Raw genomic sequence first — 144,179 nt, 5'->3', positions numbered from 1 at the left:
GCATGCGGGGCCCGCCGCATCCGATCCGCAGCGGCGGCAGCATCTCCCCCCCCCCCCCCCCGTCCCGACGGGCGACCGAACCGCCGCCAGCCGGACGCGTCCACTCACTCCTCCTTGGGGTCGACAGATCGGCCTGGCGTAGGCTCGCCCGTGTCGTCCGAGTCCCACTCGGGGCTGATGTCCAGGTCGTCCCGGACGTCGCCCCGCAGCAGGGCGTTCACGGCCGCCTGCCGACCCGCAGGGCCGTCAGCATGACGTGATATGGCATGACATGACATGACACGATATGGCACGATATGGCGCGACACGAACACGGCATAGCACGGCACGGCACGTCACCGCACCGCATGGTACGGAACGACACGACATGACACGACACGACACACGACGTGGTAAGGCAGACGCAGCAACGGTGCCGGCGCCGCGCGAAGGCGGCCAACACGTCACACTGGAGCGTCGGAGCGGCAGACGTGATAGGGTCGGCAGACTGGCAGACGGCAGACACACTCCACACGGCGGCCGCGACATCCCGCAGGTGTCACAGCCTCGGGTCCAGAAGGACATCAGTGCAGTGGTCTCGAGTGCTGCCTGTCATCAGCCGTGCTAACCTCCTCCGTGCCGTACTGTTCGATGGCGGATCGCGCGCGGTTCTTTTCGAATCCCATTGTCATCAGCTTGTAAACGCTTAGCCTTTTTAGTTCTTGACGACATTCGGGGACGTCCTGGTCCAGTTTCAAAACGTGCCGAAACGCCTCCTCCGCCTCCTGATATTTCTGAGGGAAGGTGCAGGAGAGTTTGATATGAACCTGATGAGTAAATACTGGCATGCCTATTGGTGCCATAGTATAATTGCACAGCAGTTGTATAGACTACTACGACCACTTATTATAGTAGGTATGTTGAATGAGGTTGGGCGAACATGAGCGCATCAAATATAAATGTTCCCGTCACACTGAAAGGTTCCGCTGGCATGACACTGGATGCGCAAGGGGCAGTAAACTGACATGTTCCATATGCACCACTGCAAGCAGGATGCGAGAGTCTAGGTACAAAAGTTTACAGGCGAGTACTGTCATATGGCAACGACATCACCCATTCTCTAAAGTTGGTACTTCCAGCGAGAACGAAACACCTTCATTTACGGTGACCTTTGAAAGGGGATACTATTACGTGCACCAATCTTAACTCAGACATTTCGGAGTGAAACTATTTCGGGCATGTGATCAGACCGGACGAAACTGGCACACAAAACGCAAACCAGCCAGCAGATGCAAAGGCTTTGAAATGTTACGGCCACTAGTGTCACCATGCATAGTAAACGTCATTAATATAATAAGATGTAAGACGCGATACATCATGGTCAGTGATAGCTTCTAGTTGCTCTTCGAAACAAAATTATGTGTAGCTGTCACGGGCCAAAGTAAACACCTGATACTCACCTTTTGCCCCAGATAGGCTCGACCCTTTCGGAAATATCCCTTCGGCCAAGACGGATCGATCTGTATAGCCTGCTCGGCGTCCTTCAGGGCTCTTGAATGGACGGCAAGGAACCAGTCAGCGGTAGGACGCCACGCCTTACAACAGTCAACAGCCGACATACGCACGGGTACACGGCTGGCTGCCCGATCAGCCGGCACAGGGAGAGCACACCATCACGACAGGCCCGACAATGAGGACAAAGCCGCGGCGTAACCTGGGCCTTAACGCCACGGCGCGCCACCACCATGGTCCCCAGCATGCGCCATAAAAGACGCTGGTAACTTCCACAGCGGCCGACCGCAATTGACTGGATAGTGTTCTTACTACGATAGTGGCCAAAGCTCGAGTTGTCATGACACGACACACCCGATCAACAGCTCCGGCGCCACCGCAGCCAGCGACGACCGATCGCCGGATGGGAGCACATCACGAGCCTATATGAAGGGCGTTCACCTGCCCGGAAGCCCGGAAGGCCCCCCTCGATCGCTCCTGGTTTCGGTCGCTTCAGCCCCAGCGGTCGGCAGGGCAGCGCGAACCGCCCGGCCCCGGCCCAGCGTCGGGGGTTCCACTCACTTGTCGTACTGTTGGAGCCGCTCCAGGCAGAAGCTGCGGTTGCCGAAGAAGCGATGATCGTCCGGGTCGAGCCGGACCGCCTGCGTGAACGCCTGCACGGCCTGCGGATACTGGCCGCGTTTGGCCAGCTCGGTGCCGCTGGCACCCAGCTTATGGGCCCGCTCGCGCACGGTGTCCGGCGGCGGCGGCGCTGGCGCGGCGGCGGCGGCGGCGGCGGCACCCTGGCGACCGGCGGCGCCATCAGCGCCGAGCGGCGCGGGACGCCCCCGGACAGCGCACGCCGGGGCCGGTGTGAGGGAGAGCAAGTTGGGGATGGGCCTTGGGTCAAAATGGGCACGAGGGCGAACAACGCGGGCGCGGTGTAGCGCGGACGAGTGCGAACTGTGACTGCACAGGCCACAGCCCCGACACGACCCATCGTGGTCTAACGCCGCTCCCCTGCCAAGTTCAGTGTAGCATGCACGCAAACACACGTCAGGCAAAGCGGGGCACGTCACAGCCAACGAGCCGCACACAGAAGCACAGCTCGTGCCACACGCAGCCTGGCGGTGCTGTGCGGCCGCGGCGCCGGTCGGTCCTCCCAGCCGTCGGCGGCCGCCGCCGCCGTCAGCCGCCGCCACCTGAGACGTGGGGGGGAGGGGGGGGGGGGGGTCACCTGTGCTGGCGTCGCCCTGCCCGCCGCTCGCTTGGGTTCGGTCTTGCTGCCGTTGGCTGCCGCTAGCTTCTCAGCGGACGCTTTGCGGGCAGCCTTGGCGAAGGCCGAATCGAGGTCCAGACCTTCCCCGTCCGAATCACTGGCTCTGCACGGGGCAATGCAACTGGTCATGAACATCTCACACAGCCCGAAGACTGGTGTACATAGACCCGCGGTCTTCGTTTGGTCTACAGCATGAAATATTCCCAGATGAACCCAGGACACATCTTCAGGTGGTTAATTCGAATGTTTCTCACATAAACCAGCTCCGAAACGATCAATTCAAGATTGGATTTAACTCACGGTGTATTTTCGTTACGAGCATCACTGCTGTTATTATTAACGTTGACAGCGATAGAGGAATCAGGTTTCTTCTTTTTCTTCTTCTTCTTCTTCTTTTTGACATTGGTCTTTCTGTTTTCGTGTTTGGCGTTCTCCTCCTCCTGGACCAGACTGGTGGCGCAGGCCGCCACCGCCGCGCCATCCGTGTTAGTACGATAGCCCGTGTCTGCAACGCAAGCACGCTCCGTCACTGCAGGCAGCGACAGCGAACGCGGATGGCTTAGGAACAAGATTGCGATCGGGGGGGGGGGGGGGGGGGGCATCCAACAATATCGCCCACAATGTACGTGCTTCAAAGACATACCTAGTCTAACAGGTATGGTGAAAACGACCTGAACGTATGCTTCCAGACATCAACAAGCGCCGCAGTTAGTAAGCTAGAATCGTTTTTGAACTAGAGAGTGAATTATCACATCGCAAAAAGACCGTACAGGAGCGAAAATTTCTAATCACGAAAGTTGGTGCTTATGGGTGCGTGAGAGATGTCCCAGCGAACACAGACATACACTCCAAGTTGGTATGGACGTAATCTTATAAACATGACAAACCTTTCGTTTTTTAACATCTTAGGCCATTAAAGTGAAACCAAACACATGAAAGATAAGTAATTTCATAACAGTGTGATGAGCACCAAAAACCGTGTAGCACCAGTATCTTGATGCTGCACTTTGTATTTAGCTTACACAAGATTTTTTAACACAAAACAGAGCGGAGGAGTTAGAAAACAAACAACAACAAAACATTGAACAAGCATAAAGCATTCAAACAAAAAGTCATGGACTATAGCACCTCGATACATCACCAAGTCAAACACAACGGACATGCCTCTGGCTTCTGTCAGGATGAGGTCGGGCAACACGAATATTATGTCACTGTTTCTTACAAAATGACAATGTGATTTCCATTAAAGCAGCCTAACTAAGCCTGGTCTGAAGAATCCTGAGATCATCTTATCTTACTCGTCATCCAATTGACCAGCTAAATTAACTTAACTAAGAGTAGCCCATATGTTGAACATCATCTCAACTCACCTCACCTATCTCTTGACAGCAGCACTTGTGATAAAAACATGATAAAGCTATTTTTGGCTGGTCTCAAGTAGTGTTCTGGTTTAATTCATTTGTGTCAGCCTGCTGACACCTGACAAAATTGATGGCACACAAAACAGAACACCTCAAATCACCCTGAACAATGTATTCTGATTGTCATTGTCAGGCTCTGTCAAGGGCAATAGTGGGCATGCTTCACTTAAGTCTCTCTTCTCCATGCTTAACATAACTTACAGATGGTCATAAAACCCGTTTTGGTAATTGCACGTTCAGCTGCAGCATAGGCATCCATTTAGGTTTACATTTCATATTTAATAACAAAGTTTGAAATGTTAGTTTCATATTTAAAATGGGGCAGGTCTGACTATTTGTAAAAAACTGATGCCCACCTCATATCGTATTTGCTATGCAGCTTAGAGTATTATTGCGCTAAAATATAGTGCATATCTACAATGCAGTCATTTGCCAGTTAGCAAACCATGGCAACTATTGATGAAATCCTGTTAGAGCAGACATGAGGGACCCCTTCAACAAATTTGAGGAAAATAATCAAGAGCATGAAACAAAATAGCCTCATAACATAACTCGTGGCATCATTATTTGTCTTATGAACAAAACTTGTTGGATAAAAATGGAAAATGGTTAAATCCAGATACAAATCATGTGTTGAATTAAGGACAGGCTCCTTCCTGCTTCCCCACAAAAAACGTCAATATCTTTCACATGGTTGGCTTACAGAGTCATCCAACTCACCCTCAAAATACAAATATGAATCATGCCTACCAGCGTACCAGATTAACATGCAAAATAAGTAATCTGGAGATTATTAAGAATAAATATATAAGTAAATAAGAATATTTGGAGAAAGTATTATTTTCCACTGGGATCACACAAAACACTGTCTGAAACTGAAGTGTTTACAATAATCACCAGCCTAGGTATACACAAATCCGTGAGGCCACCGTAAACCTAGATGTAAATAATACTCTATAGATAACAATACTCCACCAATTCTATAAATAAATAAGAACATCTGGGAAGTGCTTCCTTAGTCCACGACACTTGAATCGGGTTACACGTCCGGACCACTCTGTTGGCTGTTCACGGAAGGCAAGAACATATAAGACTCATTTAAGACTCCCCGGAATATAAGAAATTCTGAAGAAATGTTATGAGATTTGCCTGAGATCTTATGAGAAGCGTCAATCAGCCTTTCTATTGAATAACGTCTGTTGGTCGGTCACAAAGTATGGAATGACCGTCTTCCCTAGCGGAGCCGTCCTTGAATTATGCCATTAGTCACCTGCGAGTCGGTCGAGGTAGCTGTAACATGACCTCACGAAAATTGACAGCAATGACCTTGACATGACCTAACGAAAATTGCCAGCCATACAGAGACAGGGCAAAATGTCTAGTCTTCCTTCGCATTCGAAATGAGAAACGTTCGAAAACTGGTCTATCCGGTCCCCAAACGCGCCACAGCCGTGGCCACGACTTTCCTGACTTTCCTATCTCGGCAGTCTTACAATTACCTTACCTGGGAGTTCTGCCAATAGAAAGCGCTGCTGCAAACCCGGCTCAAGTTTGGCAACGCACAGTGCACAATGGTTCAGGGCTATTCAACACTTTTGAGCGCGTTCGATGATCTCGATTTTTCCACTGGGGTCACACAAAACACCGTCCGAAACTAAAGTGTTTACAATAATCACCAGCCTAGCTATACACAAACCCCTGTGAGGCCAACGTAAGCCTAGAAGTGACGACAGCCCACTCGAAAGAGCGGGCTGGGCCGATGTCCGGCCGCCGCGGCTCGACTCGGCGCCACTCACCAGGGCTCGTTCGGCGACGGCTGAACTTGCTCTCACGCAGCTGGTCCGTGTCGTAGTAGTCGGCCGGCGAGAAAAAACTGTCCGAAAAGGTGTCCTCGTCGTTGTCGTCCTCGTCGTCGTCGTCGGCGATGAGCAAATCTGCACAGAAGCCGGTGGCGACATCAGACCACCGCCGCCGCACGTCCGCCGACAGTGGCGGCGGCGGCGGCGTACCGCCCGCCCTCCCACGGCCATCGGCACAGTGCCGACACTGCGTGACTTCGCGATGCCGTTGCAGGTGGCATGAATTAGGCGGGGAGGCGCGTTTTGCAGGAGCGAAGAATGGACAACGTGAGTGTCGCGACTGAGAGCGGGCAAAAGTAGAGTCATGGAATTTAATCTAGTCCATTTCGTTACCGTCTCCATAATTTACAGTACTTTTGCACCACTGCACCACCTCGTGGGTGGAATAACAATGTTCAGAGCGGCCTCTCGCCAACAGGGCCAGTGGCTTCCTTCTCGTGGAAAAGCAGTACGATGACTGGTCCAATCTTCGCCGCAGCCCGCCGCCCGATGCCAGTGCTGACTGCACACACTTAACGCTGCTCCGCCTCGTCCCAAACCGAGCGCATGTCATCATCCCGGGCTTTCCCCGGGCGGCCCCTCCCCCGTCCGTGTCTCAGTGGCCCCAGCGGCGCCGTCCGACCGCCAGCCCGCCTGGATCGGTCGGTATCGTCCCGGGCCGCTCCCCTGGTCTGGACAGGCTGCATTCGTGAGGCGCCCACCGCCCCGCCCCCAAGTGACCGGCGCTCAGCCGTGATAGTGTCCATGGCTGCAGTTCGGCGGCTCTGTTCGGCCATACGGCGTCTCAACGGCCCCACCACGGGCGAGCCGCTGCAACAGCTGCAAACAAAGCGCCGCCCACCGCGCCCGGCCGCCGCGACAGCGACGGCCCTATCCGGTGACGTCACAAGGCTTGCGGGCGGCATACCGTCCCCCGGCCCGCGAGTGAGTCAATCTGGCGGGCCGATAACGGCCAGCTGGCCCGCGAGTGAGTCAATCTGGCGGGCCGATAACGGCCGGTCACCAACTGATCAGCCCTGACAATCTAACCCAGAGCACTCGACTGCAGTGACACCAAGTTGAAGAAGGGCAATCGGCGCCAATGCCGTCTGGGACACCACCTGTCAACCACTAGCACAAGGCGTGCAGCAGCGCACAGAGCGCCGTGACACAACAGACAAATAAACACCAGCTGTGCCACGACGACACAGCAGACGTCAGCGCCCGTAGGCGGATGTCGGCTCGTGCGTTATACGTCGGCCACCGGCTCGCCTCCACCAGAACAAGCGAATTACGGTCGCCTGGTGCGACTTTGCACCAGCCTGCCCACCCGCTGCGATGAGCCGACGAGCCAGTGCAACTGACCGCCGATAAGGGGCGTTGTCTGCACGGCCGGATGGCGTCTGGTGTCCAGGATCCAATGTGAAAGGAACCGACGTGATATCATACTCAGAATACACCTTCCAGTCTTTTCTAGACACCATTCAGCAGGAAAAACTGACTATTCCCGAGTACTTATGATGTGAAATGCATTCAAGACGCTTCGCTGCAGTTCCACTGCCAAACGCACAACTGAGGTAGGAACATGTCATGGATATAGCGCGGGCACTCTCCTCCACTGAACCCCGTGCGGCTCAACCGGCATTGGACGGCAACGGGGCCCCTTCCAGGCTCGCCATCCGAGCCAAGCCAACGGGACTAGGGCCTCATCTACGCTTGCCACCCTAGCCTAGCGAACAGGGTCCCTTGCAGGCTCGCCCCCCAGCCAAGCCGACGGACCCGCGCCATCTGACCGCAGACAAGTTCTCGTAGAACGTCTTTCGTACTGACCAATCATAAACAAAAACACGGGGATGTGGTGGATCTGCTGCCTTGTGGAGACACGATACAAACCACACGAAGGGCGACACAGTTGTGTCTAGCGTCTTACACTGCGTAGCAAGACGCGGTTGGGGTGCGCTGTTCAATTCAACGCCGCGTGTTAGATCATGCCAGAGTTGTACGTTCCTACCTCAAAGATTTGAGAGCCATGCTTGCGTTGGCAAAATGACGCAATAAACGCCTGAAACAGCCCCATTAAGTGCTGAAATATGAGAGCAATGAGTTTGGTTGTGCCTGTCGTTCAGGTGATAACGTTCCTATCTGTTGGGATGGACATAGCCTTAACCAGGGGTCTGACACAGACCCATGGGGACCAGTGTCACTCTTCACTACCTTATTTGTTTAGGGAACTCGACGCATGTCATCTCGCACCCTGTTGTGAAGTGCAGTGCCCGCATCCAGGGATCTGCATAGGCTGCACAATGTCCAGATTATACAAGGGATCCGCATGTCCTTCATCAAGGCAATTCCTCTTCAGCATGAGAGCAGGATCCAACCCACACAGTATCCAGATTCCACATCTGATGAACGACAGTTGGTCCTTAGCATGGCACTGCATGGGCTGCCTGATGCTCGGTTCTCACCAGCAATCTGCATGTGCTGCATGATGATGTTGAATGAGTGTCGCACGGCTGGAAGGTTGGTGCGCGGCCGGCCGTCCGGCCGCACGTTCCCGCTGGCCATGATCTGGTGGTAGCGGGTGTAAACCTCGCCCAAGGTGGCGTCTGAAACCGTGCAGGCATGGTCCTCAGCGAGAGGTCCGCTCCAGCAGTGTCTTGACAACAGGAGCACTAACACCACCGCCGTCCCCGCTCCCCCTCAACACCCATCACTCCAGGATGACATCTTGATAGAGGTACACTGAAGCCACCATCATCCATCTCCCCTCAACACCCTATTAGCAAGATGCCTGCTCCAGCACAGCATCTTGACAACAGGCTCACTGACACCACCACCATCCCCCCTTTCCCTCAACACCCATCAGAGAGATGCCTGCTCAGGCACAGCACCTGGACAACAGGAACACTGACAGCACCACCAATCCCTCCTCCCTCAACACATCAGAAGAGGGTGCAACTGCACCTTGAGTACCCAAAACACTGATTCCTGTGACATGACAAAAAAAACACTACTTACCAGAATCCAGACCTAGCACTCTGAAGGCATCCTCTAGTGCTTCCATCTTTCCTTAAATTACATATGTTATGTTGCAGTATATTGAACTTTGCTTTAAAGAGATGACATGTATAGGATGAGACACTCTCTCTTCAGATGTTTTGAAGCTGTCATACATTTAACACTGGCCTGAAATGCCAAAAATCATCAGGCTAAAAAACTTGAAATACACATTTGTATCCCATGGCAAGCACAAATAGGACTTATGTACCAATGGCACACCAACGGCACACCACTAGCAGTGTAGTGCACAACTAGCTAAGCACTGATCATAGACTGGGCCTTAAGCTTGTTGCTATATACTGTCATTGTGGATAACATTTCAAATATTCTGCCATTAATGTATTTACATACTCAAATGCTGAACATTATTAATACAGCTAGCAGCTGTGGGGCCATGAAAAACATGTGCTGTGACTGTCTTTAAAAATGCATGATGTTGTGTGTTAATTTGACAAAAATGCCAAGCTGACAGTTACTTTACTGGCAATATGCTGCACATTCTTTCTCACATCATCTCAAACAAGTTTTAAACAAAATGATGCATGAAAATGTTGTGTGAAGGATATGTGCAATCAGCTGCCTTCATGCATACTTCATACACTATACACACATACTTTAAAGGGGTTGCCCATGTTTCATTCCTGACATGAAAAACAATTGTATGTATTTATCTCAGCTGCCAATAAGATGGAGCACTGCTAGTCTAATGCCACTGCTGATGAAATTCAACAGATTTTTAAGTATTCAAGTTCATGACTGATGTAAAAGTGAACTATACATTCTTCATACCTGATGATTTACTGTTGTAACAAGGGAACAGCAACATGATAATAAAAAAACATTATTTGTGCATGCCAGATGCTATACATGATTTGCATTCATCTCTCAGCAATGAACAGATTTGAACCAACTATGCAGAAAACACATGTCATCACAGCACATTTTGGAATGTTGTTTTCTGCAAACAAATTCATCTTAAGCACTATTCCTACAACTGAATTTGAACCACCTAGCATAAAAAATACTCAATTAAATAGATCGGTTGCTAAGGAAAATGCAACAATGCTTTGATGTGTGTAAATTGCCTGAGAAGTGGAAGATAAATAGGTAGCAGATGTAGACCAACTGAGACATGGTCTACCCATCTGCAGTGGGTATATACCCATGTATCAATACTGTAATGAAATTGATGGGTATATCCTGCTTTGTATACACATAAGTCATCAACACTGGTGTCAAAGGTTGTAAAATAGTCATCCTAAGTAAACATGCCACCTAATTTAAAACCTTGGTAGCAATATGAATGATTCACTGTTGAGTATAACACCTACCATAGTGCAGCTTTGTTATGCAGATAGTATGGTGTAACACAATCTTGGAACCTAGTAACATTCAAATACAGCAAATTTGGATTCCCAAGCTCAGCGGAAGGTACAAAAAAGGCATTTCAGTATTTCACTTTCAAAAATGGCATTAATAAATTCGCACCTAGTCCTACTCACACCAATACACCGCTATGCACGCACTGACTGCACCCCCCACGTCCACATCCCACCGTTTCCATGGCTTCTATTACTATGGCACTTTGTGGACGAGTTAAAGTCACCAAACAATTTCTTCACGATCTGCGCGAGCCATTGCTTGACGTCACTGGGAATCATTCCATAGTGTCCCAAGTGGCCCCTCCTGCCGGGGAGCCATCAAAACGTTCAGGACTGCAGCGTCCGCTGTTCATATCGTCCAAGATCGCAACACCCAGCGCTCGTAACGCCCATTTTGCGTCCAATTATGTGCCCATTGGGGGCGTTTATGAGGCCTAACGTCCAGAGTTGCAAAATCCAGAGTCGTAAAGTCCAGTGTTCAAAACCCCCAGCATCCCCGGCACTAAGGCCAGTTTGGATTCCTGCCGCTAGATGGTACTACAGAAAGATTTATTACTCCTGTTGCTATTTCCCGCTCTTACCAACAGATAGCACAAATAATCTGGCATTCCACCAATGATCACGTGATGCGTATAGTGGAGAATGGCTACTATAGATTACCTAGACGCCTGGAGGCCGTGTCCGGCCTAGGTGCTGCCGCGCCACGGGCCTCACCAGTGGACCTGACTGGGCACAGGCGAACAGGGCGGAGCCACAGCCGGAGACATGGCAGACAGCACGGGCTTGGCGGGGACCGCTGCGCCCGCGGGGCAGGCGGGCTCTCCCGCCCGCCGCTGCTGCCGGGATACACTCGGTTGCTCAGGGGCCCTTCATTTTGGTGTCAGGCTCTTTCCACTGGCTTGGAGGACCCTGTGCAGTTGCTCGGGCCCTATAAAGTCACGCACCGAGGCACTCGATGCTCAGTGTCTCTCTTCATTGATCTATGACTCTTTCCCTTTTGAGCTTATTTGCTGAGGACCCCTCACATGTCAGAGTGCTATCTGTCAACCCTGCCCGGGCACTTTTGATCACACAGGAGCATTAATTCATGCACACTGATCTCCGGTTGATCCCCTTTGCTCAGAGGATCTTGTGCCCTGGCCGGACCCTATATGTCAGCCTGCCGGGGTACTCCAATCATTCAGGTATCCCACCATATTGGTGTTATGTTCTTCTCGCTTGTTATGAGGACCCTTCACTGTCGACAGCAAGCTCTTTATTGGCCTGCCGCGGCAGTTTCGATCGCTCAGATGCCGTCGTTATTGGTTTCGGGTTTTCCCCACATTATAGGAGGGCCTATGCCGTTGACGGGGACCTAAGTCTTAATAAGTTTCATTGGGGCTTTACGTCTTACCTATTGATGGCTAAATTTGTGGCTGTGCTGTTTACGCAGATGACTTTGTTGTTGTAATTGTTGAGCATAATTTTACACGCCGCCTAAATCACGCGTATCATTTTCGTTGTTTGTTGAAGTTGTGACAAAATTTTGCTTATACGTTACGTTATTAATACATTTTGAAGGAGAGGATATTCTGTATTCCCTTGCAACAGCCAAAGCAAAAACTCTGCATTAGTCCTCAGTCATCGGCTGATCCCATCAACTACCCGGCTAGCCGTATATGAGCTAGGAATCAAATCTGTGCTGGACCTCGATGATATTTAGCAGCCAATCTGAAGTGCATGTCGCCATGTTTTCTCCGAAATGCTCAGCCTTAACATGACAGGATCCACCATGATCTGGCGAATATAAACAGGCTCCATGTATTTGCAAACGTAGCGCGCCTAGTTTTCTAGGGCTTCGCACAGTACACTAGGTTTCCGTATACGAATTACATACCTAAGAATATTAAAACTTAATCGTCCGAATGCGAGCATTTTTGGTGGATAGAGACCTGGACGCTAGGGAGCTCACAAAGTAAGAACCCTTCCCTAGTTTTCTTGCATTTTCGCGGTGTACACGTGAGGAGATGTAGTGACTGTTGAGTTTGCTGCTTCCGATCACTCTGATATGGTGCCTTGTTAGTTCTGGCCGGTGCTTTTGCCCGAATTGCACAGAACGTTTAACAATGATGTATACACACACACACACACACACACACACACACACACACACACACACACACACACACACACACACACACACACACACACACACACACACACACACACACACACACACACACACACACACACACACACACACACACACACACACACACACACACACACACACACACACACACACACACACACACACACCACACACACACACACACACACACACACACACACACACACACACACACACACACACACACACACACACACACACACACACACACACATGTATATATATGTCACAGTCACATGTCACATGTCACAGTCACACATGTATATATATATATATATATATATATATATATATATATATATATATATATATATATATACTTTTTTGACGGCAGACACACAAAGCTCGCAGAACGTGCATGCTATGTGATTAGTGACTGGGTCTCCTATTATCCGACTTTTTATTTCATTTCGTTACTTTAAACACTTGAAGGCAGGACATAAAGCACGAGCATGCAAACCAACAACACATTTTTCACTGGACAGCACTCATCGTTGTTTTGGCTTGACAACAACAGACAGTTATTCAGCCGTGCAGAAGACATCATAAGACACCGCACGCTGTAAATATCACAACCAACACAGTAAATCACAGCACTGCATGCCAATCACCCAATACCCACGCCATTGATCAGTGTCTCGATCCTTGTCCAAGTGATTTATTTGTGATGCTGCTCCAAAGAGGATAATTCAGCAGTTTGATTTGTTTCCTTAGAAGTCCTTTGTGGCCATGTGGCCTTGGCGCGCAAGGAGAGTATTGTTTGTGGTCGAGCTGTACGTGATTCCTTGGTGCTCCCCCGCGAGGTGCTCTGTGAGACGTCGGAACAAAAATATTGGAGTTACACCATTGTAGGATACGGAACCTCGCAGCAACACCTGACAGCGACCAACAGACGGGTGGAAATGACCATGCATCGGACATTGGTATCTACCAACGCTTTATTAAATCAATGGGTTTGCGTGTGTGCCCTTGCCGCATAATTCATTACTACAATTCTGAGATTGGTAGTCGGAACGGATCACGGGATGGCGCAACGGGAAGGCTCAATGGCGTAATCTCCCTGGCTCGTAATGCTGCAACTGCTAATTGCCTTTAGAGAATCAATTGGTCAGCCAGCTGCATTGCATTGTTAAAGCGTTCTGGTCAGCAGCTGTAGGGCATTCCGTCTCATCCTAGGGGTGCCCAGCGGCTTCTAGAATGCGATTGCCCCCAGGACCGTACGAAGACCCTCAGAAGGATGCATCACAACCGGTCCCCTCTTTGATGCGGCTGGTCGTCTGACTGAGACACCCTGCAACGGATCGGCGCAGAGGCCCTTGCTGATGCAAACAGACTCTTTATTGACACAGGAAGTCCAATAATTGGTACCGAGACACTAGTTCGCCATATCGGCCCCTGGTTAGAACGGTGCAGGGTATCCCTCGTCCGGCACTGTACTAGTGTCCCTGACGGGCACAGGCCTCTCCTCTGTCTCATTGTACATGTGAACATTTTATGTCATTTTTTATGAGTCCCTTAATTATCAAGAGGGGCCAGACTAGCACAATAAGCACTTTGCCATGCGGGGTCCCATCACCGTCCCTGTTTAGCAGATCTGCGCCTGGCCGACCTGGGGCTCACTGCCGATACATAGTCTCCTGTCAGGGACCGTGTTCACTGACCAGAAATATGGGTTCTTCATTCTTTCAGGTGTCCCGACGAATGAAGGATGCCTTCTGATTGACATTTAGAGATCTTGGTCATGTCTCTTCTCGGGAAATGACCATTAGGCCCCAGAATGGCACGTAATGACTGTTTGATATTACTGTTCTCAGTCAGCTGCCTCAAATAGAGACACAGCTGCACGGGGTCTCCCATCAGTGCTAGAGCTACCCTAACATTTCAGGGTCCGACCTTGGGGCTGTGATCCCTCCATACGACCTCTGGCCTGCCCTTCGAACCCTTTAATCGAGCTCTTGATCTTCGGCTTCAAGAGACCAAAAAAATGACACTCGGGACCCATGGGACCCTCGGAGTCAAGCGGTAGGATGGGGGAGTCGTGCATAATTTGGTTCCCCGCCAAAATAAAGCTTTAAGGGCCATTCTAAAGGGCACTGGAATTTTGCATCATATCAAAACAAATATTCGGGCTGATTGTGGCATTCCAAGCTAAATTGGGTGCTCCTAAAACAAATGTTCTGACGCTTCGCAATCAAGGTTCTTGATGTCTTTCACCAGAGGAGCCGAGCCAGGATTTCGTCAGAGTGTATGGCAGGAAAGTTGTGGGCCCCTGTATTTCGGTGCCCCTTGAAACGATAATTTTGGACCACCTTCAATTGTTCTTTCAATCGTCCACTTGCATTTGGTGTCCCAAGGAAATAAACGCAGTGGTGGTCCGAAAGCAAAGTGTTCCTTGGCCGACTGCAGGATTTCGTTAATGAAGTGGCACGGGCATTGCGATGACGTGTCGTAAAGCTCCAATGACCACGGAGGCTGCTGGTGCCCGTTTCGCTGAATAGGGTGCCCCTTCTCTGAACGGTCCGATTCAGAATTTTTCAAAGTGAAAGGCACACCGGCTGTGATGCCGCTGGACTTTGGTGCACTTTTAAAATTATCATTTTGCATTTTATAAATGGCCCACTTTTATTCAGTACACTTTGAAGCACCCTTGGGCAAGGGTCTGATCCAGGATTTTATCAGGGCGGAACGCTCAACATAGTTATGCCCATGGAATTCATGGCTCTTTCAGAAAAAAAAAAATAGTCAGGGCTCTTTCTGGTACTCTCTGGAATTGGGTGCATCTTGAAAATAAAGGTTATGTTGCTCCGAAATAAAGGATTTGGTGCTTCCTGGCCGAGTGGGCCGACGCAGGGTTTCGTCAAGGGCACGGGCACGCCAAGGGCACACCGTGGTGTTCTTGCAATTTAGTGTCTCATAAAAATATGGGTTACGTGACTCCGAAATGAAGACATTATTCCCCCTTTGTGATGAGATGCGGTGCCTCTTCGGGGCATCAAAACCTCCTTGGGCTCAAAGCGGAGGGGAATGAGCCCATGGTCCCTCCCCCTGGATCCGTCCTTGCTTTGTGGTGGCCCAGAAAATGTGTGGCTCTTGAAAATAACAGCTATAATGCTCGGTAATGAAGTTTTTGCTGCTTCCTCGCGGGACAGGCAGATCCATAATTTTGCAAGGGTAAAAGGCACAGGTATTGTGGCGCCCGCGGATTTTGAACCATGTTTAAAACCAAAGCTTTGGGAAATGTGAATTACACACTTAGATAAGGGGTCTCTTTGGTGCCCCCTAACCCGGGGGGCCAATTCCGAATTTCGTTAGGGATGAACATTTCCGAGCATTGCTGCATCCCTCAAGTTGGATGCCCTGAAGAAAAAAGGTTTGGGGTCGGTTACGGTGTCACCGGATTTCGGAAGCCATCGAAAAAAATGCGAACATTGGTGGTCCAATTTTGGGGCATTTTGAAAATAAGGATTATATGGATCCGAAATGAGGATTTCGCTGCCCATTCACTACGACATTTTGTTGCCCCCTCGCCCCAAGGAACAGGGGCACAGACCCATTTCCCCACCTCCACCGCTCTGGATCCGCTGTTGGTCAAGGTCATTTCACAAGACGCGCCTCATCGCCTCAAAGCACAGCTTATTATTTTTCTCTAATTTGTCATTCGGTTCCATGCGTAAGCCCCATTTATGTCACTTTGGCGTGGATCTGAGCATATGCCGTATTGTGTTTACGACTGCAAAGCCCAATTTATGTGCGTAAAAGTGTTGTTTCTACATGCTCTGTAGCTGGCGTCTCCTTGTCTCGAGACATGTGTGTACTGGGTCATGCCGCCTCTAAATTCTCCCCATCCGGGCTCTAAGCGCATCCTTCAAGTCAACAGGTACTCACTAGCGGCTCAGGTACGCACGCGAACAGGTAAGCACGCTGTGTTGCTACGCAGGGTCCGCTGCTAGCCGCCTATTGCGTACTTCATTGCGCCTCCCGTTTCAAGAACATTTGCAATAAGCATCGCTCAAAGTGCTCTCCGCTGCCCTTGCCCCGAGCACACGGTGCACCTTCTTCCATTAGCAAAGACTTAGTAAAACAGTGAAACGAGTTGCACTTTTGCGAAAAAAAACTTTTGCCATCACATCGAATATATAGATTATATATATATATATATATATATATATATATATATATATATATACATATATATATACATAAATATATATATATATATATATATATATATATATACCTGCATATATACATAAATATATCTCTGTATCGTGGGTTTATTTCCCTTGGCCTTGTGCGAAGTCGGGTTCACTGCAGTCTGACTTACGCGGTTATGGCCATCAGTTGCCTTGGCCGATCATCTGATTGTTCGCGCCATTTCGTCCGCGCCAGCCTGCCTGTTGTCAAGCGCATGAAGTTCGGCGCGTGGATGAAAATGTTCTAATGACATTCACAATTGGTTGGACGGGGACATTTGCCGCTTTGAATTTCTCAAATGCCGTAGTCGTCCAGCCCCGAACCCCAGCCAGATCACGACTTGTCGCGTGGGAGTGAGTTTTCGGAGGCAGGCTCAGTGTGAGATAAGACAAGGAGCAAGTAAATACGGAAGGAAGCAAACATTCTTGCATCACATGGTTGCGATTATCAACAAAATAAGGATCATCTTTTTACGAAAGATCATTGCCGATATCCAATGCAGCAAAAAGATAGCGTGCAAGAACGCGAGGTTAAGTACCTACATATGCGTACGACATAACATACCGGAAGGAAATCACGACCAACCACATATTTCTAAGCATTAGGCGATAGGAATTTATACATCCGCACTTTAATTCTGGGCTACACATATCTACCGTTGTCTAGCGACGTTCACAGCTCGGCAAGATATTACGGAGACCAGAAAAACGGGAAAAGAAACACAAATGCACAGTATGCTGTTGTCTTAACCGAGACCTGCATTAGAAAAACCCTGCCTCCGCCTGAAATGGCGGAAAAATCAAATTACATTGCAGAACCTGCCGCCACCCTACTGCCTGCTCGCCACGTATCCGCTAAATGCCGAGAATAACATGATGCTCTGACATTTGTCTCGGTGCTTCTGCATGCGATCGGCTGTTTATCGCCTAACGCCTACACTATCGCATCTCCCGTTTCAAGAGCATCTGTGTCATGCCCCACACACTGGGTTTGCCATAAGTGCACAGTGTGCTTCTACATCCATTATCAAAGACTTAACGAGACAATGAAAGGAGCTGAACATATTTAAAGCTATTATGACCATATCCAAATTACATACCCGTATCTTTGTCATATTTCACGCGGTCATATGCGTTCACCGCAGTCCGTCATGCACGGTAACAGCGATCAGTTGCCTTGCTCGATCATCTTATCGTTCGCGTCATTTTCATTCGCGCCAATCTGCCTGCCGCCAAGCAGGTGCGAATAGTCTGGCGCGTCGATGAAGATGTTCCAGCCGCTCGGACGGGAAAAGTTTCGCGAGCATCGGAACCTTTCGGCGCCAGACCACGGAAAGAGCACAACTTGTTGCGAGAGATTTGGACTTTTGGGACGCGGTCAGCGCGAGGTGAAGCTAGGAGCAAGCAAATATGCAAGAAAGCAAGCATCGTTTTTTTTCCTGTTTTGCCCGCTATGGCTTCAGTTATTAGCAAAATGAGAAATACGTTTAACGAAAAATCGTTGCCGATACCAAACGCAGCAATAACATGACGTTCAACCCACGCCATGGTAGGGAGCGACTATGGCACGTGTTTTGGTACCAAAACGTGTTCCTAGATTTTCTGGTTTCGGAGCAGCGGCAGTTTGTAAAAAGCACTCCACGGCGATCTATGGCTGGCTCGGGCGGCGTCGGCAAAGGAATTTCAGTGCAGAATGTGCTCAGAATTGAACAAAACACACGCCAGTTCAAGTTTGGTGCCGCCACAAGGCATGGTCTTGTAAACAAAATGTAAGGCTACAAAGTGTGGTTTTCTGGAAAACGCAACCTTTGACCTGTCAACAACATAAAAATAGTACCAATCGTGAGATCTTGTTCAGAGCAGTACACTGGTGTTTTCCGCAACCTCCATCTTTATAAGCTTGGAAACGCCGGGGAGGGGTCACATCAACTCCCTCTCCCCCTTTCAGTCCGAGCTATGCAAAACGGCGAATCAGGGCGATGGCTAAGACATACAGCGCGCATAGGTAGTTTAACATACGTACAACGCACTTGCAGAATAGATATTACTACTAGCCACATATTTCCTGAGCGTACCAATTCATGAATCCACACTTTTGCACTCCGATCTGTGGGTGCCAAAGCTCTCCTGTTATATCACTCCGGTCATAACTCGGCTAGATATTCCGGAGCCTAGAGAATCTTTACAAGAAACAGGAAATTGCACGATATGCCGTCGTCTTAACCGAAACAGACATCTAAATAACTTGCCACCGTCAATCACGAAAAAATGTATAATGAATGTATGCATTTGGCGTGGCAGTGTTTTTGAGACATAATTAGTTTTGAATGTGCATTCGCATTGCCCTGCCATGAGGCTCCGGTTAGTAAACGTGGACACGCACTGAAGCTGATTTTCGATAACAAATCCGATCGAGTTAACCCACAATGACACTTTGTCCTGGTCCATTCTCCACCATTGCTAGGTGCGAAATCTAATGCACGATTTAGCGGCGTGCCCATTGATTAGCAAAATACAACTAAATATATTATATATATATATATATATATAAACAAAATACGCGAAGCAGATTGTTCGTTAGACGTGTATTGCTGAAATTCACAGCGGTCCTAGCACAGGCGACCTTTTTGTATGTTTTCTGGATAAATTTGATGACAAACTTTGCTTCTTCTCGTTGGTCGCTGAAGATAACACCACAGGCCATGATACAAACGAATATAGATTGCCATATTGCATGACTTGGTATTGGTCATATTTTTCAATGTTCCATCCTTCATTGGACATTTTCTGGAATTACTTTTAGACAAAGTCGATATGGTAGTACGCTCTTGTTCAGGCCCTCTATGTTCACTTACACGCTCGGCTTAACATCGTTGCATTTTCTCGTAGGGGCCTACGCTGCTGTTGGTACTATCTGCGTACATGCCTGGGCGCTTTTGAGCAATCAGATTTTTCTCCGAGGATACGTCCTATTCGAAAGGCTTTATATGCTTTTTTCGGGACACCCATGTGCCAGCGTACACTTATCTGCTCAAGTACCATCACATCGGCGTCGGGTTCCTTCCACTCAATTGTAGAGCCCTGTGTTGTTCCTGTGCTCATACAAGGCACGTATCGAGCCGCGCAACACTCAGAGGTCCTCTTCTTTTAACTATGGCTTTTTACGTTTACTCTCATTTGCGTGGAGCCTTTCACTCTTACCGGGGGCTGTTATTTTAACCTGCCTTTAACCTGCCCGGGCACTCTTGACACACACACCGGGGCATTATTATTTTTTAACTAATAATTTATAAAAAACATACATTTCATAGAAAATATAGCCTTTCCATTTTGGATTAAAGTATCTCTTTTTAGTTCAAATGATTTGCCCGGGGACATTGATTTATTACATTGGTCTTCGGTAACTTTCCTTTGTTCAGGGAACTATGTACTCTTGGGGGGCTGGGGTTCTACATGCTAGCCTGCCGGGGCACTATCATCGTTCAGGGGCCCACCACGTTATTCTTGGGTTCTTCTTGCTTGCCTTGAGGACCTTTTACTTGTTAACGGAAGCCTCTTTGTTGCCTTCACGCGGCACCCACGATCGCCCAGGCTCCGTCCTCACTGGCCTTGGTGCCTTAGCCTGAGAGCAGCAGACATATATGTGCCGATTTATTTCGATGTGCAATCGTCAAAAGCAATTTTACGGGTCACCGACGTCCTTCGTGTCTTTTCCCTTGCCTGTTGATGCGTGGCATCATACTTGTGTGTCAAGTTCTTAACACATTTTGAAATCTAGGATATTTTGCACTCCTTTATAACAAAGGAAAAACTCTGCATTAGTCATCAGCCATCAGCTGATCACATCGACCAGCAGGCTAGCGGAAAGCAAGCTAAAACCAAATTCGTGTTTATTTTGATGACATTTAGCAGCGAACCTCAATAAGTCTAGCTTTACTTCAATTTTAATTTCAGCTTTGTAACTAAAGTAATCTGAGTAACTTTTGGTAATTTAGCTTGTTTTTTCCGAGCTACTTGGCCTAAAATGACAAGATTTACCACGATCTGGCGAAAATGAATAAGCTGCATGCATGCGCATACGTAGCACGCCTAGCTTTCTGGGCTGCTCAAGATGGGTAATATAACAAGATAGATAGGTAACAAGATGGATGATATATATATATATATATATATATATATATATATATATATATATATATGTGTGTGTGTGTGTGTGTGTGTGTGTGTGTGTGCGTGTGTGTGTGTGTGTGTTGTGGGCTACTTATTTTGAAACGTAATGGCCGGAATATGAGCACTTTTGGAGGAACCCCAAACACCAGGCGACCTCACAATGTTGTGTGCCTGCCCCCGTTGAAGAAATCCTGGACCCGCTCCTGTCCAGGGCTGTTTTTTCCCGCATATCCAGCGACCAGTCCGCTACCGGGTGGGTGAAGCTTCAAGTGTTCTGGGCCTCATGTTTAGAAACGAGGAGGGGATGGTCAGCCAAATCGAAAAGCTGCCGGGCTAGTAAACGGCGCCCATGTGGTCCACAAATACACCTTGGTCTGCTACTCTCGGCTGCAAACTTCTCGTCCAGGAGGGGGAACCATCAAAACGTCCAGGATCGCAGCCCCCAGTGTTCACATCGCCCAGGATCGCAGCATACAACGTTCATAACGTCCAGAATGCATCCCATTCCCTGCCCATTGGGGGTGTTCCTAAGGTCCAGGGACGTAACGTCCAGAGTCGCAAAGTGCAAAGTCGCAAGGCCAGTGTTCAAAACGTCCAGTATCCGTGGCAACCAGGCTAGTTTGGATTTCTGCCGCTAGATAACACTACAGAAGCATCTTTGAGTTTTGCTGCTATTTCCATCTTTTGTAAACGGATGCCACACTCGACTTGGCATTCCACTGATGATCACGTGATGCGTACAGTCAAGCACGTTTACTAAAAATTACCTAGACGCCTGGTGACCGTGTCCGGCTGGGCGCGGCCGCGCCCCGGGCTCACCGGCGGACTGGGTGCAGACGCGCCGGGCGGTGGCGCGGCCGGAGACATGGCGGGCGGCGCGGGCTCGGCAAGGACCGCTGCGCCCGCGGAGTAAGCGGGCTCTCCCGCCCCGCTGCTGCTGCCAGGGCCCGAAATGGCCGGGTACACTAGGTACACCTGTGAACAACATAAAAAATTATACCAATCGTGAGATCGTGTTCACAACAATGTACTGCCATCCTCGGCTAAGCTCTATCTTTATAAGCTTGGAAACGGCGGAGGGGCGGGGGGGGGGGTACATCAACTTCCTCTCACCGTATCAGTCCGAGTTATGCAAAGCGGCGAATCAGGGCGATGGTTCAGACATACAACGAGCGTAGGTACTTAAACATGCGTACAACGCACATGCAGAAGGGATATTACTACCAACCGCATGTGTCCTGAGCGTAACAATACATGAAGCCTTTCTGAATGCACTCAGATCTGTGGGTGCCAAAGCTCTCCCGTTGTATCACTCCGGTCTTAACTCGGTCAGATATTCCGAAGGCTAGAAATTTTTCTTCATAATATTTACAATGTTCACAAGAAAGAGAAAATTGCACGACATGCTGTCATTTTCACCGAGAAATGCATCTGAATAACATGTCGCCGTCAATCACGAAAGCATGTATGACGCATGTGTGCATTTGACGTGGCAGTGTTTTGAGACATAATTATTTTTAAATGTGTATTCGCGTTACCCTGCCATGAGACTGTCGTTAGTGAACGGGGACACGCACTGAAATTAATTTTTGATCATTAATCCGATCGACTTAACCTACAATGACCCTTTGTCTTGGTCGATTCGGGCCACTACCTGGTGCGAAAACTGATGCATGACTTAACCGCATGCCGATTAAATATTTAGATGCGCTTTCATATATATGTATATATATATATATATATATATATATATATATATACATATATAATAAACATACGCAAAGCAGATTAATCTTTACACATGTTTTATTTAACATCACAGCGGTCTTAGCATTCATAAACTTTTTGGATGCTTTCTGGGTAAATCTGATGAGAGCTTTCGCTTTTTCTCGCTCGTCGTTAAAGATGTCACCGCAACTCGTGATGCAACGATGACATTGATTGGCATATTGCATGACCTGGTATTGCTTACAGTTCTCAACGTTCCATTCTTCATTGGGCATTTTTTTGAACGACAATTTTGGACAAAGTCGATATTGTTGTACGTTTGTAAAGAAGCCCCCGCATTACTGCGTCTGTTTAGGGATGCTGTGATATTATCATGGGATTAAGTTGCATGGCACCGACGCTATGGCGACGTGAAAACGCTGTTTTTTTGCGGGCTGGTTTAAACATGAATATTTCCGCAAGCTGATTGTTTTTGTCGTTGTTTTTTTTTGCCAACCACACTGAATGAAACATTTTCAGCTGGGAAATGGCGTTGGTTTGCACCAGAGCCACAAAATTGTTGTTGAAATGCGCTTCCAGCGTGGACACGACAGACAGATGTGGTTACCCATTCACCAGTGATTTATCCCGAACGGCTTTAGACAGAAGTGCTTAGGAACAGTCTGCATAAAAGAATACAACATGCAACAACAACAACATTGGATGGAAATGAGATACGGCGGGCCAAACGAGCTCGCAGTACCCAGGGACGAGCATTGAGAAGTTTGAATGCACATCCTGTAGCCTTAGGGAACGTGCTATCAGGGCGGATGCAAGGTTGGCCTGCCCATATGGGACAGTGAGTGGTGAGCCCCAGGGGTCTTAAATTCAGTGCGTGCCATGCAAGCTCGAGATAGCGGAATTTCCCTGTAAAACGGGCCGATTTCTGGCAAGTTTTGCCATATCTGCCAGTCAAAAAGTCGAACCCCACATCTCAGCTCCCAAATAGTCTAACAGATTAGAGAGGGAGGAATCGCCGAGAGGCGCTGGAGATATCGTTATCTGTGCTCCATTTTTTAAAATATAAACCATCCATCATTATAGATTTGCATGTTAGGGAACACCCAGGAAAGTCAGAGCATAGCAACAGCGAACCTTTTGGCACCTGCCCTCCTCACATAATCTTATTTTCAAATTGCACTTCACACAGGTACTGCAGTACGAATGTATGCGCGATCATTGCCCATTAATATAACGTTAACATTACATGTGATATTAATTTATTAACAAATAAATATTCCTTCTACAAAAACGCATTACATCAAGATATTCAAGCGCGTTGGCCTAGACGAATACGGCGCGGGTGTTGGGACTAGAAAACATGGCCTAGTAGGATTTATTTTTGGAACCAGATCCTAGTACTGAGTTGTCTTCAGAAGTGCTGAGGTTCAAAATTGCAATATCTATTCACATAACCTTCAAATAAAGATGTAGAGTTGGGTTGCCATCAAGTTCAATAGCGAAGTCTCCGTTTTTAACCCCTGACTAGCATCTCCAAACATTTCGTAGCAGCAACCAAAAACCATACTGTGTGCTACCAAACTTAAATCATATGGTGACGTCACGTCTGTGTAGCCTTTCTCTAGTACCCTCGGTTTGTAAACTTGAAATTATCGCGCGCCTAGATAAGACAGTTGCATTAGCCTTATTCATTGGAGAAAAACCAGGAGAATAGAAATACTATGGGGTTGATATTTCGGCAGCATGCCTTCATCGAAACAATAGCCAAGGTAAATCCAAAATTGCCAGCCGATGATCCTACTCGATTATTCAATTGTTTTTTTTAACAGCAAGCCAGAGTTATTACAGGACACCAACACTTAGGGGATTAAACAAAGAGCGATTGCCAGCCATTACCACAATACAGTGCCTGTCTAAGAGTTAGAACGCGCAAACACACGTGTGCATGCAAACGAATTCAAGCAAATGGGCATCACGCTTCACGCTTCATTTAAACATGCAAGGAAGTTGAAGTAAACAGGTATCACACATCGCCCATCAATTATACATGCAATTGATTTCAATTGAGCAGGCATTTCACATCACGTATAAGGATCCCTTACAAATATTTTCCTGTCTGGGCGGTCTTGTGCTCTGTAGATGGATGTACTCTGTAGTCATCTACAGGGCAAAGGACCACCCAAACATGACAATAAGTGAATGTATTGTTATAAAAAGTCGGCGACCAAATCTTAACATACCGGGCTCATCATGACCGGTTATGCGAACGTGGTCTCTGCCTTTATGTGTGATGTGTGCTGGCTTAAAATCGTTCAGATGTGTAAGTGATGCCTGACACGTGATAAGTGATGTCTGTGCAGCTGAGATCGTTTGCAAATATAATTGATGGGCGTTGTGTGAATCCTGTCTGCTTTAACTTGCTTGCATGTGTGGATAAAGCGTGATGCCTGATGCCCATTTGCTTGAATTCGTTTGCATGTACACTGGGGTGTGTCATCAAGGGGGTTAATCTCTTGGAATCAGCTGAGACAAAGTTTTTCCTTGGCACACGGATTTATGGTAAACTTTCAGGTCTGTCGCACCGCACCAATGTTGATATTCGTGAAGCGAGAGCATTTTTTTTTTTTTGATAGGGCAAGAAAACCGCATTCGATACTGGCGCCACCTATTTTACGCACTGGGATCATCCTCCAACAAGTCTCAAAGCTGCCACTTTTCACACTACTGTCACTTGGTGGATTAAGTATGAAATAGATATCATAAAGTGCACTGGCAAAACATTGTCAAACAGCTTTTAAGTTGACTTATCAGTGAAGAACACTAATTTCGGTAAAACCCAAAGCTGCGCTGTTATGAGAATGGTCCAGCAGACTGGGTTTGGTTCAAGTCTGTTATTGTAAACGCATCATTGGGATGTTCATTTACGATTTCTGTGCTTTTGTGTGGGAGATATGGGCTTATTAGTCCAGTTTTGCCGGTACTGAAACATTTCTTTTGAACAATTGCTTCCATAAGCACGCCGAAGGCTACATGGTCGCGTACGAAACATTTTGTGGTAGGCCACCCGGCTCTACTGTTCCACTACCAACTGCCGACTACCGGAAAGCCTTGAGCTACATCAGGTGGCTGAGGGAATCGAAGAGGAATCTCACTAATACCATCTTCAAGACCCGCGTCGGCAGAAATCAGGGCATTGTGGACCAACGAAGCGATCCCTGTTCGTGCTCTAAAATACGTAACAAAACTGATCGAGAGGGATTTATGTCATCCCAACAGAGCTATCAGCAAGAAATGAACAAAGAAAGGGAGTGACACAGCAACGACGCCAGCACGAAATTCAACAAGCGGCTTGACGTCGCGAGGTGCAAGTGCGAGCCTCAGTGCAGCTTTCCATGCCCAGTTGCCCTCAAAGTGTATCAGGAGGAGGTTGCAATGAAGGACCAGTGCAGGCACGGGAAGCTTACCCTGGGGTCACATGACTGGGATACGATCGTGACAAGGGAGGCCTGCGAGGTGCAGAGGATGACCAGACAACTCCAGGGACGCCGTGGCACGGACGCCAGCAAGGCGGTGTCTGCTGCTGAACCTGAGTTGCGTTCCCCGCCGACTGCCGAGCCCGCGCCGCCTGCTGAGCCAGCGCTGGCTGCTAGTGCTGATCCCGAGCCTGCTCCAGGACCAAGTGGTCTCAGCGCTGGCGAGTCAGCCGAGAGCACGGATTCTTACACGGTTCCGTACATGGTAGAAGGCGGCGACAATACCGATTGTTCGCTCCGATTGAGACCACTGTCAGTGTAGATTATAACGTCAAAGATCTGACTATCACCACTCAGGCAGTTGACAGCTACAGTTGCTCGAACCGGGTCACCGCTGCTATCATCGCCTTTCAATAAGACAGCAGAGACGGACTGGCTACCTGAAATCAAATATTGTAGATCCTAAGAAGATCTTCTGCGCAAGAGTCAGAGCGAAACAGGAGAAGGCTCGTTAAAACTTAGAGATAGTCCACGAGTCAGGTTTCACCATCCTCTTCCCTGACGACCGCGTAGGCAGCAGTTACGTGAGCCACACGGAGCCAGACAAATGCCGTCGGAAAACACGTGTTGGTCATCACTGAGCCAGGCAGCCGCTACGTGACTCATTTTACGTCCGAGTTCGGCCGCGCCCTCCACTTGTTCAACGAGCTACGCTCCGTGAGCCCGCAGTGCGACGGTCACATCAATGTGCTCGGCTGCAATGGCACGGCTGTCAACACCGAAACGATAAGCGACGAGTTCCGGCTGCCTAAGCTGGCCACCGAGCCACCTGTACACTGGCTCATTTGCCAGTTGCACAAACGGCAACGCGCTGAACCTCCTCCATCTGCTGCTGAGCTTGGATGGTACGACCACAAGATCCAATTTTTTTTGGACTCATCAGCAAGACATGTGTCGGAGAGGTCTGGGAGAGGGACGCTGTGCATTCAATCCTAGGTCGGGGCACGTGCCAAACCTGCCGGTCAACCTGCTTCAGCAGCTGAGCACCAACCAGCGGCTGCTGCACCTTCTGGCCTCCGGCGTTCAAAACGGTTCTGTCCGAAACCTGGCAGTCCAGCAGCGAAACGGACCATCGAAGCATGTTAGGTAAATATGAAAACGTATTATCTTCGAACTTATAGCAGAATGTTTAAAATTCATCAAGTATCAATTGATATTTCATGTGCTCTCTGTTGAGCATTTACTTATTGTCATACCTTGTGCCGTAGGATACCGCATCATTTGCTGGTTGGTTCCTGCTTACTAGGATACTTGTTGATATGTATTCCGTCATATTTAAGGGCTCAGGATATCGGCATGATTACATACACTAATGAGACCCAATAACTTTTGTATGATCTAATGCTAAGTTTGTAGCGAATTGTTCAAATATATTCGCTTTTGTTTTCAGATGGTTGGCACTAGCCGCTCGTCTGCTCCTAGTTCACATCTCTGCCGAGACCTCAAGCAGCGCTCTCGAGGACCTCGTCCAGTGCGTGGTCGGCCACTATGTGCCGGCATGGTCCGCCATCCGGCAAAACGGCGGCTGCGACTTTGGCTTTTGCAACTTGTTCCGGAGCATCACGCTGCTCCGCGACCTGACGCAGCACACATAGCCCACGGTGCAGCCAGTCCTCCAGCGTAACGTGTGCTGGGTCAGTCGGGAACAGCTGATGCTGGACATGGTGTGGGATGAGAATCGCATGGTCCGCGAACAGGCGGTTCCGATCGTCGCGCCGCTCGTGAGCAGCAAACCGAGGGTCTTCTTCAACCCAGGACCTTTGCTATCTCAGAGGTGGACTTCGAGCCCGTCCGCGGTCGAAACACTGCCAGCTCAGTCGGGCACGCCGCCATCTTCGGGTCAGAGCCCGAGGTCCCTGACTCGGTTTCACTCGATTCATCGCGGCACACATCACAGCGGACCGGACATCCGGACATATCGGACATCCCAGGATCTCACTCGTGCTGGACCGGGGTCGACCCCCCCCCCCCCCTCCACCCTCCACCCTCTTGACGGCGCCTTAATGGAATAGCCTTGTGTCGGTCATGAACCAGCACCGGACAGGGTCCCTCAGCCCGTTTTCTCTACGGCCCAAATGCGTCGAAGTGGGATCCCTGTACTATTTATTGGATCCGCTACGCCTGGAACCTTTTTGAGTCGGTGAGTGGCCCGCGTTGATCCAGGGTCAGCCATCCCGGTCAAAGGGCCTTCGGCGTCAGAGAGGGGACCAATGTATCATGTGTATTAATAGTAACCGATTGGAAACCCGAAAGGCGACGGAAATATCCTTCAGCACCAATCGGGAAACGCATTGGGTCCCAATTCTTTGCTGAAAACTCTATTGGGGGTCTGGCTGTTGAAGGGGGGGGGGGGCTGGGGGTGGGAGAAGGGCGAGGAGTTCACCCCTGGGAGGAGCTCTTTTCGGAACCATAAATTCCGAGAAGTGACCAAACTTCATGAGAAGAGCAAAAAATATTGTCAAATGAAAATTATGACAATACCGTAGCAGCATCTGGCAGTCTAGGAAGCCCCCCCCCCCTTGTACACTCGTGGACCCGATCAAAGACCCGATTGGTGGCTCCGAAGAGCTCGAAAGGCTAGGTGGAGATCATATAAGGAATCCCGGCACTGCGGCCCGGGTCCACATAACCAGTATTATTTGCGGATAACCGGTAGTACAAAAACTGTTGTATGTAGGTATAAGATCCATGTATAAATAAGCATGAGATAAATTACGTAAGCTGTTCAGTGCATTAGCGAGGACCATTATTGACGTAGATAAGACAACAGTAGCGTTATACTTCTTCGGAGAAAAACCAGGAGAATGGAGGTATAGTTGGGCTGATAATTCAGCAGCCTATATCAGTAGCCAGCCAGATAATTCAGCCTTTACCTAAAAAATTGCAGAAGTGAACGCAAAATGTCCTGTCGACAATCATATTCCGTTTTGCAGGTTTTTCTTTCAATCAGCAGGCCACAGTTATTACAGGACACCAACATTCAGGGGATTAAACAAAGAGCGATTGTCAGCCATTACCACGATACAGTGCCTATCTAAGAACTAGAATGGGCTAACACATGTGTACATTAGGGTGTGTTACCAGTCACAAAACCAAGTGAGACAAAGAAATTCTTTGGGGCAGGAGTCCAAAAGTACACGGCATAGTAAAAGATCCTCCCAAAAACTTAAATTCGTGAGGTGCGAGTTAATCGAAATATCGCCGTAAACCGACGCCCGGCGTTGCAGTCTCCCCTTGCTGGGTGGCCTCTGCCGCCGCAGGTAACACCAAGCCGTGGGCGGCAAGCAATACAAAACACCTTTGCGTTTAAAAACGATGCTACCGAGCGGTCCTGAAGCCGTCCTACAAGAACCTCCCATATTAAGGTCTGGGACTGGGACTAAGGTAGGGATTAATATGCTGATCAGACATAGCCCGATTGATCGCCATTTGGCGGAAACTTTAAGTGCTGTTGAGCGTGAGCTCGTTGAACGAGCATGCTGGCTAGTATTGCTTTAGGCTTTCACTTCTCTAAGGCAACTCACGTGATGCGAACATAACTATGTATAGCATATGACTCAAAATATATGGTTTAGTGCACAGCATAAGACATACAGCAAGTTCTGCAGCCTGTATCACGGACGTAGAGAGGGGGAGGAGGTAGGGTGACCCCATGCGCATCTTGCTCCTTGCCGAGCCTGTGTATTCGACGCACCGACCCAAACAGCAACCGCTAACAGACGGGAAACCCAACATGCGTATTGGCAGAGATCGCAAGGTAACAGAAATACCTTCGCAGCTGGGCTCCATATATTGCTGAAGCTCCAACTCTAGCCGCAGATGTCTTCGGCAGTGCGGCGCTGCGTCGCACTGCTAGTGTGAACCAGATCGGGCAAGATGGCCAGCAGTGCCTGCACTTTGTTACGCAGCTCGCAGTCACTGAGGTCCCACAGTGGAGGCTGTGTGACTGGTCCGTGCCAGGGAACCAGTTCGGTGTACCTCACGGCCTCGAAGTCCACCTCTGAGATAGCAAAGGTCCTGGGTTGAAGAAGACCCTCGGTTTGCTGCTCACGAGCGGCGCGACGATCGGAACCGCCTGTTCGCGGACCATGCGATTCTCATCCCACACCATGTCCAGCATCAGCTGTTCCCGACTGACCCAGCACACGTTACGCTGGAGGACTGGCTGCACCGTGGGCTATGTGTGCTGCGTCAGGTCGCGGAGCAGCGTGATGCTCCGGAACAAGTTGCAAAAGCCAAAGTCGCAGCCGCCGTTTTGCCGGATGGCGGACCATGCCGGCACATAGTGGCCGACCACGCACTGGACGAGGTCCTCGAGAGCGCTGCTTGAGGTCTCGGCAGAGATGTGAACTAGGAGCAGACGAGCGGCTAGTGCCAACCATCTGAAAACAAAAGCGAATATATTTGAACAATTCGCTACAAACTTAGCATTAGATCATACAAAAGTTATTGGGTCTCATTAGTGTATGTAATCATGCCGATATCCTGAGCCCTTAAATATGACGGAATACATATCAACAAGTATCCTAGTAAGCAGGAACCAACCAGCAAATGATGCGGTATCCTACGGCACAAGGTATGACAATAAGTAAATGCTCAACAGAGAGCACATGAAATATCAATTGATACTTGATGAATTTTAAACATTCTGCTATAAGTTCGAAGATAATACGTTTTCATATTTACCTAACATGCTTCGATGGTCCGTTTCGCTGCTGGACTGCCAGGTTTCGGACAGAACCGTTTTGAACGCCGGAGGCCAGAAGGTGCAGCAGCCGCTGGTTGGTGCTCAGCTGCTGAAGCAGGTTGACCGGCAGGTTTGGCACGTGCCCCGACCTAGGATTGAATGCACAGCGTCCCTCTCCCAGACCTCTCCGACACATGTCTTGCTGATGAGTCCAAAAAAAATTGGATCTTGTGGTCGTACCATCCAAGCTCAGCAGCAGATGGAGGAGGTTCAGCGCGTTGCCGTTTGTGCAACTGGCAAATGAGCCAGTGTACAGGTGGCTCGGTGGCCAGCTTAGGCAGCCGGAACTCGTCGCTTATCGTTTCGGTGTTGACAGCCGTGCCATTGCAGCCGAGCACATTGATGTGACCGTCGCACTGCGGGCTCACGGAGCGTAGCTCGTTGAACAAGTGGAGGGCGCGGCCGAACTCGGACGTAAAATGAGTCACGTAGCGGCTGCCTGGCTCAGTGATGACCAACACGTGTTTTCCGACGGCATTTGTCTGGCTCCGTGTGGCTCACGTAACTGCTGCCTACGCGGTCGTCAGGGAAGAGGATGGTGAAACCTGACTCGTGGACTATCTCTAAGTTTTAACGAGCCTTCTCCTGTTTCGCTCTGACTCTTGCGCAGAAGATCTTCTTAGGATCTACAATATTTGATTTCAGGTAGCCAGTCCGTCTCTGCTGTCTTATTGAAAGGCGATGATAGCAGCGGTGACCCGGTTCGAGCAACTGTAGCTGTCAACTGCCTGAGTGGTGATAGTCAGATCTTTGACGTTATAATCTACACTGACAGTGGTCTCAATCGGAGCGAACAATCGGTATTGTCGCCGCCTTCTACCATGTACGGAACCGTGTAAGAATCCGTGCTCTCGGCTGACTCGCCAGCGCTGAGACCACTTGGTCCTGGAGCAGGCTCGGGATCAGCACTAGCAGCCAGCGCTGGCTCAGCAGGCGGCGCGGGCTCGGCAGTCGGCGGGGAACGCAACTCAGGTTCAGCAGCAGACACCGCCTTGCTGGCGTCCGTGCCACGGCGTCCCTGGAGTTGTCTGGTCATCCTCTGCACCTCGCAGGCCTCCCTTGTCACGATCGTATCCCAGTCATGTGACCCCAGGGTAAGCTTCCCGTGCCTGCACTGGTCCTTCATTGCAACCTCCTCCTGATACACTTTGAGGGCAACTGGGCATGGAAAGCTGCACTGAGGCTCGCACTTGCACCTCGCGACGTCAAGCCGCTTGTTGAATTTCGTGCTGGCGTCGTTGCTGTGTCACTCCCTTTCTTTGTTCATTTCTTGCTGATAGCTCTGTTGGGATGACATAAATCCCTCTCGATCAGTTTTGTTACGTATTTTAGAGCACGAACAGGGATCGCTTCGTTGGTCCACAATGCCCTGATTTCTGCCGACGCGGGTCTTGAAGATGGTATTAGTGAGATTCCTCTTCGATTCCCTCAGCCACCTGATGTAGCTCAAGGCTTTCCGGTAGTCGGCAGTTGGTAGTGGAACAGTAGAGCCGGGTGGCCTATCACAAAATGTTTCGTACGCGACCATGTAGCCTTCGGCGTGCTTATGGAAGCAATTGTTCAAAAGAAATGTTTCATTACCGGCAAAACTGGACTAATAAGCCCATATCTCCCACACAAAAGCACAGAAATCGTAAATGAACATCCCAATGATGCGTTTACAATAACAGACTTGAACCTAACCCAGTCTGCTGGACCATTCTCATAACAGCGCAGCTTTGGGTTTTACCGAAATTAGTGTTCTTCACTGATAAGTCAACTTAAAAGCTGTTTGACAATGTTTTGCCAGTGCACTTTATGATATCTATTTCATACTTAATCCACCAAGTGACAGTAGTGTGAAAAGTGGCAGCTTTGAGACTTGTTGGAGGATGATCCCAGTGCGTAAAATAGGTGGCGCCAGTATCGAATGCGGTTTTCTTGCCCTATCAAAAAAAAAACTGCTCTCGCTTCACGAATATCAACATTGGTGCGGTGCGACAGACCTGAAAGTTTACCATAAATCCGTGTGCCAAGGAAAAACTTTGTCTCAGCTGATTCCAAGAGATTAACCCCCTTGATGACACACCCTAGTGTACATGCAAACGAATTCAAGCAAATGGGCATCAGGCATCACGCTTTATCCACACATGCAAGCAAGTTAAAGCAGACAGGATTCACACAACGCCCATCAATTATATTTGCAAACGATCTCAGCTGCACAGACATCACTTATCACGTGTCAGGCATCACTTACACATCTGAACGATTTTAAGCCAGCACACATCACACATAAAGGCAGAGACCACGTTCGCATAACCGGTCATGATGAGCCCGGTATGTTAAGATTTGGTCGCCGACTTTTTATAACAATACATTCACTTATTGTTATGTTTGGGTGGTCCTTTGCCCTGTAGATGACTACAGAGTACATCCATCTACAGAGCACAAGACCGCCCAGACAGGAAAATATTTGTAAGGGATCCTTATACGTGATGTGAAATGCCTGCTCAATTGAAATCAATTGCATGTATAATTGATGGGCGATGTGTGATACCTGTTTACTTCAACTTCCTTGCATGTTTAAATGAAGCGTGAAGCGTGATGCCCATTTGCTTGAATTCGTTTGCATGCACACGTGTGTTTGCGCGTTCTAACTCTTAGACAGGCACTGTATTGTGGTAATGGCTGGCAATCGCTCTTTGTTTAATCCCCTAAGTGTTGGTGTCCTGTAATAACTCTGGCTTGCTGTTAAAAAAAAAACAACTGAATAATCGAGTAGGATCATCGGCTGGCAATTTTGGATTTACCTTGGCTATTGTTTCGATGAAGGCATGCTGCCGAAATATCAACCCCATAGTATTTCTATTCTCCTGGTTTTTCTCCAATGAATAAGGCTAATGCAACTGTCTTATCTAGGCGCGCGATAATTTCAAGTTTACAAACCGAGGGTACTAGAGAAAGGCTACACAGACGTGACGTCACCATATGATTTAAGTTTGATAGCACACAGTATGGTTTTTGGTTGCTGCTACGAAATGTTTGGTAGATACTAGTCAGGGGGTTAAAAACGGAGACTTCGCTATTGAACTTGATGGCAACCCAACTCTACATCTTTATTTGAAGGTTATGTGAATAGATATTGCAATTTTGAACCTCAGCACTTCTGAAGACAACTCAGTACTAGGATCTGGTTCCAAAAATAAATCCTACTTGGCCATGTTTTCTAGTCCCAACACCCGCGCCGTATTCGTCTAGGCCAACGCGCTTGAATATCTTGATGTAATGCGTTTTTGTAGAAGGAATATTTATTTGTTAATAAATTAATATCACATGTAATGTTAACGTTATATTAATGGGCAATGATCGCGCATACATTCGTACTGCAGTACCTGTGTGAAGTGCAATTTGAAAATAAGATTATGTGAGGAGGGCAGGTGCCAAAAGGTTCGCTGTTGCTATGCTCTGACTTTCCTGGGTGTTCCCTAACATGCAAATCTATAATGATGGATGGTTTATATTTTAAAAAATGGAGCACAGATAACGATATCTCCAGCGCCTCTCGGCGATTCCTCCCTCTCTAATCTGTTATATTATTTCGGAGCTGATATGTGGGGTTCGACTTTTTGACTGGCAGATATGGCAAAACTTGCCAGAAATCGGCCCGTTTTACAGGGAAATTCCGCTATCTTGAGCTTGAATGGCACGCGCTGAATTTAAGGCCCCTGGGGCTCACCACTCACTATCCCATATGGGCAGGCCAACCTTGCATCCGCCCTGATAGCACGCTCCCTAAGGCTACAGGATGTGCATTCAAACTTCTCAATGCTCGTCCCTGGGTACTGCGAGCTCGTTTGGCCCGCCGTATCTCATTTCCATCCAATGTTGTTGTTGTTGCATGTTGTATTCTTTTATGTAGACCGTTTCTAAGCACTTACGTCTAAAGTTGTTCGGGATAAATCACTGGTGAATGGGTAACCACATCTGTCTGTCGGGGGCAGGCTGGAAGCGCATTTTAGCAACAATTTTGTGGCTCTGGTGCAAACCAACGCCACTTCCCAGCTGAAAATGTTTAATTCGGTGTGGTTGGTCAAGAAAAAAAAATCGGCTTGCGGAAATATTCATGTTTAAACCAGCCCGCAAAAAAAACAGCGTTTTCACGTCGCCGTAGCGTCGGTGCCATGCGACTTAATCCCATGATAATATCACAGCATCCCTAAACGGAACGCAGTAATGCGGGGGTTTCTTTACAAGCGTACTACGATATCGACTTTGTCCAAAATTGCCATTCCCAAAACTGTCCAATGAAGAAAGGAACGTTGAGAACTATAAGTAATACCAGGTCATGCAATATGCCAATCATTATCATCGTTGCATCACGAGTTGCGGTGACATCTTCAACGACGAGCGAGAAAAAGCGAAAGCTGTCATCAGATTATCCAGAAAGCATCCGAAAAGTTTATCAATGCTAAGACCGCTGTGATGTTAAACAAAACATGAAACTGAAACAATCAATGAAATCAAAAATTAGAGAACAAAAGTAAAGAACAATCTTCGTTGCATATGTTTATTAATACATGTATATATATATATATATATATATATATATATATATATATATATATGTCTATATATGAAAGCGCATCTAAATATTAAATCGGCATGCAGTTAGGTCATGCAACAGATTTCGCGCCAGGTAGCGATCCAGAATCCACCAAGACAAATGGGTCGTTGTAGGTTAAATCGATCGGATTCATTTTCGATAATTAGCTTCAGCGCGTGTCCCCGTTCACTAACGACAGTCTCATGGCAGGGCGGTGCGAACACACCTTGTAAAATGATTAAGTCTCAAAAACACTGCCACGCCAAACGCTGACGTGGATCATATATATTTTCGTGATTGACAGCGACAAGTTATTTAGATGCCTCTTTCGGTGAAAATGACGGCATATCGTGCAACTCCCTGTTTCTCGTGAAGATTTTCTAGCCTCCGGAACATCTTCCCGAATTATGACCGGAGTGACATAACGGGAGAGCTTTGGCACCCACAGATCGGAGTGCAATAGTGTGGATTCATGTAATGTTGCGCTCAGGACATATGTGGCTGGTCGTAATATCTGTTCTGCAAGTGCGTTATGCGTACGTTTAAGCACCTATGCTCGCTTTATGTCTTAATCATCACCCTGGTTCGTCGTTTTGCATAACTCCGACTGATAGGGGGAGAGGGGGTTGATGCGAACCTCCCCCCTCCCCGGCGTTTCCAAGCTTTTAAAGATGGAGGTTGCCGAGAACACCAGTACATTATTCTGAACACGATCTCATGGTTGGTACTAGTTTTCATGTTGCTGACAGGTCAAATGTCAAATTTTCTAGAAAACCGCACTTTGTAGCCTCACTCCATGTTCACGAGAACAAGCCTCGCAGTGACACGAAACTTAAACTGGCATGTGTCTTGTTCAATTCTGAATACATTCTGTGCTGCAATGCTCTCGCCGCCCGCCGCCCGAGCAAGCCATAGATCTCCGTGGAGTGCTCATCACAAACTGCCGCTGATAAGAAACCAGAAAATCTAGGAGCACGTTATCAAAACACGTGCCATAATCGCCGCCTATCATGGTGAGGTTTAAACGTCATGTTATTGCTGCGTTTGGTATCGGCAGCGATTTTTCGTGAAACGATATTTCTCATTTTGCTAATAACTGAAGCCATAGCGGGCAAAACAGGAAAAAAACAATCCTTGCTTTCTTGCATATTTGCTTGCTCCTAGCTCCACCTCGCGCTGACCGCGTCCCAAAAGTACAAATCCCTCGCAACAAGTTGTGCTCTGTCCGTGGTCTGGCGCCGAAAGGTTCCGATCTCCGCGAGACTTTCCCCGCCCGGGCAACTAGAACATCTTCATTGACGCGCCAGACTGTTCGCCCGCGCTTGGCGACAAGAAGGTTGGCGCAAATGAACATAGCGCAAATGATAAGATGATTGACCAAGGCAATCGATCGTTGTCATCCCGTAAGACGAACTGCAGTGAACACGTAACCCGCTGCGCATTTGCCCGCTAAGTGACCGAAGGGAATATGACAAAGATACGGGTATGTAATATGAGTATGATCATAATGTTTTTCAATATGTTCATCTCCTTTCATCGTTTCGCTAAGTCTTTGATAATGGATATAGAAGCGCACAGTGCACCTACGGCAAACCCAGACTGGGGGCATGATACAGATGCTCTTGAAACGGGAGATGCAATAGTGTAGGCGTTAGGTGACAAGCAGCCGATCACATATAGCAACACCGATACAAATGTCAGAGCCTCATGTAATTGTCGGTATTTAGCGGATACGTGGCCAGTATGCAGTAGTGTGGCGGCAGGTTCTGCAATGTAATTTGATTTTTCCGCCATTTCAGGCGGAGACAGGTTTTCTCTGGTGCATTCGGTTATGATAACAGCATGCCGTGCATTTGTGTTTCTTCTCACATTTTGTTAGTCTCCGTAATATCTTGCCTAGTTGTGAGCGGAATTATATAAAGGGAACTATGTGCAACCAGAATTAGAGTGCAAATGTGTGAATTCATATCATGTAATGTTTAGACATATGTGGTTGATGGTGATGTCCCTTCTGCTTGTTTTACGCATGTGAAAGTGCCTACTCTCGCTGTCTTCCATATTTTCTTATTGCTGGATTAGACACCGGCAATGATGCTCTGTGAAAGATATTCCATATTTTGTTGACAACTGCAGCCATGTGATGCAAGAATGTTTGCTTACTTGTATATATACTTGCTCGTTGTTTCATCCCACACTGGGCCCGCTTCCGAAAACCAACTCCCACGCGACAAGTCATGATCTGTCTGGGGTTCGGTGCTGGACGACGACGGCACGTGAGGAACTCAAAGCGGGAAACGTCCCCGTCCCACCGATTATGGATGTCATTAGAACATCTTCATCCCGTGCCGAACTTCACGCGCTTGACAACAAGCTCAGTGGCGCGAACGAAAATGACGCAGACAATCAGCTGATCAGCTTAGGCAACCGATGGCCATAACCGCGTCAGAAGTCAGTGAACCAGACTTCGCATAAGGCCAAGGGAAATGCAACCACGATCCATATATATATATATATATATATATATATATATATATATATATATCATGGATGTCAAAACAATTTTTTAACATGCACCGCTCGGTGCATTGCTTTGCTGCGTTATTGGTAATGGAGGTAGGAACACCGTGTGCTAGGGGCAAGGGGAGCAGAAAGCACTTTGAACGGTACTTATTGCAAATGCTCTTGAAACGGGATGAGCGATGGAGTGTGCAACAGTCGTCTAGCACGGGGCCGTATGTAGCAACACAGCGTGCGTACCGGTTCGCGTGCGTAACTGAACCGCTGGTGGGTGCCTGCTGACTTGAAGGAAATATGCGCTTAGAGCCTGCGTGGGGAGCGCTTAGAGGCAGCATGGCCCAGTACACATGTCTCCTGCGAAGTAGGCGCTAACTACATAGCATGTACCAAAAACACTTTCGGAACACATCATTGGGTTTTGCAGTCATAAACATAACACAGTATTTACTCAGATCCACACCGAAGTGACATGAATGGGGCTTAAGCGAGGAGCTGAATTACACATTAGGAAGAAATAACAGGCTACGCTTTGAGGGGATGAGGCGATGAGGTGGGTTTTGTCAACCGACCTCGACAATGGCGGATCCAAAGTGGTAGGGGTAAGGGTGGGATGGGGCTATGCCCCTATCCCCTTGGAGCGAGGGGGCAACAAAATACCATGGTTAGGGTGCAGCAAAATATTCATTTCGGATCGACATAACCTTTATTTTCAAAAGGCCCCAAAATTTCACGGGCACCACAAATTACCACAAATATTTATTTTTGATAGTCACTGAAATCCGGGTACACCGTAACCGGCACAAAACATTCATTCTCTAACCGCAACAAATTTCAGGGATGCAGCATTGTTGTGCCTCCCACCCTGACGAAATCCCGGATTGGCCCCTTGGGCTAGTGGCACCAAAATGGTCAGTTTGGGGCACCATGACTTTCACTTCGCGGCACCATAACATTTATTTTAAAGAGCCACTCTATCTAAATGGGGGATTCAAATTTCCCAAGGCTGCGGTTTTAAACAGGGTTCAAAATCCCTGGACATCACAATGCCTATGCCTATCACCCTTACAAAATCCTCGATCTGCCTGTTCCACGAGGGAGCACCAAAAAACTTCATTACCGGGCATCTTAGCTTTTATTTTCCTGAGGCACACACTTACTGAGGCACCACAAAGCAGAGGCGGGCCCAGAGGGGAGGGGGCCGTGGGGTCATTCCTCTCCCCCTTGGGCTCAAGGAGGTTTGGATGTCCTGAAGAGACACCAAATATCATCGCAAAGGGGCAACAATACCCTCATTTCGGAAACACATAACCTATATTTTTATGAGACACCAAATTGCAGGGGCACCACGACGTTCGTGCCGTGGCCTTGGTGAAACCCTGCGTCAGCCCATGCGATGAGGGAGCACAAAGTCCTTCATTTCGGGGCAGCATAACCTTTATTCTCAGGAAGCACCCAATTCCAGAGAGTACCGGGAAGGGCTCTTACCCTTTATTCTGATAGAGCCATTAATTCCAGAGGCATAACTATGTTGATCTTTCCGCTCTGATAAAATCCTGTATTGAACCCTTGGGCAAGGAGGCACAAAACCGTCCTCGCGGAGCGACGTCACCTTGGTTCCCGAGGGGCACCAAATCAAAACGGGCCGCTTACAAAGCCCAAAACCATTATTTTAAATGGACACCAAAGTCCAGCGGCATTACGATCGGTGTGCCTTTCACTTTGGAAAAATTATAAATCGGACCGTTCAGGGAAGGGCCACCCTGTTCAGGGAAACAGGCACCAACAGCCTCCGTGGTCATTGAGGCTTTACGACACGTCATCGCAACGCCCGTGTTGCCCCATTAACGAAGTCCCGCATCGGCCCATTCGGGTAAGCGACACCTTTCTTTCGGACCACCGCCGCATTTCTTTCCCTGAGACATCAAATGCGAGTGGGCGATTAAAAGAGCAATTGAAGGTCTAAAAAATCGAAGGCCTTGAAGGTCTAAAATTTCCCATTCAAATGGTACCGAAATACAGGGGCACCACAATTGTCCTGCCTTACACTGTTGAAGTCCCGGCTCGGCTCGTTCGGTGAAAAGGCAGCAAGAAACTTGATTACGGGGTATCATCATATTTATTTTTATGAACCCCAACTTAAATCAAAACACCACAGTCAGCCCAAACATTCATTTTAAGGCGATGCGAGATTCCAGGGGCATTTAAAATGGCTCCTAATGCTTTATTTTCACGCGGAACTGATTAAAGTACGGCCCCCCCCCCCACCTCCCTCTTGGGCTTTATGGGTAACATGGGTTCCGAAGACCCTCTTTTGGTCCCTTAGGACCGAAGATCAAGAGCTCTATTAAAGGGTCCGAATGACAGGCCAGAGGTCGTTTGGAGGGATCACAGCCTGAAGGCCGGACCCCAACATGTTAGAGAAGCTCTAGCACTGATCGGAATCCCGTGCGACTATGTTTGAACCCTACTGACAATGAAAGGATTCATGAGGAAAGACAAAAGGGGGTTCTCATGCACAATGAGACAGTGAAGAGACCTGTGCCAGCCAGGGATGCCAGAACCAGACGGAGGGATCCCATCCACCATTTCAACCAGGGGCCGATAAGGCAAAGTAATGTCTCGATATCCATTATTGGGCTTTCTGTGCCAGTAGAATCTGTTTGCATCAGCGAGGGCCCCTGCGCCGATCCGTTGCTGGCAGTGAGTGCTGTCCAGTGAAGAGTCTTTTGTTGATTTCCATGCTCGCGTTTTATGCTCAACTTTAAAGTGTTTAAAGTAAGATTGTTAAAGCGCTCATTTTTGAGAAATGCATTATTTTGACGTGAGTGGTAATCGCAGTCGGCTGATCTCAGCCGTGTGCAAATTTCATGCAAAAACTCTTGAGCGTTTGGCCTGCAAGTGAACCAACGCACAGACATACACACCTTGTGGCTTTAGTATAGTAGACAAGCGTTTGCGCGCTTGCTTCGCTGCGCACAATGCGAATAATTCAGAACTGTTAATTATGCCTTATTTGCAGTTTAAATCACAGTTCTAGGGGCCCTGGTTGCCGAGATATGTGGCGAAACGTGGAAGACTCGGCCGTGGGCCGCGCGCTGTGCTGGCCTCCTCTGGTAGCTGCCGACGGCAGAGAGCGCATTTCGGCTGCGCTCTCTGCAACACAGCGGAACCTATTCCACAGGATCGGCGATTGATCGTGGGACATGGCCGGTGATTTTCCCCCTTCCATCAACTGTCAGCCTTTTGAATGATAGCAGCACGCACTGCCGTTGCATCCAACGGCATTGTATTGTATCGAACAGTGAAAAACGGTCGGAACCAGCCGAATCATTCGTCCTGGCTCGCACGCACGTGACGCTACAAACATTACCACGTGATTGTTCGATTGCCCATTAATGCACGTTACTCACGAGTACGCCCCGCGTCGTGGGTGCAGCGATTTGGCACAACACGTGCAAAGCTGCGGAAAAGAGCAAACTCCGTCGCCCCATCGTATTAAATCCACCAATCCAGCCACCCAAGTAGAAAACGTGAGAAATTTCAATTATGGACTTTTCGCGGTTTGTTGGATGCCCCTACATGCACTGGTTACCGATATATAGCGCAAGACTATGGTGCCGGTGCTGGCGGCCTCTGGCGGCTGCCGGCAGGAGAGAGCGCGTTTCTCCCGCCCTCTCTACAACACAGGCAAACCTATTTTATAGGACCGGTGATGGATTGTGGGCCGTGACCAATGATTTTTGAGCGTTCTATCAACGTGCATCATTGCGCAACATTCACCGCGATCTGCATCGCTCACACCGGCAATGGTTCGGATTCACACCACAATGAACAATGGCATGTACTGTGAATTTATAACACGAACTGTGACACACGCGCGTGATCTGCACCGTTCGCACTGGCAATTGTTCCGAATTACACAATGGCTGCCATACATCACGTGCACTGTCAATGTCGACGCAGACGCATCAGTGTACGGTACACGTCACGTGACCGGCCGCCGCCGGCCAATGCCATCGTAGATGAGCTCCGTTCGCGTGCGGTCAACACTGTTCACGCCGGCAATCGTTCGGATTCACAGATGGAACGCGTAGTACTGCAGCGCCGTCACGCCTAGCTCGCGCTTCATCTCGAGCGACCACCCGTGCGTGCCGTGCGGATTCAGCAACACATAATGCAGCGGGTTATAACTTCGATGGCACTCGTTGATGCGCCCCAGCCCGCCATCAAACCGGTGCAGCACGATGTCGCGCACACCCTCCGGCTCGTCCGGCACAAGCACCGCCACCTCCCGGTCTCGGGCAGGTTGAAGCGGCGCTCGTGCTCGCCGGGCGGTCGTCGCTGTGCGCTGATGATGATCTTGATGTCATCGGGGGCGCGCTGAAGCAGTTCCATCGCCGAGCGTAGGCATCGCACGTAGGCGTTGTACTCGTGCAGCATGTTCTGGAGCAGCCGCATGACATCCGGCCGCAAGGTGGTAAAGATGTTGACACGCGCCTCCAGTTCCTGCTCGAAGAAGTACAGCTACAGGTACTGGGGCTGCGCGCCCTCCACCGGCAACAGGCTGCCGACACGGTGGCACACGTTGTCATGCACCGTGAATGTCGGGTTCCGGCCCGGCTAGTGCACCTCCTTGCAGCCCATGCTGGCCAGCTGGAACGCGCTGTTGTACGCCCGCATGTTGGTGACGAAGTGCCGATAGTGTGGCGATTCCGGCTCAAACAGCTGGCACAGGGCTGGAGCCGGCGGCGGGAGGAACGGCGGAGCCACCTTGCCATTGTGGCAGCAGGCGCCGGGCAACTCCAGCGCAGCCACCAGCGCAGCGCGCCGCAGTGGGCGCGGACGACCTCCATCTGGCCTAGCTGCAGCTCGGGCGGCGCCACAAACGCAGCGTCCTAGAGTTGCCGACTTTGGGTGTAAATCAATACCCCATGAGGAGGAATTTTTCATTCATTCTCCCTATATTTTATTTGAATTTTTTCACTCCTGCCTGGCATTGTCTAATCGCACATGCCAAACCCATATTTCCCTTTCTGAGGGCTTCAGATGTCATCCGTAACCGAGCTCAATTGAAACCACCAAGCATAAACAAGGCTCCACAGAACCTGGACACCTATGGCTATGTCCTGCCTCACCTACAACTGAATCATGTCTTTGTATGCACAGAGCTATGCACCCCAGGTAACTTCAGTACCAAGAACCCCAGCGACCCCAGCCGCTTGCACGCATCAAGTTTGGCTTGTTTACAAAATGCATTACAATCGGCAGCAGTATGCCAAATACTAGGTTTTGACGCATCCCCAATCTTTTGTGGTCTCACCACCACACCACCAAAGCAGAGCCTGGTGCAAACACCGGCAAGGCCTGGTAGAGGATTTTACTCCACATATTTCTTCTACCCGAAGAAACTTGACCACTAACTCGCATTGCTCCCGAAATGCAGGAGTGAAGGATTCAAAAAATGTCTTTTAAATGAAATTTAAAGGATGAATATCACCATTTGAGCATTCATGTAAATATATTTTAAGTAAAATGAGCTAATAGCAAACTTTTCCAAAGAATGTATTTATATTTCTGGTGTTTATAGAGTTTATAGACCAGCTCGCGTATGGTCTGGTTCTGTGCGAACCATGAAACGCGTGGTAACGGCCGGTGGGGAAACTGTTTATTTATCCAAGGTCAAACAGGGGTTCATTTCATATGGTAGCCCGGGAGGGTATGATAATACAGGGGAATGTGAATGATTTTGATTTCAACGATACATAGACACTACAATATTTATTGAACTAATTTGTTTTTTCAGCATCATATGAGTGTGATACCATGTTATTTTCCTTTCCTTTCCCATCGTCTTTAGAGGTATCATCTGGTGCTTAAAATGTTGATCACTTTCGCTGCAAGATGGTCCTACTGCAAACTTGCGCGTATCTTATACACAAACTGGATTAATTTGCCAGCCGCCCAAACATGTTTGATATGCACCCAAGAGTAACAATTCACAGGGAATGAAGGGGACAATTTGAAGTACGGAACTTATGTTTATCGCCATTTTTGCCCTGTTAAATTCTCGGTTTGTCGTTTTTGGTTCATGACGGTGCTCGATAATGATAACTCAAATATACCGTACATATATATATATATATATATATATATATATATATATATATATATATATAATAAGTCAAAACCTTTCAAGTGTCTATCTCACCAGGCTTCCTGCCAACTCTACCCTTATGCTGCTATATAGAGCTTTAGGAAAGACCTGGCGCAACTAACACAGAAGTGTTTGATGGCGAAATTCTGCCCTCCGGAAATGTCTATCATGCACGCCTCTTACTTGTTTCGCATTTTAATCTTCTAGGTTGGTGGACATGGTTGATATTTAGGTTTGGGGGATGAGCGGCATAACAGTCTGTCAGCGAACTGTGCAAAAGGTACTGACTTTTTGTTTTGGTGGGGCAGGAAGAAATGTGCCCTGAAAAGGCCAGTAAGTCTCCTGTGGACCAAGGAATTGCTCACCTTACATGTTTTCAGCACATGATCTGTGACCAGAATTAGCCATTTTCTATCTTAATCCATCGAGTTTTGTCGTAAGACAGATTATGATGTCACAAGGCGTGCAATGGGCTTATTTTGTTCCTCATACTCGATTATTTGCCCCAAATTTCTTGAAATGGTCCCTCATGGTTGCTTTAACCAGATGTTTCCTATAGTTGTCATGGTTTGCTGACTGGAAAATGACTGTACTGTATATGTGCACTATATTTTTAACACTGGGATGCTGTAAGCTGCATAGCAATTATAATATGAGGTGAATATCAGTATTAAGCAAATAGTCAGACCATCCCATTTGAAATGTGAAGCCAACATCTCAGACTTTGCCATTAGAAATGAATAAACAAGCCTAAGTGAATGCCTTTGCTGCAGCTGAAAAGACAAGCAGCAAACTTGAATGGTTGTCTAAAGTTTTTGTTACTTTTGGAGGATAGAGATTGTTTGTGGAGCGTACCCATCATTGCCCTTGACAGAGGTCAACCATGGCAAACAGAATAGGTTGTTAAAAGTGATTTAAAGTGCCGTGATTTGTGTGTTATTAACTTTGTCTGGTGTCAGCAAGCATACACAAGTGAACCGCATACAAATGCAAGTTGAAACCAGCCAAAAATGAGCTTTATCAGGTTTTTATCACAAGCACTGCTGTCAACAGAGAAGTGAGTTGAGATGGTGTTCAACATATGGGATACTCTAACCTAAGATGGTCAATTGCGTGGCAAGAGACAATAGGAATTGTGCAGGAATCAGTGACTCACAACTGTTGCTGTGATACAAACAGGTTAGACAGAATGATATGAAGTTACGCCTCTATAGGTTAGGCATAGTTAGGCTATTTTCATGGAAATAAGCATCGGTATCTTGTAAGAAACAGTGACAACATGTTTGTTTTCTCTGACCCCATCTTAACAGAAGTCAGAGGTATGTGTGTTGTGTTTGACTTGGTGATGGGCTGATGTGTAGAAGTTTAAGGCTTTTTTGTTGGAGTGCTTTATGCCTGTTGAATTTTCTGTTTTTATTTTGTTGTTGAATTCCTTTGCTTTGTGTTGTGTTAAAAATACTGTGGAAGGAAAGTGCAAAGTGCAGCATCAAACGACTGGTATTACATAATCTTTGTATGCTAATTACACTGCCATGGAATTGCCATGCTTTTACGTATTCTGTATCACTTTAATGGTCTAAGATATTAAAAAACAAAACAGTTTTGTCAGGTTTATGATATTACATCAATGCCAACTTGAAACAGATGTCTTTGTTTGATGAAGTATCAGTCACTGATTCAAGCCCCATCTTTTGTAAATTGAATTTTTCACTCCCGGACAGTCTTTTTGCGATGAAATTTTTCACTCCCACTCTAGTTCAAAAGCGATTCTAGCTCATTGCACAAACGTGCCTCTGGCATAGTGCAGCGCTGCCCGGCGCGCGGTGCGTTGCTGCCACACCTCCTCCGACCAGCGGTAAGGCGGGCAGCGTTCTGCGCGTTTCGCTCCTGCTGTCGGCCAGCGGCAAGGCGGGCGGTGTTCCGCGCGTTTCGCTCCTGCCGCTCCGGCGATGCCTCCTGCTGCCGGCCAGAGGCTGTACTTGCAGCGTTAGTGGAGAGCCGTCTCGTCCGTTCTGGTCCCGACTCCGAGGCCCTCGCCGCTCTCTTCCTCGCGGCATCTGCCGAGAGAGCCCGAAGCCGCCTGGCTCCAGCCGCGGGCTGCGCTGGCGGCGCTGTGGCGGCATCGGCAGCGGGCGGCACCGGGGCGGTGGCGACAACTTCGGGCTGCGGACCCGTAGCCGCAACGTCAGGGTCGCGGACAGGCGCGGGCAGCGGCGGGGTCAGCAACGGTGCAGGGGCGACGGCGGCGGCGGCCACGGCCGCCATCGCAGCGGGCTGCTTGCCGGTCACTGCATCGGTCGTCGCCTGGAGAGGACCAAATGCAGAGCTAACACATGTAATATTCATATTGAATGCGCCTATATAAATATTGGGCCTTTTCTTGACAAATCTCACACGCCGAGTATTCATCAGAAAGCAATAGCACATTTACAACAGCATGTGGTTTGTCAGCCATCGTGCTGTCAGAACGATGCCATACGAAAGACCGTGGCTTTGGCGGAACATTGCACGGGTTTTCGGTAGCATGGCGTCCGCACTCGAAGCAGTATATCACACTATATGCAAGATCATTGCACGCCATCGGTGCGAGTGAAAATTTACGCGAATGATATCCATAGAAATCCAATCGAATTGATCGATCACTTGTCATACTAATGATTCCTTAGCTTGTCACAGCATGTCGTTGATTGATATTGTCATTTCAATTGCTATAGGACAGGCCTTGTCTATGGGTGCACGCAGCACCACAAACCGGAGGCACAAACAGACTTATAATAAAATGCGCCACTGAAAATGCATCTGTCGCCTGCCTCGCTAGATGGCACTGCTCGCTGTGCGGTGCACGATTTCATCAAGGATTAGCCATTGTCAACGTTGCCAGCTGTGCCTGCATCACAGTGCACGCATGTGTCTTACATGGAGCGCGTGGCAGCGGGGGGATTTATGAAATTTTCTTAACCTAAACACCTGCATTTTGGCGCTGTACAGTTGAGAGCCAATGACATTCCTAATTGGTAGGCATGTGCTTGGTTCCTAATATTGGTTCCTGCTTCAACTGGTTCTTTCGACAAACAAGATGCTGGATCCCGATTGTCACTGGTTCTTTCGACGAAACAAAAAGCTGGATCCTGGTTCCCACTGGTTCTTTTGACAACACAAGACTCTGGATCCTGGTTACCGCTGGTTCTTTCGACAAAACAACATGCTGGATCCTGGTTCCCACTGGTTCTTTTGATACAACAAGACCCTGGATCCTGGTTTTCACTGGATCTTTCGACAAAGTAAAACCCTGGATATTGGTTACCACTGGTTCTTTCGACAAGACAAGACCCTGGATCTTGGTTCTCACTAGCTCTTTTAGCAACATAAGACCCTGGATCCTGATTCTCACTGGTTCTTTCGACAAACAACACTCTAGATCCTGGTTCCCAACGGATGTTTTGACAAAGCATTATGCCGTACCCTGGTTCCCATTGGTTCTTATACAATACAAAACCCTGGATCTTGGTTGCCACTGTTTCTTTCAACAACACAAGACTTGCATATTGGTTTCCACTAGTTATTTTGTAAGCACTGACTTCAGTTCCTGGTTTCCCTCGTTTTTCTGTCAATACCAGCCGCAGGTTCCCAGAAGTCCTTTGGCAAGCAACAGAGATACCAACATGCCATGAATACTAAATCCCATGTCTCACAGTTCACACTAGTTATTTTACCAACACCAGACTCATGATGTCAGAATACGAAGTACCCTGACAGGCTTGGGACTTCGGAAAAATTAGCCTAAAAAGGTCACCCTGCACAACCCAAATGCTTCTCAAAACAGCAGATCAGTACATCACAGACAAGTCAAAATGAACAGCATACCCTGGCTGTGTAACAGGAATACAGTTTTTCCAGAAGCCTGAGCACAAGGCTCAGGCAGATATAAATTCATTATGTGCATAATAAAGCAGCGTCAATGTGAGACGAACTTTGGTCTGCATGTGGGCTGGGCATGTGTAAAAAATTATCGCTGAGCTTTGATGGCAACCTATGATATTGGGATGGTTTTCTGGTGTTATATATGCATTTATATATATATATATATATATATATATATATATATATATATATACATAGCAGATAGCCTGCGCAGATAACCAGCATTGTTCATAAACTTAATTTTATTAATTTACATTAAGAACAGGACACAATGGTGGACCTGAAAAGGTGGGGAGTGTGAGCAGCAACTGCTGTGAAGAACTCCTGTTAAGATTCTGGTTCTTGCTGGCTCTTGAACATAATTTTAGAATGGATCTTGGTTCTTGCTGAGTCCCTATATCCCATCCAAGTTAGATCTTGGTTGTTGCTGGTTCTTTCAGTTTGGTATCAGGCTGGATCCTGATTCTTGTTGGATCTTTAATCTTCATGTCAAGCTGAATCCTGGTTCTTGTTGGATCTTTTGGCTTATTCTCAAGCTGGATCTTGGTTCTTGCTGGGTCTTTTGACTTACTGTCAAGCTGGATTCCGGTTCTTGCTGGATCTTTCGACTTATTGTCAAGCTGGATTCTGGTTCTTGCTGGATCTTTCGACTTTTTGCCAGACTGGTTCCTGGGTTCTTCCTGTTTCCGGAACCAGGAACCAGTTCCCGGGAAACATCTTGGGAACCAGGCACAAGTCTGCTGATTGGTAAACACCTGGCTCATTTCACCCGGATCTTATAGACTTACCTCCAGCTCTCCCGCAACGCATTTGAAAAACAACGGCATTGCTAATCGGTGGACACCAGGCTTATTTCGTCCGCGTTTTAATAGGCAAAGGTCATGGCCATGACGAAGCCTCGTGCGGGGTTTTTCAGGCGTGCCATACCAAATGGAGTCCTTATATCACACTGCGCGCTACGACACGACATTTTGGGGGTGGGGGTGGCTCAGTTGGAAAGCAACGGCATCGCTAATCGGTGAACATCAGACTTACTTCGCCCATATCTTACCTCCAGCCGACGCCGATATGCAGCTTGACTCTTGAGACGTCTGATCCTCACCGGCTAAGGCATAACAAAACAGCACAGCGATCGTTTGCCGGTACCGAAAGGACGCCGCCCGAGCCACAGCGATCGAGGTGCGCAATGTTTCACAACGGAAGCAGAAGATCAGCATGAAGACTCCGCGATTTTACGCAATAAGACGTTACGACTCCGCTCAGGAACATTAACTTCAGCACGGACTGCAGCGAACACTTAAGACCGGAAATATCTAAATTTTCAGTACGGCTGTTCGCGTCGACTGTTGTTTTGATTATTTCAGTTGTTTTTTGTCATCTATCATCTATCATAATGTTCCGCGTTCGCACAATGTAGGGCACAGAATTCATTGCAGATCCAGAATTGACACTTTCATTCCCGGGTCGTGGCTGCAACCCACCGCTGTCGAGATTTTAGTGCCGGATTGTATACTTGATTATAAATTATCGAAATGATATATAATTATAAATATATCGATATGTATATAAATATATCGATATATAAATATATCGATATGCAATTAATAATAAATCGAAATAAATGAATGAAATAATATATGAAACATATAATATTATATGGTCGGAGAGATAATAAATTACGGCAGCCAATCACGTGATCAGACGGCCGTTTTACCGTACCGTTGCGCCAATGTAAGAGGACGAAATGTCACATCGCGGCTTTGGAAGCATAAGACGTCCTAAAGTAAAGAAACATAGCCAAAATATGAACGTCGGTCTGCCGTTCTGTGCTGCAGTCATCAAGAAATGAGCCGGTGAGGATGAATATGACTTTAAATGTTGAGTAAAGTAAAGATTTTTTGGCACTAGAATATTGTTTAACCAGTACCTCATGCAAACTGAATGTCATTAACCCATCATGAAATTTTGAACTGTTAACATAAAAACAAGGGCTGAAGGTCTTTGTCTCTCATCAAATCAAACTCACGACCAAGAATAAATTGGGCGAAATCCGTGCAGGAATGTGCCTGACAAAAAAGATGGGTATGGTTCATGAGCCTCTCCCCAGATGAAAGGGGAAAATTTTCACCCCCGGGTCCAGGTGCTGGATTGTGGGCACTCGGCTGTCGCATGATAGGCATGCTATCACAAGGGCCATTGTTTTGTTAATTTCTCCCAAGGACATAGCTTCTATTCAGTTGGTAAGGAGGGCTTCAGCAGTGAGGAACGCGCCTCCTCACGTCCCCCACGATGTCACCGGACTTGAATTGTTAAAATAAGGTACAAAAAGATATCCTGCGAAAGGTCTGGACCTCACACACTAAGGCTTGCGTTAATGGCGGTTTTACGACACACTCAGCTGCTAAGGCTATATGGCGTCACCTGCCTCTCACACTGGCGGGGAGGGCAGGCACCGCGGGACATGACACCCCTCGCCTCTCGTCTTCCAGACGGGCAACTGAAATATTTCACGTTTGAACATATTCACGTAAGCATCAGACGTGATGAGACAATCTCACTTCTAACTGCTGTTACAATTTAAAGTAGAAAAGACTGCTCAAGACAACACAAATTATTTATTTAGTAAATGTGCTATTAGATGCGAGATTGTTTGATTACGTCATCGTACCTCGCACAGCATTCGTTGAGAGCCAACTGATGGCCGTTATGTCTAGAAATCGTGCTTGCAAATGTCAAATATCAATGACTCAACCGTAATATTTGTTGGCATTGATCACCACCGGGCTTATCAAGTGGTAAGATCTTAATAGTTTTTATGACGTCAGAAGTGTCAAGGTGGTCTCCAAATAATCTCCCAAATTACTCCCCCACATCTTTGCGGCCTTTAAACCCAGGAGCCAGACGGCTTTAGGTTTTAAACAGGGCATGGCCGTGAACTGTATCAACAGGTCTTCCATGTGGCTATTTTGGTTCAAAACTCCACAGAAATGTGGAACACGCCCTTTTACTAGTACACTATCGGTGCCCCATTTAAGGCTGAAAGAGAACAAAATGCATGCACAATCGAAGGGTGTGCACCATGCTACCTCTCATAACAGGTTGCCAAATATTTTTTGAAGATTGAAAGGCAACCAATTCGATATCTAGCACGTGTATAGCATTCCATTAAAAATGAACGTGCTAGACGCCGTTTTTTCACGCCATATAAGTAGCATACAAGGCCAAACTTATTTCATAACGGAAGCAGGTAGCAGTAACACTGGCATACCGTGACCTGTCTTGGCCCACGAAATGTACGGCTTGCGTTACACCAGTGAAAGCAACAGAGTGAGCTGCCAGGCCGTAAAAAGGTGTTTTTTTCTGTCACCGACGAAGTTTAGAAGCGTCTAAATTGTTACCCGTAGCCAAATCTTTCAGAAACCATTGCAATGCAACTCTATTTGCGATAACCCACAAAAACAAAGTCAAATGAAATGAAGTCTGGGATAGCCACCAAACATTTTCGTTTCGGGAGCTCATTTGCACTAAAGTGTCATTTACTGGGCATCTAGCACTGAGTGGTTGTTGAGACCGGACTAATAAACTCATCAGATAAAGGCATAGCCGATATAACCAGCGTAGAGCGGTTGTTTCCTTTTCAGTTGAGGGGAGGGGGATTGTACCCTCTAACCAGTAATGTAGGTTCCTATCTTTAGTCAGCATGTTTATCCATTATGCTTCATTATGCATGATTTTTGTGCTTAGCCCCCCCCCCCAAACTGATTTTGGAACACTACAGTGTTGCTTCCAACTGTGAAAAGGAAGCGCGTCAAATCTGGGGAGAAAACTGGTTCAAGTGCATTTCATAGGCAGGCCCAGTCATTTTTTTCTTCTTTGCACACTTCTCTCCCTCCCTCACTCATCTCTAGTTATTTTGAAGACCTGCGTCTCTGTAGCCCTACCTTTACCGATTAAATAGTTCTACAAGAACCTGAGACAATATCACTTTCGGTTTTGTGACGTCATCGTACAATCAGTTGGAAGCGCTGGCGACCTTCACTATCTTTGCATAATCGTTACCTGTGCGTAACTCGCCCTTCCGATCATGATGATGATGATGATGATGATGAACATGATCCTAGCTATTTGGAGCAAGAGCCATGCAATATTGGTATATTTATACTAATGTGATGATGGTAATATTACCAACAGATACAAACAACGTAGTGTAGGTTTACATCGTACCAATGTTAACTGCACCTCTCCTCACCCGCTGCACCTCGGAGTTAGCGCACTGATCAGTGGACACGGGTGATGTAAAACGCCTTTAATTATAGGCATATTGCAAAAATGAAGATGTTAGGGTTGTTCAAAAATGTTGTTAGTCATGGTATACATTGACACCTAATGTTATAAAAGAGCATTGTACATCAGTCGTCGTTTAAAGGCAGAACATATCGTGAATAACAACAAAACAGGTATAACCTTACCTACGCACTTAAATAATTGCCACAAAGAACACCAGAGCGCTGTAAACACACAGCAACCGCGACCCCGGCGCCATTGCTACGCTATTTGTGCGTAGTCACAACATTACTGCGCATCAAGAACCATAAAAATGACCTAACTTAGCCTAACCTAACCTAACCTAACCTAACCTAACCTAACCTAACCTAACCTAACTTAACCTAACCTAACCTAACCTAATCTAATCTAACCTAACCTAACCTAACCCAGCCGTACCTTACATAGCACAGCCTTACCTAACCTAACCTCCCCACCCTATCCCCTTTCAACTCAGCGTCCCGTCGACGTCCAAGATCATATTCCATGTCGTAATCCTACCATGTTTGGACGTCATATTTACCCGCCATCTCGACCAAGAAAAAAATCCACCCTGAAAAAACGAGCCCCGGCTGATCCACCGGGATGATTGCTCGACTGCTTGGATACGTAAGAAACATATTCCATGGTTTTTTTACCTTAGCCCCGTACATTTGTATGGTTCTAGATGCGCAGCAATGTTGTGACCACGCACCAATTACGTAGCAATGGCGCCGGGGTCGCGGTTGCTGTGTGTTTGCAGCGCCCGGATGCTCACTACCGCAAGTAATTAAGTTCAAAGGTAAGAGTATGGATGTGATTGTGTTATGCTTATTTACTATATGATCAGCCTTAAAACAACGATTGATGTACAATGCTCTTTTTTAACGTTAGGTACCAATGTGTATCATGACAAACAACATTTTGAACATTTTCATTCATGGAATAAGCCGTGAATTAAAAGCGTTTTATCTCAGGCGCGTCCGCCAATCAGTGTGCTAACAGCGCAGCGGGCAATCTGAGAGGTATACACCAACGGTGCTCGGCCTCTTACCTCAAACCCGCTGTTCCTTCCAGCGGCAGAAAGCCCCAAATGAATCCTTGACATGTGTCGCCCCAATGTCCTCCATTTATCTCTACAGCTACAGCTCATGTATCTACAAACTACATTGCATCTTGATCAGCAGGGGGTTTTACCGCCATTACCCTAAAAACTGACGATAAGCTATATTCTAGCCAGCCAACTCCTCACAATATGAACACGACCAGCATCAGCCCACAGCCCTGCACTGAGCCCACTGCATTACCGCGTGTTAAGCATTCGCGCCCATCCTTCTCAAATGGCGCGATGCTTTAAAGTGCTGCGTAGCAAACTGATCATCTTGGTTGCAAGATGCTGCGACCACCTAGAATTCTTACGACTAGTAATAAGCCTAGTTATTTGGTATTTTATGCTGTTTAGTATGTGAAGTGAATCCTGGCTGAACAATATGTGAAAAGCACCGATCTGAGGGACATTGGAAGAGCACTTTACCACCACTGATCTGTGACGTCAGCACTGGTATAGTGCAATTTGTTCTAAATTTCTGTCACCTGCCGAAAAATATCCTGATTAAATCTGTTATTTTTGGCAGCATATTATGGCTCGACTTGCTCATATGGCGACACGTCAACGTTTTGACATGTGTTCTACACATGCCCGCTCTGCGAGCGTTAGCGAGCACAAACCAATACTAAGGGTCGAGTTTGATATAGCTGGGATGAGCTGTTGAGATATGTTCTGGTCCGTTGAAATCTGTTTTCATTTTCAATATTTTGTCACCAATTAGGTCACAAAACTTTGAGTTTTTGTCACCTACCATATCCGGTAAATCAGAGGCTTTTTTCAACCCTGTGAACTCCATTAAAGCTATGCTTGGCGGCGGTAAAGCCCGTCTCAGCCGCCAGTGCGTCGGGGAGTTGCGGACAGGGGCAGGCTCGGCCACAGATAACGTCGGGGAGATGCGGACAAGGTCGCGCTACAGTCCACACATAACATCGTGGAGCTGCGGACAAGGGCGGCTGTGGGCCACACATAACGTCGGGGAGCTGCGGACAAGGTCGGGCTGTGGGTTCACACACACAACGTCGGACGAGGTCGGACTGTGGCCTACACATAACGTCCCATCCGGTGCGACCTACCGGGCGGAAAATAAGGCGTCGCCTCATCCTGATCCGAAACTCGCCGAGTCCACTGTAGATGGCGCGCCGGGCGCCGCTGAACGCTGCCGGTCCCACCTACAGCCGGCACCAGTTAGCGAACTGATGTGAAGGGAATCAGCGCAAAGAAGGGCTCGTGCCCCCAGCTGGTACGTCACGGGATATCGACGCGCCGCTGCCCTTGATGTGCCTCGTGGGTCTAAAGCGACAAAGAGAGGTGCGGTGCGCTAGTTCATATCCCATCGTGCATACCTTACGTTGGTTTTGTTCCGTTTGTTTCACAACAAGCACGCTCTGTTTTACGACTCGATGCAGGTAGGCACCGTCAACACATAATAAAATACAGTTTTAATTATTTACTAGTCAAAATTATGCTGTCAACGCGTTGAACAGTACTAAAGTTTTTCTCTGCGTTCTCGACCACCGTAGTCATGACAGTTTCTAAGCGTACCTCTCTTAATGCAAATAAAAGAACGCTTGTGATTGGCGGGCAAGAGCCTGTTACCGAGAAGCGTACTGGTTGAAGTTTGAGCCAGTGCGTCCCATGAATCATGGATCTCCCATTCCCGAAATCGAGGTTGGCATCGGAGAGCCACTGCGATGAACGCCGTGAGGGGAAAGTCAAGGCCAAAGTATTTCATTGAATTCGCGGGATAGTAGCTTAAAGTTTGCATATTTTTTCCAGGGTGCTCCGAGCTTTCATGCAATTGCTACACAAAATTTTGACACATTAGTGTGTTGCGATGAATACAGAACACACAGGTGGGGAATCAAGGCAAATGAGCTATGTTGATTTCATAGTGGTGAGCAGGTAGCCAAATGAGATTTCTCCTGCAGAGTCGGCTGCTTCAAATAATAATTCTGAGCTACTCGGGGTTTCGAGAGAGCTAGTAGTGCTTATCATATTGTACGCATCTCACGTAATAATAGTTTAAAAGCAAGGGAAAGGTAGAGTACGCCATATAATGGCCGCCACACGTGACGGATTCGGCACCACATTACTTCACAGGCCAGCCAACAGGATAACTCCGAGACTAAAAGTGGCCAGATCAAGGGGCCGGTGCATCAAAGTTGCTGTAAAGTGACCGTCAGTTTACACCGACTGCGTGGCGGAGCTACCGTTCTCAAAGATTTCGACCGTACTGAAGACCAATTGCAAGCTGAATTGTGTTGCCGCACCGCAGGTTGCACAAAACTAAGATGTCGAATGAAAGAACTGCGTACTTCGGATTTAAGATAAATGGTGTGGTTCTAGCAAATGAAGCTGAAAAAATGATTTTAAGCTACCAATTCATAAAACATTAGTATGCTGCTCAAATTCCGAAGCATAGGGACATACAGATGCCTTGGTACCGTCGCTCACTCCGAGGTCACTCTAAGTCGTCGGACCTGTCGTCTGACATCGAGGTCCGAGAAATCGATGTAGGTTTCTGCATGCCTACGTGCCATGCCAGGCGTCCTGACAGAAAGCGCGTAGCCGTCACCTTCCTACAAGGGTGCCGCAAAGGAAACGTCTTCGTTGTACAGTGTATGCGGTCCGCGCTGATTGTGGATGATCTCAACGGTAAAACTGTAAGCAGACAGCCATGCATCATGCGTGTGGCGGCTTCGTCAGGTGTTGACATACTCTTTAACTCACCCAGATTGCGTGAGCATTAACGTTCCGATTACTCAGTGGATATGATACATCACTGGACGTCGTTATCAACAACTTTCCGAACAAGATCCAACACACGGATATCGTGCCTATCCACTGCAGTGACCATCACCTGACAGTTCCACGTTGAGCGCAAAACGCAACAGAACAGCAGCAAAAGAAAAAAAGCAAGAAAGAAACTACATACACTGCTTTCGCTTGACGAACACTGGTACACGTCCATAGGATCCGGACGCGGCCGACTGGAGCGCCGCCCCGACGCCTTTTCCCCATGATGAGCAGTGGCATGCGCTCCTGACCATCGCCAGGCCGCCGCTTCATAAGCTCGCGCAAGGGGAAGGCCAGTTTTACAACCTGACAGTGGCCGATCCAATTTTTCAAGCGGGCTTCATTAGGTCCACGGGAGTTTATAGCTTCCTACAAAAAATATTTTGCCATCCCGGCCACTGAATCTTAAAATACATATGCACGCTATGTACTGTACGGGAAACCATATTCCTGTGCGCAGTCCTAGAAAACTAGGCGTGGTACGTATGCACATGGATGGAGCGCGCTCATTTTCTCCAAATCAGGGTGCGTCCTGTCAATTTCCAAGCCTTTTGAAAAAAGGCCTGGAAAATGAACCTGAGTTGGCTCTTAAATGCAATCAAAATCAAGCACCACACTTGATTCTGAGGCTACAAACGGCTCTCCAGCTTTCGGCGGCTAGCTGGCGAGTCGATGTGGTCAGTTGATGGGTTGATGATGACACATGTGAAGTTTTGTTTTGGCTGTAAAGAAGGAGTGCAACATTTCTAAGCATTTAAAATGTGTAAAGAACGTAATGCACAGTTAGGTAAAGGAAGTGTCACAAGTTCAATACCCAACGGAAATGAAATATTGCGCCGCCGGCGGGGCATACAATCGAATTCGGCAATTGCCCGTAAAAATCACTGAAGCATATGCCACTGCTGCTCTAAGGCTCAAGTAACATAGCAGAAATTATTTTGCCGATTACGGACTTGTGTACATGAGTTAATTTAGCCAGACCCGTAAACACGAGCAGGCAAAGCACCCTGGAGCTCGCAACCAAATGTGAAACTTTCAGCAAAGTGAGATTCTTTTAATATCAATGGAAGAACCCACGACCAATGTTTAGGGCCCCTGAGAGATCAAGAGTGCCCAACCGACTAACATTTATGTTCCCGTCAACGGCGTGCAGCTAACATAGAAGCTCTCGTCAACAGTGTAGGGTCCTCAAAACAAGCAACAACAAAAAAACAAAACAGGACCGAGGTGTTGGATCCCTGAACGAGCGGGAATGCTCCGGCAGGTTAACATATGGGACCTCGGGCAGAGCGCAGGGTTCCCCGAGCAAACGGAAGGAACCCCGAACCAGTGTACATGAATCAATGTCCTCGAGCGATCGAGAGTGCCTTGGCAGGTGAGCTTAAAGGGCCCTGGACAACAGCGTATGGCTCTCCAAGCACATATGAAGCGCCCGAGACCATTGTAGCGCACCCCTGTGCGATGAAAAGGCCCGGGTAGGTTAACGGAAAGAGCCCCGACAAGAGCGCAGAGTCCTACGTAAATAAGATCGGGGGGAAAGAGTTATAGATCAATAAAGAGGACATTGAGCATAGAGTATGTCCATGCGTTAACTTATGTAGGGCCTGGCAACAACGCAGGACCCTCCTAGCACGTAGGAAAATCCCGGGACCGATGTGAAGGGCCCTTGAGCAAACGAGTGGGCTCCGGCATGGGACCCCTGGCAATAGCGTTTAAAGCCTTTCGGGCGAATAGGAAGAATCCTTGAAGGGCCCCTGATTGATCAAGAGTGGCCCGGCTTGTTGGCAGACAGGGCCCTAACAACAGCATTGGGCCCGTCGAGCAAATGCAAAGAGATCAAGGGGAGTGTTGAAGGCTCCCAAGTGGTCGGAATGACCCGACAAGACGCATAGGACCCCTGGCACCAGCCTGGGGTCTCAGGACAACGTTGCAAGCCTCAAAATCTTCCCAATCATTTCTCTTTTAATAAGCGAAGAATTGATTTGGTCGGCTCACGGGCTCTTCGCTTTCGCTTGCGACTGTTGTTCACCGCCTAGAGGCCCCAAGACGCCCAATCTTGTTGTGTGCTGAGTTAGAAAAGCGAACAACGAGACATGCCCCCGTGTCCCTAACCACCCGGGTTCGTTACTGCAACTCACTAGGTCTCTCTATATCGGAGCTCACGATACAACATCTGGATTGTCGGGAGCGTGCAGCCAGCCGATGCAACCGTCGTGAATACATATAATGACGTGTACGGACGGCAATGCCCGGAGCCCAGCACCGCGTTATCCGAAGCATCATTGTTGGCGAGGAACAATCGTGAACAAACTTCTAGATGAAGTTGCATGTTAGGCAAACAAATTCGTGGCTTGCATCGGAAGGAAGCCATCGGACAAAATGTTGACAGTGACTCTGGTGGGTACACGAGACATCCGTGATACATGATTCCGCACTGGCTTCTTTTGCTTACGACATACTACCGAAAATGAATTTAAATACACCATGGTATCGATGAACACCAGCGTCGCTTGTTCTGATGGAGTGATGCTTCATTGTGCGCAGCTCTGCCTACCAGCTCTTGTGCCAGAGTCAATGCATACTATCATCAGAAGTATTACCTCCGGGACATTACCAGGAAAGCGAGAGATATCGCATTTGGGGCTGATTGTTAAATCTGGACCTACATGGGAACTTCATACCAATCTCGCTTATGCCCAACAGTGCATATGCTAAAGAGAAATGTGGTGTTCGAGCAGCTTGCGACTAGTTCTACATCGCATGTCCTGATGTCTCGAGCCAGCACGGGCTACGTAGGAGTTCTTTGGCTGGATCGGCGATATCTTGAGCATTTCAGGTACCATATTCGAGCCATGGGTATTGGTCAGGTAGCGCTGATGTCACTAGTTCCGCTTTGAAGAACATTTAAGTGTGTCTGTCACTACTTACTGCTGAAACTACTCAAATTCTACGAGGTGTTACGCCCCTGACTATTCGATTACCCTCAGCGGCACTCACAATGAACAAAGGTTGAAACACGAGCAGTGGTGCTCGCCCTGATACTTGAAGTAGGTTCCAGGGTTCGTCCATCGTTTCCATTTTACTAAGTTGTGTATCAACACAGTGGACGTAGTCCAATGAAAGATAGCTGTCAAGTATTTGCAACAGAAGATCCATGGGTTCTAGCCAAACGTGTAGAATTCATGAAATAAGCCCTTGAATTACTGCGTAAGTGATGCGTACGACGGGGTAAAGGGTAACCCTTCAGAGACCCAGCTGATAACTCTTGGGAACGTGCCGGCGCATCAGACGCATTTTCCCGGACAGGTCCGTTTTGACGATAGGCTCATTGCCGCAGCAAAGGAGATGCAATTACCTGGGTGTTGTTTTTATGAAACCCAGTACCGGACGTCAAAACCGCACGCAATTATGCAGAAGTCCACAGGAATTCGATTTGTGCTATCACATCATTGTCATCTGAGGCCAGGAAACCTCTTGCGTCACTCAGTGCAATCATCAGCGCTGCCTAACGTACTCTGCCACATCACTGCTGTAGGTACAGCGGCAGAGTATTCAAATATAAGTAAAATGGTATGGGTACATCAGAGACGACTCAATCAGCAACGCTGTTGCAACCAAGGTGCGCTGCAAATGACATTGATATGACGGCCGTTTTGTTTGCCTCACGTCCAGACTGAAGTTGGTAGGGTCACTTCCCTTCAGGGACACAACAGCCTGGAGCAACAGCCTGGCCCCACAAGGACAGCAGGCTCACAATGTGTGCTCATTAAAGCGAAGGGGTAAATAGCATTTCCAACAGGAAGACATCTGTCTCAGCGTATTTCATGAAAGGTTGAAGATAATTTTCTTGAGTGTTGCGTGGAGGAGTACTTATGTATGCTATGCTTTACATTAACTGAAATTCATCGTTTGTCGATTAAATTTTTGGATGCCGAGAACGTGCGTGTAAACGAGTTGCGATAACCACATATAGTGCGGACGCTCCACTCCTGTGAGTACATAAATGATTGCATAAGATATTACCTAAGCGCATTATAGTAAATTATACGTACACTTCATATTTCGGTATGCAAGAGAATGGTGTTACTGCACTCCTCCTGTTTCATTAAACTGGTACGTGCAGCCAAGCTTCCGTATGTGGTTGCTGTATATATATATATATATATATATATATATATATATATATATATATATATATATATATATATATGATGGGCGTCTCACCTGTTTCCTTTTGACAACATCCACGACTCTGCTGCCCCCAATCACTTTATGATGAATAGCCAGGGCAGGAAATCAGACTCAAACATCCTTTTCGCACCCGTTCCCTTTTAACAACATCCACGACTTTGCTCTCCCCCAGTCCTCTTATGAAATCGAAACCTAGGGCACAATAATATGAGGTTTTATGTATTTTGAGCATATATCCATTAAGAAGGGTTCTGCTGATGTAACAGTGTCAGCCATCCGCGCGAGATCAGTGGATTCGTTGGTTGCCTCCCGCCACCCACGCTGGCCGTAGATCGTCGTGCAGTGTTCCTAAAAAAACATCGCTTCTCGGAAACTTGAACAGCAAGACACACTTTTGGTTTGAAAGACGAGCAATGAATGTCCAGCAGGATGCGGAAAATTTTGTCGCAATGGCACGGCATGCCGGCGAAATAAAATCACAAAGCCAATCACAAAAGGGGAGGGGTGCATCGACAGTTCCGATGGCCATGCGGTACGGTAAGGTCAAGTAAGGTCATCAGGACACGCACCCAAAAATCGTTTTTGAAGCCACTTCTGGGTAACACCAAAAACTAAAAATTTGTCCAGTTATGCGGGGTTTATCTTAAAGAAACCATCCCGCTTCAGAGGGCCGCACCATCACAACTGGAACCGGAGGAAGGGCGGGGTTTATCTTAAAGAAGCCATCCCGCTTCAGAGGGCCGCACCATCACAACTGGAACTGGAGGAAGGGCGGGGTTTATCTTAAAGAAGCCATCCCGCTTCAGAGGGCCGCACCATCACAACTGGAACCGGAGGAAGGGCGGGGTTTATCTTAAAGAAGCCATCCCGCTTCAGAGGGCCGCACCATCACAACTGGAACCGGAGGAAGGGCGGGGTTTATGTTAAAGAAACCATCCCGCTTCAGAGGGCCAGACCGTCACAAATAAAACAACTGGAACCGGAGGAAGGGCGGGGATATGCCCCTAAATGAAATAGGATCACGTCAGTTCCTTCCACATCGTGACGGTCATGACGTGCGCCCCGTTCAAGTCTGTAAAAACAGCCTCCGTCTACGTCCAAGCCTGAATACGAACAAAAAATGTGAACAGATTCCGAACGAGCTGAAAGGATTGCGTGATCAGATGCGATGCGAACAACAGCATAAGCGCCAGATGCAATACAACAATCACGTAAGCGAAGATACAGGATATGAGCAATTTGATACGTATTTAACCAAACACGAAGAAATATGAAGGTGTAAAAAGTTTTGCGGACACGAAAGGTCGAAAACAAAAGTTGTGCACCGGAAGCTTTGCGGTACCATGTTGCACCCTGTATGAAGTTGTCCACTTAACACATTTTTTATGGGTTCAAATGCCGGTAATTCAAGTAATGCAATGTGGTGAAACGCAATAGAAATATCTCCTCAGGAACATTCTGAAGCCGCCAGTTCACTGCTCGTCCTGTCCAGGCCCGCCCTCGCGCCGTCAGGGGGAGTCTGATAGCGCGCGCCGCCTGGCGGGCCATGCCGCGGCGCCGCTGGAGCAGCGAAACCGCCGCCGGGCACGTTACTGAGCTCTCAAGGTCAGCAGGCGGTGGAGGCGCGCGCGTCCCCGGCTGGACCAGAGCTGCCGCTCAGCCGCCAGTCGGGTTCACAGTAGCTGCGCTGGAGAGCTGACCGCGCTGGGACAGCGCTGTGGTGCGAATCTCGGCTTCCTGCGCATTGACAGCGGAGTGCCTCAGCTGGTGTTTGAGTGCGCCGCCACAGCTGTTGGTGCGCAGTCACGTGGGGAGTCGCCCAGCTGTCTGTGCGCCACCACACAGCGAGTGATTCCAGCTGTGCGCGCTTCGCCGCATCAGAAGCGGCCATAACTGTGAGTGTGTCGCCGAGTCGGGAGTGGCCGCCGCACAGCAGCGTGTGCGCCGCCAAATCCGGAGTGACCACAGCTGTTCGCTCGCCACACAGGAGTGGTCCTCTCACAGCTGCCTGCGCGCTGCCGCACCAGGAGTGGTTGCAGCTGTGCACGCGTCACCACATCAGGAGTGGCCACCTCAGAGCCGTTTGTGTGTCTTTGTGTGTGTGTGTGTCTGTGTGGCGCCACATCGGGAGCGCCGGTTGTGTGCTCCGCCGCAGCAGCAGTGGCTACGGCTTCGGTGTGTGCTGCCACATCGGACGTGGCTACCTCACAGTTGCGCTGTGCCACATCGGACGTGGCTACCTCACAGTTGCGCTGTGCCACATCGGACGTGGCTACCTCACAGTTGCGCTGTGCATCGCCCTGCCAGGAGAAGTGACGGCGCTGGATTTGCCCGGCCACCGAGTCCCATGCTCCTGGACGACCCAGAGCCGGTGACTGCGACGGTAGGTGAGTGCTGTTGGCGATCTCCCGTGGCCGGCAGCCGGCCGGTGCGGCGGCGCCGCTTTGCGTGTGGATGTGGCGCGTGCCAGGGAGAGGAGGGCGGTACGCGAGAGTCGACCGGTACGCGAGAGTCGACCGGAGGCGGCAGCGGACACCGCAACATGCGCAGCCGGGAACATGCGGAGCTTGATTGAGGGAGTGGGGCTGTTGTGGACGTGGTTGCTCAGCAAAAGGGCTAGGTAGTTAGGGCGAAGGCCACAGCGGGAGCGGGGGTTACAGCTCAGGGCTGGAGATCCTACAGTCAGGTCCAAAGCCCGGCTGGTTTCAAACATTCTTCATCCGTCCAAGATAATAAATCCCAGATATTCCAGATCCCAAAAAGGGCTTTAGGCTCGTCGCTCGAGCAGGGGGGCGGGGGTGGGTAGGTGGGTGGAGATCTCCAACGATGACTCACTTCACGTTGCATCTCAGTAACCTGTTCGCAAAATTCGAAGTAACTTTGTGGGATGCCTCTGCGACAGCTGGAATCTGCCAGGCAACGAGGCATGTGGTGTGTGACGTTTTGAGGACGTCACCAACGCTGGCATCGGAGCAATGTTCGGTCCTGGGCTTCAGCGACTTCCCTCGACATCTGTCAGAGAAAGTTCTTAAGTTCCTGGTTCTTGGACATTGTGAGGCGTGAGGTTTGATTTTGATCAATGTTGCATGCCGCGTCTTGTGATTAAATCAAGATATGAACCAGTCATTTAAATCTGCACTGACAAAACCAGATACAGCGCAGTAGCCAGACTGGGGATACTTGGTCGTAGTGAGTGGACTGACCAATTTTGAGTGAATAATCGTGTTTAAGTCTCCCAAAATTTGCGTCCTGACTCCTGACAGCTGTGTGAAACTGCTCCAGTAACTTTCGACGCAAGGATTGAGATGGAAGAGAGGGATGCACACGATTTGTACATGTTTTTTTCAGTTGGCACCATGGCTTAATTTCAAATAGTTCTAAGAGGTGGGACAGCTGTCTGCTCGCTTTCTTCGCCGCTGGTCAGGTCTGTGATGTGAACGTTGGACCTTGTTCCCTGCTTCCATCATCAGTCCGCTCGGCATACGACAACAATGGTGTCAGATAATCCCCAGCTCGAGCCACCAGGTACGACGTTTTTCGTTCCCACCTGGTGACAGGCGAACCTGTCTGTACCGCTGTTAACGCTGATTGGCTCCTGCTGCTTAGTCGCCTTTTGACGCTCCCGTCGCGGGCGGCTCGCTGATCGAAGGAAGTGCTGGACCCGTAATTTGGTGGTTTTTAGTAGGAGTTCCGGGGCGGACGCGTTGCTTCCCTCGACTAACATGAAAAGTCGGACTGGGAAGAGGGGCGTTGTGTTTTTAGAACTTGTAAGTCCTGCTGGTAAGAGGCAAGCCTTGTCTTTATATGAATTGCTTGATTTGAGGGGAGATATCCAGCGATGATGTCTCCTAGCAGAGGTCATGACCGAGCGTTGGTGCCCTCCGATCCCACGTAGAGGGCCTAGTTTAAACCCAGTTGCGCCATAGCCCCACAGAGCTGATATGACCCCCTGCAGTCGCTGGTGTTCCACAACATGGTGCTTGACAATGTGTGCGGCGTTCCCTCTGAAAGGCTAGATGACATCCGATAGTATAGGCCGCTTTCAGTAGTCCAGAATGCTTTCATGTATATTCGCTTGGCATGCTTTTCCTTGCCTCTGCAGGCCTTTCCCAAATATGTGTGAAGTAGAGGAACTGCAGCACGACATCATTGCTAGGGATAAGAATTGAAACAAAGCAATAAATCGTTGGCATACAAAACTGAAGGTGCCAGGATAAAACAACCCACCTAACTCTTGGCCTTAAAGCTGCCTTTGGTTGCCGCTGCCTCATGTCTGTTCCCGGTTGCTGCTTTTTCTCTCACAAGCACGAATGCTGAGCCATTCCTGGCTCCCTCTGCCCCACGATTTCGAGATGAACAGTGACGCATTGAGGAGCTTGTTTACTAAATACAGAAATTTAGCCGTCGAGGGCAGTCTTTTCCACATAAAAATATACCGATGTTTATAAGTGAGCGCATTTGATCATATCTCATGCTTTTACATCTTCAAATGTTAAACGTTCCCTGTAATGCATATGCAAGGCGTATTATTTTCAGCATGTCAGCTCATGTTTTGCATATAAGCGTCACCACAATTGGTCTTAATTAACCACTTCGTGGACACTGCCATACAATTCCATGGTTAAAAAGTGAACAGCTGGCCTAAATTTCTGAGTTTTTTCGGCTCAAGATTGTGTGAGTGAATCTCACTCTTAAAGAGAGGAACACTGACGTACTGAATCATGTTACATCACCTTTGCAATTACAAAGCAATCCATCATAAAGACTGCTACTTCAGGACAGCTAGCATCGAAGGTACAGGAGAAATGTTTGGTCGCTTCTCGACTATCCTATCAGCAAAGGCCAATGGGTGGTACATACACCACCTATTTATATATAACCTGTCTTAGATATTTTGTGGTGCACGCTTGGCGTGGATGGAAATGCAAGGCCTTTTGTTTTATTCCTTTCAAGTATTAACTTGTCTTAGCTATTTTGTGTTGCGGGCCTAGCTTGGAAGAAAGCGTAAAGACTTTTCGTTTGATTCCTTCCTAGCATTACTCGTGCAAAAAAATAGATTAATTATCTGTAGGTGACAATAATATGCACATCCGTCATGTTTTCTACATACATCAGACAACTCTTGTCATTCTGCGATCGTTTGTTTGTCGATGTATTGGGCCAACGCTCGTGTGGAACGGGTCCTCTGACCTGGCCAGGCGGCGACGAAAAACTTTGCTTCTCGATATGGTTTTCTTTTGGGTTGCAAATCTTCGGCACTTTGCTGTTTGAGTATCGTAGCGTAGAGTTTAGATATATGGTGTTTTTTATTGCATTAATCGGTGCTAGTTTTGTTTTGTGGTTTTGTGAGGGAGCTTTGAAGGAAATGATAACTCAGTGATTCATGCACAAGCCATTGCTGGGTACCCGAAACTCACTAATTTTCCATCTGGAATTGGTGGAAGCAATGTGGAGTCGACCAAGGCCGGAGCGCATTATCTTTTAATTGTTAGCGCGACATGTTTCTGTCCTGTCCGAACAGAGCAGCGCATTTAAAAAGCCAGAACAAATCTGCGGGGGCCGCGCAGAGAGGCATAGTGACCTGCGGTACCGCACGAGTTGCGCCCGTTCATAGTGTCCTGCGGTACCGCACGAGTTGCGCCCGTTCATAGTGTCCTGCGGTACCGCACCACTTGCGCCCGTTCATAGTGTCCTGCGGTACCGCACCACTTGCGCCCGTTCATGGAGAAAATAGCCGATGTCGCTAGAGGACAAAGAAACAAGACGGTTTCTGGCGTCACTTTAAGGGCAGTCAGCCAGCTGGAATCAACTGTATAGCTTTCAGAAGGTCATGCATGTGACCCTACCAGGCTATGAGCCCGCAGGAAAAGTACGCCGTTGAGCCTCGGTGCTACCAATCGACTTTGGTGGGCATGGGGGTGGGGAAGGGTGGGGGCTGCTCAGCCCTTTGCCAGCGGCCCCTTTGTTAGAGCGCCAATGTCTCGCTAACACATGTATTTCCTTTCATTGCAAACCGTTTTTTATGTTGCATTTTTGGGTGAGACAGGTGATATCACTTAGTCATGGCTGTCTAGCTTTCACCTTAATTTTGGATGTTTTCTGGTTTCCAAAAGGCGGCAGTGCCATGCAATGAATAAGGTTGTGGTATGGTGAGCATCAACGTTGAGTGCTTAACGGGAATACGAGTTTCGTTTGGATGAGTTGAGGAGCTCGTTGTCCGACACTGTGTCATTGTTTGTCGTCTCTGTATTTCAAAAATAGCATGAAGCATGAAGCACCATAAAGCCAGCAAATGTGCGATGTGCACAGGCAGGTCGCGAGAGTGGATCGTCCAATGAGACGTGGGTGGTATTCCTTCGCCCATTGGAGCGTTGGACGCGACGGGAATGCGCGATGGATGACGTATCTCGCAGCTGTGAAACATCAACACTGACTAGATATTGATAAGTGGTAAGCGCGTAAGACATACCCGAGCTGCTCCCATATTCAGTTTTTACCTTATATTACGATCGGAACGCTCGATTAGCCACGAAGAAAATCCAGAATGACATTGTTTGTTCTGATATTTGTCATGTTTAAAGTAGCGATTTTACAGCTAATAATTTAGGTGCGGAAATAAGAATAGAGTCTAGTTTTGACCCTTGTATCTTAAAGATTTCTTACATATCTCAAAGATCTCTTACATAAAATAAAATTGATAATATTGCATTAATAAACGAGCAACTTTTGGCGTTGATGTGTCATTGGGGCTTAACCTACGCTCAGCTGCTGCGGCCTTATGGCGCCGCCTATCTCTCATCCTGGCAGGATGGGAGGGCACTACGGGGAATAGAACCCCGTACCACTGATTTACCGCAAGTTCTGGCGTAACAAGCGGTAAGACTGCCATTGATGAGCGTATGAAGAGACATTGTGATTGTATGTGGAGATGAGCAGTACTAGTTCTTGGCAAGTTACAATGTTTTGGAAGCCTATAAGAACGGTACTTCGCATCGCAATTACACACCTGTGGCATGTCCCTACATAGATCACGCGAAGGCCAACAGCGGCCGGATGGGGGTATTTGATTATTGAATTTGCCATCCCTCTGGGTGTAGCTTACCGTGTATTTGCCAAATGCTCCGTTTGTGGCGTTTTGAAAATAGTCTGGACGCAGAAGTGAGAGGACAGTTGAAATGTTTATAACACGCATTAATATGACAGTAGCATTAGCCCTGTTAGTAGTATTAGCCTTGTTAATAGTTTTAGCCTTTTTAGTAGTATTAGCCTTTTTTATTTGACGAACAGATTTAAATATTTTTTTTGTCAGTTGTCAATTTGCTTCTAGTTTTGGCAGCAGTACTTGTGACTTGCAAATAATCCCATACGAGAGACGCTTTCCATGATAGTCAACTGTTTTCTTTTTCATAGTATACTAGCTTGGCGTAAATCAAGACTGGAGGCAGCTTTAACTCAACATTTAGGTAAGGCTCGTAATATAATACAAAAAGACACCCTTGGTTACGCTGCTTCGTGCTGCACGTTCATATTGCAGCTGTTTTTGTACCATCTGGCGTGGTATTTAATTGCTACTTCCCCACACCCGAACTGACATGAACAACTCGACAAGTATGTTTCGATTTGCTTTGATCTCTACGTGGCTCATGAAATCGTAAGATTTGAGTGACATAATTGTGGCGTAATGGATACCTGGGTGACCTTGAAATAGTCTCCCCGAAATAGTCTGCACATCCCAACGGGCTTGTAGCTTGGAAATTGGAGATGTTTAGGTCTCAAGGACAGAGCCGCGAACTGCACCGGATGATCTTCAAGACGGTGATTACAGTTCAAAACCCCATGCGATTGTGGAACACTCCCTTTTACCACAACGAATATAGAGATTTGTATAAATATGCAGGACAGTGTAGCAATGTTGGTCAAACCAGGTCAAATGGTGATGTTTATGTATTCAGCCTCGAACGAACACGGCGGATTTGCAGTTGCGGCGATTCTAAGGTTTTCCGGTCCGCGTTGTCTTGAATTGGTGCTGAAAGTTATACGTTAAGATCGTTATTTGTTGTGGTATACTCTATTGCTGCGTGTCGGTCTGCCGTGTGTTCTCTGCGTATGCACGATCTTCGTAATCGTGCCTCTCCATGGTGTTCATTGCTGGTACACAAACTGGTCAGGAACACAACACTTCGTGTCTTTAAGTCGATGTATCTATGACTGGTAAAGTAGGAATTTTAATTTGGGGATTGAGTGTCGGATTACTTTTTACCAGGGCGGGCGGGCGATCTCCGGCCTGAATGGGCGGGCGGGCGATCTCCGCCCTGAATGGGCGGGCGGGCGGGCGGCGACCGACGATGCTGCGGAACGCGCTTGGGGAGCCAACATTGTTTCCTAACGACGCTAGATCTCATAAAGGAATGCTCAAAACAGATGAAGGCTACACCATCTTACTCATAAGTAAACATGAAATACGCCTAAAGAATATACATCATTGTACATAGAATCGAACAAGGACCACGCCGGTTTAAGTTTAGTGCCGCCGCAGCGCATGGTCTCGTGGGTATTAAGTACAACTGAGAAGTGCGATTTTGTGGAAAATTCGACCTTTAACCTTCCACATTGCGTTCATTTTTGGTCATAGCAACATTAACACTAGTACCAGCCGCGAGATCTCATTTAGACCAAGGTCTAGACCTTGGCCCAGACCTAGAACTAGATCTAGAGCTGGGCGTAGATCTCGTTGTTAGGTGTTTTTTTTTCCTTAGCTTTAATGTTATTACTTTGGAGGCGCCGGAGGGGGTCTGCACCACCATGAGATCCATCCAATGCATCCATCGGTCTGAATCAGAGGGGGCGGGCCCCCTCAGGCCACATTATGAAAACGTCCAGTCAGGACGGGACTTAACAACAAAAACTCAAACTCTGGAAGGCTAGGTCTAAAATGCATGATTAATCGTCATCGCAGTCAAACAAAAAATATGGAAATGAAAAAGTGCGTTCCACAAGCGGAGGTATAGATTGGCTCTCCATCGGACAAGGTTACAGGTCCTTTACTTTATTGGTATATCAGTGTCAGTTCAAAACTGAAGTGGAAAAATGTAGTGTTTAATTTATTCAAAAAATCAAACTTCTATTCTACCCTAATGTATACCCATTTGGATACAAAATGTAGCTTCTAGATTTCAAATCCCCGCAGTATGTCTCCTCAGTACAACAAGCGAAGCGTTTTTTTTTTCTAAGCAACGATTTATTGAACTCATGGAAGTTAGGCGGATGTCTTTCTTGTTCCGTTTGTGTCCCATTCGATAGCATGGACTCTAAGCCATCTAGGCATCGAACACTGTCTAGTGGCCGAAATAATCGATGTTTCTTTGCAAAACCTGCCACGAAAATTTCAGCCGCGTACACCAATGCACAAAATACTGACCGTAACGTACGTGCAGTGATGATCCCAACGCGCCTTCTCTTCCCACACCTAACGGTTTGCAATCCTTTGTCTCCACTCGCCCCACGCCCCAATTTCCCACTCATAGCGTGGCCACCTGCGAGGTGCCCCGCGAAATGTTCCTGGCACGTTTTCAGCTTGACTCCGGCACGCGGAAACGCGAATGTAGACAGGGTTGGCGCAGATACGGCGTGCATAATATTGTGCAGTGAGAGCACAAAGGAAACGAGGCCCAATTTGAGAGTTTTGCGATTGGAGTGTGGTTGAGAGGGGATGGGGTGTCGTTGGTAAGAAAATTGTTTTGGAAATGGTTTGACGATAGAACTTAATGTGACCTCGGCGTGTCTGGTACTTAATGTGACGTCGGTGTGTCTGGTACTTAATGTGACGTCGGCGTGTCTGGTACTTAGTGTGACGTCAGTGTGTCTGGTACTTAATATGACGTCGGTGTGTCTGGTACTTAATGTGACGTCAGCGTGTCTGGTACTTAATGTGACGTCGGTGTGTTCGGTACTTATGATGAGTGTGTATCATGGTTGTGTGCTTTCTGGACGGAGAGCTTCGTTGGTTCATTATGTCCATTATGAAATCCGGAGTGCAAATTTCGTCGGTTGAATTGCTAGACAAAGAGCTAAAATTCCAGCACTGCCATGACGCCGTTTAACTAGTATGGTAACCCGCTTAATCGGGACTTATACTTCAGGTCGATAGCTCAGCATGAGACCCGAAGCTCTAAGCAGTTCGTTCACTTAAATCGCGCGAGTGTGAAAGGGGAAGACGATCGTCACTGGCGCCAACTGGATGGATGCTGAGGGAGTGGAAGCCGATCGTCACCGACGCCGACTGGATGGATGCTGAGGGAGTGGAAGCCGATCGTCACCGACGCCGACGGGATGGATGCTGAGGGAGTGGAAGCCGATCGTCAGCGACGCTGACTGGATGGATGCTGAGGGATTGGAAACCGATCGTCACCGACGCCAACTGGATGGATGCTGAGGGAGTGGAAGCCGATCGTCACCGACGCCAAATGGATGGATGCTGAGGGAGTGGAAGCCGATCGTCACCGACGCTGACTGGATGGATGCTGAGGGAGTGGAAGCCGATCTCACCGACGCTGACTGGATGGATGCTGAGAGAGTGGAAGCCGATCGTCACCGACGCCAACTGGATGGATGCGGAGGGAGTGGAAGCCGATCGTCACCGACGCCGACTGGATGGATGCTGAGGGAGTGGAAGCCGATCGTCACCGACGCCGTGATTGTGGTAGTTTAATGTGACACAATGTGTGTCAAAACGCAAGGTCTCCGAGCGCAGGAACTTGCCCATGATCGCACCCTAGTACATCGAGGTGAAACACGCTCAAAAAACGGATCACGCGCAAGAGACTGATGTCACCATCACCGTGTATCACAGTGGGTCGTTGGTGCCCGGGACTCTTTTGCAATCCTAACCCATGAATGTTACTTGAACCGATATTTCCAAATGATGATGATGTATATAAATGTATATATATATATATATATATATACATCTATATACGTATGTTTATTTATATATACATATATTTAGAAGGTCGTGCTACGTTTGTTTCATGTGAGGCTCATTGACCTACTGCTGATGCCGCGGACGGGCATCGTGGCGTCAACAGATAATCGGTCTCATGCTGGTAATAACTCTATTCCACTGTGGCAGATGGTACAGGCTGAAATAAGATCGATCGGTTATTGATATGCGCTCTGGTAATGCCCAACGTTCCCAGCGGCAACGTGAACACCAACGTGGTAGTAATTTGGAAGAGAGGTAGTAGTGATAATGGCATCTAGTAGAAGCAACTGTCGGATGGCAAGAGACCATGTGTGCTGCTAAACGTGTTGAATGGAATGTGAATGATACGTTGATATGTGCTTCAACCGGTGTTTCTTGTTGTATGGCGTCTCGGTCATTCCCAGTATAAGAATTCATAATGTCGAGAAGCCAAGGGCCTTTTATAGTCCTTGTCACTCCCATAAATGGCCCGGTATGAGGTCTGCCCGTTTCGGGTAGTTAGTACACCGAGCAGTTTGCCGCGACGGATGAATGCCCGGTTATCAGCGTCTGGATCCAGCTTTCACAGACACACCGTTCCTGCAACAGCCACGCAAACAGGTAAACTGGGCCCCGTTTTCACCGCGCCTGCTGCGCATCTGCCGGTGACGTCACACACGGCCGGGCGGCGGGTCCCAGGAGTACCGGCGTTGCGGCAACAGCGTCGCAGCACTCGGTCACCATCGTGCCGCGGTGTCACACACGGCCGGGCGGCCGGTCCCAGGAGTACCGGCGCTGCGGCAACAGCGTCGCAGCACTCGTTCACCATCGTGACGCGGTGTCACACACGGCCGGGCGGCCGGTCCCAGGAGTACCGGCGCTGCGGCAACAGCGTCGCAGCACTCGTTCACCATCGTGACGCGGTGTCACACAAGGCCGAGCGGCGGGTCCCAGGAGTACCGGCGCTGCGGCAACAGAGTCGCAGCACTCGTTCACCATCGTGACGCGGTGTCACACACGGCCGGGCGGCCGGTCCCAGGAGTACCGGCGCTGCGGCAACAGCGTCGCGGCACTCGGTCACCATCGTGCCGCGGTGTCACACACGGCCGGGCGGCCGGTCCCAGGAGTACCGGCGCTGCGGCAACAGCGTCGCGGCACTCGGTCACCATCGTGCCGCGGTGTCACACACGGCCGGGCGGCCGGTCCCAGGAGTACCGGCGCTGCGGCAACAGCGTCGCAGCACTCGGTCACCATCGTGACGCGGTGTCACACACGGCCGGGCGGCCGGTCCCAGGAGTACCGGCGCTGCGGCAACAGCGTCGCAGCACTCGGTCACCATCGTGACGCGGTGTCACACACGGCCGGGCGGCCGGTCCCAGGAGTACCGGCGCTGCGGCAACAGCGTCGCAGCACTCGGTCACCATCGTGACGCGGTGTCACACAAGGCCGGGCGGCCGGTCCCAGGAGTACCGGCGCTGCGGCAACAGCGTCGCAGCACTCGGTCACCATCGTGACGCGGTTTGGCAGGGATTTGTTCGCGATTTATTTGGGAATGCGACTCCAGTGGTGTTTGCACTCTGGATTTCACACGGGCAAGAGTAGGCTTATCGGGTGCCCCTCAAACGAACCGTGCGACTTGCGAACGCGCTACGTCGGCGTGCCCCACGTCCAAAGAGCTCTCTGAATCTGAAACGATGTTCTACCAACCCCCATCCAAGACTTATCAGCTGTCTCTGGCTCCCCCTCCCCCCTCGTCTGAAATGACCAGCTCTCCCACCGTGCTGCGCTCTCTGCGTTGTGTTGTCTGTAGGCTATGCCGCATGCGCCCGAGCTGTCTGCAGTCTCCGGACACGCCGCGTCGAAATAGAACGGAGACGTCCAGCTGTGAACGCGCTGACCTTGCTGCTAAGGGTCTTTGAATTATGAGCTGCAGGTCACGTTTTATGAATTGAATGGGTTTGTAGGAAAGCCGCCCACGGCGGATAGACCAGTCGAACTCAGCGTGGATTAACAACAAGGTCCGTGCCATGTATTTGTTGTGGCCGCACAGGCCCATTTTTTGTTTTGTTTTTGTTTTTGCTGACTACAGCAACCACCGCGAGTTTTGAGAAACTAATAACCAGCCGACGAGCGCACGGACAGCGCGTGCCCTGACGTCACTGACGCCAATCAATTTGAAAGATGACTGCTTTTTAAGGCGCACGTGTCGTAAAAGCTGCTCGGGCGGTTTTTCTTGAAAAGATTGCAATCGGACGTTTTGAATGGATGAATTTTTACGACCAGAGCTCACGCTGAGCGCTGTTTGCTGTGTGAGCTGTGACCCATTCCATCCGATGGCGCAATACCAAGTTGGCGGCAGAATTTGGTGGTACGGTGATATGACGGTGGCGACATAAAAAAACGAGCGTGTAAAGCAACTCGAACGCATTCTACCACGGGTGGGTAGATCAAAAGGCAGACCCACTAACTGAGCCATCGGGACGAACGGACTTTGAGTGACTTCGTGTCAGAGCACGCAAGGGTTTTTGCATGTCTCTTAAACGAGAGTGTAGTTGGGTTGCCTTCAAAGCCAAAATAATAGAAACGATGTAGGTACTTGGAGCGGTTTAAGGAACCGTAGGCAGTGAGGTCCTGTAAAGTACATGCTCCATCAACATTTTACAAGGGAGATGGATTAACAGGCAGGGGCAGAGCCGTGATCTGAATCATCCGTGTATGAGTAGATTTTGACCGTTAAAATGAGGGTCGATAAAGGTTGTGGTTGTGGATGCAGACATGTTTTCGTCAGTCAGGTCTAGACGCTCAGGCCGCGGAAGCACGGTTCTTGTGTGTCATTTTACGTCAAAAGGCGAAATCTTGTGACACCGAACTTTCCAGCTGAATCAGTGGGGGCTGAGCACCACGCAAGCTTCACTTCCGTACGTCTGCAGACGTTAGACGCATACGTGTGAAGGTGCTTTGTTTTGCATAGACCGATCGAAGTTGTGTTTTGTGTTGTGATTCCGTCCTCGGCTGGTTATGCGTTCCACGTAAATGGCCATGTGGATTTATGTTTATCTTAGAACTGAGCGCGATCTGCATATCGGGGTGCCCGCACCGAGCGGGCGTATGGCCGTGTCTAGCTGCAGGATATATACCGTAGCCCGTGGATGCGTGCCGTTCCTCTTCCCTGCACCAGTCTGGCGTGGCCAGACGTAACTGTTTAACACGCCAGCCTGCTGCATCTGATTGCTAGAACCCGCGGCCTTTTAGCTGGATTTTAGCTAACGGTGGCTAGGCGGTCTCGTGCAGGTCGAAAATGACAACAAGCAAATAGCGCATGTTTAATTAGCACGTAAGTGTTATTGCCTCCATAAATCGGAGTGTGCAGTCATGCGTAATACTGTTTCGTCCCGTAGGCTCGGAGCATGTGGTTGTCAGCAGCCGATTTTAGTGTTAATGGGACCTTTCTGCCGGCATTTGACCTGACCGAGAGTCACCGTGTTCTGGGAATGCTCCAATATCGACTTTGGCTCATTGACAGGTGAAGGGATTTTTGGTAATCTGTGCTGTAGGCTCTGAGGATGAGCAGTCTGCAAACTTTTTCGTTTTTGGCTTGTTGGTGGCCTTTAATCTGACCCAATGACTCAAGGTCATCATGCTTTGGAAAAGATAGATCATCGACTATGGCGCATCGTTTGGTAATGGTTTTGTCCGCTCGGTCCCATAGGCTCAGAGCATAAATGTCTGCATTCAGTTTTGACGGCTTTGGGATTTCTCTTTTGCTTTTTTGTTTTAGGGTTTGGACGTTGCCTTTGTGCCGATCCCAGGTCACCATGTGTTGGGCAGAACTGCTTATCAGCCCTGACGCATCGATTGGTAAAGGTTTTGCACTGATAGGTCCCATAGGTTCGGCGTATTGGACTGTGTGCAACCAATTTTGGTGGGCTTGGGCGTTTTTGTTAACCTTAAACCCGTCAAAAGGCCATCATGGTCTGAAAAATGGGTTATCAACCAAACGGAATCGAATGGTGAAGGTTTGGCGTCAATCGGATTCATAAGCTTGGGGCATTGGGTTGGCAGCAGATTTTGTAGGAAGTTTGGTCCCTGTCGTTTGACTATCATTGCAAAAATGGGGTGCATATCAATTTCTGGTTTCATGTACAAACCGTACCTCAGAATCAATATAAATGACCTGAAGCTGTGTTACTCTACTTACCCAAGCCTCGCTCACTGGTCAACGTATCTCGGAGGTGCTTGTGTATCGCATGCGTTGCAGCTTTCAAAATAGCAATAGTGGAAATGAAGAGCTTGTGTATTTGTGCCTGCGTTTTCACTCATATTAGGACATAAAATTTACAACCACGATAGCAGAGTGCTACGTACGATACGTTTCGCGATAACTTCGGTCGTCATTTATATTAAACTGTTGTTCTTGCGGGCTAATGTGGGATGAGTATGGTAGCACCGCGGGCTTTTACGGGTCCTGTCTGGTCGGGTCGGGCCAGGCCGGGCCGGGCTGTGGGTGATATTTTGGAAAAAGTTAAGCCTTTTGTCCAGACCATGCCATTTGATGCCACATCAAGATGTAGCTGTGATCTGTATTCAGGAACCCACCTTTCGCGACGGAGTTACCGTCCGGCACATTATGTTATTCGTGCTAGAGATTGCTCTTCCTCGTGAGTGAGGCTTTACAAATCACTCAGCTGCTGGGGCTATATGGTGCCGCCTGCCTCCCAGCCTGACAGGAAGGGTGGGCACCGCCGGGAAGTGAACTCCGTGGCTCCGGATCCGTGGCGCCGTGGCTCCTTGCCTCTGGTTTCCCATGACGGTGCCGACAGTGTGGCGGTTAACACGTCTGCGTTAATCGCTGGGCGTGTTAACGGAGACGCCTTAACCGCTACACTATCGGCACCCCTTAGACATTGCTTTGTAATGCGGGCTTTTGTTACCTTCGCGTGCCTGCATGGGGTGAGGAGACTCCTCTTCCCCGCTCCCTTACGCTTTACCAAATATAATTTTGTCATGGGTTTTTGTCAGGAGCACTGCCCTGTTGCTGTTAATCAGATAACACGATGCCCTGTTACGTTATTTTTAAAGTTAGGGACATGTCTTTGCTCCGGGGATGACTACGGTACCTCACCGTGCCAATCAGCCGTGTTGCTGACTGTAGAGTACAAAAAGCTGCCAATGATATACTCAGAGACTCCTGTTAGTTCTCTGGCGCATGTACAAATGCCTTGGACGGGAGCTGTACACTTGACTGCGTTCCACCGTTTGTCCGTCTTAGGGCTGATTTGAACATATTTTCGCAGCCACTACAAGGTTAAGATTTTCACATATTTCAAATATCCAAAGCTTGGATGGCTGCACCAACATGTGTGTGTGTGTGTGTGTGTGTGTGTGTGGGTATGGGTATGGGTGTGGGTGTGAATGTGGATGTGGATGTGGGTGCGGGTGTGGGTGTGTGTGACCCATACGTAGCCTAATTGTTATGCTCTTAAGTCGCTGTATTCTTATGGCTCATCTTGTGAATATCGACTTTGTCCTAGTACTTAATTAGGTGCAATTTCGCTATAAGAATACCAGACGACGAAAACATCAGTTGTTTGGGTGAGTTGTCTTGCGCAGGGTAGAACTCAAGCTATCAGAGCTTGGAACGGATAAGATGGACTGTCGAGTATAACGGGGTTCACGTGAGCTTTGCTGGAAAGTCATGTTCGAGTGGCTGGAGAGCGCCGATTTATCCACCGTGACGCGGAAAAACGACCACAAAAGGTGGCAGGCTTCTTCGTGATTTTTCGTCATAGGTTTGTTTTCGCCATGCCTTCGTTGGTTAGCCCATTCACATTCAAACATTTGGCGACACGTTACCACAAAATTATTTATCATTTCCGCACTTCCTTTTCGCTACAGTCTTTAGCAAGCCTCCGTTTCCACTGTGTCGCCGCTGGGCGTGTTACGCCAGTTTATACAGATATTTACGAAAACTAATGCGTCCTAGAGGACCAGAGGCACTTGTTAGGTCCACATATGCGACACACGTACGCACGCACGCACGCACACACACACACACACACACACACACGCACGCACGCACGCACGCACGCACGCACGCACGCACGCACGCACGCGCGCGCACGCACAAATGCTGCGTGGCACTGCGCCGATTTCACCAGGATTAAATGCAAGAGCAAACGATCCACTGATTTAAAAGGACACATTTATTTGCCCGTGTTGACGATTGTCGTTCATAAAGGCAATGCAGGAACACTGTCCCAGAAGTTCGTGACAGGCATGGCAAAAGAGGTGAACAGAGCACATGAATCGCGTCAGACATTGTCCAGTTCCATTCGGCATGAGCCCAACCAAACGAAGTTGGAGCGTGATGCCACCTTCGCTCCAGGAGCTGTGAGGATTCATGCCAAACTGTAATGCGTTCAAGAAGGTCATAATGTTAGAATGCATGTTTGTAGTGGCGACTGCGACACTACGTTCCCGTGGGCCATAATGGAACATATGGTGTTTATGTGCGTGATGGTGCATACGCCGTGGAAATGTAAAGCCGTGGAAATGTGAAGGAAATGCGGCTGAGTCTTTCGGAGACAAAGATCTCCCCGGTACAGGTATCCCTCATTACGCTGTCTGCAACAGTTAGCGGGAGGAATGCATGGCACAGAAATGCGACTGTGCCCGGGAAAACAAGTTTTTTTTTCGTATGGCAGATCATACCGGAGGATGGCGCTTATGATGTCCCTTTGATGGTCCGTGAAGCAGAGTAGATAAGCACCTGTCAGAGTCACAACATCTAGCCGCGATTAGAGATTCAGTGGAGCGCCATCAAGAGGCTAATGAACGTGACCAAACATCATTTCGTGTCTAGTCATCAAAGTCTCAGCAGCATTTTAAGCAGTGGCCGATAGGGGCACTCATGGTCTGCACATATTTCATGCTGTAAGTCCGGCTATTGTTAAAGTCCATGACATTTCTGGAGGCGCCAGTCATATTATCACGGTGCACAAGTTGTAAATATGTTGTTGCTGCTGCCTTTCTTTTGCTGTGTTTTTGGTTGACTTCATGCATGCAATTTATGTGATGTCTGAAGCTGGCAGTACCAGCCGTTGGCTAGTGCTGCGCGAGTGCTTTCGTATGGGAGTGCCGGAGTGACGGCCGTTTGGTCTGATGCGTGGCCCGCTGCCCACCGCCGTAGCCGGCGTGTGGTCCGCGATGTCTGTCCGGTGTGCGCGTGACTGCCGAGACGGCCCGCTCCGCTCCCAGCTCGGCTACCGAGACGGCCCTCTCCCCTCCCAGCTCGACTGCCGAGACGGCCCGCTCCCCTCCCAGCTTGGCTGCCGAGACGGCTCGCTCCGCTCCCAGCTCGGCTGCCGAGACGGCCCTCTCCCCTCCCAGCTCGACTGCCGAGACGGCCCGCTCCCCTCCCAGCTTGGCTGCCGAGACGGCCCGCTCCCCTCCCAGCTTGGCTGCCGAGAAGGCCCGCTCCCCTCCCAGTTCGGCTGCTGAGACGGCCCGCTCCGCTCCCAGCTCGGCTGCCGAGACGCCCCGCTCCCCTCCCAGCTCGGCTGCCGAGACGGCCCGCTCCGCTCCCAGCTCGGCTGCCGAGACGCCCCGCTCCCCTCCCAGCTCGGCTGCCGAGACGGCCCGCTCCCCTCCCAGCTCGGCTGCCGAGACGGCCCGCTCCCCTCCCAGCTCGGCTCAGCTCGGCCCGCTCCCCTCCCAGCTCGGCTCAGCTCGGCCCGTCTTGTGAGCCTCCCGCGGTCATAGAGGTCCACGTCCCTAACAACTACTTGTTTGGCAGGCGGGTTCTTCGGAGGTCGGACCGGGCCGCGCGTGCACTAGATGGTGACTGAACTTACGTCAAACACGGCTTGTGCTAGTCGGAATCTGATTATTCGGCCAGGGAACATACATGACTCAGCCATGGAACAGCGGCATATTATTAATTCACACGTTACGATGTGCGTATGTACAATCGATCAGGTCACCTGGAACGTCGCAAGTCGGTAACTTCGAGTACTTTTGCATGCGCCTTACCGGTGATCGCCAAGTGTCAGTATGTGTAATATGCACGGACATCAGCACCTGTCCGCCGTTGGAGGCGTGTGAGCGAGCCATCCGACACGCGCGTTATCCCTCCCCTGAATAAGTGCGGGCTGTGGTGAGAAGCCTGGAAGCCACTGGCCTTGCGACCACCGAAAGGGCTGACCCAAATTGAGGAATGGGTTCAGTTCTGCTAACGAGGCACGGGACTCTGCAGGCTGCTAGTCTGATGAAGGGTACCGAGAGGGTGGGCTGAGTGATCGTAACGCCGCCCTAGGAGGCGCCGTGCCGCCGGCACAGCCTCCGGCCCAGGATAAGCCACGCGGGGGACAGGCGCACAGAGAACGTCATGTTGTTGACAACATTATGCGCAAAGGTAAGGTTATGGGTAAGTCTGTGGCGTTTTCTCGTAATGCTGCTGACCACACTGCAGACCTGTGGGCACTAGAAGTTGGAGCTCCACGTGCCGCTGCCTTTGAGACGACCACGACCTGCCGTTGTCGGTGCTGGAGACATTCAGGCGTGGTCCAGAAGCCGTGAAGTTCGGCGGCCGCCCGGGATAGTGAACCGTTGAGTTCGGCGACCGCCTGGGATAGTGAACCGTTGAGTTCGGCGACCGCCTGGGATAGTGAACCGTTGAGTTCGGCGACCGCCTGGGATAGTGAACCGTTGAGTTCGGCGACCGCCCGGGATAGTGAACCGTTGAGTTCGGCGACCGCCTGGGATAGTAAGTGCTGTCAAAATTGAACACTCCGTCACATCGGCCCATTGCGTCATAGTTCAACGAGTGTAGGTGACGATAGTCGGCGAGGTCAGTCCGACGCCCTAGAGACGGACAGTCGGCGAGGTCAGCCCGACGCCCTAGAGACGGACGCTTATAACTTTCGGGGATGACATGTGCCTTGGGACCAACGGCCGTTCTCGACCGTGCCGCCGCACGTACACGCTAATACGATGGCGGCGACGATAACCCGTCCCGACGATATCCCGTCCCGACGATATCCCGTCCCGACGGTGTCTCGTCCCGACGATATCCCGTCCCGACGATATCCCGCCCCGACGATATCCCGTCCCGACGATATCCCGTCCCGACGGTGTCTCGTCCCGACGATATCCCGCCCCGACGATATCCCGCCCCGACGATATCCCGTCCCGACGATATCCCGTCCCGACGATATCCCGTCCCGACGATATCCCGTCCCGACGGTGTCTCGTCCCGACGATATCCCGTCCCGACGATATCCCGTCCCGACGATATCCCGTCCCGACGGTGTCTCGTCCCGACGATATCCCGTCCCGACGATATCCCGTCCCGACGATATCCCGTCCCGACGGTGTCTCGTCCCGACGATATCCCGTCTCGACGATATCCCGTCCCGACGGTGTCTCGTCCCGACAATATCCCGTCCCGACGATATCCCGTCCCGACGGTGTCTCGTCCCGACGATATCCCGTCCCGACGATATCCCGTCTCGACGATATCCCGTCCAGACGATATCCCGTCTCGACGATGTCCCGTCCCGACGGTGTCTCGTCCCGACAATATCCCGTCCCGACGATATCCCGTCCCGACGATATCCCGTCCCGACGGTGTCTCGTCCCGACGATATCCCGTCCCGACGATATCCCGTCCCAACGATATCCCGTCCCGACGGTGTCTCGTCCCGACAATATTCCGTCCCGACGATATCCCGTCCCGACGATATCCCGTCCCGACGATGTCCCGTCCCGACGGTGTCTCGTCCTGACGATATCCCGTCCCGACGACATCCCGTCCCGACGATATCCCGTCCCGACGATATCCCGTCCCGACGATATCCCGTCCCGACGATATCCCGTCCCGACGATGTCCCGCACGTGGCCGGTCTGCTGTGAATGTTGAGACCATGGTGCGTGCCGCGGACGCGGACGCCGCTCCGTCCCGCCGTTGGACAGTAGGTCGGCCGTCCAGTCTCGAATCCGCGCGCGGAGTGACGTTTCCAGGACAGCTAATGGTGGTCAGGATGTGGTCAGAAATAGGGGCCGCCTTTATGGGATGTCGGTGAAGGTACTCTACACGCACGCGTGCCCTAACGATGTTGATCGTTGTTATTCACATGCCGCGGACGGGTTGTGATGTTTGGAACTGCCGAATTGCGCTCGGCGCACTGGGAGGCAACGGTAACAGTGACGTAAAGCATGGGATGGGCCAGACCGCAGACTCCCAACCGCAGCGGGTGACTCAGGCCGACTCACGAGTCACACACGGCTGCAGTCATGACAGCGTCGGCCGACGTCTGACTGAACAACTAGCCGTGCTGTGGCAGCGGCTGTTCGACGGCAGCCAATATGCCTCCTCTGCAGGACAAACAGCGAGGCACCATGGGCCAGGCGGCTGAAGATGACAGCCGCGCCCGCGAGTCCATTTGGTCGATCTGCTATGCCGGGTCGAGATTAATCTGCCGCCATTCTCACTCAGATCGCCCTCAGACGCCGTCCTGATTGGCCATGAGAAGAAACTTGAATGGTGGCACGTACCAGGTCACACGTGCCTGACCGCAGGACGATGCGGGACTGCAGAGCGCTCGGACGATCCGAGGTCTGGCGGAATTATTACGCCTACTCACGGTCATGCTGTGGCGTTCCGAGGTGTTCGTTGCTCGGCCGTCTTTAGTTCCTGGAAGGGAGAGGAGGTTGCGGCCTATTGCATCTTAGGATTATTCTGTGGCAAATGTGCCTGCGTTGGTTGCAAGCGTTGCACTTTCTCGTGCCTTAAGTAGCAGGGGATACCCGAACCCGTCTCCAGTAAGACCGACGCCCGCCATATTCTAGCCACGTAGTTGGCATTACCTATGACCCGTACCGTGACACGAGCTGGCGTGGTCGCAGTCGGCGCCACAACACGTGTGCCTTTTAAACCAGGCGTCTGAGGTTCACATGTCTTGCTGCGTACTAGTCAAGCGATTTACGCACTTGTTTTACATGACCTTGACCGAGAGCGGCCAGGGTCCCCTTCCAGTCAGACTCGTGTCCGACTGCGGCCGGAGAAGAAATCAACGAGACTCGTTGAGTTTGGGTGGGATCGATACCCTTGAGCCTTAGTGATTCGCCGTCGGGAGTCGAGTCATCGGTCAGTAGACTGAGAAATAGAAACGTAACCAATTGGTGTGGCAAAAGTCGTGCCAGCTTAGCATATTGGCATCCAGTGACAATCAAGATTTTATGATTTAGGAGTTTTTGTCGCTCGCCATAATCGACAGTCAATATACCACGTGGTACAAGTGCAATCTACCGTCAACGTACCGGAAGGTACCGGTTGATCGATGTTAGCATACAGCAATGGTTGTAATGGACTAAACTATTGATCATTCTCTCAATGTAACCAATACCTCTTGATAATGTCCTTTAAGTAACACTTTATGAAATGACGAGGGTCGATTATTACCAGCATAAGAACTCCAGTTCATAACGGCAAGAAAACACAGGAGCTCAGGGTCTTTCTCGGTTATACCAAACCCGTCATGTAGAGTCATCAGTCAAGACAATGGAATTGTTGGTCAGTCGACTTAAATACTAGTGTAACTAATTGACATGTGCATTGTCCGACAACTGAACATAAGCACACCAGCTGGACTTCGGGCTTTCATGAAGAGCGGGGTATCACTGAAGCTGCGGTCGCCGAAATCGACCACGTCGCAATTCATTCTTGAATTGACCTATCTCCTTGAGTCGGAGTCGGAATCGACTCGACGTTATGTTTGATGCCCGGAGTAAGCCTGAATCGTACGGTGCACTGCGAGCACAACTTGAAATAATCGGCTCTCGCTGGATCCGGTTCAAGCATAAGATAAGACCACTCAAGCAACTGCCGATGAGTGGTGTCAGTGTGCCCTTCCCCGCCCCAGGCGCCGTCTGAATTCCCTCGTGCCGGGGTCACACTGCCGAGGTCACTCTCCGAATCCGACCAGATAATTTAGCAGCCAACCGCGCGTGCAGTCACATCCGACGGTTCTTTGGAATTGCTGGGCCGAGCTGTGACTGAAACGATCCGAATGGAGTTCAGTGGGTAAGGCTGGAAATTGAGGGGAATAAGCAGCTGCGTCTTACTAGCTATTCACCAGGAACAGAGCAGAAACGGTGTTCGCACGCGGAATGTATCACTGCAGTGTTGTCGGCCTTTCATGACTACCCGGCCGAGTGTAGCAGTGAAAGTGAACGTGAAGTCTGAAGGTTAGTGAACTGCAGTGTGAGATGCTAACGAGAGTCGAGGCGTCTCGGCCAGCGCCGCCCTGGACCGGATCCGTTCAGCTTTCAGCCGGACCTGCGAGCTCATGAGAGCAACGGCTTTGCGCCTGGCCAGCTGCGGCAGCCGGCAAACAGGTCTGATGATAGCCGACGGCTGCGGCGTCCGTATTCCTGGCGCCGGTCGCGCGACCACGTGTGACGTCACCGGCTAGATGCGCAGCTGGCGCGATGCAAACGGGGCCTGTCTTAGCCATTTGCGTGGCCTTTGCAGCAACGGGGTGTATGTGAAAACTTGGACTTTGCGCTGATAACCTGGTAGTCATGAACCTACCGGAAAGTAGTGGAACCCTTACAGGATGGGTGCTGCAGTATGAGTACGTAACAGAAGCCTTCACTCCTGGTGCTTCGACATTGTGAGTTTTGGGGCTGATACTGACCGATTCCCAGTTACCAGGACGTCCCGGTTGGAAGAACATATCAAGCACGTACCCTTAAGTAGGAAAACACTGAACATTTGTGGCAGCGTTCTTGGCGGCTTGCATCCTGTGACCATGAGTATCGCTCGTCACGGCGAACGTTTCACCATTTTCATTATTGCCGCCTGTCGCCCACAGTATTTTATCAGCCTAAAACCGTCACCGGGAGGGTCTCGCTGCTGTGGCAAGACAAGCGTGTTGTTCGTGGCGCTCTCGGCAGCTCTCAGATCGGGGACGGTGTTCCCAGACGCGATCCGTTCCAAGGGAGTGATCCGCTTCTGCGACCCTGGGTGTAGGCCGGGATGATCCGTTCCATGGCGGTGGCCCGCTTCGGTGACCTCGGGTTTGGGTCGGGGCAACCCATTCCATGGGAGTGACCCCCTCTGTGGCGCTGGGTGTAGACCGGGGCGATCCGTTTCATGGGATTCCAAGAAAGTGACCCGCCTCTGTGACCGTGGGTATCTGCCGGGGCAAGCTCCGGTGTTTCGAAGCGTCGTAATAAGAGGTGCAAGGCGTCTTTGAAGAGGGCAGGCACCTGCGCGGCTTTGCGCGGACACTGAGCGGCATGCATAAGTACCAACATATAACCTGCGTGTTTTCTATATCACTGGCACTGGTGCCTGTCTGTACGGGGGTTGGGTTAATCTTGTATTGGGTTATTTGGTTACAAGTAGCACAAAATGCGTATGCTGACTTTTTCAGTTTTCTCGACCGCAGTAACTTTCAACACTTGAAATGTTGCGCGTTTCAATTGGTTTACACTCTCTTCTGTTTTTGTCTTGTGTGCTAAAACACGTGGACATGGCGCTTGTTTGAACACTGTGGGCTGAAGGCAGAACACTTGGCAGAATTATGAAACTGTGTGGGGAAGCTCTTTGAGAAGTAGCTATGTCCTGTATTTCAGGAGCAATCCCCCTACAAATGCATGTAAAGGGAGTGTGTCACCTTTAGGGCATATTGTAAAAGGATACCCTGGTCTAACCTCAGCACCAGTTATGTCTGATAATGTGCGCTTTAGAACGTGCACAAAAGCAAAATTAGCAAATAAGGTTCAATATTTTGGCACCAAAAACAGGCAGCCAGCGTTTCATTACAGCAGCCGGCTCCTGTCTTCCTTTTTAGCCCTAAATTGTATTCCTTGCGTGGGCGGTCTGGATGCTCTGAAGACATCCGGTGCAATATTCATCGACGCCTCCATGACTGTGTGGGAGGTTTCACATCGATGACGTTCAAAATTAACATACAAATTTACATCAGTAAGGCTCTTTAAGCCCCCAGGCCCTCAGAGCGCGGGAAAAGAGAACCCAAAAGTGGTACCTCTTGTCCGTAACAGCTGCCTGCGGAATATTTTCTGCAGGCTGTCATCAGATGTTACGACTTGGAGGTACCACTTAATGCTTTTGCCCGGGTTTGGCGCGCCTGCGGGCCTAAAAATGGCCCTTTTTTACATGAGTGACGTCAGTATAAATTCACGTTTATCTATTATTGGCACGTGGACGGCGCGAGCCATTCAGCGAGGAGCGCATTGGTGGAGGATTGAACCAGTGCGTCACTTTACCAAATGATATGTGGCATGGTTAAACCTGCTTTGTAAACATGATCTGTGTATTACATAAATTCAGCATCTGTTTAAGGAATGTTGTTAAGGCTGCAATGTGTTTCAAAAAATATGCTCAACGTCGTAGAGGAGAAAGAAAAGCCATAGTATGAGGTTTCGTTAAATTCGCGTGACGCAAACCATATAGTTATATTATTTGTATGCCCACCGGAGTGTTTTAAGCTCTCGCTGCACTTACCCGCACAACATTTTGCCAACAACTGTGTTGCAAATGTTGTATGACTCACGCGTTGAAAAAAGCAAAGCAAATGGAAAAATTGACTTTCATAGTGATATGCTGGGGTTCCAATGGCATTTCTCCTGCCGTCGTGACTAGTTCAAATGATTCTGAGCTGTTCAAAAGGATCTCGATAAAGCTGATATCACCGATGAAATCGGACGCATCTGATCTGTGAATCAGAAGTACATTAGATATGTACTCCCGTCAATTTAACAGCCATTTTTAATTAAACTGATCCCGATTCCTTTGATATGGTCTTTAACGGATACAGCCTTCTAGAACTTCCAAATCCGCAACATGGGCAGTCCAGACGCCTCCGCGTCGCCGGCAAAAGCAACCGACTGCCGATACGGTAGAGCTGATATTTCTCATATCATGTTTGGGCTGCTGACCGTCATGGCAGCCTGGTGCCGCCACCTGCTCGTGACCTTTCGCCTCTCAGGATCACGCTGCCAGTCACCCCCACCGTGCACACCAGGCGCTCGTTATAAGGGGGGGGGGGGGGGGGGGTCGCGGCGCAGGCACTGTCTCGTGTCGGGCTGTTGTGATTGTGCGTGTTGTTGGATGAGATTGGCTGGAATCTGCGACTCAATGTAGGTCAATAATTTGCGATGGTATTTCCATTCAGTTAGGGCCTCCAGCATTTTCCCAATATCAAAAAGGATGAGCCAAATCTGAAAAACAATTTGTTTGTTGGTGCATTTTAGGGGAGCGTTGCATGATTCTTCACTACCCAGTTGCCCCCTTCCCCATCCCCACCCACGGCTGGGTTTTGCGGAAGTACACCCCGCGGACGCAGCCTGATCATTGTTGGTATCATTGGTATATCATGTGTAGGTATCCAGATGCCGCCTGGGAATCGGTTACCGAGAATGCGTCTTGTATAAGGCGGCTTTGTGTTATTGCTGTACAGTCTTGCTCGCTCCCGAAGATGGATCGAAAGAGCGCATGTCATGCGTTAAAATCGCTTCGTGTTTGTACTCTGCTTGCCGCAAAAAAGGTTTCCTGCGTTGCTGGGTCATATCTCCACGTGAGTTATGAGTGCCTTATTATGCATGGCGCCGCCTGTCGATGGCCACTTCCATCCCACCTCAAGCCGCCTCGACTCCGTCCTGAATGGCAAACTGCGGGCAGGTTAATCTGCACTTTGTTCTACATTTAATGCAGCTCAGGTCGAACGTGAAATCCGTATTTGGGATTGACAAATGGCGGCCGGTTCAAGGGGCAGCGGCTGGAGCGTACAGCAGACGTGAATCGGACCATCTGAAAGCCGAGAACGCTGCAATTCCAGATATGCGCTTCTGTACACAATCAGTACGGCTACTTGCACACGTAATTCACTAAAAGGCAATGTTTCACACTTCAAGATATTGAAGTCAGCATCAGATATGATGAAACAAGTCCACTGTTAACTGTCGCTATGCTTTTAAGCAGAAAAGACTGATCTAGACAACCCAATCTCCCTGCTTAGCAAATATGCTCCTGATTTGTCATTGTCATTGTCATTAATTACGTCATTGTACCTTGCACAACATTGATTAAAAGCCAATTGATGGCCTTCATGCTGGAAATCATGCTCACAAACGCAAGACATGAATGATTTGGTCATGATGTTCTCTGGGCCTCGGTCATTTTATGATTTGGGGAATGGCAGGATTTGCATGACGTTATTATGACGTCATGAATGCCAGCGTAATTTTCATATACTCTCCTAAGTTTCTCTCCCACATCTTTGTGACCTTTAAGCTTAAGAACCAGAGGGCTTTAGGCCTTAAAAAGAGCGTGACTGCGAACTGCACCAAAAGGTTTCAAGATGGCTATTTCGGTTCAAAATCCCATACAAATATGGAATGTTCCCTTTGATGGAGAACGTTCCCATTATACTCAGAAATCGATTACAATCTGAGGGATACAAGTTTTGAACACCGGTCGCTTTACCTCAGATTTCCCATCTACGAGACCTGCGGGACCCAGCTGTATACAGCCATTTATCTAAGCGCATGCCGGCCGCTGCGGGAGAGACCATTACGCCAGGGCACTCAGGCGCGGATGCAAAAAACAAAACAAAAATACGTTAAATTGGGACCTAGCCCGGGCGGATGGTTTCGACGCCCTGTGTGGGGCAGCGGAGTCCGGTGTAGATTGCCTGCCTCCTTGGTGCCGCGGACGGAGGCCGAGAGGCTGCCTCCATCGTGATGCTGTCGGCCGCGCTCGTGTGGCGTGGATGAGCTCGAATGTAAAATGACCTGGCCCGCCGCTGGTACCTGGGCACCGGGCTGGTACCTGGGCACCGGGCTGGTACCTGGGCATCGGGCTGGTACCTGGGCACCGGGCTGGTACCTGGGCATCGGGCTGGTACCTGGGCACCGGGCTGGTACCTGGGCACCGGAAACTACGAGGCGTGAGAAAACTGTCTGGGGGGGGGGGCTGTTTGATCGGTTATTTGGTTGTGCTACGCTTTCGTTTGAAGCTGTTTTGAGCGATCAGTCCCGATGTCACCCACTGGATTGTGCACATCTTTTCGCTTATTTTAGAACATCTATCAAGGCAGCATATTCAGCTTTATTCAGCTCAGCGTGTGGTTTTTTGCGGCTTCTATTATCAGAGGCTTTATCGCCAACACCTGTCCCCATTGTTCGGTCTGGCTGCACCGGCCCGACGCTCTTGGCGCACTGACCTTTTGCACCAGTCATTTGCCAGACTCAACGCTAAAAAAGCGATATGTCATGTGTCTATCCATCACTTGCAGTTGCGTTCTTCAAAATTTCCCTCACTCGACTTTCTCCAGAGCAAAATTGCTCCGATCCGAACTGTTCAGGTTCACTGCCGTCGTGAAGGGTTCTTTTGGTTAACTCCGTGTCTGAGTGTATGGGGCGTATGTGTGATTGTGTTTAATGCGTATGTGTGTGTGTGTACGATCTGTTTTTTTATCTTCGTTTTTATCGCATATCAATTTTGTTTATAAATAGCTGTACGCTCCGCAAGTAGGCTTTAGCCTGTGGATCACTTACGCTCTTCACAAACAAATAAACACGGCTGCTCTCGTCGACCGTGACACGCCCTGCCGGAAGTCTGTTTGTTGAGGCATCACCCGTGGATGGGCCCACATTCACTCAGCTGTTTAATGCACCGAGCTGATGCCAATCCCCGGGCGAGATTCTGGGCTCTGTGGCTTCGTTACTGACTAGGGTCCCCTTATTTGAGGAGGTTTACCTTGTAGTGGGTGTTCCTAGTGTATTGCGTGTTCCTAGTCTACGCGCTATTCATGTTTACATCTCCTGCGCCAGAGAACACTCAAATTCACGCATGCTTGACATGTTTTTTTACGTCAGGTGGTGACGTTGTCCCTGAACTCGCTCTTAAGTTTCTTTATACTGGCCTGAAGCCAACACTACTGTGGCGCAATGGAAACAAATGGTAGTTTGTGACCTCCGGGTATACATGCCATGCTGCGACATCCTACCAGAGTCCGACCTTATCTGTCGATGGTACCCGGCCTGATGACAGCCAAATGTCCAACGGCATTGTCACACCAATGCAGCTGCCCCGGCTGTAGCCGCAGTTGACCTCGCTTCATTGTTCCATCGGCTGTCTATCGCTGCAGCTAGAATGGCGGGCGCGCGGGCGGCTGACCGTGTGACCGGCTGCCGACCTTCGTCCACAGGGTGAACGGGGTCGGATGTCCGCGGAGACGGATCCCAGGACTCCAAATGGCACCGACCGGCCGACGGAAGCGCGGCAGCTGCTGGCGCACCGGCGCCAGGCGGAGACAGGTGAGCGCGCGGCTGACTAACGCGCACACCGTCCCCTGTCCGGTCCCGGTCGCGGCGCCGGCGACGCTCCAGCTGGCCTCGGGCACAAGTGACACCGCAGTAGGCAGCACTGGTGGGTTGTGAAACAGCTCGAAACGTCAACTTGTAACTGGCCATCCACTGCGCGTGCGGCGAGCCTTCGGCACCGCGTGTACAACGTTTGGCCCATCTGCGATTGACCCATCCGCAGGTACAATGTTTGGCCCATCTAAGTATTGCCCGTGTGCAGGTCTCCGCAACAGTAACGTCTGCGAGGAGGGGGTCCAGCTGCAATATCTACCACAGCTCAATTGTTAGCTGCGCTAGCAGGCTGCAATTTCGTGTCTGAACTCGCGTCCAGTGGCGCTGTTTATTCAGAATGCGTGTTGTGCTTTTTGGTCGGGTTAAGAACGGGTATCACATGCAAAACGGAAGAAGTCTGGATCAGCGGGGCAGCAGGGGGGTTTGTTTAGTAGCGTGACCGTTGCGACCCTGGCCCTGGCCCCGCCCAGCATCGCTCAGCAGGCTGATGGCGGTCTGTATTCGGCACGCGGCGTGAGTGGAGCCACGTGCCCAGGTCAGAAGGAGAGCTGCTCTCTTCGGAAGGACACACCCTGAGGGCAGGTGGAGGACCGCTCGGTGTTGACAGAGTCCACCGACGCTGGCAGAGGAGCTGCTGTAATGGCGAATAGGCGTCAGTGGGCGGTGGTGGTGGTGCTGGTCACGGCGGTGGCGCCGCTCGCGAGTCCCGGTCTTTTCGGGTGGAGGCAAATGCAGGGATGGATGCGCGTTGTTTTCTAGGATGTTGACAATCGTTTAACCGCATTGTCCTGTGCAGTTTCACCGATGTATTGCCAATAATTTGGAACCTACGCTCGCATCTGTCATTGACAGTAATGCATGTCGCAACTCGCGGAGTCCAGAACGTGTGCACCATAGGGGCCATTAGGTACATCGTCTAAATCCTGGCGCATCATATATGGACCTCGCGAGTGTCAGCCGCCACAGAATGACCGGCAGTGGTGACAGACAAGGATGCTAGGTCAATGCCGGCTCGGGGCTGGGTTATCGGCATGATCTTCAGTGAAGGACTCGGCCCAAGGCGTCCAGGGAGCTGAATGCTTGAGACCCTGGGAAGCCTAGTGCACGGTCGTCACGGAGCGATCGCTGATTGTCATGTCGCAAGGCCCACTGGGCTTGTGTGCGCCGTCCCGGCCGGATGGACCTACTCTGGCGCACCAGCAGGGCAGGACACACCGACGCCGTCCCGGCCGGATGGACCTACTCTGGCGCACCAGCAGGGCAGGACACACCGACGCCGTCCCGGCCGGATGGACCTACTCTGGCGCACCAGCAGGGCAGGACACACCGACGCCGTCCCGGCCGGATGGACCGACTCTGGCGCACCAGCAGGGCAGGACACACCGACGCCGTCCCGGCCGGATGGACCGACTCTGGCGCACCAGCAGGGCAGGACACACCGACGCCGTCCCGGCCGGATGGACCGACTCTGGCGCACCAGCAGGGCAGGACACACCGACGCCGTCCCGGCCGGATGGACCGACTCTGGCGCACCAGCAGGGCAGGGCACACTGACGCTGCCCTGGCCGGGTGGACTGGCTCTGGCGCACCAGCAGGGCAGGACACACCGACGCCGTCCCGGCTGGATGGACCGACTCTGGCGCACCAGCAGGGCAGGACACACCGACGCCGTCCCGGCCAGATGGATCGACTCTGGCGTACCAGCAGGGCAGGACACACTGACGCTGTCCCGGCCGGGTGGACTGGCTCTGGCGCACCAGCAGGGCAGGACACACTGACGCTGTCTCGGCCGGGTGGACTGGCTCTGGCGCACCAGCAGGGCAGGGCACACTGACGCTGTCCCGGCCGGGTGGACTGGCTCTGGCGCACCAGCAGGGCAGGGCACACGCAATCTGACGCTGTCCCGGCCGGGTGGACTGGCTCTGGCGCACCAGCAGGGCAGGACACACTGACGCTGTCCCGGCCGGGTGGACTGGCTCTGGCGCACCAGCAGGGCAGGGCACACTGACGCTGTCCCGGCCGGGTGGACTGGCTCTGGCGCACCAGCAGGGCAGGACGCTGTATCACACTGACGCGGTGCGCTGATGACGTCGTGCGAGGTTGTTGCCAGGCACGTCACCACGGAGCGGCGGGGGGGGGGGGGGGGGGGGAGCGGAGTATGGACCCTCCCTGGAGGCTTTTAGGGGGGGGGGGTCCAATTCCAATCGTCCAATTGTCCCTTCGGCAGTGACAATTGTGTGGTGCAATGGCTTTGTCTTCTGGCGGGTCACCTTCCCACCATTCCCGAAGAACTCCATTTTGACCCCCGAGAGGTTGTGTTATAATCACCGGACAAAAGTGAAAAGCCAAGAAGCCACGAGGACGTAGAGTTATATGTGAGAAATTCGTATGGCAAAACATCAAGGGATAAAATTAGAGTGGTCCAAAATAAGTCAACAGGATAAGGAGTCAACTCTGAAAACATGTCAAAAATCAAAGCAATACAAGTAAAAAGGAAACAAACAAAGAGGCAAAAGGGCAAAATAGATGAAGGTCAAATTAGTAAAAAGTCGAAAGTGAATCAAGTTAAACACACAGATGTAAAAAGCTGCTAAGTTGATAGGACCAAGACTGAGAAGAATCAGAATGAGAACGACTGACTCGAGAAGCCAAATAAGCGACAAGTCGAAAGGGACAAAAGTCAGACGCATACATGTAAAACGAGTTAAAAGTCAAAATAGAAACGATGGGTCACGAGGCTAGGTTTTGTGCTAAAGGATTGCCGGCTCGGCAGGCCCCGTATGAAGCTGAAACCCCAGTTCCAGATGGTACTGCCCTCAATAAATAACAATGCCCCTGCTCTGGCTCAGGAGGCCCCTATAGGTACCAAAGGACTTCCTGATCCCGGATGCCTCTCTTCCGGATCAGGAAGCCATGTGTTGGGATACAAAGCCCATCACTGAAATGGAAGCCATTAGTCGATTCCAGGGTTTGTGTCGTTCCAGCTCGGGTAAGATATGTAGCCGTGCCATAGATTATGCTTGACCTGTACCCCGACACATATGGCTTTTTCACTTACCATATTCCCGCATCAGACACTGTGTCCCCACCGCACATTACTGAACCGGAAACATGTAGACTTGGATCCCAGAATAATGTGCTAAGGACTGACATTTATTGTCGTTCCTGGAAAAGTATCGGGTAAGAAATCTTTATATTTCATGCAGGCAAGGAGCAGCTATGCCGTGCATATCCTTTAGTTTAGTTGTGTGTAATGCACGCCGGACGGCTCGGAGCCGACATGTCAGCGGTCTCATCCTGTACAAGAGATGAGGCCGTTGCGGAGCATACGGACTAAGCATCCAGGTCACTTATAAGGGAATGGAAGACTGTTATCCTGTATGTATCCTGGCCATATGACCTATTGCCATTTGACTATTGTCCTTTTGAATTTTTCTGAAACGATCAGTTATACGTCAGGCATCAAATCCCGGTAACGCCTCACTCCAGTGCGCCGATTGAACAGTGCAGACTCGACGCGCTAGCTGTACCATAATGGTTGGACAGTTTCCTCGGGGGCGTAGGAATGCGCCAAAAAGTGGCAAACCCCATTTTTTTAGTTACATCAGTTCCGTGCATCATCCCAGGGCTAATGTCGCGCTTTCGCCAACAGTGTCAGCGACTGGAAGTCCTTCGACATGAGCTTCGCCATGTCTCTGTTGGCCCACCCGTCCCACAATGCTCGTACGCTTGTGGATTGGCCGTTTGTCGCCCGTGCCTGGGTCCACAACGCCGCTGAATACACTGTGAATAACAAATCACTCAGGGGTATAAAGCGGATTATGAGCTTACGGAAACCTGTGTCATTCCGGCATTAAAGGTGGAACGCGGCATGCGGCTATGTTTGGCCAACCGTGAACACTATCACGTTTTGCTGACCTCTATCGCCCCCGCCGGGGCCAGCTGGATCGTCTGACCGCTTTTGCCAAGCAGTATTGCAGCAGAATATCAGTATTGCATATTTATAGTTGTATACCATATTCAACGCCTTTGTAATAAAGAAGTGACGATTCTTATTCATTACAACCGGCATGAAGCCTCTATTTGCATATTTGTCGGTAATTATATGTGCCAAAGCGACGCATTGATGTCACCAATGTCTTCTGATGAACGCGAGCGGATGTGGCTGCGGGCGTCAGCTGTGCGGGCCTGCTCTGGCCGCCTGCGGGCTTGGCAGCAGGCGGCGCTCTGCCCCGGCTCGGGCCAGCCCCACTGGCCGTAGCGACGTAGACGATACGGCCGCTATCTAATCGATCCGCAGCCTGAGTCCACGGCACAACAGCACACTCTGATCACGTTCACGCCAGCCGATCTTCTACCAGCAAAGTCGACACACGCTAGCAGACAGGACAACACGCGTGCGTTGAGCGCGGCCACTTCTTCATCGGAGCAATGGTACTGATCCTCCGTCAACTCGGATGGCGGATGGAACGCACGCAGCGTACTGCTATTCCTGCCTGACTAAAGTGGGGTATACCGCCCATAACCCGGCTGGTGCGATGCACAGGTTATCCGTCAACGATCGTGCGGTGACGATTAACATCGCTGGTGGCGCATATTGGCCCTCATGCTAGGTCCTCTAGCGCTTTGAAACCCCCCGCCGCTAGCTTGAACGAGCAGCTAGTTAAAGCCAAATGGTCGTCCGGTGGCGCCACGCGGGCTGTGCGTGCCGAAGAACTTCTTATCAGTCACATCAGGGCTCTGGTCCGTTCGAGGGTGGCTGTCGTTGCTCCTCACAGTCCCAAGATTGTTCGGGAGGTCGATGAGGACATGAACACGCACGTGCAGCACGTGCCATCGTGCCACCTGTGCATTGGTTCTCGGAACCTAGACCGCATATTGTACGATGGGGAAGGGGGTGTAGGCCATGGACAGCCGCCGGTCATTAGAAGTCGAGGATGCAAGTGATATGGTCGGGGCTGGACAATACAGTGCTCTTTCAGCACAACCCTGCCGGAACAAACGAGGACACGTATTGTTGCAGGCTGCATCTATGCCTCTTAGGCCTTTGAAAGGTACCAAGAGGTCCATGTAACAGCGAAGTTCCGAGAAGGCCGTTCTGAGACGCTGCTCACTTTTGACACTATCTGTAAATAGGACGTCCTCTGGGGGTAAACGAGCACAGGATGTAAACTCCTATCCAGAGGCGGCGCCTTCATCCCGTATCTCGTATCTCATCATCATCCCGCATCTCCGAATCTCATCATCCGTCATCCGTATCTCAACATGGCACATGGATTCTGTAGCCTGTATCGCAACCGTCAGGGTTGACCCGCGTACCCCGCGGACGAGCGTAGGCTTGTCCGGGCCGCGGTGTTGGACCAGTACCGTGCAGCTCACAGGCGGAGCGCTACTGCACGACGCTGCCCGGTGTTGCAGGGGCCGGCTGTGCCGGGCGCCGGGCCGGCCTGCTTCAGTCGCGACTCCGTGGCCGAGTCGGAGACTCCCGTGTTCCAGGCATTTCTGACGACACCGTCCGAACAGCAGCGCTTCACTTTCCCCGCGCCGCAGGACACCGGTGCCGGCCACTTCGACACGGACCCGAGCTCCCCGCACGGGGACCCGGGACCCAGGTACCCGCAGCCGGCGACCGATCCAAGCCCCCCGCACCGCGAGACGGAGCCGACGCGTCCGCACTGGGAGACGGCTCCGAAATCTCCTCTGTACGAAACGGCCCCCAAGTACCCATACCAAGAAACGGATGCCAAGTACCCGTACCAAGAGACGGGTCCCAAATACCCGTACCAAGAGACGGGTCCCAAATACCCGGACCAACAGACTGACCCCAAGTACCCGTATTCGGAAACGGACCCAAAATACCCGTTCTCGCAGACAGACACAAGGTACCCGAAGCAGGAGACAGATCCAAAATATCCTTATCAGGAGACTGACTCAAAGTACACATACCAGGAGACTTTCCCAAAATATCCATACCAGGAGACGGACCCGAAGTACCCGGACGCGGAGAGGACGCCCCCAGGCGGGCGGCGGCCGGTGACGGCGGCAGGGGCGGGTGGGCGGCGGTTCTCGGAGGCGGCCTCGCCGCGGCCCCGCCGGTTAGACGAAACGGGCAGGAGCCAGTCGGAGGAGGGCTGGCGACTGCCGCCGACGCGCGTGCTGCTCGAGCAGGCCACCCTCGAGTCGGACGAGACGGGCAGCCCGGGCGTCAGCAGTGACATGCGCGGTCTGCACATGGACGTGCGCGACTCGTCCAACGTGCACGTGGGTCCCAAGGTGATCGACCAGCGCAACATCCACGTGGCGCGGCTCGACTCGCGCGTCGACAACTTGCACCGGCATGAACACGTGCAGGAGAAGCACGAGCACATCCGCAGCAAGCACGAGCACGTGCAGAATAAAACAGAGGTGCACAGCAAAACGGAGAACATCAAGCACGAACACATTCAGAACAAGCACGAGTATATCCAGGTGAACAAGACTGAGATCGTGCACACTAACGCAAAAGCGATCTTCGCGGACCGGCTTTACTTCGGCTACGACTGCTCGGTCCGGCACGACGCGGTGAGTAGCGTCATCCACGGGCCTGAGTCACCCCGAATAGCATGCTACCGCATCGGTATGGTCCGTCTCTGAACGTCGGCTGTACTTTGAAAGGGTGCTGCACCTTTGTGTGGGTTTGAACTGATGTGGCCGGTTGGCACAACTAGCATGCGTCTAACTAATCTGCAACGTGTGCTTCCCAAGACGGCAGAGGTGAACGTTAGTCGGATGCACCGTTAGTCTGTTAATCTGCTGATTAACTAGTCCAGCTTATTTAAACGTACGATTCACGTATACATGACCAGCATAAATTATAGTTAAGACCGAGGAGGAAGTCGGCAGGAGCCGAGTGAGGCGAATGTGGCGGGTCATTGATCATGAAGACTCGACAGAATTCAACATTCAGAGCTTTTCAAAAGTCAACGAACATCTGCGCACATTATATCCCAAGGAGTGCGTAACACTGCAGTCCCTTTTGATCCACGAGGAATTCCTGTCTGTTTCAGTTTTAAGTTTAGCGCCTTTATTGCCTGCACCTTGTCTCCCGTCATCGGCACCATGCATTTTGTCATTTGCAGTCAGGCGTCGCGTTTTATTTGTAGGCGGTAAGTTAATTATTCGTGACGCAGGCGCCCGCCATTATAGCGTGTTTCGGCCGCCTATCACCATTAACAATATGCAGCCAGACACACACACCACGGCAGTGGTATACCAGGATTACTCCCAGGAGGAGACAGCATCGGACCAGTAGGGGCCATCGCAGGCAAGGTAGTCCTGGTTGGTTGGTTAGTGTTTATTCGGATGATCTTCAAGACTCGTGATTCTATTATGATGCATCTAGGCCTGCGTATGTCTTTAGAAGCCCCGCAGGTGTCTTAAACCACCGAAATGTACTGGAGCATTCAGAGTGCTGCAGAGGCCTGTGCGCTGTATGGACCCGAAAGCTCCTCTTGGCGACGCCACTGCGTCGTTGAGATATTCGTGGTCCGGAACAGGCCGCTGGTGTGACCACCACCATAACGCTGGGCTCTGGCACTGTAGGCGGCACGATCGGCGCCCTCCTCGCCCAGCCGGGTCTCGCTGGAGCCGCGCCAGTTCCAGGAGGGCCGCCGTTTCCTGGAGACGCGCTACACTTCCTGGACGACGCTCTCGATGCCGCTGCCCTGGTATGACGACATGGTGCTTGACCTGAGCAAGAGCTGCGTCGACTTCACCATGGTGTCGACGGGTAGCGGCTCGGTGGGCACCTACAATGGCGTGGAGCAGCTGGTGCGCGAGCAGCTGGGGCGCCAGCAGCAGGTCAGTGGCCTGAATGCTCGCTGACACCGTACTCGCAGCTGCAGCGCGTGCAGTGGTACTGTTTTCACCATGCGCCGTCGACAAGGCTTCTTTCTGCCAGCGAAACGTATGTTCTGAACGACACGTGTAGTAAAGAGCGACTGGGAATGTGTATGCAGTTGCACAAATACAGCTGCACGTGATACAACAAATATGCACGTCCTGGTCCCAGGGGCGTTTCTATTGACTATTGTGCCACTAACTGGTTTTCGATCCGGGGATTTAGATCGAGAAACTGTCACAGATTGGGTGGGAGCGGATCTCTGGCGAAGGCTGGCAGAAACCGGTTGGTAGCTCAGCCAGCCATTTGTTTTTTCACCGGTAAAGGCCGGCTGGTAGAAACTATCGGTGGCACGAAATGACAGAAACTAGAAAACTGGAAAAGCAGAGCATTTCGTAACCTGACAAAAATGTAACAGCACCGACATAAGTACCCTTTAAATTACATGTTTAGCTTGGATAGTGTGGACACAACGCCCACGATGTGAACGCTTTGCCAATTATAAGGACCGTTCGGCGAAAAAAATGTACGCCGTCAAAAATTGTTCCGAAGATACATGTGATGACCAGCTGTTGACATTGATTAAATGTGAGCGAGATAACAAGTCTTAAAAAGCTTGTTGGCTGACCTGCAACACACGAATGGCAACCTCGCGATAGGCTAATCCTGCTGAATCTAGGCTGTGAGAAGGCAGATTGCATTTCACAAAGCCACGCCACTCCGCGTTATACGATTTACCCGTGTCATATGCTCACGCCATTTTGGTTATACGATTTACCCGTGTCATATGCTCACGCCATTTTGGTTATACGATTTACCCGTGTCATATGCTCGCGCCATTTTGGTTATACGATTTACCCGTGTCATATGCTCACGCCATTTTGGTTATACGATTTACCCGTGTCATACGCTCACGCCATTTTGGTTATACGATTTACCCGTGTCATATGCTCACGCCATTTTGCACTTTCTTTTCAGTGGTAACTTACAGAACTTTTCATTTTCATGAACGTGTGGTCAATATGGATGTTGATAGGGCAAACTTAACCTTACCGAGTTGTTTGCGGCTTGGGCATTTGCGTTTGCAAAAAAGAAGAAAAAAACGTTTTGCTACTAGGCCGGTCTTTGAATACCGTACAAGAGAAGGCTCCCGACTGGCCATCATCTTATCCAGTCGGCGTTTAAAGCATATCACGGGAAGCGCACTGCTGCAGTGCGCTGCTCACTCTCTCTTGCTCGCTCCCGGAGCGGTGACGTATTGAGGCCAGTTGTAGAATGGGAAGTCATGCCTCACATCGGCTGTGATGAGCAGTCCCATGGCATGGGCTCACACACTAGTTTGTGGAACGATATGGTAAATATGCCACCTTTCAATCGTGCTATTGCCAGAATAGTGTGTTCCTCATAGTCTTTTGAATCAACAAGGAATATTGTTATTGCATAATAGCGCAGCATATTTGACAAAAAGAGAAGTATTGAAGTTTCCTGAATTTCTGCCAGCTTATGTTTTGACCGGTAAAATCGGCAAAACTACATAGTGGGGCAACTTCCTTGCGGCCGGCTGAAATCCCGACCCTGCTTCCTTTGCCGCCATCTTGACGTTAGCCGTGCTTGACGCCACCATGGTGTTCAGGTGTCTAGCAAATTTACTGGCAAAACTCCCCCACCACTGTGTTCTCTGCTGCAGCCGGAGAGGGCGCTGCGCATCGTCGTCGAAGGTCACGCTGGCTACGGTAAGACAACGCTAGCCGCCAAGGTCGCTTACGACTGGGCCACCGGTCAGGACTACTTGAAACAGTTCAGCCATGCCTTCCTGGTGTTGCTGCGCGAGTTCCGCGGCTCGCTCGACGAGCACATCAAGTCGCAACACTACCCACTCGAGCTGGGCGACGGCGACGCATTCCTGCAATACCTGAAGACCAACCAAGAGAAGGTGCTGTTCATCTTTGACGGCTACGACGAGCTGCCGAAGGAGGGACGGGAGACCATCGACCAGATCATGTCGGGCCGCGCGTTCGTGCACAGCGGCGCCGTGATGACGTCACGGCCCATGACGATGATGTTCAAAAAGTACTGCCAGGTGGTCGGCCTAGTGGGCTTCGACGACCGGAAAAAGTCCGAGTTTGTGCGGCTAGTGTACAAAGATCGGCCGCAGATGCGCATTGACGCGTTCCTGCGCGTGCTGGCCGGCGACCGGAGCGTCAGCGAGCTGGCGCAGTGTCCGCTCATGTGCCTGCTGCTGTGCGAGATGCATCAGCGCGGTGCGTTTGGCGGTCGCGCCACCAAATCAAAACTGTATAGTGAGCTGTTCCTCTACCTGGTGGACAAGGCTGTGCACCGGCGGCTGCCGCAGCCGCTGGCGGAGGAGCGCGCCCGCCTGGCGGCCAGCTATGACGAGGCGCTAGGCAGGTTCGGCCAGTTCTGTCTCCAGTGCCTAGCCTGCGACCAATTGTCCTTCACCGAACAGCAAATCCCCAAGGGCTGCGAGGCGGGCAAGTTGTTCGATGTCGGCTTCATCGTCAAGTGCCGCAACTTCACCTCGTACATGGGAAGCGAGACCTACTACGAGCCCATCCACAAAACGTTCATGGAGTTCTTGGCGGCCAAGTACCTGAAGAGCATCGTGCACGAGGAGGAGCACCTTAAGCGGGAGCTGCTGCGGCTGCGGCAGGGTACGAGTCGCGCCTCGGAGCGGACTGGTCCTGCAGTATCTGTGCGGCCTGCTGCAGGCCGACGCCTGGACCGTCATGGAGCAGCTGGATGCGGATGATGTCAGCCTGGGCCACAACTTTGTGTTCAGCCTGCTGCGCGAGGCCGGCGACTCGCCGCAGAATGTGGCGGCGGTGTGCCGCCGCATGCCGCACGACAAGGTGGTGATCCGCGGCTCGGACGAGCACCTGGCCGTCTGGGCACTCTGCCTGTCGTCGCCAGCCAGCGAGGTGAGCGAGATCGAGTTCATCTGGGAGTTTGACTGCGGCCGGGGCGCCGCCACGCAGGCCGACTTGGTGACGGCGCAGCTCGACTTCTGGTCGGCGCTGCAGAGTTGCTCCAATGTGACCGACCTGCGCGTCACCTTCCTCTACGGTCACTCGTCCGAGGTGCCGCCGCCCTTCATGGACGCCATGTGCGAGTGTATGAAGCACTGCGCGCGACTGGCGCGGCTGGCCGTGCTACATGTGAAGGCGATCGCGCCCGACAACGCCGCCGACAGCTTTCTGCCGGTGGTGACGTCGCTGTCGCGCTACGTGCGCTGCTGCGCTTCTCTGCATCGACTGACGGTGGAGATGAACCTGTCAAGCCCGATGTCGGAGCAGCTGTGTGCCGGCCTCACGCACGTGCCGCGCCTGCAGACGCTCCACCTGCCGCGCCTCTACTGCGACGCGGCCGGCTTCTCGGCGTTGGCCGCTCTGATACGGCAGCATGTCAGCCTTAAAACGCTGGACGGTAAGCGTTCTGTGACGTCATGCCCCGTAGCGGCCTCATCCTCAGCCAATGCGCGACGGCGAGCGTTCCCGGCTTTCATGCTGTACGGCGTGCACTCGCTGCACCGCCGCGCCGGACATGAGCACTGGGACACACTAATGGTAATCGCACCCGGCACAGCACTCGGGCATGACTGACGTGACGTTGATATTAGCGCGTACTTATGGGCAGCGCGTTAGGGGCAGGTCAAGTACAGTTAAAGTGCAATACCCGACCATCACTAGTTTATTTCCGGCAAGAGTGTGGAAGAACATTTAATCTCATTTCTTGCGCACATGTGTAGCATACTGTTTACTCGATACCAGGCCGGTGACGTCCATTTTCATCGGGCCATCCGCACTTTTTGCCACGACGAAGTAGGCGACCGCCATTGGCTCTGTCACGGCAACAATTCCAAATTGATGGTCACGGTCAGCGGATTATGCTGTCTTGCCCCTCTCCGGGTTATTTGTTGTCCAATTCGCTCATGTGTCGGTCAGTGGTGTTTCATGGCCGACATAAATCGGCCTCGCTGGGCTCTTAGCTGAGTTTTAAATGTTTCGAGACTGTGTGACTGCGTCAGTGGATTTGCTAAAACTTGGTTCCCAGGCCGGTTTGCGTCATCAGCGTCCCAGTGGCCTTGAGTTTGCCCGGTGATGTGTCTCCAAGCGCAGTTTCATTCATTAGTTTTGACTTTCTCTGACGTGCGGGCATGACGGGCGATCCTTTGCCGCAGTGTCCGTGTTCCTGGTGGACGGTCCTGTCGACCTGGCCTGCACCTCCTACACTCAGCTCAACCGCAAGGCGATGGGCCGCAACAGGAAGATGAGCGTCAGCCCGGAGGCGGTGCGGAAGGTGCCTCTGCACCGGGCCGGACCGGGCCGGCCTCACCCGACCGCCGACCAGGGTCTGCGCGCGCGCAGTAACCCGGACCGGCCGCGCACCGGGCCCGACCAGGAGCTTGAGCGGCTCAATGCCGTGCTGGCCGTCAACCTCAAGGACGAGCGACGGGTGCGCGTGGTCGACGGCATCTGGCATCTGGTGGACCAGGCGGGTACGTGGCGGCAGCGTGAGATGGAGGGTGACAGGTGGACCAGGTGGGTACATGGTGGCAGCGTGAGGCAGAGGGTGACTAGTGAACCAGGCGGGTACGTGGTGGCAGCGTGAGATGGAGGATGGCTGGTGGACCAGGTAGGTACGTGGTGACAGCGTGAGGTGAAAGGTGGCTGGTGTACCAGGCGGGTACGTGGTGGCAGCGTGAGAGAGGTGAAGGATGGCTGGTTGGCCAGGCGGGTACGTGGTGGCCGCGTGAGAGAGGTGAAGGGTGGCTGGTGGGCCAGGCGGGTACGTGGTAGGCCGCGTGAGAGAGGTGAAGGGTGGCTGGTGGACCAGGCGGGTACGTGGTGGCAGCGTGAGAGAGGTGAAGGGTGGCTGGTGGGCCAGGCGGGTACGTGGGGGCAGCGTGAGAGAGGTGAAGGGTGGCTGGTGGGCCAGGCGGGTACGTGGTGGTAGCGTGAGAGAGGTGAAGGGTGGCTGGTGGGCCAGGCGGGTACGTCGGGACAGCGTGAGAGAGGGTGAAGGGTGGCTGGTGGGCCAGGCGGGTACGTGATGGCAGCGTGAGAGAGGTGAAGGGTGGCTGGTGGGCCAGGCGGGTACGTGGTGGCAGCGTGAGAGAGGTGAAGGGTGGCTGGCGGGCCAGGCGGGTACGGGTACGGGTACGGGTACGGGTACGGGTACGGGTACGGGTACGGGTACGGGTACGGGTACGGGTACGGGTACGGGTACGCCGTGCCGAGGAGAGGTTGAGAGCGCCCGGTGTCTAACGGGTGCGGTAGGTATGCTGTTGTGCCATTGAGAGCGACTGACGCCTGGTTGTTTATGAGGAAGCGGAGATGCTTGCCAATTATGCAAGCCTTTTGGCTGACTTAAAGGCCTATTGTCAATGCTAGGCTGTATCGGTGGTGATTTATTTTTTATCTCTTTGGTCGTCGCGGGGATTTTTGTCGGATGCGTGAAGAGCCGAAAGTTCGAACCGTTTCCTGTCGAGGGTAACATTCATCTGGGAGCTACTCACGGTCTCGGGCTTCTTCTTGTCATTCCATGTCTGTTCAATGTTTATTCTAATCGTCTTGTTGCGTATTGCGATCATCCTGCGACTGCTTGGTTTCGTAGCGATTAGGGTGTATTAATGAGGTGCGTGATTAGCCCTGAAGCCCGCTGCCGGCCCGGCGGCTCGTGAGCTCTCCTCCCTATTTTGTCATCTGACGGTGGTCTGTGACCCGGACGTCAATGGCATTAGCACATGACGATGGTGGCCGGCAGGCTCCCGCGCCATGTACCCGCTGCCCATGTGCGACAAGATGAGCCACAGGAGCGGCTACCACCAGCTGTTCGAGGCGGTGCGCTCGCGCGGCGCCCGCCTCGAGAACCTCACCATCGGCAGGGAGTCACTCACCAAGCAGGACTTTGTCTGCCTCGGCGAGACCATTCGCAAGTCCGAGTCGCTCACAGCGCTGAGCATTGCCAACGTGGAGAAAGTAGCCAACATCTTCCCCCTGATCACGGGCCTTCCGACGGCGCGGCGGCTGGAGAGCCTGCTACTCCGCTCGCCGCTCAGCGACGTCAACGACTTCCTCTTCTCAGTGTTCTGTCGCTGTCTGGAGGACAATGCGTCGCTGCAGGAGCTCAACATCCAGCAGTGGAAGTTCAAGTTGGAGGTGAGTGTTAGCTGCGCGAGCGTCGCAGGCGCCCGATCGCGAGTCGTGCCTCATTCACGGACCGTCCCACGGATCCACCCCGCCAAAAAAGAAAACTGGACGGAAATGTGATACTGCTGCCCTCCACTTACGCAGTTATGTGTGTCTACAAACTACCTGTTGTTGGTTTTGACATTGGGCGCCACTGAGATGTTTTATTTACCTGATGATTAATAGAACACGTATTATATGTAATGATAATTTTATACATTTAGATATAATAAAACGTACATGTGATAACAAATAAAATAGATTAGATGATTTCTCGCACGACATTCACGGGATGGCCCCCTGTGATCTGTATACTAGCGCATTGCGTGTTGGTCCGTGCGTCCAAAGTGCAACAGTCTGTCTGGTTTTCAGTCGCCGGCATCGGTTGACCAGCTGCGTAGCCTGATGAAGAACACGTCGGTGCAGCGGCTGGACGCGGCCGACTGTCGCGTCACGCTCGCCTGTCGCGTCGACGACCTCACCTTCCCGTGCGCCAGCATCTGCCGGCTGAACCTGTCTAACTGCTCGGTTGAGACTTCGGGCGACTCACTGCGTGGTGCCACCCTGCTGCCGTTGCTGCAGGGCCTGTCGGCGCTCAAGCAGCTCGACCTCAGCCACAGCGCGGCGCCGCCTCTCAACGATGCGGCCGTCAAGGCGTTCTTCGCCGGTCTGTCTAGCTTCAAGACTCTGCAGGAGCTGGCGATCTGTGGCTGGAGCTACGATGTGACCAACCCGGAGGCGGCGTACGCCGAGACCAAGGCGGCAGCGCGCAAGTGGAGCCGGCTGACCACGGTGCGCGTGGACAAGTCGCAGTTCACGGCGCGCGCCGCCGAGTGCGGAAAACAATGGTTGGTGCAGGCGATGGCGACGGGCGTGCCACACCTGCAGGAGCTGCGCTTCTCCAGTCTGACGCTAGCCGGCCACGCGACCTGCGCCATCACCAGGCGACAGGTGGAGAGTCTGGCCAAGGCCATTCTCAAGGCCAAGTGGACGGGCCACGCGCTGCGGCTATACATGCAGCAGGTGGACCCTCGCCTGGTCGGCACGTTCGTCGAGCTGACAAGCAGCTCGTCGCGAATCGACGTCACCTCCAATGGCCGCATTGTCATGTTCAAGCGGCTCAACAGCGGACAGTGGTGGCGGCTGCGGCCCAGGTGAAGGCGCGGTGTGCGCGGGCCGCTGGGAGCCGGCGGGCGCTGACGCCGGCGCGAACGTCAGCTGGCGGCGACGGATGATCAGGACTGGCGCTGCGGTGCGGTGCCGCGCGCAGTTGGCGGTGGAACTCGGGCGACAGCCGCGGGCACCATTAGCGCCACGGTCACCGGCGCTCGTGCGTCGAGTCTCTCGACCGGACGCTGACGTGACACCGGCGCCACGGAGGACTCTGTCCCTCGGCTGGTGGCTTCTCGCGGTTGCCAGCTGACGTGGCGGCCCCGTCAGCTCTTGCAGTTGCGCCTCTCCACAGATGACGCGGCAGGCCTCCCGCCGCGGCGGCGGTGCCCGTCCCGGGCCGTTGTCAGCTGTCGTTACGCCACGCACGAGAGGGGTGCCCCCGCGGCGCCAGCGAGGGCCGACTGGCGTCACCAGCGCGGCGTCACACTCAGCTGGTCCTCGGTCTTAGTACAACCGCTCTTGGTGTGTGGATATTGCTGTGGGATTAACGCAGATTTCACCGGCGATGTCCTTGACTTGAGTTGTGAGTTAGTTGAAACGTTATGTTTTTGAGCATTTTGTGCACCTATGCGCTTAAGGTGTTTAATGAGATTTCGGTGCGCCGTTGTGTCACTGTTTCTTTTACGTTAAGGTCATGGTTGTTCCAGAATACAACTGATGGGTGCTTCGCTCAGGCTCTGTTTGACGAGATATACATGTGCGGAGCGAGAGTTAGTTAGCCTCACATTACCTTAATCGAGACTTACATCACATTGCCCGCGGTTTTTGATCATCAGGACGTCATCGGTATCCAACGCATGGGTGATTAGCACCGAGTGCGGCGAGCTGGTGCCCTAAACTGAGCCAATGGAGAACAATTGTGAGAGGAGGGCTGTGTTTGCTTTCGGGCTGCGTCGAAATACATTTCTCAATTAACCATCTGTTAGTGGGTCAATGAGAACTGATTCCGTTTTACTTGAGTCGGAATCGAGGCTGAGTCGTGCAGGTCATCGTGTGTCGGTTCAAATGGGAGCTTAAGCAACGACTGTGGATGCTCGAGCGCCAAATCAAACACAGAGGGAGAACGTAATCTAACTCATGCAATGTGAATCAGCCAGGACTGATTCTGAAGTGGAAACAAGCCTAAGTCTGGTTTAAATGGAATTGTTTGCGGTAAGGCAAAGTAAGCACGAAGTCTGAAGCGAACCCTCCAAGCATCACCCTCTCTTATTACCACCACGGACTTACTGGAGGCAGCAGTTTAGGCTTTAGCGGTCTATGGGACGCCATTTGTGAACCGGGAGTGATGCCCGGTGATCCGCGCAGTGACGATCGCGCTTTTGGCAAGTGCCTAGGTGCGCATATATGTGAACCGGTAGCCAGTTTCTTTTTTGCGATTTCTCTTTTGCACTGGATAGCAACGCCATTCATAGTTCAGTTTAGAACTACGAATGACGTTGTTAGTTCAGTTTATATGTAGAGTTTTCATAACTATACATGATTATCGTTATTTTTTGTTTTGCCCCATGCGAGAAGAACTTCCCCTGGCGGAAGAGGAAATTAACATATTTGGTGCATGCTGTTGGTTGTGATGATGGCGCGAGTAATACAAACAGGTCATACCTATTCAATTTTGCACTGGCGCATCCTCCGTGTTGCGGTAGATGTGAAGGGCATTGGTGTGGGGCGGTGCTGTGTGATTCTGTCCTAGGGTCCCAGGCTTTACGTTGGCCCCATCTCGCTTGTGAGCATATGAGTAGGTAGTCGGTCCTCGGTGAGCTCGGTAACTCATCTTGCCTTGTTCTTGAGCAAATAAATCTGGCGCAGTCAGCTCACGCACTAGCAGTGTCTACCAACAGCCAACAGGGAAATGCTTTCTAGTTCCACACGTATGCAACATATATGAATTGGGCTGCAAAAACACAAGATTTATGTAATGAAAGTTATGATATGTCAACTTTGTGACTAGGATGCACATGTATGCCTGATAATTGGTGCAACATATGCCACTAGCTCCTTGGGTATGTGTGGTGTATAATTTTTTATTGGGAGGAGGGGTAAGCTCATAATTGCTGAAATGCCTGGGTTGGGTCAGAGCAGTCTCCTAACATTCATCCAGTGGTGTGTTCAGGGTGTAAATACAATTCATGCTACCAACATCTTGACTCTGGCAGCTGCTGTGCACAATGCTTTGGGGCTTATCTGTTGCCCTCTGACCCCAAATCCAGATGCCTGACCAACTCAGCCCATTTGTATATTTGTGAAGCTTGAGGCACCTGAATGCTGTGCTGAAAGTTATCCAGTATGATGCTGATTAACTGATTTTGAGCAATGAGAGGGGTGTCGGGCAGTGAACCCAAGCCAGGGTTGTGATGGCATGACAAAATATTGACATCCCCCTACCACCCAGAGGCTAAATATTTTGAGATGTGTGAGAGTCAAGATTTTTACTGATATATTTAATGTAAGCATAACTGACTAACTGCTTGTACAGTGAAGATAGTATACTCAGAACATGTATGCAGTCATACAGTAACATTTTGTCCATAATATAAAAACCAAGAGTAATATTTGCACTGGTACTATTCAGGTGCAAGCAGTGTTTGCCATGTCTGCCTCAGGAATCAAGGATGAGGATAAGATGAACATGTGTTTGAGGTATTGTCATTCAAGTAATTTATGACAGTACTGGAAATTCAAGGTGATGGGCACTGTGGGTGTCCTAACCTAACCTAACCTATTCTAACCTAATGTGGCCTGGCCTAAGCTGAGCTAAGCTAAGCTAAGCTAACCTAACCTAACCTAAGCTAACCTAACCTAACCCAACCTAACCTAACCTGACCTGACCTGACCTGACCTGACCTGACCTGACCTGACCTGACCTGACCTGACCTAACCTAACCTAACCTAACCTAACCTAACCTAACCTAACCTAACCTAACCTAACCTAACCTAACATAACATAGAAGCAAGATAGATCAGCTGTTTGAACTGTATCCATGTGTGGTGCATTAATATGCACACACCAGGCAACAATGATGCACACAAAGGTTGTGTGCCCACTAACACATCAGATGAGGATGATGTGCACACAGACAATATATGTGCTAACTGCTAGTGCACCAGACAAGGGTGATGGTCTGAACAATTACTTCTTCCATGATGCTAATACCTTATCTCAATTCTTCCATATGTTGACTGAACATAACTGAACCCAATCCAACTCAATCCTACTTGCAATCCTATGCCTGCACCCACTCATACTATATCTACTCCTACTACTCCTACTGCACCTACTTCTACATTTATGTACTCTTACACCTACCCCTACACACACTAGCTTCTTACTGCTTGACACCCCCAAATGCCAGCATCTTGTCCCACAATGTTCAGCACAGGAGGAGCCTCCCTTTGCCTGGGAATATAAAATTTTGTGCTGGGCATGGGGCTGGTGGGTGAAATTTGGAGTCAGTGGCAACTGTAGTGAGCATCCTCTCTGAAGCAAGCTGGTATAACCATGAGGCTGGCTGTTTGCTGCAATTCAGGAGTAATTGTTATTGGGCAGATCAGATCACTTTCAGGCATACTTGGCATTCTTGATTGCCCAGCTGACCTGCTATTGAATCAGTAAGGTACTTCATGATGAGGGGAGATCTTTCAAATCCACTGGAACTCACACAGGAGTGATGGAGCTATTTTCGCTGAAAATGCCCCATTCCTTGAGCAGACAGCCTCTCACCCAGTGGAGTAACCTTTTGCAGATCCTATGGAATGTTCTGGATGGTGGACTGAGTTGCATGTAAAATTAGCAGAATCTTGCAAAGGTGATCAGTGTTCTCATGTTTGATTTTCTTTGATTTCATGATCTTTGCCTGGTAACTCATGTGTAGAAAAATTTCTCGGGTATTTGGGCCAGCCACCTCCAGTTATAGATATGGTTCCTCTCAAAGGTTGATGAGGATGCTCCAGGTCTGGTCAGATATCCTGTGTTTGATTCATTCATTCTTTTGCATGAGATAATCCGTAACTTGAGACTTGTCATCATGGTTTGGCCTATCCAAAGTCTGATGAGACATCCAGGTCCCCATGTGCCATTGATGGGTCTTTTTTGGCTTCAGTGTGAAGGTGCATTTAGAAGCACTTTACACCATTCATGTCACAGCAAGACACAAAAAAATTAATTCCAGGACACCAAAACACCCATAGGATGCTAAGCTTACACAAGCATATCAGATGCTAATACAGTGACACCCAGACCCTAGCATGCCAGACATCCATGTGAGAAGGCACAGTCTGATAATTCACTTTCTATCACAGCTGTTGGCCAAAATATTTACAAAATGGCCCAATGGGTGTCTCATGTACTCAACATGTAGCATGCTAGCAAATTTGTGCCATGCCCTGGCTGATTGCCTAAGAAGATTTCCCTTTTGTGGGAATTATTCAGACACAGAAATCACGTAGACTGATCAGCCAGGGCTATTTGGAAGGAAAGGGTGTGATGGTGAATGGTGTGATGATACTGCATGACATGGCCACTGAGTAATACTTTTGCTATTGTCAATGTTTTGTAGCTCTGATAGAGTTGTATGTTCAAGCTTGGCTTGGAAGTAGTGACTGATACCAACAGCTGTTGTATCACTGCATTCAATGCTTGAAAAAGTATGGATTTTGTGGAGAGGATCTTTTTTTATTGACAGGTCATGTTTAGCATTTCATGTACTGATAACATGTTTTCCAGGTGCAGATTTTTCAATATGTCTGAAAATGAGTTGGCGAAGAAGCCCAATAATGCTGCTTTAAGAGAATTCTACCAAGTAAAAACGTCCAGAGAAATGTCTGAAAATGACCTATATGATTTAAATTCACCTCATTTTAATCCTGACATGTATCTTCATCAGTTATTAAGGGTAAGCTTGCTTATGGTAGGAGCTTGATTTTATCCTTGTTTTGTTGGTTATGCCTTGACTTTTTAAGCGCACAGTAAGGGTTCCGGAATGTTGTGTAAAATCCAATTTTGGTGTCGCAGTGATGCAATAAGGAATGTGGGCATGCTGCACTTTGAATGGTCCCATAAAACTTGCCTATTTGTATTGGAATGGCTCTGGCAGTCGGTGAGACATAAAGCCCCAATCATTGTTTGAAACTCCTACCTCCTAAGCTGCATTCTATGCAATTTTAATACATGTGATGTTTTTCAGACTGTCAGTGGACCATTTGCAAGATGGTCATGTTTTACTAAAATTTTAACACCATTGCATACAAAACAGCATGAACATGCCTTGCAGGTGAAAGATGCGACTGGTGTCCACATCCTTCGGTTCCAGGAATCTTCTTTAACCGAGCTGATGGACACTGAAGCAAATGTCTACAAGCAGATACAGTCTCTTGACAGCGACATGCAAACACTGGTCTATGAAAACTACAACAAGTTCATATCAGCCACAGATACCATCAGAAAGATGAAGGTGGACTTCAAGAAGATGGAGGATGAGATGGAACTGCTTGCTGAGAACATGAAGCATATCACTGCCTTTTCCGGCACAGTGTCTGATACACTGCAGGTAATGTGAGAATCTGTGTTCTAAAGCATTTGGTCAAACCTTTCTTGGATATTTGGCTTCAAATTTTTAAGCCAAGTTTAAACTTCAAAGTTAAGCTCTCATGAACCAATGTCACTTCATACCATATTATGTTATGTATGTACCATCATGGATTTCAAGTTTATCATTCAGGTGATTGAGTGCAATGTTGGATATTAGATGTACCTGTCTGCCGCATATCCTGGCATGCTCGTAACGAGCTTGTGTTCCTTATGGCCGTCCGTAACAGAACTTTTAATGTGAAGGTAAGGGGAGGGGACAGAAGTGGAACATAACAAAAAGTTAACAGTGGAAAGGGAGCTTTAGACTGTAATATTATGTTCGGGTGTGGTTCCAAATCAGGATAAAATCTTAAAAGAAATATTAAATTGTGTTGAAATGACATCTGTAACATATTCTGTGTCTCTAGCTCAAGTGAGGGGCCAAACGGATGCTAGTTTTTGGGGGTGTGTTCTTTAATAATGTAGCCAAGGAGAGAGAGAGAGTTGAAACGTCAACAAATGCAGAAACGTCATTTATGGATGGCCCTTTAAGTTAGAAATTTACACCAGTTGTTTGTTTGATTTATATAATATTTGAAAAGCATGTATTTAGAGAGTATTTTATTGTATTATAGAATAGTCTGATGTCTGTATGAAATGAGAACTGTACATCTGTTCAGTACTCATTTGCACAGCATAGTGTACAGGTTTTAAAAGCTTACTGATCATACCACTGCAGCATCTTTTCCCACAGTCTCTGCCTGTTTTGGCATGCAGAGACAGAAGTACAATCAAAATCACATCCAAGTTCTGTCTGTCACCAACGCCTTGCTCTTATGTTCCGCGCCTCCGCCTCCCGTCTCCGCGAAAGCCGCGCCTTCCGTGCTGTCGTATATGACCTTGTACTGCGCCGTGGATCATCGGGAGGTCACCGTACTCTCTATCTTTAACGTATCAAAGTGTTGTGATATAATGAACTTCATAAAGGTCCATACAAAGCTGCGGTCCTACTTTACAAACCCAGCCCAATGCTCTTATCAGTCTGCTGGCCACAATCAAAGACCTCATACGTTTGACAGGCATGGCAACGAGCACGTGCCAAGCCCGCACTCAATCCCACGCAGACAACATAATGGCAACGGTGTGCAGTGACATTGTTAGGATCCGGAGGTTGTGTTTGCCTGTGAGGTATGCGCTTAAAGCGGAAATAGTCTGAGAAAGGTCTTCTCTCTTGAAGAACAAATGATTCCCCCATGTCAGCTGTCACCATGCCTGCACTCTCACCTGTCACATAGCAGTTTCCCTATGTCGGCTGTCACGTGACATCCGACAGGTCGTGACTGACTGCGGAAGTACCGCTTCTGGCTGTAGCATTGCTGTGCTTCAGCACTTTGTCTTGCAAATCAGGATACACTGAGCTGAAGTAGTGCATTGAAGTACTGTTGGAGGAATGCTTTGAGCTTAAGTAAATAAAACCCTGGAAATTCCTCGAACGTAACTTAAATCGACGAAATATGCTCGTTGTTTAGTGATATGTTATATTGGAATCCTAGTCACATTTATTTTGATTTTGGTCTGACCAACTCTGGGCTGTGGAGTTGCCCTCGGCATGATTTTGGTCTGACTAACTCTGGGCTGTGGAGATGCCATCTTTGGTCTGACCAACTCTGGGCTGTGGAGTTGCCCTCGGTATGATTTTGGTCTGACCAACTCTGGGCTGTGGAGTTGCCCTCAACATGATTTTGGTCTGACCAACTCTGGGCTGTGGAGTTGCCCTCAACATGATTTTGGTCTGACCAACTCTGGGCTGTGGAGTTGCCCTCGGCATGATTTTGGTCTGACCAACTCTGGGCTGTGGAGTTGCCCTCGGCATGATTTTGGTCTGACCAACTCTGGGCTGTGGAGTTGCCCTCGGCATGATTTGGCATGTGTCGTACTAGCAGGAACACGCATCGACGTTTGCTCACACTGGTGTTCAGGTCTTGAAATACATTACCTCCTGGGAGCAGAGTTTGATTTATTTGCCTAACTAACGTTCATAACTGAGTCAAATTCAATTTCGCCAGGATCGGCGGGACGAAATGAACAAGCTGGCTAGCACTCACGTCATGCTGAAGAAGTTACAGTTTCTGTTCGAACTACCCTCGCAGCTGAGGGATGCCATTCAGAAGGAGAACTACAGACAGGTGAGTGACGACTGCTCCTGTGTCACCGCTAACGGATGGGTGCAGCTGATCAGGGCAGCATGCGATCCTGGCGTCCTGCGGCGGCTCAGCACCGCTGGGCCTGGTCACCGTCCGTGCAGCGGCGTCGAGCTGACACCCGTCCCTGTAGGCACTCAATGACAGAAGTTATCGCTGCGGCTTCAACATGGGCAGTCAGCGGCGTCTGTTTGTGCCGTGACTGTGACGACAGCTACCACAGCAGCGACATCTGTCGCGGCATCGTTCACCATTCGCCACTATGTATCATTTCGGTGTATCTGTAGTGGTGCCGATCTGCGTCCGGCGCTGGGTCACCGGACGCCTGACCCGACTGGTGCGCGCCCGCCAGGCAGTGGAGTACTACCTGCAGTCGCAGCGCGTGCTAGACCAGTACGAACCGGCCCCCGACACGCCCAGTCTGCACGGACTGCGCGCCGAGTCGGCTGATAGCATCGTCCAGCTGGTCCAGGCCCTGCATCAGCGGCTCCAGGACGACCAGGTGGGCGCGCACAGAGTGACGGTCTCATAGACGGCCCTAACTCGCCTGCTGGATGGTGGGGTCCTAGGACTGGAGATGGGCGTGCTCACCGTACCGGGCACCAGAGCCGTGGATCTGGCGTGGATCACAAGAGCCGTGGATCTGGCGTGCCATCTAGTCCGTGGATCTGGCGTGGATGACCAGAGCCGTGAATCTGGCGTGCCATCGAGTCCGTGGATCTGGCGTGGATCACCAGAGCCGTGGATCTGGCGCGCCATCGAGTCCGTGGATCTGGCGTGGATCACCAGAGCCGTGGATCTGGCGCGCCATCGAGTCGTCCGGTGCCCGCTGCGGTCTCAAATAATGTCAAATGTAGACTGCGTGTGTCCGAAATGCGAAATTGTCTGTAAACTGTATCAGTCGTAATTCGTCGATACTGAGTCATGCGCGTGATTTTGGTTTTCAGGTCGGCCCTACTCAGGCTATTTTTGATGCTGTGCACAGTTGTACTTTCCGCAACAAAACATTGCCCCGTACTCTGGCGGACTATTTGCTCCACGGTGGTACGGTGATGCAAATGTTGGTGAGGAGTTGAGTACCATCTATGTGTGCCATCTGGTAAAGTTTGCAATAACACAGTGAAAATCGACTTAGAGTATATGTCCTCCATGCTCCAAATTGACCTTCCTCGCCCTGTACGACCCATGAGTTTTCTGATTGGTAGCATTGATCGCTGAAAGCCTGAGACGCCACGAATGCCCAGAGGCGATGTTTGATAGTTGGGGTGGCGAGGCGTCGACCGATACATCTCCCATGCTCTCTAGGGGATCCGTGCACATTCCGTTCCGGTGCCGGCGTCGACTGGGACTGACCATCCCACTGGCAGGTGCTGAGTACCGTTACCGTGCGCGGCGGCAGGATGTCCGCTGGGGGGGGGGGGGGGGGGGAGGGGATCCGGTCTCTGGGTGAGCAGTCGCTGGCGAGCTCCCGAGGGTGCCGACTGCGGGAGAGTCACCTGCGCCGGACCGCCGCCGTCACGTGCCCACCTCCGGTCTCCTCTGGGTGAGCAGTCGCTGGCGGGCTCCCGAGGGTGCCGACTGCGGGAGGGTCACCTGCGCCGGACCGCCGCCGTCACGTGCCCACCTCCGGTCTCCTCTGGGTGAGCAGTCGCTGGCGGGCTCCCGAGGGTGCCGACTGCGGGAGGGTCACCTGCGCCGGACCGCCGCCGTCACGTGCCCACCTCCACCGCCAGGCGAGCACTGAACAGCTGAGCGAGGCTGTCCAGCTGCTGCTGCAGCTCGAGCAGCCGGCCGACGCGCTCTGCCAGCGCGTCATCGCGCATGCGCAGAGCAGACTGGTTGCCGACCTGGCGCAGCTGACCGGCCAGCTGGAGCTGCTGCGGGTGGCCGGCCGGGGCGACCCGCCCGCCGATGCCAAGCTTCCCATGGTCAGTGGCCGGGCTGGTGTGGCTCACCTGTGTGTGCCGGCCAGACCTCCGTGGCCGCAGTTTGTGCTGATCACCCGTCGCCAGGAACTGCTGTGCACTTTAAATGTTCTGACCGACATGGCCTAGGTGTGTGACCCTGTGCGGTAATACTAATGTAACGTATATTTGGTCACGGAATAGGTGTGATGTTGAATGTACCGTGACATGCTGCATGTGCATGCCTTGGTGATTGTGCATGTGCTGTTGATGTTGCATGCGGCATTGGCTTGCATGGTGGTTGTTCGGTGCATGCAGTCGTGGACGCTCTCGTTGAGGAATGCTGCATGCCCTTATGCTAGCTTCCAAGGCTGCATGCTGTGTATGGGTAGTTGCCAGCTAATGAGTCCTTTAGATGTGTTGCAGAATCTGTGTCTAGTTCGATGGTGTACTACTTCCTGAATAGACTACAGTCTGGCAGTTGTCACAGTACACCCAGTTAATTTGCACCACCGCTAATTGGTTAGATTAAGTTTATATTCCTTCCTGTCTAATTTGTGTCTTGTTGTTCTGTTGTCTTCCGTTTTTGTTTTTTATATTGAGCACAGGGTAGGTGTGATTGGGTTAGTGTAACATGTTGGGTTTGCAGGATATTCTCGAGTTCGTCGACGTGGGCTGCAGCACCTTTCTCAGCAATCTCAGCCTGTTCGTGACTTCATACAGGGACTTATTCATGAGCCAAGAAGACAGGTGCGTACAGCTCTGCTAGGGGAGAGGGATCCGCCCCTCGCATATTGCACTAGTGACTGATCCGGTGTTTGGCGTGTGTCGGTCTCAGGTAATCGGATCAGGTGTTGTCATGCTTCTTGGAAAGTAATTATGCCTGGAGTCAACTGGATGCATTTTGAGATATCTACCAAGACGTGCCCCGTGCATTGGCGATGCTTGGTGTTTGTTGTCTCGGTTGTACCACGAGCAAATCATCCACATTGGTTCGCCCCAAATGGCAAGCACATTGGCTTTGTGACACAGGAACCAAGGGGGCTCGATATTCTAGTCTCTCCTTTTTCATTGCCCTTTCTCCATAACGAAGAGGGAAGTTAATCACCCGGTAGGCATGCTATCGAATTCAGGTTGACCCGCCATAATCACCAGCACTATTTGGATTACAGGCTGGAGCAGTTATAATCCAGATCATTTTGGCGGTGTAGTCATTCTCCGCAGTACACCATGTTTGCGGTGGCTCTGACTTCACTGTCACCGAGCAAACGACTCATCGCATCCTGTTCTCAGATCAAGTGATTGTAGTGCTTGTAGGTCAGTTAGTGTGTGTGGGGGGGGGGGGGGGAGGGCGTTGCCCACGCCGTCACTAAGTCTTGGAGACTTGCCAGCTCCCTGGGTGTTTCCATAGCCCGTACCGCTGATCGCGTGTCATGCCCGCTGGGCGTGTGTCTGTGTCAGATGAGCGTCGTCGTGTGTTGGCGCGGGCTGATCTCTGACCGCCGCCATCAGCTGGCCGGCGGCGGCCGACCGCCTGTCCGAGTTCGTGTCGGCCCAGGTGTCGGCACTGCTGGCGGTGGCCGACGCGCGCCTCCAGCTGGAGGAGGCTGACTCCAGCCCGGCCGTCATGGCGCGCGCGCTCGACCGGCTCTACCGCCGCCTGCAGGGCAGCGCCACACTGCTGCCCGACGGCGACCACTTCGTCAGGTCAGGTGGGGATACACCCGCTTCCTGTCAGATCAGCTGGAGGTGCAGCCGCCTCCTGTCAGATCAGCTGGGGGTGCACCCGCCTCCTGTCAGATCAGCTGGGGATACACCCGCCTCCTGTCAGATCAGCTGGGGGTGCACCCGCCTCCTGTCAGATCAGCTGGGGATACACCCACCCCCTGTCAGATCAGCTGGGAATACACCCGCCTCCTGTCAGATCAGCTGGGGATACACCCGCTTCCTGTCAGATCAGCTGGAGGTGTAGCCGCCTCCTGTCAGATCAGCTGGGGATGCACCCGCCTCCTGTCAGATCAGCTGGGGATACACCCGCTTCCTGTCAGATCAGCTGGAGGTGCAGCCGCCTCCTGTCAGATCAGCTGGGGATGCACCCGCCTCCTGTCAGATCAGCTGGGGATACGCCCGCCTCCTGTCAGATCAGCTGGGGATACACCCGCCTCCTGTCAGATCAGCTGGGGGTGCGCCCACCTCCTGTCAGATCAGCTGGGGATACACCCGCCCCCTGTCAGATCAGCTGGGGATGCACCCGCTTCCTGTCAGATCAGCTGGAGGTGCAGCCGCCTCCCGTCAGATCAGCTGGGGGTGCACCCGCCTCCTGTCAGATCAGCTGGGGGTGCACCCGCCTCCTGTCAGATCAGCTCTGGATACGCCCGCCTCCTGTCAGATCAGCTGGGGACACACCCGCCTCCTGTCAGATCAGCTGGGGGTACGCCCGCCTCCGGTCAGCTCAGCTGGAGGTACAGCTGCCTCCTGTCAGATCAGCTGGGGGTGCACCCACCTCCCGTCGATCATCAGTTGATTATGATAATCACCGTCGACCTGTGGTTAACTATCGACCATCTTCCGATCATCATCGGTTTACCACGGCTATTTGCCTGGCCAGTGTAGGTGTATCCGCGCGGTCCGCCGACCGGGCGTGTGTGCCGGCCCCGCTGATCAGCTGACTGTGATTCGTCTCCGCAGTGCTGGCATGCAGCTGATCTGGACGGCCGTGGAGCGCAAGTGCCGCCAGTCGCTGTCGCTGCTGGAGGCACACCTGCAGCAGTGCGTGGACGCCGTGCGGCAGGCGCTGGTGGTATCAGCGCCGGCGCCCGGCGGCCCGGAGCCGGCGCCGCTCGCCCACCAGCTGACTACCTTCGTCGGTTCGCTGGCGGAGCGGGTCCGCACGCTGGTGGCCGCGTTGCAGGTAGGCAGAGGCGGGCCGGCGCCGGCCTGTCCGTGGGAGGTCAGGCAGACTGCCGGTAGGCGGAGGCACGGCACGCTGGTGTGACTCGGAGCCCCGACCTCTGGCCAGGCCGCCGGTCTGTGTGGGAAGTCAGGCAGACTGTCGGTAGGCAGCGCCACGACATGCTGGTGTGACCCGGAGCCCCGACCTCTGGCCGACTGCCGCTCGCCACCGTGCCGTGACCTTTGTGACCCAGTGCGGGTAGCTCGATTCTTGGCAATTTGTGCTTCATTCGTGGCAGTAGTGGAAGTTCGTATCAAGCGCAATTTTCCAACTGGTAGCTTGGAAATTGTACGTGATAAAGTTAACGTCCACATGGTTGCGCCCCTTTTCACGCCTATTTTGCAAAATTAAGGTGACATGACATTTGCAACAGAAAAGCCAGAGGCATGCAGGAGCTATTTGAGCCTAATGCTAGTTTCTACAAAACCTCCAAGATGCGAGCAAGTCGGACATTAAAGACCGTCCCGTGGACATGAACCTTGGCTTAGCCAAATATCGACCACGCTGTGCGCGCGTATGTGCGTCTGTGACGAAAAGTCAGCATTCAAATGTTGTTACCTTTTCCTGTGTCTGTCAGGCATTTATCCAGCCGGAGCTGTCGTTCGCGTCGTTGGCCGGTCGGCGCCAGCTCTTCTGCCGGCAGCACGTGCGCGAGGGCGTGCTGGTCGGTTTCTTCCGCCACTTCGTCTCCAGCTGCGCCGCCTTCTGCCAGGCGGCCGGCGACAAGGCGTCGCCCAACGTGGTGCTGCTGCTGTCTAGGGCGTGCCGTGACCTCGAGACCTCCACCGTCCACTACCTGGTGGGTCGGCGGCGGGGTCTGGGGGACGCTCCGACCGCGCACGCCGTCTCTCCCGGTCTGCGAGGCCTCTGGCACAAGGTCGCGGCATGCGCTCTGGTTTTTTATTGGCCTGGAACACGCCGCCCGTGGCTCTTTGAGTAGAGGGGTACAACTCGCTCCACGTGCATTGCACGCTGCCCTGTATGGATGTTGACGGAGCGCATGGAGCCTAGACATTGAACTTTGTGTGGGGACGATACGTTGACGTGTTTCTTGAGCTACCTGGAGCCGCTGATCGGGTATTGACCGGAGTGCTGTACTGCTCTGCAGATGGACTACGTGGATGACGTGCTGCACATCGACGACAAGACCGGTCTGACGCCCGCCACCAGCCTGAACCAGGACATCCACGATGTCGGCCAGCAGCTTATCAACCATTATGTGCGCGTGCAGGGCCTGGCCGTGTCCCAGGTGGGTCCGGAGGACAGAACACGCTCATTGGTGTACGTCTCTTGCCACCGGTGTGCACCGGCTACCTGTGTGGTGTGTTTGGCCCGTTTGAGTGGCGACCAGCCGCCCGTTGTGTGAGAATGCCGCCTGGTGACGCTGAGAGTGCGGTCCTCAGATGCTGCGCAAGTCTGTGTCCACCCGCGATTGGCAGCACGCCGGCGAGCCGCGCTCGGTTCGCTCGGTGATGAAGCGCGTGGTTGAGGAGCTGGCCGCAGTGGACGCTCAGGTGGGCACGCTGTACGAGGACGCCGGCCGCTGGGACCAGCACAACAGCTCCGACTCCAGCCGGCGTACCTTGCACGGGTGAGCCGACAGGCGGCGCGCCGCCGCCGCGGGATCGGAGCCGGCGCGGTCGCTCGCGTCGGGCCCCCACCGAGCTCCGTGGCAGGCCTCGCAGGACTGGCGTTGCAGTGTTTTTCTCCAACCGCAAATGCTGACGTGATTTGGACGCTCACTAATTTACCTGACTGTACGGATCGTGCGGTCGTGGCGACGCTGCCATCGGTTCCGTGACACCGGTCTCGTGACGCCGCCCCTGTGACGGCGGTCCCGTGACGCCAGTCCCGTGACGCCGCCCCTGTGACGCCGGTCCCGTGACGCCGGTCCGTGACGCCGCCCCTGTAACGCCTGTCCCTTGACGCCCGTCCCGTGACGCCGGTCCCTCGACACCGCCCTGTAACGCCGGTCCCGTGATAGCGGTCCCGTGACGCCGCTTCTATAACGCCGGTCCCGTGACACCGGTCCCGTGACGCCGCCCCTGTGACGCCGGTCCCGTGACGCCGGTTCCGTGACGCCGCCCCTGTGACGCCGGTCCCGTGATACCGGTCCCGTGACGCCGCTTCTATAACGCCGGTCCCGTGACACCGGTCCCGTGACGCCGCCCCTGTGACGCCGGTCCCGTGACGCCGGTTCCGTGACGCCGCCCCTGTAACGCCGGTCGCGTGACACCGCCCCTGTGACATCGGTCCCGTGACGCTGGTTCCGTGGCGCCGGTTCCGTGACGCCGCCCCTGTAACGCCGGTCGCGTGACACCGCCCCTGTGACGCCGGTCCCGTGACGCCCGTTCCGTGACATCCGTTCCGTAACGCCGGCCCTGTGACACCTCCTCCACTGACGCTGGCCGTCGGGTGCGCCTGCTCCAGTGCCGGACGGCAGCAGCGGCACGAATGGTCCTCATACGCGCCCAGCCAGGCCGACTCTGGCCTGGTGGCCAACATCCAGAAGCTCTTCTCCGAGCGGATCGAGATCTTCGCGCCCGTCGAGTTCTCCAAGGCGTCCATTCTGACCGGCATCATCAAGATATCGCTGAAGGTAGTACGCGGCGCTGACGTCCGCTCGGTGGAGGCCGCCGAGCCACGCCGCGCTACGACCACCTATTGCTAGTACGGGGACGGACGGCGGGAGCAGATCCGAACAGTGGTCGCGACTATCTATCAAGCCAACACGTGTGTTCACAAACCACCGCCGCTCTGAAATCGTTAGAAGTGCAGCGAACAGCAGCCGTGTTGCTGCGCTGTGAGGGCTCAGTCTGCTGGCCATATGCGGAATGTAGGCCACTGCTTACTAGTTCGGAACGGGCACCCAGGTAAATTATGTTTCACTCCATTGTTTGGCAAGCGTCTCGTTTTACGTGTTTGCCGTTGATCATACGTTTCCGTTATCTGTAACTATGAGTTCAGGTTCTACACCAGATAGGGTTTATTGCTGGACATATCGTTTGATGCAAGATAAACATGGCAGGCGCGCTCACCCCAGACAGCCGTGTGCTTGTCCAAGTGTTGCCCGTATCTCCAGACTCTGCTGGAGTGCGTCCGACTGAAGACGTTCAACAAGTTCGGCTTGCAGCAAATCCAGGTGGACGTCTACTACCTGCAGGTCAACCTCTGGAGATTTGTCGCCGACGATAAGTAAGTGGTGACCAGGAAATTCCGTGAGCCGTGTGAAGAGAATGGGAAGGCTTTACTGGATGCTTCGGCGTAACAGTAAGGCTCCCTGCACATGTTGCACGATACCATGTTTGTTGCATGTAATCTGCACGCAGCGTTATACGAAGAAGCGTGGCGGTGAAGTAACGTTGAGAAGTGTGGTGTCATCGCTGTATGCTGCTATACTACGATAGGTGGCCGTTGTAAGTTCAATAGCTTCACAGTTGCATTGAAACTGAAGGAGAATTTCCGCCGTACCGTGTCCTCGGCAATGCATGGTCCGGTCTGAAGAAAAGGTCATTAGAATGCGAGAAATGATTAAGCTTCAGTGAACACAGTTGTCATTTTGAGAAGCAAACATGAAAATGGATAACGCGTCTTATACCCTCAGGAACTTGGAAACTAGGAGGGACCTGGGGATGCTGAGCCCCCTTTAATTTTTGACGATTTGCCAGGATCCCATAGCTGATGGCTGGAAATAAATACCAAAACTAGAGCTGTCTTTCGCTCCCCCCCCCCCCCTCCGTCCTCCCCCACAATTGGAGGACTTCCATTGTGGCTGACTTCAGCTTGGCTCCACCAAGCTTGCCGTCGTTTGAGGCAGGCGACCGTGTGGGCCGACTGGGCTGGACCCGCGGCTGCGCCCCCGTAACTCCCCCGGGCCGCCCGCAGACTGCTGCACGGCCTGCTGGACGAGGTGCTGGGCTCAGCCATACACCGCTGTCTTGAGCCCGTGCTGATGGAGTTCTCCGTCATCGAGGCGCTGTGCGACCGCGGCTAAGTACGGCGCACCGGCGGCTTGTACGGCCGGCGTCCGGACAGCTGGCTCTGCGCGCGCCGCATCACACGGTGCCGCTGACTGATGGCCCGCTCGGCCCGCAGCGCTGCGGTGCTGAGGTGGTCCCTGCAGTGCTGCGGTGCTGGGGTGGTCCCTGCAGTGCTGCAGCGCTGCGGTGCTGGGGTGGTCCCTGCAGCGCTGCGGTGCTGAGGTGGTCCTTGCAGTGCTGCGGTGCTGGAGTGGTCCCTGCAGCGCTGCAACGCTGCGGTGGTCCCTGCAGTGCTGCGGTGCTGAGGGGGTGGAGGGGTCCCTGCAGTGCTGCAGCGCTGCGGTGGTCCCTGCAGTGTTGCGATGCGGGGGTGGTCCCTGCAGTGCTGCAGTGCTGAGGTGGTCCCTGCAGCGCTGCGGTGCTGGGATGGTCCCTGCAGTGCTGCGGTGTCTGTTGCGGACTGCTCGGAAAGTGGGCGTACGTCCAAAAGTGTCGCAACGGGCGTCTGCTGGGCAGATGAGCACAGTTGTCCGCCTGGCCAGGTCCACGTGACCTTGCGTGTGATTGCCTTGGAGGCTGGCGCACCACCATAATTTGCAGGCAACGACGCCGCCTAATAGTGGTCATTAGTATTGGACCAGGAAGTTCGCATTCCATCGATGCGTTGCGGCCAGCTCGCAGGCGTCACGTCGGAGCGTGTTATAATTGGTGATGTTAAAACTTCAGATCATTTCGTGTCATAACGTGTTTTTGGTCACTCTTGCTCACTTGGGACATGCTGCGGATGTATGGATCCGCACATGCCATGTTAGGCATGTTCTGCATCGTTTATATCACGTCCGGTGTCCAGGAACGTACCAGCGTTGTTTTTTTATCGAAGCATGCTACCTACGCCTACAAGTGATCTGTGACATTTCCAGTTGTCGAGAGATGGCTATATTGCGCCTGTTGTGTTGGTGTATACTGTGTCGGTTTGAAACGCATGGTTTGTCGAGCGTTTGCGGGTTTCGGTACAGGAATTGAAGAAAAAGATTCGACTTGTCTTCCATCGATAGATGGATTGACTTTTGAAGAAAAATCTATCTGCAAATTCACTGCTGATTGGTTTTCATTAAGTGCCTAGGAGAAGATTTCAACTGAAGCCATCCGACACTATTACATAACTGTCCAGACGCCTTGTGCGGCACGGGACGTGCGGGGCGATGGCGGCTGTGACAGCGCACCAATAGCTTCCAGCAACACGTTGAAAGGCCTACTCTTCATGAGGATTAAAGGGAATGTTTCATATTTCATTATATTGAAGCGACCATCAGATATGATGAGGCAAGTTCACATACAACTATTAACGTGTTTTTCAAGTGGAAAAACTGCTCTAGACAGCATAATTCCCCGTTTAGTAAAGATGCTCCTCAGTGCATCATGGTTTGATTAGGTCGTCGTGCCTCGCACCACATTGATTGAGACCCAATTGATGGCCGTTATATCCGGAAACCGCGCTCACCAACGTCAGATATCAACGCCTCGACAATCACATTTTATTGGCCTTGACCACCGCATGACTTATGGAATGGCAGGATTTGAATGATGCCATTATGACGTCATGAATGCCAAGGTGACTGAAATCTCCTCCCGATAAACCTTCCCCATTTTCACGAGCGTTTAGCTCAGACACTAGAGGGGTTAGGTCTTAGGAAGTGCAGGAGTGTGAACAGCACGGAAAGGTCTTCAAGATGACTGGTTCAAAATCCCACAAAAATGTGGAACTTCCTTTTAACAGACGGAGCATTAATCTTGTCTTATCTCGGATTATGGCGCATAGCCTACCGGGTTCAAGCGTCCGTTTCAGTTGTCTTCGTTGCGTCCCTTTTGTACTCAGATTTTCCTCGCAACTTTCTTTTGGCATACTGTTGAGACTAGGTATGGTAGAGGAACATGGAAGATTTAGCCACGGGATGGATCCTGGTGCAAATGGTGTATTAGTACTCAGCAGTTAATAATATTTCGAGGTACAGATTAGGAGTCAGTGTATCTACGTGCAAGTAAACTCCTCATTTATACCGACAGGCCTGGTATCCCCGATCGCCTCGTTCGTTCCACACTCAAACAATAGTGCAAGATCTCGCGACTTCAGTGGCACACGACACGACATGAACCGCGGTGGCACGCACGTTTGTTTGTCAGCGCTCTGGCGCAGAATCTGCTCTCCATGCGTCGCATTTAAACATCTATATATTGCTACCTTATCAAACAGTTCGCGTCTATGCTTATGGTTCGCTCAGCCCGACGAGTTGGTCTCTGGTCTTTCATCGTTTTTCGCCTCGCTACGGGGTCTTCCCTGATAATGGTAAACTACAAAGCAATATAAAGTTATAGCAAAATAATAAAGATAGAAGCGAGCTCACACACGCACATGAACACGCACACACACACACACACACACACACACACACACACACACACGTACGTACACAGAAACATGAATCAATTACTGCTTTCATACCACCGTCCACCAATTACGATGCCTCACAAGACTTGAGCACATTTGTGACCTCGCATTGAACTTCAAATCATGGCGAACGGCACGCACAGTAGCCATGTTACTTGGTGGATCAAAAGAAAAACAAAAAGAAAAACGCATGCATACACATGATAGGACCACACTTTTACAAGCTTCAGGTTTGTCATACATGCTCACGCAGAATCATGCACTAACACTATAGCTCTTTCAAAAGCTTGCAAAGGCGTAAGAACTTAAACACTTTGTCATAGGAACTGGATAATCATTGCCAATTAGGGATTTCATACGAAGTGGCGTTCCTTGTTTGTGACATATTTCCACAATGCGTCGTCGATGACGCGCAAACGATGGGCATTCCACTAGCATATGTTGTACTGTTCGAGGGCATACGCAACTCTCACAGGTAGGTCGTGGCCTCTCGATCCATAAGGAACGAATGGGTATATCTTGTACGTCTTAGTCGTAGTCGGCGTAGGAGGATTTCTTCGCGCCGGTTGATCCTCGTTGAGGAGTCCCATTGTCCTATGTTCTATTTTACCGTTTTCAGGGTTGTATGAGGTCCGTGCCTATGCCAGGCTTTGTTGAAAGAATTTCTTATAGCAGAGTGCAAAGTCGGTAAGTACTCTCTATAGCCTATTTGGGTTTCAAGTATTTCGTTTAACAGCACTGCCGCCCTTGCCTGCGCATGTGCTGTTTCATTTCCTGCTATACCACAGGGACCTGGAATCCACATTATTTTAATCTCGAACCCTTTTTCTAGCAAACGGTGCGAGGTTTCAAGAATATTTATCATCACCGGATGGTTAGAAGTATACTTTTTTAGTGCAGTGACCACCGACAAAGAATCAGTGCATATTACACATTTCGGTGCACCCTTGCTTTCCACATATTCCATTGCCTGAGATAAAGCCACGGCTTCAGCAACAAACACTGAACACTTTCCTGGCAGTTAAAATCCAGCAGTAGCTTTCTCCATGGACGTAGGCACCGCCCAGTCCCTCAGTAGTTTTTGAACCGTCCGTAAAAATATAAGTAAATCAGGGGTATCCGTTCTGAGTACACAAAAGCCATTTTGTATTTGACATACATTCAGAGCACTCTTATTTTCATTCGTCAGTTTTTTTTATTTCACATTTGCGTAGCTTCCAGGATGGTATGGAAGCTTTCTTTGTCTCTTAGTCATGAGGGAAGTCGAATTATATCTCGTTACATATGCCCGTCATTCTTTCGTACAGTGGAAAACCAGAGATTCTTTTCATGTATTCTCTTTCCACTTGGTGTAAAAAAGTCGTTTCAGTGGCAAGTCTCTGACACGGATGATTGTCCTCGCCTCGTGCCTTCATGCAGTATCTTATTGTCAATTCATGTCATCGAAATCGAAGTGGAAGAATATCTGTTTCGACCTGTAATGGAAGGATAGGTGAAGTTCTCAACTCCCCCGTTGCTACACGTAAGCATGCATTTTGAACACATTCTAATCACTCGATCGCTGTGTTATTCGGCCCATCTAGCATAGGGCATGCGTACTCCAAAATGGGCCTGATCATCGCTTTGTAGATTCTTAGGAGGGTGGCTCTATCAGCGCCACATCCTCGGCCTGCCAGACATTTTAAAATCGATATTCGTTTTAGAGCCCTTGCCTTGGTGTACTCAATATGCTTGTTCAAGTTGAGTCTGGAGTCTAACATGACCCCGATAAATTTTACTTGTTCAGAGTAAGTCACAGGCTGATCATAAATCTTGAGTTCCGGTATATTCCTTAATTTTCGCTCCTTCCTAAACCGTCGAAAAATAATGGCCTTGCACTTCTGAGGCGAAAAAATAAACCCCCATTTGTCTGCCGATGCACAATCACGATCCAGTGCTGTCTGCATTCTCTCGATTAATGGCATAATCCTTCTTCCTTGCACCCACATTGTACAGTCGTCAGTATACAGCGCGTTGGACATATTTCTGGGGGCATCATTGAAAATGTCGTTTATCATGATGTTGAACAGAATAGGGGATATCACCCCACCCTGCACAAGTCCATTTTCTTGTTCACATATGTTGGAGAGTACACCGCATTTCACCTGAAAGGTTCTACCATCTAGATAAGACCTTAGGTAATGCATTAAGTGTCCTCGGAAACCAAGTTGGTACATTTTCGTCAGGAGTGCCACCTTTGATGTCAGGTGATATGCGCTCTTTAAATCAAGGAAGACCGCTAATGTATATTTATGGTAGAAAAAACCTCTTCTGACCTCGGACTACAGTCAAATTAGGTGATCAGAGGTGCATCTTCCCGTCCTAAAAGCACATTGATACTCTGATATCATATTGTTATTTTCTATGTACCATGAAAGTATTTTGGCCAACATCCTTTCCATTAATTTGCTGAAACACGTCAACTGAATCGGTCTATATGATCCAGGTTTATCGCCCGGTTTGCCAGGCTTATAATTGGAGTATAGTGGAGTGTTTCCACCGGACCGGAAAGCTTTACGAACACCATATATAATTAAACATTTTCAAAACTTCCTCTAACTGATTGTCATTCATATGCTTGAAGAAAGCATAATGGATTTTATCTGGGCCTATCGAGGTGTTTCCACACAATGCAATGGACTGTTGGAGCTCATCTATGGTGAAAACAGTGTTATATAGCTCGTTGTTGTCAGAAGAAAAGCTTGGCATTTCTTGTATCAGTTCATTTAAATGATTCCTAAATTTTGGTCGGTAGTTCTGGGAAGCACAAGTATTGGAGTAGTGTCTTCCCAACACATCCGCTACCTCCTCAGGGTCATCAATAATAGCACCGTCAATGTTTAAAACAGGTAGCGACCTTTGCGACCTCTCATTTTTCGTAAATCTGCGTATAATACCCCACAGCTGTTGTGCAGGAGTGGTGTAGTTGAATATATGCAAAAGATTTTCCCACGAGTTCTTTTTGGCGTTACGAATAACCTGCCTGGCCCTTGCTTTAGCTTGTTTGGACTCCATTAGGTGGACAGTCTGTCGACTCCGTCTAAATCGGTTAAGTGTCCTTTTACGATTTCGAACAGCGTCTTTGCACTCTTCGTTCCACTAAGGGCAGCTATATTTTGTTTTCCCGTTTTTCTGAGGAACGGTTTCCGTTGCTACTCTGACTATAGTCTCAGTCATAGTCACAAGGTTGTCGATACCAGTTGTTTCATCAAATCGCATATCACATTTGTCTGTAAATTCTGTCCATTTTGCTCTGTTCACATTCCACCCATGAAATGTGTGCGAGTTAAGATCCGTTGTTTGATCCCTTTCGAATGTAATATAAACTGGGCAGTGATCACTAGAGTGCAGATCATTGCCAGTTCACCGTGTCATGTACTGACCTATACTTCTGGATGAGAGGGTTATATCTATGTGTAACCAAAGGCCAGTATAATCATCCATTCTTGTCGGACATCCATCGTTCAAAATATGCGATGCATGTTGTTGTATCGCATGTTCCTACAGCTTACCTCTTTGATCGCATCGGTCTGTCCCCGGTCAGACTCCACATGTAGTGTCGACTGTTGGCATCTGTGCATAGGGATAAACGGCTGGGGTAACTGAGAAATTAAATTATCTAAATCAGGTAATGTTACTGTTTCACTGGGGGGTAAATAGAGTCAACACGCACATAATCGCGTTCTATCAACCTTCACTGAACAAACCACAGCTTGTAGTAGCGTATTCACATTTAGTTAGAAATGTGGATAATTGTTGGTAACATATATACAAACCCCTCCTTGCCTTCTATTTACGTTTCCATACCCATTGTATAGCGTATAATCAGCCATCCGATAACCATACCTGTCAGTGGGAAGAAAATGGGTTTCTTGAAGGCAGAAAACGCCAAGATCTTTCTTGAGGAGCACTGGTTTAACCTCTGGCCATTTCAAAAGAACTCCTCTGCAATTCCACTGCAAAATGCTTAGGGCCATACTAATTAATACAAGCACGTCACAACTCTTCCTGCCCCAAATCCAAACCAAGCCCCAAAAGCAAAAAACAAAACAAAAACAAACAAAAAGGAACAACAATACAGCAACAACAATGCCCATCATCTCATTGTGACCATCAACATCACAAATATCAGCATCATCTCAAGGCAACAAGATATCAATAGCCATTACAAATATCTATGGAAAATTACGTCCCCTCCTACCATGACCTTCTGGTAGTAGATATTGCACGAATTTTCTCCAGGGATCTACCCCTCTTTCCAATGCTTTGGGAAGCTGAATGTTCATCATGTGTGCCAATGATATGCATCTCATGCCTCTTACCTTCATTGCTCTTGTTCTTGTTCTTACCTTTGACCTTCTTCCATGTATCCTCCTGGTCTGCCTCATGGTCTTCTTTCTTCTTATTATATCGTTTCCTGGCCTCAGCATAGGGGATTTCATGGTCAACTTTTAGGGTACAGATGTCTTTTTCTCTGATCCACGTAGGACAGTCATGTGACAGACAAATGTGCCCTGCCGCACCACAACTCATGCACTTTGCCTGACATTCACCCTCATGCACATGCTCACCACACTTCAGGCACGTTCGGTCATTTGTGCACCTTCCTTCCGGGTGCCCATATATACCACATCTGTAGAAAATCAATGGGTTGGGCACATGCTTTTTGACATGATAAGTTATGTAGTTCAGTTTAAGTTTTGGGGGGCAAGTTGGTACACCAAATGTGGGAAGTATGGTAGGGGTACTCTCAACCCTTCCTCCCACTTTCTTCGTAAACCTCTTTGCTCCCACCACACCAAACTCCTTAAACCAGTGAATGATCTCATCCTCGGTGAGGTCCACTAGGTCATAGCCATGTATAGTGCCTTTGCTAATGTTTAGTTTTGGGTCACGGCAGACCTCACACTCCTCTCCCACCAGTGATGATGCTTTCAGAAGCTTTTCAGTTCGGTTCTGGTTTTTTGTTTTAATCAGGAGGCTTCCATACGGGAGGAGGCTTGCCTTCTCTACTTTGGTTTTCGTACCAATAATATTCCTAAGTCCTGGCTGAATCCATGGCCATCCCTTCGATCTCATAGGTTTTCCACATTTAAAGGTTATTCTCAGGTACGAACCGGCATTGCGGCCCACGACGTCATTCCAGAAAAGTCTCCATCCACATCTTCAGCTCGGGGTCGCTTCTCAGGCCGACTATGCACTACCATATCTCCATTTAGTCGGTCAGCGCTAATTCCCACCCTAACCCAGATCTAGATTTGGAAAATTTAATTAGTCTGTCAATGAGCAATGGAATAAAGAAGACACTTGAAAACACAATCATAAACACAATCAAAGGAATCCACTGAATGATAATCTCACCGCCAGCCTCCAGCGCACGTCCTCCCTGAACCGCTGCAGATGATCGAATGGAACATTAATCCTGTGCAGCACGCGCGCGCCAGCCGACAACCCGTTTGAAAGAATATGACTGTGTATGGACACGGACAGGCTGGGCATTTTAAGTTGAACATGTGGACAAATTCGCGAGGAATTGTGGTTTCTGTAACTGCTCGTACGCTGTTGCCAAGAAATCTGAAATGTTTTGGATGGATATTTGCTGCAACAAACAGAGCTGCAAGCCTATGTAGCTTTTGTGGCCCATCTGGATCGATTTAGGTCATAACGGCTTGTATTAGAAGGATTATCAATATCAACTTCGGAGTAAGCGACCCTGACCGCTCGGTGGTGGATTACTGGCGACCCTGTCGGCGCGGGCGTAGGAACGTTTCAAAAAGTGTGGGGGGGGGGCAAGCCCAGGGCATACTTCAGGAACTTCTTCTGGACAACAAGCCCGATGACCGGAGGGGGGGGGGGGAAGGCAGGGGTAGAGATGGCAGTTATCGCAATTAATTCAAACGTAATGACTGCTATTCTAGATATGCATCTAGAGCTATTTCTCACTGGCGCACACTCTTGCCTATGCGAATGATCTAGGTCATTCGGGAAATAAGTCTATCCAGCTTCCCAATATTATTCGTCCATTTCAACGTTGTCTTTCATGGGGAGCCGAAACTCCACGAGCGGATAGGCATTTTGGGACATTAAGGAGGCATCTATCTCCACAGGGTAGAGGCCAAAATATGACCTGAGCATAGGTTGGTGAAAATTTTGAAAGTGAATCGATAGCTCACAGTAAAACGGACTTTGCATGCGCCTTCATTTCGCTGGCTGCTTTTCAAGAGATAAGACTTGTCGTGGCGTTTTAGGCGGAAACAAATTCGGAAGCTTGAAACTGCCAAAAACAATGTGACAAAAGCCATAGGATTGAAGATTCTTCTTTGAAAACCAAGCCACAGAATGAAGGCCCTTCTGTCATATATTCCTTGTCTGGTTCCTTGCCCTGCTCCCATCCGACGTCGGTGGCCACTGCCCTGGCCCGGCTGTCTCCGAATGACTGGCCGCGAACTGATAGTATGGCTGCTTCGTTGCACATTTGTGGGTCAGCATTGCTAGAAGTTGGGATGAAAAACATGTGTTGGACACCCGCAAAAGTACATTTTTCCGAATTATCTTTCCCTACACCACACCACCCCAGAAAAATCCCGCCGGTAAGCTGCCTACTTTAGATAAGAATTGGCCCAACGGACATTTAATTGCTTGTCCTTCAACGTATATGACTTAATCTGCTTTTGTGTGTAGGCAGGGGGTTGCCAGAACCTTGCTAAAGGAACACAGGGTTAACAAAATGGTGATCCCCTACAAAAAATATCTCCGGATATAGTTAACTTGTTAACAAGAGATGCGGTTTTCTTCGTTCCATCGTTATATTTACGTTGTAACCAGAACAGAAACCAGAAGCTACCGTGACAAATTATGTTCACATTTTCATCACGCGCCCGGGTGGCCGGCTTAATACCCTTCGCTCGGATGGGGGATCAATTTGACCCCAATGAGATCTCGGGAACTAAAAGAGCTAGAGACACCAAATTCACAGGTTGTGTTAGCCTGTACGTGAACTCATTTAGGTTAAAGTTTGAGGTTTCTAGGCCATGACTTTCAGGTCAAAAAGGTCAAACAAGGTCAAATTCCAGGTTGGTCTCGAGAGTGCTCCAGAACATAGATAACTGTTTCTTAGCAAAAGGTCGCAATGTTCAGTTAAGGTCAGTGATCTTGTTTGACCTGTTGAATGTCGTGGTGACCGGAATCATACAAGAGTGCTCTGAGTTTTACATTTGAATAAACGAGAAAGATTGGGCTAGGCAGTATGTTTCTAAAAACAAAATGTTGACCTAGGTCATTTTAGGCCAATGACCTATTCTAACCTCTAAGAAGTCCATGGACGATACATAATGCGGTTCCTGCTATCAACAAATTCGAAATGAGCACAAGAAACTATCTTATACAGCGAGCCCTAAAGTAATAAAACAGGCTGGTTTTAGCCTTGGTCTAACATTTGTACCTGACCTTAGGTCAACGCAATTTGCTCAATCAATATTTGTGTTGCCTAAGAAAGCATCTCAGAGATGTGTGGCTTCGTCTAACACTCCATTACTGCATCAGATTGAACTGATTCCCTAGAAGCTGACTTCTCTGAAACCATGGCCTGACTTTGGCCTAACATAGGTCAGCGACCTTACGAGGTGCATCTAAATTTTTGATGCCCAACGATCCGCTATTAATTTGTCTATAACTATGCAAAACGTGGCGCAGCTGCACCACACCGTTCGGAAACCATTCTGGAAAACCTTCGGGGGCGAGTCAATTTGACCCCTCACCCGAGCGTGTGTTAAGGTCAATGACCCGCAGAAATCAGGCGTTTAACGGCCGCATGTAATATATCACCGGTGTCTTAATTTGCAATGGCCTAGTATACTTTTTCTAAGTCAATATAATTCAGAAAATTTTCATAATGTTTCATCTGCGTTCTACAGACATCAAGGACATCGCTAGGGTAGACTGTAGATCGATATGTTTGTTCGAAATTTGAGGGTAAAACTTTTGATTGTAGATGGAGTGGTCTACAATGTGTATTAACATTGCCAAGACATGTTTTTCTGGAAATGTTTAACGTTCAGTCAGAATCGATTAGTGATACAAGTTATGTAACGTGATTTTTACATGCGCGCTCGCAAATCTTAGCCACAAAAACCTCGACACCAGGCGTTGCAGTCTCCGTAGCCCGCGGAGCGCTAACTCAGTGGTTAACTTTTCTTCATAGGCCACCGGTGGACGAAAATGATAACGGTTCTGAAATTATTGCCTTCAAAAACATGGATCGGTTATTAATACAACTTATGTGACATAATTCTGACCATGCGTACTCGCAAATCTTAGTAAAAAATCTCGACTCTAGGCGTTACAGTCTCCGTAGGCCACGCAGCGTCAGCTTAACAGCTAATACCGGGCCGTGACCAACGGATGTGGACGAAAATGATGACGATGCTGAAAGAAGTACTTTTGAACGCTTCAGGACATCAAATCTTGCATCTACAAGGTAGTCTGGGCGCATATTTCACGTGTGCGATTTTTAGACTGGTGACAAGACCGGATTGGCCCTTAAAGCACCGCGAAGTGGTGCCGGAATATGGTGGTGGAACTGGAAGAGTTAATGTAGATTCCCTATTTTTCGTGTTTCTGTAACTATTCATTTGTCCACAAGACAGACTAACACGGCGGCCGCCGTCTGATGGCACTTGCAGTGGCCGAAGTCGTTCGGTTTTACGGAAGCTGCAACCCAGACCATCGCTGTCCTTGCTTTCGGGGTCGCGGGCGGGCACGTTCAAATATTTGCTGCACTTTTTCACTAATGCATTCTGAAAAATAAGCGTTCTGATGCAAACATGGGATGGCCTTGTTCGTTTCTTTAAAAATTCATTTCGACCTACTCTATTCAGCAATAATGAGACTTCCACTCTACTCAACAATAACGAGGCCCCTCATTTCCTTCGGGCAAGGGGCCACTCGAGTAGGACACTAAGGGCACATTACCGGTTCCGGTCAAGAGCTGAAGGTTCACTCCGTCCCATCGCAAAGCGTCTTCTGGGTGTCATTTTACGATACGGGGTGGGATCTCCTGGCGATCCGCTGGCCATTGGAAGGATATATCATATCGCATTGCTCCCCTCCCTCACACGGGAGGCCCTCTGACCCTACGCAGTTGGCCCCGGATCAGCACAGGAACCCTCATTGACGCAAGAACGTCCCTGATCGCCAAAGGTGGTCCAATAATTGTCACACGGGCTCCAGTTCCAGGTTTTTCTGTTTTTTCTTCTTCAGAGATCAGTCACAGTCTTCAGTTACAGCAACCGCAGCCTGAACGCCCGGCGTTACAGTCTCCATAGGCCGCGGGGCGTCTGCCTGCAGCTGTGATACTAAGCAATGGTCAATAAGCAAACGGAAAAGACGACGCGCCTTGAGGAAGATGGCTGGTGAACTCGGTAAACCAGCATGTATATTTAAATTTGGTGCAAAAGTAAGCTATGCACAACCTTAACCTGAAAAGTTGGGGGGGGGGGGGCGGCAGTTAACACTGTTGCCCCCACCCCTTGAAAAGTGGGAGGCGCAGAGCCCACCTGCGCCCCTCTCTGTTCCTACGCCCATGCCTGTCGGTCGGATAGTTTTGGGAGCCGTCAGTGAGTTGTGGCTGGTACACTGGCTGCACCGTGCGGTTGGTTTGACGTGTTCTCTGCGATATTTTATAACCCTTATTATTTTATATTTTTTATTATATTATTTTATTGGCGATTTTATTGGTGGCGATATTTTAATAACCCTTAAGTGCGTCTGCAAAAGGGCGGATCCATCGACTACGTATGAGGGCGCGTGGTCGTCTGCACGCATCAGCTCACACTTCCCCACGTGATTGTCCGTTTTTTCTTCCGTCAAAACATGTTAGTTTGATCTCGCGGCGACGCCCTGCTACGAAAATCTGGACCCGGCTGCTATGTTCTTTAAGTCCTTGACGACGTAATCATATTACACTCCATGAAATTTGAGTGGGAAGGGGAAATGGTGCTGATCCTGCAACGCTGCCAAGAGGAAACGCCTCTTAAAATAACGTGCATTACACTGCACAGAAAATAATATGGCACAGCTCACCAATCTGTGTCATAATGCTTTGCTACTTGTCCTGAAGATCGACGGTGCGATCGGGGTTGCAAACGTCAAATCTCCGTCAAAAGCGTTTCTGTCCCAGTTGAGCCGGGCCGCTGAAGTCCCAACATGTTTGGCACAACTCAGCCTGTGTCGAGATGTGTACGTCTGTTCACTCACAAACGGAGGCCCAGTGACGCCGTGCCTGGCCCCAAGGCGCAGTTCAGGATCACATCTGCGGAGGCCGAATGATGCCGTGCCTGGCCCCAAGGCGCAGTCCAGGATCACGTCTGCGTAGTAATCGGACCTCCGTCACTAACGACAGTGGTTTCCGCCCGAGTAGACAGGCCTAACGTGCCGCCTGAGCGTCATTCGTGTTCACTGTCAGAAGCCACGCACGACATGTGCACATGTATTTAGTTTACAGCGCACAACTCGGAGGTCCACAGTACACGTGACACATCAGAATGACGTCATAACATTTCAAAAATGCTGAACTACCCAGTTAGAGGATGCCTACATAACCCACAGAGCACGGCCGGGGAACACCGCCGATGTCGATGCTTTGCCGGCGCTCATTTGCTACTCCAGAGCTCATGAACCCGACACTGCCCTGGAATCGGTACACGCTCGGCGGGGCACAACAGGCGTGAGCTGGAGAACTGACGGCACAGCGTTCGCGCTGGGCAAGCCTACGCACCGATCATGGCGTGCGAACGGCGGCTGGCACGTCTGTGCGTGCGTTGCTGTTGCTGTCCGACGCACAGCTCTGTTGGCCAGGTGGCCGATTCTGTCATGTGGAGATATCGGCGCGGAGTCACTGTGCCGAGACATATGACGGGCTGTTGCCAGGCTGGAGATGGAATTTAGACCAAAACAACCGCCCGCCCAATGATGAATGCTTAAAGGTATTCAATTACACATTGGAATGAGCTTTTTCACTTACGTGCATTAAGGTGGCATGTCTCCTAGGCACATATGTAACATATGCTTTAGAAACTCGCCCAGCAATAACTCATCGTGGTTTGTCATTAACTTTTTCAGCGTGCTTTTAAAAAGTTTAAATCCAAGCTGAAAGCCATATAAATTTCGATGGTTCAAGACTCCCAGGCCGTGGAGGGGTGCGGGAACCGGGAGAGGGTACGGCAGGTCAGTCCGAGGTGCGGGAACCGGAGGGAGGCGGTAAGGGTCCCTGGACACTCCAGGGGCGCGGGTATCAGGCGCGGGGGGGGGGGGGCAGGGAAAACTTCACACTCCAGGGGCGCAGAAACCGATGGGGTCGACAAGGGTCTCTCCAGGGGCGCGGGGAGACAGGGTTTGGGGTTGAGGAGGGGGCAGGATCCTGCGCTTATCACTTTCTGAACAGCTAACATTAGCGCCATGACATTGACTGTCAAGAAAAGTCGAAATTGGTCACCAGGCTCCCCCAGCTTGGGAGAAATTCCGGTGACCCTGGATCTCTCCCCAGGACTTTGTGTCCCTCCTCCCCACTTCCCCGGTCCTAGCAGCGAGAAATTAACCGCTTCGGCGGTTTAGCCGCTAACTGGTCGGTGTGCCTCCAGGCCCCACACAGCATCGCGCTCGAGCCCACCCGTTCGATGATTGGTTGGCCTACCAGGCGTGGCCTCGATGATTGGTTGGCCTCCCAGGAGTGGATTCGAACCACATACCTGCGCCTGACGAACGACAGCGCTATACTTCAACAAACAAGAGCCTGGATTGCATGTTGGGAGTCACCTTATCTCCCGTTCCTGTGCAATATTTTACCCTGGCATCAGCTTTGTGAGCTGGAGTTGGATACCACAACACTTTAGAGGCTTGGTGCTAGTCTCTGGAAGCACGTGTTCAGCTGTTGCCGGTTTTTGCAGCACGAACGCACTCAGTCGCCGGGGCTGGGTACTCCGTGGCTGGTATGCATGATCCCACATACGGGTACTGTCAACCCACGGACAACACTGCCACGGTCATCATCTGCCGACCGTCCAGCCGACAGTGCTTAACCTTACAGACTGGTGTGCCTGCTCGCTCCAAGCCGCGTATCATACACGATTCTTCTAAGTTCTATGGTACGACCTGCTCGAATGGACCACATACGAAAATAACCACAGCACATGCGTACGTACGAACAAACGTACAGCAGGTTGTAATGAATTGTTACCGTAACAGCAGCGCACGGAGCGGTCTGCAGCCACACCCAAACAGTATGCACTCAACCTGCTACATAACGCGCGCCATATAGGCCGCGGACAGCATAAGGGCACTCACAAGAATGTTAAGCCTTACAACTAGACACTACACACTATCAACCGAGAATCCCCGGAGTAAGTACTTCGTTCATTTGTGATCGCCATATACTCATTTTTACTCGCCGTGCCATTCAAGACACGAACGTGACGCAACTTTGCTTCACACATTACAGACGTAAGCCAACTCGCCCCTCCAGAAGACTGCGACGGGCTTGACATTCACACGAGCCGAGCAAGTCGATGTGCTCGCGGTGGGCATGGAAGGCGTGTTTAGTCAAGACTTGTCTTCTAGCGGTGTTCGGCGCAGATGCCCATTGGATTCAACAATGGAAAACGATGACCGCCCACACTATACCGAAGCGACAAAAAATTGTGTCCCAGCCACCACATGATGTCCTGCTTGGTGGCCGGGTGGAAACGCAAATGACATTTTTTTGGTCAAAAAGATTGTTCAATCGCAGAGACGCATTTTCGACGCCTCGAAGTTATTTAACGAGTAGCAGATTGGCTCCCCGCGTCAACGTCAGTACCACCCGTTACCTCCAACCAAACTGGGCCATTTTGGTCAGGCATCTGAAGTTCCCACCCATCTGTAAATCGTTTGCTGTGCCCGTTCCCTGTCTGTCAGGATTAATTCTTGGCGGCCAGCTGCGAAATAAGACGGCGCTTGTGAGCAGGGCTGGTCATGTCGTATGCACAGAGAACGTCTGGTCTCATGGGCCAAAACACATAAAAGGAGCCCCAGGACACCCCAGTCGTGACCGATAAGCGATCAGTTCGAATGGGGAGATTCCAAAACTCCTGTTGGGTCGTTTCAGGCACGAGCCCGAGAACAACGCAAGCTCTTTGAACCGGTCATTGGGTCACATCACGTCAGAAAGTCTCTCTGTGCTGTACAATGCCTCGTGCACTTCAGCACGTCGTCGTGGTTTGTGAAAGGTTAGGTCTGTGAAATTAAGCATGATTTACAACGGAACACTATGCTATCGCAACAAGAGACCGGTTCATTTACTGTGTGCCAAATCAGAATAGCTGTCATATGCATGATGAAATAATAGCAGAACAGAAAACAGTTGGCACGTGAGTATATGCTGTTCATTAATATATGGAGCCGTTCATGCCAGTTTTAGGTGGATGCAACAAATGACAATAAGATCGTGGAAGGGAGCCACAGCTAGCATACCAGCCCTTCTATCAGCGATAAGCAGCGCGCACGCGAGGAGACGTCCTGCGTCCGTCTGCCGCCATCGGTGACGGTCAGGGTCCGCAGCCAGGCTGGGGCCGGCGGGGTACGCAGCACCGCCTGTGACACTGGTCACAGCAGCACCTCCTGCTGCTGGCGCTGGGGGGAGGGCGAGGCCGGGGCGCGCGCCGGCGGCGGCGGCGGCGGGGACGGCTGTCGCGCAGCCGCCGCCGCCGCCGCCGCCGCCGCCGCCGTCCCCGGTGCGCACCGCTATCCGTGACACTCGGCGTCCGGCTTGGCCAACCGGGTGGTGACGCCGTTGAGGCCGTCCTGACTGACGACCATGGTGGAGCGGCGGCGCGCGCCGCTGCCGGCTGTGCAGGCCTCGCGCCGCTTCAGAGAGCGCCGCGTGATGAATGAGAAGTACGGCTGGTCCTTGAGGAAGTCGCGCGTGTCCTCTACGCACTGCGGCATGTCGGTGCCCAGAGTTTCCGGCAAGAAGGAGGCCATGATGGCGCAGACGACGGCGATCATGCCCAGGATCAGGTACGGCAGGATCCGGTTGGCCGTCGACTGTCGGGAAGGGTGAGCGGTGTCACCCCAGTTGCAGCGATGCTCACGCATGCAACCAACTGGACACTGCAATCTAAAATTACCTTTACCACATCGGTGCTAAAATACCTCTCCCTGATGATGACTCTGGCTCACTGATGACTCACTGGCCCGTGACAGCCGGTGCCGGGGGGCCGCTCACCAGATATATGATGGCTGGGGAGCCGATGCCGACAGCGTAGGCCATGGTGGAGCCGAGCGCTTGGCCCGAGCCACGCAGCACCGTCGGGTAGATCTCAGCCGACTGCAGGAACACCACGAAGAAGGAGACCGTGATAGCGAACTTGGCTGTGATGGCCAGCGTGGTGACAAGCCAGGTCAGATTGGGGTCTGCGGCACACAAGGCACATCCAGTCAGGTGCGCAGAGATTAAACTTGCGGTATTCCATTGTACAGCAGATAGGTATGCGTAAATGTTATGATAGTAAATGTGTGAATGTTATAATAGTTATGATATCCTGGAAACGAATTAAGCGAGAACAGTGCAGGCTGAACCGCCTGCTTCTCGACCTGCAGCAGCGGACTCGGCGGCGTCGGCGGGCCGGTCAGCGAGCCCGCTGGCGCCAGCTGACGGCAGCGCACTCACAGAAGAGCAGTGGCATGATGGTGAGGCAGGCCACGCCGGTGACGGCGAACGAGCAGACCTCGGTCCAACGACGGCCCAGGTGCTCGCTACCCAGCCAGCCGAACACATTGGCCGGTGCCTCGACCGCCGACAGCAGGAAGAAGTTGAGGAACTCGTTGCCGGCCATGTTGGAGACGTTCATCTGCAGCGCGTAGTAGATGACGATGTTCCCGATGCTGGGGACGATAGTGAACGGTGACAAGCGGCGGCGCCACCAAATACGAAGACAGTCACGGGGGAAATATGAGGACGTAACCCACAATATGCATACGCCGATTGGACAATAAATCATGCGCGGGTATGAGGCGCGTGGGGCCTGTTAACGGATCATACCTTCTGGTTTGATCAACCTGACTTCTTGATACAAAGTGCAGTTCACGGGAGCGCACTATGTCGGCAGGGAAAATGTCATCGCGCTACTCTTTAGGGTCTAACCAGACCAAGATGGATCGGGAACGTGAAATAATATAGACGTTATGTTACCAACATCCGGGAGGAAGTTGTCACCATGGCGATCTTTAAGGATGACAGGCAGGAGGTATTGTCTTAGTGATGGAGACACATCAACATGGTAGGTTCATGATGGAAACACATCAACATTGTAGGCAACGCACAACAATGCGTGCATGGAAACACGCGCGAGGGAGACTTACAAGCAGAAAGTGAGGAAGACCGTGCGAATCGCACTCAGGCGGTAGGTAAACAGGCTGAATATGCCGTATTTTTTCTCGTTCTCTATCTGAGCTGACAGGTGCTCCAACATGGCGTCTAAGTCCTTCGGGACCTCTTTCTTGTTGACGGCGGCTATCTCTTGAAGGATCTTCTTCGCCTCCGCCTTTCTTCGCACGCTGATAAGCCAGCGCGGAGACTCTGGTATGTACCTGGAATCAGACCAGAAACCGGGGCAGGCGTTTCAGTCTCGTACTGCGATGTTGCACGCTTTAAGCAGACCCCAAATGAATCGGGCTGTCAAACGCACAATGCCTTTCGTCTTATTACCACAGAGAGGGCGGCAGGAGGTAGCAGGCGGCAGGAGGTAACACGCGTTACTTTTCGTATCACGTCTTGCTCACGCTTTGGTGCCACGTGGAGTTGCCATGCCAATTCGCTTGGAGATATGCTTGAGTTAACTTTTGGTAGAACGAAATGGTATGTGCCATTAGTGTTCCTTGGCGTTTTAAAATGCCGTCCCCGGCGTGGCAATAGTTGATTGACGCATCTTTTTGCAGTGTTTAAATCTGCCGACGTTGGACGTGGCGTCAATTTGTAGTGCGTGAGTCGCACGGAATGTCCTTTAGCTGCGATTCCCTACTTTTTAGGAGTGGCGTGATCGATCGGGAGGATTTAGTACGCGCAATTCAAAGTAAATTTCTAGAAATTCCCGGCATTGCTAAGATGGGCATATAGGAAAGGTATCCTGGTGGGATAAGCAGTGTTTCATGACGACGTTCATTGTGAGAAAACGTACATTTTATATCATGCCTTCCATTCAGGATTTCAAAGTACAAACGCATACTTTGGCATACTCATCTGGAGTGTTTATGCGTTATGCAGCATCATTGGCATAACGAAAACGAACGTGTGCTGGCGCGCCGTATCTTTACCATCGCACAGTTTTGCAAAGAAATTACGGGCAGGGAATTTAGGCTTGGAGTGAGTCTAAATGATGAATCACCATCGTGACGATGCTGCCAAACTGATGGCTTTTGGTAAGCGATCGCGTAACATGCTTCGCTTATTTAAAACAGAAGAAACGTGTTTGACGATTTACTAGCTTTTCTCTTAGGTAACATGGTGTGGCGACGACACGAGAATAGCGCAGTTTCAATGAGGACAGACCACACAATCCGATTTTCACAGGTTTGTGTAGTTCACACGCAATTTAGTGCAGACCATGGGTTGGCCGGTATTGAGCCGGAATAAAAATATGCCGGACTTCGGTAACCGAATCAGATGCAATAGCGAAATGATCTATATGTTGCAGCAGCTTAATTCGACTGCGAGGTTTGTAGGATGTTCACTGATGCTCGACTGTTAAAAGAACCGTTTATGGACCGCAGAAAGCTTGAAAATTTATTTCAAATACACGCCTTTGGCATGCAGCTGTTATTGTTTTACGGACAGCTCACGGCTGTCTTGTGCGTGGGTAACATATTTTTGCGTATGCCTAACAGTATGTTCTATGTTATCGACTAAGCCGAAGACCTGATCATCTAACTTCAGACACTGCTACGCAATGGGCCACGTCGAATCATTTTAGCTAACACGTAAGAGATACCTTAAACCAAGTCGCGCACCGCGGACAATTTGCGTCCTTGCTCTTTCTAAGAAACAAACACATCGAAGGTGTCAAAAACGTGCAGCACCAACCAGCTTCCAGGACGGTTCGAAAACATGCACTTTCCGATTTGTCGCATGCAATTCCGGCTGTAGTTTACGGGAGAGGCAACTGGTTTCTCCAGTGACCTCGGTTTTGTTTTCATCGCAAGTCACCGAATACGAACCAGTCACAAAGCTAATGCTGCACAATTTTACAAAACTTAGACTACCGAGTCCGCTTGGTCTCTTCCAAGCGGAAACTTTCAGATGATGTGCAGGCCAACGCCTGTGAAACGCCGCCGCACCAGCGCGCTCCGCAACCGCACCAGCGCGCTCCGCAGCCGCACCGGCGAGCTCTACGGCGTCTGCCCACCTCCAGATGAAGAAGAAGCCGACGGCCGGCACGATGGTGATGAGTCCGAGCACCTGCCAGTCGGCCACCAGCCAGGCCACCAGGGGCAGGCTGCACATGCTCACCGTCCACACGAAGAACGCCACCGCGTTCACGTGTCCGCGCAGCGACGGCCCCACCAGCTCCACCGCTGCAACAGCGGCGCGGTGTCACGCGGGGCGGCGCCGGCCGCCGGCCCGGCGGCGATGGCAAAGCTGGCGGTGCTGACGCGGCGAGCGTACTGTTCAGCGCCACGCCTCAGGGCAAGGCTCAGCGCCACGGCTGGAGCAGCAGCACAGTGTCGCGTGGAGAAGATCCAACACATCCACCACCGGAACAGCAGAGCCGGGCCATACGGAGACCTTCGACACCAGCTCAGTGTCTGGAAGATGGCACGGCCCCACACGACGGCAGGAGAGCTTGCTTGACGGCATGACCGACAGCAAGAGTAGAGAATCAAACAGTAACGCGTCAATCACCGTCACCTCCGCAACACACGCACCCCTGGCTAGAGAACGGTTCACCGCCTGCACCGCAGAGACAGAATGCTGCGTCGCACGGACATGAGCCGGCAACCTCTACCTTCGGAACGGCGGTACTGCGTCACACAGAGAAGGGTACACTGCTTATGTCCCTGGACCGGCAGTGCAGTGTCACACAGAGGTGACAAGGGTACACTGCTTAAGGGCACCAAAGAGTACACTGCTTACATCCCTGGACCGGCAGTGCGGCGTCACACAGAGAAGGGTACACTGTTTATATCCCTGGACCGGCAGTGCGGCGTCACACAGAGAAAGGCACAGAGAATCGAGACGAGCTTGCCCACACCGCCGGGCCGGCCGTGCGGTGCAGTGACACCACCACCTCGGAGCTGGAGCAACAGAAACATGTCAAAAACGGGCAGGTGAACCGTCCACACGGCTGAAACAGTTTATGTATGTACAGGGTGTCAGAGCTTGGTGCACGATTTCCATCGTTGAAGCCATAGTAAGGTGACACAGAGACGGGAAAAACCATCTCAAGGCTGAAACCGCACAACTGCTTCTACAGAGGTGGGTTCGCCGCATACATTATGGAGACAGTGGCGTTGTGCCGCACGACAAGCGACCCACATACATTGCTGACAACGACGTGTCATGCCGAAACAAGATGAATCACAGCTTGCTGCGCTGCAGACAAGGCCAAAGCACCGCCACCTCGGGAGCCAGAGAGTCGTGTCACGTCGACAGGGACCCCTCCACTACCCAACCGCTGAGACCGCGGACCGCGTCACGTCGACAGGGACCCCTCCACTACCCAACCGCTGAGACCGCGGACCGCGTCACGTCGACAGGGACCCCTCCACTACCCAACCGCTGAGACCGCGGACCGCGTCACGTCGACAGGGACCCCTCCACTACCCAACCGCTGAGACCGCGGACCGCGTCACGTCGACAGGGACCCCTCCACTACCCAACCGCTGAGACCGCGGACCGCGTCACGTCGACAGGGACCCCTCCACTACCCAACCGCTGAGACCGCGGACCGCGTCACGTCGACAGGGACCCCTCCACTACCCAACCGCTGAGACCGCGGACCGCGTCACGTCGACAGGGACCCCTCCACTACCCAACCGCTGAGACCGCGGACCGCGTCACGTCGACAGGGACCCCTCCACTACCCAACCGCGGAGACCAGCGAAACGCGCGTCACGTCGACAGGGACCCCTCCACTACCCAACCGCTGAGACCGCGGACCGCGTCAACGACGTCGACAGGGACCCCTCACTACACCAACCGCTGAGACCGCGGACCGCGTCACGTCGACAGGGAAACCCCGCCACTACCCAACCGCTGAGACCCGCGGACCGCGGCACGTCGACAGGGACCCCTCCACTACCCAACCGCTGAGGAGACCGCGGACCGCGTCACGTCCGACAGGGACCCTCCACTAACCCAACAGCTGAGACCGCGGACCGCGTCACCGGTCGACAGGGACCCCTCCACTACCCAACCGCTGAGACCGCGGAGCGCGTCACATGGAGAAGCGGGCTGTCTCTGCCCCCTCCCCCCCCCCTGCTGAAGCTGCATGACTGTGTCAAATAAATGCCGGCCCACTCCCGTCATCGATGGAACCACAAAACATCATTGATCATGTAGATGAATCCGTCGCATCCGGTGTTGAAACTACGGTACCGTGTTGCATTTGGTGAGCTAACTGTTGCCATCAATGAAAGCTCGACACGTGTTGTGAGCACGGCGCAGACCAATTGAGCGAACCTCGCCGCATCGTCAGTAGGTGGGTGGCTGCCGTCCAGTCAACAGTGGACGATAGATGGTCTTGTCGGAGGTGGGATGGCCGTTTCTACGGGTCGGGCGCGCGCTGTGTGGCTTCCCGTATCCAATAAGCGACCGACGTTCGATTGGCGGCGCGCGAGGTCGCTGCAGCGGTGCACAGTGAGGGCGCACGCCGG

The 144,179-nt window shown here is 50.7% G+C and overlaps 4 protein-coding genes across 15 annotated transcripts in view; 2 read left to right on the top strand and 2 right to left on the bottom strand.

The window, feature by feature from the left end:
* The window catches only part of LOC119112202 (uncharacterized), a 12,811-nt gene extending 2,164 nt beyond the window's left edge, over nt 1-10,647 (bottom strand). Inside the window, exons 1-10 of one of the 5 annotated variants that reach the window (XM_037236292.1) lie at nt 10,624-10,647; nt 9,027-9,194; nt 8,474-8,614; nt 5,967-6,104; nt 3,050-3,254; nt 2,708-2,852; nt 2,053-2,273; nt 1,440-1,530; nt 609-773; nt 109-227 (exon numbers count right to left, since the gene is read on the bottom strand). In XM_037236292.1, the coding sequence (XP_037092187.1) occupies nt 109-227; nt 609-773; nt 1,440-1,530; nt 2,053-2,273; nt 2,708-2,852; nt 3,050-3,254; nt 5,967-6,104; nt 8,474-8,614; nt 9,027-9,072 (1,271 nt within the window). In that variant the 5' untranslated portion in view covers nt 9,073-9,194; nt 10,624-10,647. The other 4 variants (XM_037236288.1, XM_037236289.1, XM_037236291.1 and 1 more) reach the window with 4 other exon arrangements.
* A 51,558-nt stretch (nt 10,648-62,205) lies between these two features.
* Nucleotides 62,206-106,081, top strand: LOC119111861 (uncharacterized). 3 transcript variants are annotated; one of them, XM_037235698.1, is made up of 9 exons: nt 62,206-62,457; nt 62,870-62,945; nt 89,762-89,870; nt 95,349-96,491; nt 97,512-97,769; nt 101,160-101,253; nt 102,008-102,325; nt 103,594-103,988; nt 104,391-106,081. In XM_037235698.1, exons 3-9 carry the CDS (start codon nt 89,808-89,810, stop codon nt 105,174-105,176), a joined length of 3,057 nt encoding a protein of 1,018 aa, XP_037091593.1. In that variant the 5' UTR covers nt 62,206-62,457; nt 62,870-62,945; nt 89,762-89,807; the 3' UTR covers nt 105,177-106,081. The 3 variants fall into 3 exon arrangements, with proteins under 3 accessions (XP_037091593.1, XP_037091591.1, XP_037091594.1); XM_037235696.1 differs by having other exon boundaries at nt 62,870-62,949; XM_037235699.1 differs by lacking the exons at nt 101,160-101,253; nt 102,008-102,325; nt 103,594-103,988; nt 104,391-106,081 and adding an exon at nt 99,497-100,689 and having other exon boundaries at nt 62,870-62,949.
* A 716-nt stretch (nt 106,082-106,797) lies between these two features.
* Nucleotides 106,798-122,893, top strand: Vps51 (vacuolar protein sorting 51). 6 transcript variants are annotated; one of them, XM_037236601.1, is made up of 15 exons: nt 106,798-106,830; nt 109,912-110,080; nt 110,498-110,734; nt 112,821-112,940; nt 113,308-113,457; nt 114,689-114,883; nt 115,509-115,609; nt 116,372-116,566; nt 117,548-117,770; nt 118,390-118,611; nt 118,921-119,061; nt 119,216-119,403; nt 120,243-120,411; nt 120,895-121,007; nt 121,698-122,893. In XM_037236601.1, the coding sequence occupies exons 2-15, from the start codon at nt 109,928-109,930 to the stop codon at nt 121,804-121,806; spliced, it is 2,316 nt and encodes a 771-aa protein (XP_037092496.1). In that variant the 5' UTR covers nt 106,798-106,830; nt 109,912-109,927; the 3' UTR covers nt 121,807-122,893. The 6 variants fall into 6 exon arrangements, with proteins under 6 accessions (XP_037092496.1, XP_037092494.1, XP_037092492.1 ...); XM_037236599.1 differs by having other exon boundaries at nt 106,830-106,914; XM_037236597.1 differs by lacking the exon at nt 106,798-106,830 and adding an exon at nt 106,834-106,926.
* A 15,139-nt stretch (nt 122,894-138,032) lies between these two features.
* Nucleotides 138,033-144,179, bottom strand: part of LOC119113040 (organic cation transporter 1) — a gene marked incomplete in the record, with an annotated part of 36,316 nt that continues 30,169 nt past the window's right edge. The window contains 5 exon segments of the mRNA XM_037237359.1: nt 138,033-138,353; nt 138,535-138,722; nt 138,979-139,193; nt 139,671-139,898; nt 141,710-141,878. Of these exon segments, the coding sequence (XP_037093254.1) occupies nt 138,051-138,353; nt 138,535-138,722; nt 138,979-139,193; nt 139,671-139,898; nt 141,710-141,878 (1,103 nt within the window).

The sequence above is a fragment of the Pollicipes pollicipes genome, unplaced genomic scaffold (assembly GCF_011947565.3).
Source record: "Pollicipes pollicipes isolate AB1234 unplaced genomic scaffold, Ppol_2.1 Scaffold_7261;HRSCAF=8764_pilon_pilon_pilon, whole genome shotgun sequence".
NCBI lineage: Eukaryota > Metazoa > Arthropoda > Thecostraca > Pollicipedomorpha > Pollicipedidae > Pollicipes > Pollicipes pollicipes.
The sequence above is the reverse complement of the archived record's forward strand: the minus strand, read 5'-3'. Positions and strand labels throughout refer to the sequence as shown.

Bases quoted from the DNA above. Each gene is read 5' to 3' on its own strand.
- LOC119111861 (XM_037235698.1), top strand. From the start codon at position 89,808: ATGGCACCGACCGGCCGACGGAAGCGCGGCAGCTGCTGGCGCACCGGC. The intron at 96,492-97,511 runs GTGAGTAGCGTC...CTGGCACTGTAG, and splicing joins GCTCGGTCCGGCACGACGCG to GCGGCACGATCGGCGCCCTC. The intron at 102,326-103,593 runs GTACGTGGCGGC...GGTGGCCGGCAG, and splicing joins GCATCTGGTGGACCAGGCGG to GCTCCCGCGCCATGTACCCG.
- Vps51 (XM_037236601.1), top strand. From the start codon at position 109,928: ATGTCTGAAAATGAGTTGGCGAAGAAGCCCAATAATGCTGCTTTAAGA. The intron at 113,458-114,688 runs GTGGGCGCGCAC...CTCCACCGCCAG, and splicing joins AGCGGCTCCAGGACGACCAG to GCGAGCACTGAACAGCTGAG. The intron at 116,567-117,547 runs GTCAGGTGGGGA...TCGTCTCCGCAG, and splicing joins GACGGCGACCACTTCGTCAG to TGCTGGCATGCAGCTGATCT.